This window comes from Acomys minous (genome assembly GCF_964271855.1).
Source record: "Acomys minous genome assembly, chromosome: 11".
Classification (NCBI taxonomy): Eukaryota; Metazoa; Chordata; class Mammalia; order Rodentia; family Muridae; genus Acomys; species Acomys minous.
This window is the reverse complement of record NC_140492.1, coordinates 106,320,826-106,442,721: the sequence shown is the minus strand read 5'-3', so window position 1 is coordinate 106,442,721 and position 121,896 is coordinate 106,320,826. Positions and strand designations below refer to the sequence as shown.

Sequence of the window (121,896 nt, the reverse complement as noted above, 5' to 3'; positions counted from 1 at the left end):
AATGATAAAATACCATATTGTGTAAATATAATACAATCAAAATCACCTGACTGACTTAAGTAAATACTGAATTAATTTAGTGCCTAGAGCCGAAACGGGACTTCCCAGGAACTAATAACCTAAAGGTAACGGCAGGCCCATCAGCATTCTCAGGAGCCCTTGGCTTCTTTTGAGAAATACTATCCTATTCCTAGCACGTTTAGCCACGACTGAAACTTACAATTTTTTAAAAACTTTAACCTGCATGACATATATAACTTAAATGATTACCTCCCTCAAAAAAGACAAAAACTTGGTACTCTTTATAAAAAAGTATCAAATTTATTTCAGTATGTAGTTTCATTTTTATTAAGACCATTTGACAATTACTGTAACTTAAACTTCATTCTCAGAGGTGCAGAAAACAGTAATAAGCAATTAGATACTGCAGTGAACAGTTACCTGACCGTGCACTTAGAAAAGCCATGCTTACATCTCCTGTCTGTTTTACCACTGAAAGATGCCTCCTCGCTTTGTACTTCTGCCATGTTAGTGCAATCCCTGCACTCACTCATACCCATGAAAATGTTTCCAAATTTAAACCTTAGTTGGTTTAAATTATGAAATGACTTCATAATGATTTTTTACTTTGAACTTGGGTAAGTAAAAAGTAACAGGACATCACTATGTATTAGTTATAAACAGAATAAAAGTAGAAGTCATGTCTGTGTAATCAGCATGGCATTCAACTATGTCGCAAAACAACCCAAGGTACCAACAGCACACGGCATTCTCACCGCTGGCTTTAAATCATGTTACTCTTCTGAACAGTTAATTTAAGCAAATGGCAGTGTTCCAAGTACAAAAGTTACTCTAGCCAGTAGGTGGTATTCTATCTCCATGGTCAAGATAAGAGGACTCTATATAAAGTTAGGTTTTAAAATGCAGTGTCTTGATAATTGCCAGCAGTGTTAAAGGATATAGCTCGAAGAATGCAAATAGCCATAATCATTAATAAAAATTTACTTTGAGAGTACTGCTTCCATTCCAAAAAATAATTTTAAAATAGTGATGAATATACTGTATCTCTTTTAAGCCAAAGTAAACTTTTCATCTCAGAAAGTAATTCTTTTACATTCCTAATATTCTCTGTTCAAACTGAACCCCATTCTAAACTATCATTTAAATAGAATTTATAATCTAAAACCATTTTTCTCTTTTATGGTATTTTCACTTGAGTACTTTAAGCTCCCAAATGGCAAATGACTGTCAGCTTAAAGAATTTTTACTACAGGTTGAGCAGACAAAAATGCTTGGGACCAAGAATGTTTTAATTTTTTTTTCCAGATTTTAGAGTATTTGGTAATGCCGGAGCAAGTACACAGATTTGGATGGGATCCAAATCTAAACACAGGTTCACTTACATTTCTCATGGCTTGAAGACAATTTTATGTATTTCTATCGCACCTGTATTTTGACTGCAACCCATCACAAAGCGGGGTGTGGGGTTTTCCAATCTTGGCACCATGTCTGACACAGGTGTTAGATTTTACAGTGCTTCGAGTTTTGAATTTTCACATTAGGTATGCTCCACCTGTATGACAAATGCTAACTTAAATACTGGTCAGTAGATACCAGCAAATACCCAAGCCTGAAAGTTAATACAGTACTGAGGTCAGAACGTGACTCCTCACACGGTCAGACTTAGTTTACTAACTAACACTATCGTGAAATGGCCTGGAACTCTAGCGAGCCCATCCAAGGCTGCAGAGCCCCCGGGTGCGCCTTCTCCAGCCGCTGCGCACTCCTTCAGTCTCTCTTCAGCCGTTTAGCTTTTGCAATGTTTTCTTGACGCTTTTGTTTCTTCTTCTGCTCCTTCTCTCTGGCTTCAATCATCTTGGCCAGCTTCCAGGACAGGACAGCACTTGCCAGGAACAGCGGGGTGAGCGCCAAGATAACGGTGGTGAGGAAGCCATAGGGGTCCTTGGCAGCCCACTCCACGACATACTCAGCCCAAGCCTTGATGTCCAGCATCTTCGTGGCAAGCAGGAAACTGCGGCTTGGGGAATGGAGGGAGGGGGGAAACAAACAAACAGTAGACTATACAGTTAATCAAACTCTGAAAGTTATAACGTATCCAATTAAATCAGAGTTCCATCATCACTCAGCTTTTTTTTCAGTATTAATTAGTAAAATTTTAATAAAGACTAATACATCCATTTAGAGAAAAAAAATCAAATAGAGCAGCATAATTAGTCAACCTATGGAAGGTAAAGCCTGTTTGGACCGGATCCTGCATGTTCTCCATGCCTGTCACACTCAGGACAAGCGATGCCGGAGCAGACAGACAGGGACCCTGAGTTCCACACACTCATTACATCCACTAGTTAACAAAAGAACAAATCAAACTTCCTGTCTGACGGCTCAGGCCAGACCGTCAGAAATTCTCTCAGAGAAGGGGAAACAGATGGCTAGCCACGGAACACAGGTAGAGAAGCCATGATGCTGAATCCACAGTCACACATCCAGCAGAAACTGGACTGCTGGGTTACAGGCTCTCGGCTTTGACAGTCCCTACCTACAGAACACAGCGAGCGCAAGCGCATCCACCGGGAGCGCTGTGCACGCTGGGTTGTTCTCTTTGGAGTTGGTAAGGGAGGGTCGGCTGGTAAAAAGAGGACATTTATCTTTTGCCCCAGAGGCGACCTGTGTGTTCTTGTTTCCCGTCAACCTGTGCTCAACCACAGGGCGAAGCGCAACACCTAGATGGGGAATGTTTACTGTGTATCACAGCCACCTAAAATCTCAAGTAGGATTTTAAAAACCATCTACCTTATGTTAGTGACCTCTAACTTCTCCTGCGATTATCAGTGAGCCAATCACAATTCAGATGACCGATGCTTATACACTTTGGTGAGGTTTAAATCCTATATAGTGGATGGGCTGGAAAAGAAGAAAATTAAGTTATAACTATTATGACAATGAATGAGAAAAAAAATCTCTAAACTCACTCTAAGTATAAATAACAAGTAAAAGTATCTTTCTATAATACTATAGTCCTAATTGGTAGAAACCCAAAGTCATTTTGTTTGGGTTTTTGTTTTGTTTTGTTTTTGGTTTTTTTGTTTTGTTTTGTTTTTGTTTTTTTGTTTTTTTTTTTGGTTTGGTTTTGTTTTGTTTTTTTTGTTTTTTGTTTTTTTGGTTTTTCGAGACAGCTCTGACTCACTTTATAGAACCAGGCTGGCCTCGAACTCACAGCGATCCGCCTGCCTCTGCCTCCCAAGTGCTGGGATTAAAGGTGTGCATGCCACCACCGCCCAGCTAGAAACCCAAAGTATTTTAAGTAAATTATTTGATTAAATTTTTATTTGCGTAATAAGATTATGGCCTTCACTCACTTATAACAAGTCAGCCTGGCTCACTGACATGTTACAGGTGCCATACCCATAGAGACCTTGAACTTTTGTCTCTACTGCTGAGGATCCAACCCAAGGCCTACACAGCATGCCAGGCAGGTGCTCCACTGCAGCCCAACACCCCCAGTGCAGAGCTTGAACTATACTCACTTACTAGTGTACCTCACTACAAAGTCAAACGCTGTCCTGCTCTTTAAAGGTTTTGTGGTCTGTAGTACAACCAGTGTACCTTATAGGAAAACAGAGGATTACCAAAATAATGATAGTACCTGCAACCCGTCACATCAAGAAAACCACCCACCCCACTAGTTTTAATGTCCTTCGTATTTGTACCAAAAAATCCCGCCTCTACGTTCAACACATTAAACTTGCTTGGGACGTTAACCATCCTGACCCATGTTGTAACATCCTCACCCACTTGTTAGAACGTGGCAAGAAGGATCGCTTTTTTCTCCAGCCCAGTAACGAACTAGCACAAGTTTCTGCGGAAACAAGTAACTTTGCAAAGAGAACAGCGCGACTTAGGGACGTGGTTGTGGCAAAGTTACCGTCCACGGACCACACATCTCGCGAGCACCCCCGTCTCGGACCAAACATCCTGGCCTCACTTTCAGGCGTACTCCTCCACCGCCAAAAGCCTGGGGGACCCGGAACTGCGCCTGGCGGCTCTATTACCTACAGTCTGTTCTAACTTTCCCTCCTTAGGATCCACTCGCCCCGGGCCACGTCCACCGTCATCCCTCGGCCTCAGAGGCTCTGGGCGCCGCCTTGCCGAGCGGAGCGGGGCAGAACTCGCCGGCCAAGAGCTCCAGGAGCCGGGGCACCCCACACATTCAGCCAAGGCCACCGCAGGCCACCCGCACACCCTAGGAACTCCCGCTGCCATCCCCACTCACCGCCAGGAAGGAAGGTGGAAGGCGGAAGCAGCTTCGCTCGGGTCCCGCCCACAGGCGGAGCTGGGCGGGGCGGAATGAGGAAGTCGCGGGCAAGCTTCCGGCGGGAGGGCGGGGCGACGCGGCGCGGTGGTTTCGGGGCATCGACAGGTGAGGCTGCGCGGAGTTTAGTGTGCGCTGCCGGGTGGGGAGGGAGGGGGCACCGTGGGACAACGGGGAAGGCGAAAAGACCGGGAGTGGGTGAGGCGTGTGGCCAGAGGACACTCAGGCCAAAGAGCCGCAGCAAGAAACGAGGTGCAGCCTGCACACTTCTTGGAGCCTTCTCGGGAGGGGGGTGGGGGGGAGGGGTTTCTTGGAAGGACTGACTTGTTTCCTAATTCACACCTCACTCATGCAGTATAGTTGAACAATAGTTAAATAGCTAAAACAAAGCAGTAGCCAGGCGGTGATGTGTCCAGTGAACCTTGTTACCAGGGGGAAATGCTGCCATGCTGTGGGAAGAGGTTTAGTTGTTTGTTTTTAATGTAAGAGCGAAACTTATTCCACAAAGGAATTGTCGATACTTGCCCAAAGTAAACTATCAATAATTAAACTGTCAGGGCAGAGAGATCCCACAGAAGTACTTGTTCTTCCAATACATAAATAAAGGGCTTCAAAAGTCAACAAGCAGAAAGGGGTGCGTTAAGTACGGCTCCTAATCTACAGGAACTGAAAGATTAGCTCTGGTTTGGTTGGTGCTCAAATTTTGTGATTGCTTGCCTGAAAACTACTTGCTCTGTTTGGCTGCCTCTGGCGAGTGTTGCAAGACCTCCTCACTGTTGTGTGCCAAATAAAGCAAGTTTTTATTCCTGAGAGACGGTGAGTGTTCCCTTTGAGGAGCAAGCCAAGACATGTGTGACTAGTTCACGTTCAAGGATAACAACAGTAACCATTATTTACCAAGACGCAGGCTTTGGCAGATAATCTAACGATCTAAAACACTGCTCCTTGGGCACATGCTGATGTTTGCGTGTTGTATTTTAGCGGCAGTTTTCTTATCCGTGTGTGAAAACCTCAAGGATGCCTGAGACGTGTGTAGAGCAAGCAGACCCCAACCGGCTTCCATCAATGACATTTTCACTTGAGTAGGTGCTTTCTCACAGGTCCCACCTCTCAGGAAGTTGCTCTGCTTTACCCAGGGTCCCCACAAGTCTTGGGAAGAAAAGGGAGCCCTTAGGAAGGGAGTACCTGAGGAAACTGTATACAGCACAGACATATACAAAGGAAAGGAAGGAAGGAAGACAGAGAGCGAGAAGCAAGCTTCTTTGGCTAATAGCTATTGGAGACCTTCTCTCGTCACATTCTCATTTTACAGATCTGCCTTCTGGTGTGCTAGGCAGGCTTGTGCAAGCCCAAGAACAGCGTTAGGGGTTGCCACAGACGACACCCTTACCTTGGGCCCTAGTACCTTAACCGACGACGGTGATAGTGACATAGGCCCCCAAACCATGGACTGGCCCTTCACTCAGCTTTTGAGTCTCTATTGATCTCCCTACAGAAACCCTCACTCTGAGCCGTTTTCTGCTATGTATCTAGAAGGCATCTTGGTTGACCTCTAGAGCCATTTGAACCCCTTCAGATCAGCAAATTAGTCTGTATTTGGCCAGTCCTCTGGCTCCTTACCCTTTCTGAAAGGGCGAGGGGTGGTAGTGGTTTTGTTTGCTTGCTTGGTTTTTTGTTGTTGTTGTTTTTTGTTTTTTTTAAACGGTCTTGCTATGAGCCCAGCCTCAACCTGAACTCTAGACCTTTGGCCCAGCCTCCCAAGTAATGGGATCATTACTTTTGGTTGCTATTACAACCACCACCATTGTCCTCTTAACTTGGTTTCTATTCTCTCCCAAATGTCCTGCAGAACATCATTTTTAGATAACAAGTAATAAGTTCTGCCTTGTTTTTAAGAAGTTAAGTTTCAGCCAGGTGTTATAGTTTATACTTGTAACCCCAAGACTCCAAAGGTGAAGGCAGGATGATTAGGGGGCTGATATCTTCCTCAGTGTGTACAGTGAGATCGAGCCATCCTGGGCTATTTGAGAACCTGTCTCAGAGAGAAGGTGGTGGGTGTTAAGGTAGTTGTGTAGGAGACCAACTAGGAAGATTTGTGTGTTCAAGATTAAAAAAAAAAAAGACACCTACTTCACTCTGAAATGAAGGAAAATCTCTACAATGTTTGCTATCTACTAAAACCATAAAAAATTGTAGTTTTGAGCCAGGCGTGATAGCATACACCTGTAAACCCAGCACTCAGAGAGGCAGAGGCAGGCAGATCTCTGGAGTTCAAGGCCAGCCTGGTCTACAAAGCGAGTCCAGGACAGCCAAGGGTACACAGAGAGACCCTGTCTTGGAAAAAATCAACAAGAACAACAACAAAATTAGAAGTTTGTTGTTTTGTTTTTCTCTTGAGAAGATAATGCCTAGGATTCATTGGTTTTTAAAGTCTCTTTTACGTTTGCAACTACAAAGTTAAATCTCACTCTGACCATGTGTAAATTGAAAGTGTGCCATGATTAAGATCTTACTGTAGTAATTAGTTGTTTGCTCTGATTAAAAGATGCTGAAAGGTCTCCGGCCTGCACGTGGGCTTATTTCCCTGCAGTAACTCTACACATTTAACTTCTTTTGACGGAATTCGTTTTTGTCCCAAAAGTTTTATTTCATACCATATTTTGTTTTCATTCCTTTGCTTTTCATCAAAACACAATGCATTTCTTAGTAAGCATATTTGTAACTTTAAGAATTAATTGGATTTATTAGATTTTGAAGAGCATGCCGAAGAATAATAAATTTTAAAAGTCAATTGAGTACTTTCTATGTAACAAGTACTGAGGCTGGTGCTTCTCAAATACTGTCATTAATCCTAAGACTAAATCACCCATCAAGGGTTTGTGTCTTATACCGATTTTACGGTTAAGAGACAGGAATCTTTAAAAAGTAAAGCAGGATTCTAAACATACCTCGCCAAAATCCGTGCCCATTTCTAATGCTAACAGACTTGGCCAAAAAAAAAAAAAAAAAAAGAATTTTTTTTTTTTTTTTTTTTTTTTTTAACAAACTGAAGTTAAGCTTTTGGAGTCTATCTACTGCCCAGGTGGTGGCAGCATGTCTCAAAAAGCTAGTGTGCTGGGGAAGGCTTTCCCTGGCCTTGCTGGTAGGCTGCTGTTGACCTGTGCATAACCTGTCTGTCTCTGCAGAGCCCTTTTACTTCTCCTCCACCAACCTGTCGGTGCCTCACCCTGCTGTGGCCGCCTCTCCTGGGTAAATTACTCTCTGGCAGTTTCTCTTCAGCATCTTTTGTCTATGAAATCTCTCAGAATCTTTGTAAAAAATTCATTAGAACCTATCAGGCGAGAGAGTTTTACTTCAGTCATAGGTATTTTTGTTGCTGTTTTTTATTTATGTGTTTGTTTTAAGACAGGGTCTCTCTGTGTAGCCTTGGCTGTCCTGGACTCACTTTGTAGACCAGGCTGGCCTCCAACTTACTGCCTCTGTCTCCCCGAGTGCTGGGTTTACAGATGTGCACCACCGCACCAGGCTAGTCATAAGTATTTTTAACCATTATTTGATGTTACTGGGCAGTATTGAGAGTGTTGATATTAGCTAATGTTACTAAGGCATGTTTTCTTAAATTAAAGATATAGGACTTACATTCACAAACCCATCAGTGAAGGAGCCTGTGAAAAATAGAACTAGTGCTCAAGAGATGAGCAAGAAGCTCAGGAGGGAGTACTGCAAGAGTCTCATCTCTGGGCTGGGGAGATGGTCAGTAGGCAAAGATGCTGGCAGTCACAGCTCAGCTCCATCCCCAAATCCCAATGGGGTGGGGCAGGTGCTCAGACCCAAAAATGGTGGTAGTAGTTGTTGGTTTTTATTAACCCTGTAGTTGAAGATTTCTTGGAAGATTCCTTGTATGCCTTTACAGAGCTAATGCCTTTGAAGGGGGCCGCTATACAGGTGCTATCTCCCCACAGATGACCTCCACACCTTGACTGCTCTGCTTGCCACCGCTCCTCGGGCTCGTATTCATTACTGGCTTCCTGTCCTTTCCCACTAGAATGTAAACTACAAAATTAATTGCCTCAAAAATATGAATATTGACGTGTTGGTTTTTGCAGTACTGGGTTGAATCCAGGCATGTGACACAAGCAGGCAAGCGCCTAGCCCTGTCTGTGCGACCTATACCCTTAGCCCTTTGTGACTTAATGTTTTCATTTGTTTGAAACAGGGTATCTTAGTTGTTTTACTGGTATGGAGAAAAACCATGCCAAGGCAACTTGCACATGGAAGCATTTGATTGGAAGCTTGCCTACTGTTTGAGAGGTTTAGTCCACAGGCATGGTGGCAGGGTTGTGGCTGCGGGCAGGCATGGTGGCAGGGGTGTGGCTACAGGCAGGCATGGTGCTGGGGATGCAGCTGAGTGCTCACATCCGACTCCTAAGTTGGAGGCAGGGAATAAGCTAGTCTGGACCTGGCTGAGCTTTTGGAACCTCAAAGCCCACCCCCAGGGACACAGTTCTTCCAGCAAGGTGGCCCGCCTTACTCCTTCCTAAGCAGCCCATCAGCTCGGAGCCAAATATTTAAGTATACGAGCCTCTGGGTCTTCTCATTCAGACCGCCACACAGTACTGCTACACTGGCCATCCTGGTCTTGAACCTGCTCTTGTTGTAAATAGTTGACTTCAGGGTATAGTGTTACTCACATATCAGGTAGTGTTGGAACAAATTAAGTAAATTAAATCCTGGGCGTTTGTGAAGTTTGTGTTAAAGTGCTGAGGGGCTGGAAGATTTTTGAAAGTGATAAAAGGTGGCCAGGGAAGGGTGTTATGTGTAAAACTTAATAAAGCTGTTTGTAGATCAATAAATACACTGTGGTTGTATCTCACTAATGAAAGAAATGTACTTGCTTACTGCTTTCCAAGTATGTAAAATTATCTACAGGAGGGAAAGGAGTGATTCATCATTTTCATTGATAAAGATAAAAAGAACTCATTCTAGACCGTAGGTGCTAAGACGTAAGAAAGGAGCAGCTAGACTAGAGATCTGAGTGGAGATGTTGGAAACGGGATGACGATGTGTGTGCAGGCTGGATGCCCTTCCTAGGTATCTGTCAGCTTTACATTCTCAGTGTGGATTGCAGGAGAAGCAGAGTACATAGCAAATGCCAGTCTTGATTCCTTGCCTGCCAGGGCTATTTCCATATATTTTTTTAACCAACTGGGGGAGGAAGATTGATGTTTTTGTTTTCTCTTCTTCAGTCAGTACAGGTAGTTGTATCTTGCTGACTTGGGCCATTTATAGACTTTTGTTCACATAATGCTGAAGACTGGATGCCTGCTGTTGTTAATGCTGTTCATAATTCTTCATTTCCTGAATGCCCTGCAAATGCAGCAAAGAAGTGTCCGCCGGTTGGAGGACTCCTTTCAGGATGAGTAAAATGCTCTAGGAAATCCCTGCAACGCCGTGGGCTATCATCCTGTTAAAGTTTGAGGCCTCACACTTTCTTCCTGAATCTTGATGCTCAGATAATACTCCTGTCCCTAAATGAGTCAGCTTGGCTGCCATGTCAAGATGCCTTTCATTTCTTTGCTGGATTTTCCTAGTTACACACTGAAACTGTTCTCCCATTGGGAAAGCCAATCCATGCATTAGAAGCCTTTAATGTAAACCCTTTGTTGACAGAAGTGGGCCCAGACCACTAACTTCACTTCAGCTTCTGCACATAAGCACATGGCTTAAATATGAATTTTTAAAAATAGCTTCATTTTTCTGAATGTTAGTATCAGGACATTTTAAAGTCCAATTTAAAGTTTTTGGGGTTGGTTGTTTGTTGGTTTGTTTGTTTGTTTGTTTTGGAATGTGATTATAAGAAAGGTTTTTAAAACCCACTCTTTGAATTGTGTCTGGTTGATTTGGCTGTCAACAGACTTGAGCCAAATTGAAATTCATGTTGGTTTTTCATCCTAACTTGATATGTCCTAAGCATGCACTCTGCCAGTGAGCACCACACCAAGCCTCCACATTTCTTTTTGGTTTTTCGAGACAGAGTCTCTCTGTGTAGCCTTGGCTGTCCTGGACTCGCTTTGTAGACCAGGCTGCCCTGGAACTCACAGGGATCCGCCTGCCTCTGCCTCCCAAGTGCTGGGATTAGAAGAGTGAGCCACCACACCCAGCTCACATTTCTTCTTTAGAATATATTTTCCTAGAGTAGGCATCCTACATAACATTTGCTCATAGAGTAGGCACCCTAAGTCTTTTGTTAAGTAAGGGATCGGGGTTACAGGTTAACTTTAAGAGGAGTGTGATATTTCATAACTTTACAGAAACCCCTGAGGTATAACAACTACTTATTTGCTGTTCAAACTCTTCTTCTGACCGTAACTTTTTTACTCTTATAGCCATTAAGAACCACTCATTTAAATTCAGAACTAAAGAACTGAGGAAATCATAACTGCCCCTCTCAAAGTCTAATTCTGAAAGCCAGTCTGTGTCCTTAGTACCCCCCCAATGTAAAGTATATGTTCAGAATCTAGTTTTAAGAGTAAAGAAACATTGAATGTGTCAGGCTATAAAGAAAGCTCACTAGCCCATCACTTAGAGACAAACATTGTGGTCCCACATTCCTTATTCACATTTTATGCTTTGAGACCTCCCAACTTATCTTACATCTTAGCACCTACGGTCTAGAATGAGTTTTTATCTTTATCAATGAAAATGATGAATCAATACTTTCCTTCCTGTAGATAATTTTACATACTTGGAAAGCAGTAAGCAAGTACATTTCTTTCATTAGTGAAATACAACCACAGTGTATTTATTGATGTACAAACAGCTTTATTAAGTTTTATATATAACACCCCTTCCTGGGCACCTTTTATCACTTTCAAAAAGGCGTGGTGGCGCACGCCTTTAATCCCAGCACTTGGGAGGCAGAGGCAGGCAGATCTCTGAGTTCAAGGCCAGCCTGGTCTACAAAGTTAGTCCGGAATAGCCAAAGCTACACAGAGAAACCCTGTCTTGGAAAAAAAAAAGTGGAACAGTCTGAATTCAGACTTTTGTATTTTTAACATTAGTTTTCCACTGTTACACAGAATGCGCTATAATATCTGCCTTCAAACAGATCTATATTCTTGAAGTTATCTTCTCAAATCTGTTTTTGAATATTCTGTTGTAAGATTACATTGCAATTTAGAATTATATTGTTACTGAATATAAGTGTTTGAGTATCTGATTTAATATTTCAGTTTATATTCTCTTGTGGAGCAAGTAAATCAAATATTTTTGTACCTTGGTTCCCATATCCATAAACTAATAGTAACAATGTATATTTTCTATAAAATAATTGATGAGTAAACATGAAACTTTTTTCAATAAAAAATACTGCATTCCATAGAATTTCTTTTGTGTGTTGATTATTGGATGCTTACATGGGGCATTAAGAAGTTGATGTTTACTACAGTCTTCATTTAAGCTTGTGCATACCTATAGACATTTTGAGGTGGAAATAGGATCAGGAGTTCAAGGCTATTTGAGACTCTGTATCAGAACATAAAATCCCTCTGTTAGGCTATAAATATGTGTTAACACAGCCTAAGTGAAAAGAGCATCTCTGAAAAAAACAAGATAGAAAATTATTTCTAACTTTTTTAAGAAAATGATAAAAGAATTAAATGTTTTTATTGCTTTGTACTACAGAAGATTTTATAGTAGTAGAAAGTGAATTTTTATCTATACTTTTTTAATTTTCAGATTTTTGCACTCTAGAAAGTATGAATGCTTAGCCACCATTTCCTGACCATCTTAGTGTGCATGCAAGGGACACATCTTACTCTATAAGCAGTCCAGGAAATACTTTTTCTTGCATCTGTTTTCCAATCTGCTAACCCCTTTTATACTTCAGGAAACTAAAGCCACATATGGTTCTATAAATTATTCATGTGTATATCAAATGCATATGTAAATTGTCCATATACGTTAATCTGTAATGTGCCCTCCCCCCCAATGCACATGAATACATACAATAGAAAGAATTACCGTACTCTTAAAGCTGCCTAAAGACTTATAGACTGGCCAAGCTCCCATGTAAACTCTCAGTGTGATAGAGGCCAATTTATTGCGGATCTCTGCAGTTCTGAGATGCTTTACAGGGCAGTGATTCAGAGTCTAGACTTTGGACCCAAACTGCCTGGTTTGAACTGCCATTTGCTGGAACAATGGAGCTACCAGGAGAATACACTGTAGAGACAGCCAACAGCTCTACTCTGAAATCCATCACTGTGCCTTGTGAGGACCTTGGTTCTCTCAGCTCCTTAACTAAGCATATCAAAAATGGTCAAGCCAGCCTGTTTCTACACGTAAAATTCCTCTAATAGCCAGCTTACATCCTTTGTTTCGTTAAGCCTTCCTTTGGTAATCTACAGTACCTTCCCCGTCACTTGGTCTGGGGTCACACTTGAACTATCAAGTGATTAACCGCCCAGTCCTTCCCAGCTCCTTTCCCATCTCACAAAAACCCTACACATATAATTCCGTCTTGGCATCTCCTCAGGTAACAACATTGAGACCAATTTTAGTACATGGGACATTTGTGATCTGTGGCATAAGACTGCAGCTTATGTTGACCTGGGACAGTGTCCCAGTGGAGTAAAGACTGTAGCAGGTGTGAGGATACAAGGACTTGGAAAATAGAGTGGGAACAATGCCCACAAAGACAACAGAATGGCTGGATACAGTGCTGGAGTCCTAAAGAAGGGAAGTGAGAAATGGCGGTTAAGCGATTAGTAGCTAAAAGTGAGAAGCCCTGTGCCAACATATAAGGAGGCCTTTAGCACCTGAAACAGGACAGGTCTAGCTGAACTGCGGCTTATGAGCTCATTGTTGAGAGGCACAGCACCCCACTCACATCTGAGCATCGAAAAGTTAGGCAAGTCTGTTGGTCTGATAGAAAGGACCCTGAACATGGGATGAGGTCATCTGGTTGGTACCCCAGATTCCCACTGGTTTAGCTGGCAGGCTTGCTATGCTAGGAAAAAAGGCCTCTTGCTTCCCTCCTTGAACTGCCTTTCACTTCCCTTCCTGGATCCCAAGCCAATCACTAGGATTAAATCCCAGCACAACCCAGCTAAGACAAGCTGACATGTTCTGGCAGGAACCAGGAGCATACACCTGGGACTGGGTATTAACGGTGCTTGGTTCTGTGCATTGAAGGCTATCATGATGAAGCCAAATAAAAACTGAAACTGCCTCTTGTTCCAAGACAGATCAGACACAAAAGTGTATGTTGGAAAAAGAGAGATTCATGCACCGATTTTAAGACCTAAAAGATGGAGGAGAGATGTTCCTGGCTGAAGCCATCAATTTGCCAGGCTCCCCTCTAACCCAGATGGCTTTTGGAGAATGACTGTGGACTGTTTCTGACTTATCTCAGATCCCAGCCTCTAGCCTGGACTCACCCTTCAGCGTACTAATACTACCACATGCACAAAGTGATTTGGCAAATGCATTTATTCTATTCCAGTTGGGAAAAAGGAAGACAAAATAGTTCACTTCCACAAAATGCAGACAATAATATTAATTTGGAATGAGTTGTGCCTCAAGGGTGTTAACTCCTCCACCCTCAATCATAATAAAATGAATTAATCTGATTGATGTAAATATTAGAACAATAGCCTTATTCTCTTTTATCGACCACATTGTCCTGACTGGAGATGAACAAAAGACAGCCACTATGCTGAGTACCTTTCTAAGACATGTGCTCCAGAAGAAGAGAAGCAAACACTGTAAATTGTACTTAAAAAAGGAGAGGGAGGTGGATGGAAAGATGGCTCAGAGGTTAAGAGCACTGTCTGTTGTTCCAAAGGGCCTGAGTTCAATTCCCAGCAACCACATGGTGGCTCCTAACCATCTATAATGAGATCTATATTGCTCTCTTCTGGCAGGCAGGTGCATATGCGGGCAGAATGTTGTATACATAATAAATAAATCCATCTTTTAAAAAAAAGCTTGCCTGCATGTTCCTGTGTGTGTGTGCATGTAGAGGCCAAAAGCAACCTCAAGTGTCATCCTCAGGAATGCCATCTCCCTCCTTTGAGACAGGATCCAGAGCTCACCAAATTAAGTTAGACTGGCTGGCCAGTGAGCCAGTCCTCCTCTCTTTGTCTTCCCAGCACTTAGATTCCAAGTGCATGCCAGCAAGCCTGGCATTTTTATGCCTGTTTGAAGATTGAACTCAGATCCTCATGTTTGTAAGGCAATCAATGGCTTAGCTATTGCCCAAGCCTTCCTACTTGAGAAAAGTTTGGGTTTTTTTGTTTGTTTGTTTGTTTTTGCTTTGTTTTGTTTTTTAAGAGTTATTTGTTTATATGAATGCTTGTCTGCATGTACACCGGAAAGTTAGTAGATGGCATCAGACCCCATTGCAGATGGCTGTGAGCTCCCAAGTGGTTGTTGGGAATTGAACTCGGGACCTCTGGAAGAGCAGCCAGTGATCTTAACCACTGAGCCATCTCTCCAGCTCCCTTGAGAAAAGTTTTTAAAGTTCCCGTGCTCGCTCAGTGTTAGTAGTAGGGAAAGGTGTGATGGGTAGCTTATAGAAATTCCAGTAGAAGAATCATAGCTCAAGCTTTTCCGGTTCTGGAGCAGGTTGATGCCACTTGCGATAGAGAACCAAATCCCCACTGAGATAGCTGCTCTCGTGGCACTGGACCCTGTAGAGACAAACCAGAGGGCATGAAAACTTGCTCTTCCAAACTCTGCTAACATAGGGTGAGCAAGTCCTCAATAGTTCCTGCCTCACAAATAGGTCTGTCAGGTATATTGGCCCAGAAAGCTGAAGATGATGCTCCACTGTTATAGAGAGTTTTGGGTGACTGTTCAGGCAGCAAACTGTCTCTGTCTGCTTCTCATTTTAGAAGCTGCTAATCTGCACTCCCAGCATACTGGGGTAATTAAGTTTATTCCTTTGCAAGTCTCTGATGGGGTTGAAGACCAGATAGTTTCGTTTTACAATGAAGATTAGTTGTTTAGGGGTTAAGATGATTTTAGGTCTAGATAGATGTTTTAAGTTGATAATGATGAGATATGATAGATATTGATTTACATTCAGAATTTTAGATGCACCAAGATAAGAAAGATGTTTTCTTCAAGGTTGCCAAATACAAATAGCCAAAACACTATCAATGTAACATTTATATAATTCCTGATTGTTTTGTGGTTCTTCTTGCTGTAGGTAGTTTTGTGTATGTGTGTGTGTGTATGTAATAATATAAATGTATATCTAAAAATATAAATAAATAAATAAATAAATAAATAAATACTTGCTCTTCCTAGCCCCTCGGGAATATACCTTCAGCCATCCCAGAAGTATTTATTAGTCTACATTCTGTGGAAAGAAACACTGCCCTTCTTACAGCTTCACCTTCTCATTTATAACACAATGAGCTCATGATGTTTAGTTGACAGATTAAAACCCACTATGATGGAAGTACCAGGATACCGTAACCTTTTCTTCTGCCGCCATTCATTTGGCCCTTTCTTAATTTTTGATGCAATATGATGCCCCAGGCTCACCTACATTCCCAATTCCAACCCTAGACTCAGCTGGGTTTCTGAGGAGCCCTGTTTATTTTCCATAGCAAATGGTATTCTGTATCCAAAACCTCAGTGCCAAGTGTGCTCAAGCTAGTGGCAGGTCATTTCCTGTCGTTCTCCTCAGCAGACAGTGATGCTCATATCTCTAGCTAGTTCAACATATTAAAACAAAAACCAAAAATCAAGTTATGGTCATTCATGGTAGTACATGCCTTAATCCTAGCACTCAGGAGACAGAGGCAGGCAGATCTCTGTAAGTTCAACCCAGCTTGGTCTATGTAATGAATTCCAGGCTAACTAGGGCTACACAGTGAAAGCCTGTCTCAATGAGGCAAAACAACCCAAAAGTGTATCCTGATCCCCTCAGCGCCATATTAAGAATGCTTTCTAGGTTTCCTGGCTGCCATATTTCACCCTCACTCAGCAGGAAGAAACCTCACTGCCATTAGCTTCATGAATATTCATTTGCTCCAGGGTATAATATACAGAAACTAATTTCAGAATTACTCCCTGATATTATCACACAAAGAAAACTTACTGGAGTTCTAGGTGGCCCATCTCTTCTCAGATACCTCTCAACTTGGTCGCTGAAGTGCCGACCGTGGAGTAAACGTAACAGTCAAACTTGGGCCCCAAGTAGCCCTGTGTAGGCCAGGAGCAGGGCATCCCACACTCTAGGCTGCCTAAGTTACTAGGTTCAAGCCTGTCTGCTCTAACTAAACATGCCTCACACGGAACCGTTTGATTTGGACAATAGTAGCTCATCAGGGCTTTGTCTTACGGGACTTAGTGCTTATAATCATGTCACCAGGAATTGCCACCTCAGCTGAATGAAAGGGCAGACTTCCCCCAATGGTGTTGTTTGATCCTTTTAGAAGCAGACCTTAATATATTGCTTTTAAGTCATTTCTACCCATGTGATGTATGTAAAGCTCGATTCTCAGTTGTGTCTTTTTGTACCTTGCATTATGACCTCATCCTTAAAAAAAAAAAAAATCAGGTTTTAAAAGGTACAAAGCCAAATGTTTCTGAACAAATATTTAGGAAATTGTTGGAAGGAAAAGGTGCTGTCAAAGCCAGTGTTCCAAAAGTGTAAGGCTGGTGCGCTCACACCAAAAACAATTGATTTTTTTATTTTTCTTTTCTTTTCTTTATTTATTTATTTATTTATTTAGGAGATGGAATGTTGCAGTTACTTGGAATAGAAATTCAGAGGCTAGGATTTTGTGTGGTGTGCTGTCAGCACCAAGCCTCCAGAGCTCCAGTCACTTGTGTCTTCATAAGGGTGTCTTCTCCTCTATGACAGTCTGTTGTAACGTACTAAACACCACTAAACAACCTTAACTTGCTCTGCTGGTTTGAATGAGACTAGCCCCCATAGGCTCGTATATTTGAGTAGTTGATGACCAGTGGGTGGAACTATTTGGGAAGGATTAGGAGGCGTGGCCCTTTTGGAGGAGGTGTGTCAAGGGGCTGGCTCCACCCATCCCTCATCTGTTTGTTCCACTTCCTGCTTTCAGGTGAAGGTGTAAGCCCTGTCACCTTGCCTTCCCTCTCCACCGTCGTGGACTCTAACCCTCTGAACCCACAAGCCCAATTAAATGCTTTTTTTGTTTGTTTGTTTGTTTTGTTTTGTTTTGTTTTTTGAGACAGGGCTTCTCTGTGTAGCCTTGGCTGTCCTGGACTCACTTTGCAGACCAGACTGGCCTCGAACTCACAGCAATCCTCGTGCCTCTGCCTCCCGGTTGCTGGGATTAAAGGTGGGCGCCACCACACCCAGTTTAAGTGCCTTCTTATGGTGTTTTATCAGAGCGGTGGAAGGGTAACTACAACATGTGCCATCTTAGCAATAATCTGTAAGCAAACATGAGCAGTTGCTTCCCTGCTGCTAGCGTCTTCCGGGAAGGCTTACACTGTGGCTGTTAACTTCAGTGTCCACCATCATCCCGTACTCTAGGCTCTGCCTGGAACATGAGCAGAGACTGACTGCTTTTACCAACCAGATAGCGGGTGCATGGACTTGCCTGTTTTTCTTGGCGTTTTACCCTTCCTAGTAACTATTTTCTCTTTACTAAAATCAGATTTTGCATTGTGTCCTTAAAGGGCTCAGCCTACTTCCTGTGAACTTGTGTAACTAAGAAGATGTTAGGGAGATCAAGGAAAATCACTTTTAATCTTTGAAAAGCACCTTGACCTAGTTTATAAGGCCATGTCCAAGCTACCGCTCCACAGATGGACAAGCTTTGATACTATCTCACCTAACTGGCCTTAAATTAGTCTATCTGTAATTATATAATTAGTCAAAAATATGGATATGGGGGAAAAAAGCCTTCAGCATCAGTTTTACATTGATGGGCTTGCTGCAGGTGTTAAGACAGTCTAGCTGGGGTTCCTTTAAGAGAGGTTAATTTTTAAGCCAAATAGTACTGACTGGGTAGGCAGCTTAAGGACGCCCCCCAGTGATACCCACTTCGTAATGTCTGTGCTCTTTCTTATCTCCTCCCTTTCCCTCCTTACCCATCCTCCTCGTTTTTTTAAAGCCCTTTCTTACACTTTGGTACAAAAATCTGTTCCAGTCTCATCTTCTACTTCCCCAGATCCAACCCCAGAGTCAGCTGTTTCTCTAGGAGCCCTCGTTTATTTTTGGTCAAGAATGGTATCCCCAAACCAAGGTCTTCGTTGAGAGAAATCTCACTCCTGATCCTTCCCCACCCCTCTGGCTGCCTCCTCACTTTCCGTCTTTTAGCCTCTCATCGAGGCCCATCGTCATCCTCTCGACTGCGCTAATGAAAAGCAGGGACCCACGGAAGGCTAAGGGCCAAGAAGCTAGGCAGGAAATGAATCCTGTCAGTGGGAGTGGGCTCACACACGCCCTCTCCTTTCCAATGGAGCCAGACATGACACCGGCTGTGGCCTGACCCTGTGAATGTGGACTTGTGAGAAATTTGCCAGTCAGAGGACGTAGCCAAGTTGTGTCTAGATCACCGGCCAAAAGACCCTGTAGATAATAAGTTGGGTGTTTGAGGTTGTTCGATTTTGGAGTGATTTATTACTAATTCATGGATAACCAGTAGATTGTCTTTTTTTTTTTTTAAAGTCACAAAGGACCTTCATGGTTCCCGTTTTCTGTTACAGCTTTAACTGGCATTTCCAGGTAAAATAGATGTGACCCTGGCTACACATTAGACCAGTTCTGAACTGGTCTAAGGCAGAACTCTTGTCTCCATAGTTTTAAAAGTCCCCACCCCCAAGTAATTCTGATGTGGGTAGATGAAGAATTGCAGGTGTAGCACAGATGGATTTATTAAGCACTTTCTGAACGTCAGGTATAAAAGCCGTAACACAGGACATGATGCGATGCGCACCTGCCTTCCAGGTAAAGAGAGCGCCATGCAAGACAAATTTTAATTACAATAATGACAAATGTTCCAGTAGAGTTGCAAAGGATAGAAGGGAAAAGGCAAGGAACCCTCTAAGTCAGCTGATAAAAATCAGGAAAGATTTCACTGAGAAACGGTTGGGCCCAGCCTTCAGGTAAGTATAAAAGCTAGTCAGCATAAAGATGGCAGAGTGAGAGTTAGGATGTCCAGGGATCAAGGGAGCCAGAGCTGGCATGTGCTTATTTGAGTAAGAAGGGTGGGGGGGGGAGAGATCTCTAGAGGGTAGGGGAAGTGCTGACAGAGCACAAAACTGAGAGTTGGGCAGTCTGAGCATGAAAGGCGAGGACTTGGCTTGGGGAGATGGCTCCTTACTCAGGGCTACCAAAGCAACTGAGTTTGGTCTGGGAGTTCAAGTCTGGTGTCGCTGTGGTAGGAAGCTTGGGTTGGCTGCGCTCAGGAGGAGGGCTATAGCCTGAGACAGGTGAGAGAGAAAGGGAGAGAGAGAGAGACAGAGAGAGACAGAGAGAGACAGAGAGAGAGAGAGATGAGATGAGATGAGGATGGAGTTGTCAGTGCCTTTTGCCAGGAGAGCACTTGGGACTGGACGCTGTGTTCTGTTTGGGAAGGAAGCTCTGCATATCTCTGTGCTTAGCGGTTTGTTGTCAGCTTTTAATAAGGTTTAGAAGAGCTTTTTCTGTTTTCTTGTGTATTTGTGTTTTTCTTTCTTTTGAGACAAAGCTTAGGTGGCCCAGGCTGACCCTGATTTTCTGACCCTCTTCATCTGCCTCCAGATTGGGCTTGCAGAATGGTACCACCATACTCCGCTCAGAGAGACCTTGAGGATTAGCTGTGTTAACTGTGAGAACACATTCTATTTCATGATGACCCACACTGCTTTGCACTCTATTTTCATCCACTGGCTGCGGTTTATTCCCTTTTCTCTTTTTAGGTACCTTTGCCCCAAACTAAAGTCTTAGTTTGCCCAGCAATCAGTAGAATATTGACATCAGATTTTGTTTACATTTATTTTATTTTTTAGGATTTCATACATGAGTTCTGTGTTTACATCCTTTCATTCTTCCCTTCCCCCAATTCCTCCTATGTCCTAACCCCCTCTAAAATTCATAACCTCTCATTAATTATTATTGTTATATTCACCTACATAAACTCACATATATGAATATAACAATAACACTATACATACACAATCTGCTGAGTCCACTGAGTGTTCTCATATATACATGTCTTTAGGGATAACCACTCGGCATTTGGGTTTTGAGCCTAGTATTTAATGGCTGACATCTCTCCAGCCCAGAGCTGGCCAGTTAGGATTAGATAACCAATCAGGGGCTTACCCCTGGAAAAGGCTCCTCTCTTGAGTATTTTTTTTTAAAAGATCTATTTATTATACAGTATTCTGTCCCCATGTGCCTGCACACCAGAAGAGGGCACCAGATCTCATTGTAGATGGTTGTGAGCCACCATGTGGTTGCTGGGAATTGAACTCAGGACCTTTGGAAGAACAGACAGTGCTCTTAACCTCTGAGCCATCTCTCTAGCCTGATACTCCCTCTCTTAATAGCCATTAATTGCCTGTAGCTCTTCATCTCCAGGCGGGGACTTGTGGGTGATACCATTCGTGTTTCTTGCTAATGATCCAGGCATTGTTTAAAGAGCAATACTGCCTAAGACACTTCGCCCCGCCCCCTGCCCAGAGTGTCAGAGTGAGCACGGATTCTTCCTGTGGATCCACAACATGGACGCCTCCTTTCCAGCTGCAGTCTGCTCACCTGGTGTGTGGGTCCTTTTAATTTTTTATTAAGTGATGAAGACACTTTAGTATTCCCATTGCTTCATCTTGATGCTTTGAACTTTTCAAGCTGTTTCTCTTTCCCCCTTAGTCTGGATAGCTTCTGTGTCCCCACAAGAGGAGGAGCAGTCGCAGAGAAACGTAACTGAACTTTACTGTGGCAAAAAGAAAAAAAAAAACCAATTATAAGGTCTGGACATCGAGCCTGAGGCTGGCGATTAAAAAAAGAAAAGAAAAGAAAAGATGCTTACGTCTGCATAACTTGACTTGTATCTCTTTAGTAAATCAAACCTGCAATCCCACTTGGCTGCCTCTAAGTCACACAGGCGTCTGCCAACAAGAACATTAATGAACTCAGTATCTCACACAGGTTTATTCATGTAGAACACACGATTGCTTAGCCTCCTTTCCAGCTGCTGCCTGGGCTCCAGCTGATGGGCTGGAAAGCTGGGCCAGGCCATCACTTAGTCCCAGGATCTTGTAGGTCATGGTCTCTAATTCTGCTGACCAGTTTTAGGGCGGCATGACTTTGAAAACCCACCTGGAGGTAATTCTGGTCACAAAAAAACAAAACAACAACAGAAAAAACCTTTATGAATCTCGGCTCCTTTTCTACCTTTGTTCTTCCTAACTTTATGCTCTTGTGACAAGAGTACATAATTATGTTCCACTCTGTTTTTGGAACTTGGTTTACCTCGTGGGTTTATAGTTTTGGCTTATTCCAGAATAAACAGTTCCTCCTTAGGTTTCTCCAAAGGGTATGAGAGCATTTAAAGAAATGAGCTAAAGGTGCTATGAACCCAATTTGTTAAAAAAAAAAAAAAGTAATAGAATTATATATAGATCATTTGCATTTGTTCCCAAACTCTTCTGCAGGCAGAGTCTAATGGAAGTCTATAAAATTCTAAATCCCAGGCCATATGCCAGACCAATTAACTCACCACTTCTGAGGGCTGGCTACGGGCATCAGGAGTATTTTGACTCCTCAGGTCATGCCCGTGTGCAGACATGCCTGGAAACCAGTGATCTGGACAAGGCGGTTGGATGACTGTGAGGCAGCACAGCTGTGGCTTGTTCTTCTCCCCGGCCCAGCCCTGCCCTTGGTGGTATGGTTTGTTTGTTTGTTTTTTAACCTTCCAGCATCTTTATTATCTCCATCCACAGAGAACTCTGAGGGTGTGAGGCTAAGCAGGGACACCAGACGAGACATAACCAAAAGGCCGCAATCCCTGCAGAAGCAGGGGCCACCAAATGGATGTAAAGCAGATAGCTACACCTGTTTGGGGGGAGGTCAATGTTATTTTCTTTAAGCATGTCACTAATGACAAAGATTTATTTTCTCTTGCAATGTCAGACACTGAGGGCTTCTCAAACAGTTTGTGGGCTCTGATTAATAAGATACAAGTTTGTTGTTGTTGTTTCTTGGGGGTTTTTTGTTTTTTGTTTGTTGTTTGTTTTGTTTTGTTTTGTTTTGTTTGAGCTGTAAGCTTTAGAATTCCCTTGCTTTGGAATTCCTTTGTGTCGGTCAGGTATAGCTTGGCAGTAAAGCAGGGAGTCCTGTGAGCACTTGGTGAGAACGGCCCGCTTGTTGTGTTTAAAGAAATCACAATCTGATTGAGAAATGGTTACTGGAAACCTTAAATTTGGGGCTGGAGAGATGGCTCAGTGGTTAAGAGCACTGTCTGCTCTTCCTAGAGGTTCTGAGTTCAATTCCCAGTAACCACATGGTTCACAACCATCAATAATGTGACCTAATGTGCACTGTATACCTAATAAATAAATACATCTTTTAAAAAAAGAAAACCTTAAATTTCTGTACATGCATAACACATTAGTTATTTCTGTAAATAACTACCTAGCTGTCCAAAAAAACTGAGGAGAGTGGGATTTTAATTATAGCAAGAATTGTTTACTCATAGGTGAATTTACATGTCCAGAGCTCAGAGCCTCTAGCATTGCACAACCAATTAAATGCTGGCTTATAAAACTTTAAAACTAATAGTGTAACTCGGTTATTTTGTTAGCTATACCTTGAGAGAGATAAGTTGAAATAAAATCTTATAATTGAAGTAGTTGGATGATTGCAATTATCCGAATATAGATGTGGCTGTGACTTAAAGGAAAATAAGCAAGTTCAGTGTGACTCACTATTTGAAAGCTTACTTCATCTTTGACTACTACCACTGAGGAGTGGGAACCAAGGACAGCTGGAATCCAATCCTTCATAATACCTGTCAGGGATGATATTCAGGAACAATCCTGCTTAGGAAATGCATGTTTGATTTTTTTCCCCTCATATTTAATTCTGTATATAATTATTTGGGGTGTGCTAGTATAAAGAAATGAGTCCCACAGGATACTTGTAAAGCAAGAATTTAGGTCACAGTTTTTGGTGGCTGAACGTCCTGACTCATCTCATGTTGATGGGCAGACAGAGACAGCTGGGGCACATTAACAGTGACGTATGAGCCAGAGCAGAGAGGCCAGGCCTCCTCCTTTAAAACCACCTCATGGGAACTCAGGAGGGGCTGAAGAGACAGCTTGGTGATTAGAGGCACTGGCTGCTTTTCCAGAGAACCCATGTTGAAGTCCCAGCACCCACATGACTGCTAACAACCATTTATAACTGGTTCCTGGGGATCTGCTCTGCCTTCTAGCCTCTGCAAGCTGTGAACACACCTGGTGCATAGACATACATGCAGGCAAAACACATAAAATGAAAATAATACATCTTTAAAAGAAAACTTCCGTGGATCTAGGGACCTTCCTTTCCAAGGCATGCACTATGGACTTGTTTTATCTTAGAATTCTCTCTTCGAGTTAGTCCAAGGCCTCACTGTTTAAAGGTGTCACCCGTGTCACCCTCTTCCAATACCACCACTTTGGAGACTCAGGCTATAATCTGTTTTCTATGCTTATAGAAATAAACACTTTTTTTTTTACCACATGACTTTCATATACATGCATGTATAAACTTCTACCTGCTTATTTTGTGTGCATATGTACACATGCGAAGGCACATGCACACTTACTATGGCACGCACATAGAGCTCAGAGGACAGTTTGTGAGAGTGTTTCTACATTCTGCCTTGTTCTTAGGCAGCGTTTCTCTTGTTTCCACTAATACTCGCATGTATGCCCAGGAGCCTCTAGCTAATTCTGCTGTGTCTGCCTGCCATTGTGCCATAGCAGTGCCGAGACAACAAGTGAGTGCCGCCACATCCCGCGTTTTCCGTGGGCTCAATGGGACAAACTCGGGTGGCCAGGCTTGGCAGCAAGAGCTGTTTCCCACCAAGCCATTTTCCAGACCTCTAGAAGTCTCTCCGTGTGTGAAGAGAAGTTCAGTTCATCTAGTTTCCCAGGAAGGATCATTCTGACTGACCTTTCTGTGGATACACAGTATCTTACTGACAGCTTTTTTTTTTAAATCTGGGGCACACATTTAAGCTGGGCAGTGGTGGCACATGCCTTTAGTCCCAGCACTTGGGAGGCAGAGTGAGGCAGAAAGCTGTGAGTTCGAGGCCAGCCTGGTCTACAAAGTGAGTCCAGGACAGTCAAGGCTACACAGAGATACCCTGTCTCGAAAAACAAACAAAACAAAGATTATTTCAGGGGCATAGATGAGATTAAAATTAAAAAAAAAAAAAATAAGGGAAATATCTAGGGAAATTTGTCAGTTACCATGGTGGGGACAAAAGGCTGGAAATTGTCATCATAACAGTAGGAGAAACCCAGCACTTGGGGAGCACGGGCAGGAGGATCATCACAATTTTGAGGCTAGTCTGGCTCACATAGCAAATTCCAGGTGAGCTCCAGCAAGACGTGGTGTCGGAAAAACAAAACTACGACAACGACAACAGAGAAGTGGAAACAACGAGAGCCAAGGAACTCCCCGTCCTCTGGTGTACTCCCCCCCCCCCCCCCCCACGGCCCCCAGACTGCCGCTGCCACATTATATTCTAAGTTCCTGTATATAACACATGCCACGGAAACGGGAATGGAAATGTTGTTTTCTTAGCGTTAGAATTCTTCAATATTATGCATCCTGGTATCCCAAGAAGAGCCTTATATTTCAAAGGATACTGGTATTTCAAGGAACAGACTTTTGGGAGCAGTGAATTGCTACATCATGGTCTGGTGCTTTGTTTTTGTTAATTGCTTCCCCCCTTCCCCACCGCCAAGATTGTTACTGTTTACGAACAGACTATCACGTACCCCAAGTATTGCTGTAGAACCTTGCCTCCCTGTTTGACCAATAAAAGGCCCACACCTGGGCAGGGTAGAAGAAAGGGGCGGAGCAAAGGCTCAAGGGCTTCCGGGACAGAAGGATCTTGGGTAAGAGAAAGGTACCAGAGGAGAAACAAGGAACAGAATCGCACGGCATAAAGAAGAACCACATGGACCAGGAAGGAGAACTCCAAAGGCCTGCATGGAAAGACGTGGCCCAGGTGAACAGCATAAGCAAGTATTTGGGGATTATGGATGGGAAATAGCCCAGATAGAAACGATTAAGGCAGCCGGGCGTGGTGGCGCACGCCTTTAATCCCAGCACTCGGGAGGCAAAGGCAGGCGGATCGTTGTGAGTTCGAGGCCAGCCTCGAACAAAGTGAGTCCAGGACAGCCAAGGCTACACAGAGAAACCCTGTCTCAAAAAAAAAAAAAAAGAGAAAGAAAAGAAAAGAAAGAAACGATTAAGGCATATGGCATGGGAGATAATGGGAGGTAGTTTAAGGGGTTAATATCTGCCCAACCCCAGTTAAAATAAGGCTTATTCTAAAATACAACAGGTGCCTGCGTCTTTTATTGATTATAATAGCAGGTTATATAATACCGCTGTAATAATCATAGGCTATTTAAGAATATTCTTATACATTTTATATTTTCTACAACAGTGAATTATACAATAGTCTGATATATTGGGTAAAAGGTCATATGTAGACTACGTGCTTGGGCACCATGTAATAGGAGTGGCCACACAGCTTTGCTATCGTCTGGGCTACTTAGCTGTCTCTTTAACTGTGAGACTCAGCAGAGGGTGCCCTTGATGCGGCAGGAAAGACTCTCATCTGCACTGTGACACGTGCCCTTTCCGCCTCTAGTGTTTCCCTTCAGTTTGTTGGCATGTTGAATTCCATTGGCTGGTTTTTCTAATGTTAAGCCAAGTCTATGTCTATGAAAATCTCACTTGGTCATGCTGTACAGCTTTGCAAAAGCATATTGTTGTATTTGATGTGGGGAGTTTTTATTTGGATCTCTGTTCGTGTAAAATATTAGCTGGTAGTTGTCTTTTATCGTAGTGGCTTTGTCTGGTCTGTGGTGGCATTCCTAGTTAGCTTTGGAGAATCGTTAGGAATCCTTCCTTTTCTATTTCTTGTGCCAATATACAATCTGACATCACAAAGTCTGTTTGGTTTTTATCCTTTCCATATTCATAACTCCATATGCTGGCAATGACAGTCCCACCTCCCATTACCTTTCTTTATCAGTGGATGGCCCTGTTTGCAGCCAGCATTCCCACCGCCTTATACAAAGACAAATGCATATACAAATGCCCCTTACACAAAGACAAACGCATATACAAATGTCCCTTATACAAACGTCTCCTTCCTCCTAGAGCTTTGCTGCCTCTCCTGATCTATTTCCTGCCCATATGGACATCTACCTTGCACCACTCACACTGGCAGACACCCAGGGCCAGATGTCTCATAGCTTAGACACCCTCTTCACCTTCCTTTTCCAACCATTTGTGAAACTATTCCTGCCAACCAATCCTGTTTTGTTCAATTATAGCTCCGTATTATCTACACGCAGTTGGCAAATAACAAATGTCGAATCAATACGTATTTAAAAAAAAAACAATTATGATTATATTGACATTCTGACAAAATCGTCATCAGACTTGTTGGAGTTTGCATTGCTGTGAACTTGCTGCACAGCCATAGGCATATTAACTTTTTAAACTTGTACATTAAGTGGGATGATGGTAAGAAATCATATAAAAAGCCTAAAAATAAAAAATAAAAAAATAAAAAGCTCAAAAGCTGGGTGTAGTGGCACACACCTTTAATCCCAGCACTCGGGAGGCAGAGGCAGGTGGATCACTGTGAGTTCAAGGCCAGCCTGATCTCCAAAATGAGTCCAGGACAGCCAAGGATACTCAGAGAAACCCTGTCTTAAAAAACCTAAAAAATAAAAAGAAATCATAGTATGCAAATGACGTCACATGCTTGCGCCTGTGTGCCCTGTGCCATCCTAAAGACAGCATCTATTAAGTCATGTGACCCAGAAAGTGGTCTTTCCAAGTTCATGCTGTGATTTTCATTATCCTACACAAGAGAAAGCTGTTGCTGGGGGTAGGAGCTTTTGTCTGTTTTGTTTCATAGATGGAAACAGAAAACAAAGACTCCCAGGTCACACAGCTGGAACCCAAACACTGTTTCCCTGGAGAGAGTACTGCCCGACACCCATGAAGTGTCCTGGGACAGTGTTTGTCACCGCGTGCCCTGGCAAGTAATAACCATGCTAACACATAACATGAGAAATTATGATAGCTCGTGGTCATGACACTGCACAACCAGACTGAGGAGGATGAGCCACTCTTCACCTGACCGTGAGCAGGTAGCAGAATTTTTTACTACCTGGAGTTTAAAGTCCTCTCTGTTGTACATAGGTGAAGGGGGGCCTTTTATATAGAAAGAAGACAGACTATAAATAGACGGTGATAGGAAGAGGTACGTCCAGTTGATCGAGATTGAGGTAGGGGTTAATGATACACCAGAAACAACAGAATTAGCAGTGGGCATCAGGAGGAGCTGGAATGATTGTGAGGAAAAAACAACAGACATCTTCCAGCCCAGGACTTAAAAGCAGCTGAAAGTCCACAGACCCACTAATAGGCCAAGTGAGTGAGTGCAGCTGGCACATGATAGGTGCTCAGCATATTCTTGTCCACAGTCTGCCAATGCTTTAAAAATCTAATTTGCGTTTCCAGTTAGAAGTGCAAGCATAAGATAAAAAGGAAACCAACAGAGGGTAATGTCTGAGAAATTATGGAGCCCGGGAAGAAGATAGGTACTGCAGCAGAAAGACAGAGAAATAGATGGTCAGAGCAGAAGCCTCCGAGTGAGGAGAGCTGAAGGGAAACTCAATTTACATTACAAAATCCCCTAAGACTCAGGAAAAAGAGGGTGAAGATGAGGTTAAGGTTTCTCTGACAGTGTGTTAATGAAGCAATTATTCTCTTAGCCCTTTCCCTGTTTTGCGTGCAGCAACAGCTCTGACCCTCTCTGCATGCAGACTGTTGCCTGTCAACCCAGCACGCTCCTGGTAGAAATATAGAAATCTGCTCTAGGGAAAGAAAGGAGTAACCCCAACGTCGGGAACTCCCTCAGGGGATCCCCAAGCCATGGGCCCAGCTAGATTGCCCAACGGGGAGGATGTCAGCCAAGGAAGCACAACTTTGGGATTTCAACTCCGCTCTCTGACAGACAACTTTGCAGTTGAACAAACAACCAGACAGTGGCAAAAATGCAAGGAAAGTCTCTGGTATGAGTGATTGCAAAAAATCTTGAAAGAAACACAGTCACTTCAGGGAGGTGACAACCACCACTGACATATCCAAAGAATTCATGACTTCTTATGTTTTTTGTTTTGTTTCTGTTTTTTTTTTTTTAATAAGACAAGGTTTCTTTGTGTAGCCTTGGCTATCCCGGACTCGATTAGACCAGGCTGGCCTCAAGCTCACAGAGACCCGCCTGCCTCTGCTTCCCACAGTGCTGGGATTATAGGCGTGTCACCTAGACCAGCTTCTTATGCTTTTGGGGGGGGGGGTGGGAGTGTTGTTTGTTTGTTTGTTTTGTGTATGTGTGTAATTGATGCTATCCTAGAAAACAAATAGACAAAGAACATGGAAAAATTAACTCACTTTCTAGCATAAAATTATGCCAGCCAGTAAATACGAAATTGATTTAAATACAGTAGCTGATAGACCTAGAAGATAGAACTTAGGAAATACTTTAGAACACTGATTTTTTTTTCCTTTGGCTGGAAGTTTTTGTTTGTTTGTTTGTTTGTTTGTTTTATTATATTTTTAAGATGGAGAAAGCAGGAAAGAGGAGATAAGACAATTAGAAGCCCAGCACAGAAGATACCTGAGTGATGAGAGTTTCCCTAAAAAGAAAAAGGAACAGGGAAGACAGAACCAGGAAATGTAATGCGAGAAAAGGATTAGATGAGAGCTATTACTGCAACAGCTAGTTAGTGCTGGGGAGATGCTGGATTGCAAACACAAGGACACGAGTTCAAGCCCCAGAGCCCACGTGGACACACACATACACGGAGAGGAAGGGGGAGGGAGAGAGGGAGGGAGAAATGGAGGGAGAGAGAGAGAGAGAGAGAGAGAGAGAGAGAGAGAGAGAGAGAGAGAGAGAGAGAGAGAGAGAGCGCGCGCACACCTGCCATGATGTTTGTAACCCCAGTGCTGGGGAGGCAGAGACAGCTTGATTCACTAGAGCTTGCTGGACAACCAGCCTAGCTGATCAAGAGTCCCAAGGCAGTGCGAGACCCTGTATCAAAAAACCAGAAACAGAAACAAAAACAAAAAACATGAATAGCACCTAAGAAATAACATGTGAATGTGAGGTTGTCTTCTGACCCCCACATGCACACACACACACACACACACACACACACACACACACACACACACACACACAAAGAATATGTAATTAAGTAAAGATATGAAAGAAAGCCAAGTGCAGACCAATGACAAGTGTGTGTCACAAATCCTATTTAATATAAACCCATGAGCCTCCATTTCAATAAAAAAAAATATAGGAAGGAAATAAAGTCATAGTGTGTTACTCAGCCCAGGAAGATAGCACTTAAGTAATGTAAGGAAGGGATAATGACCTAAGCAGTTGTCATAGAGCCAAATGTGTGGATTCAAGGCATGAAGTCTGTGCAAGACCAGAGAGTCAATGACAACCAGACTCTGACTTTCTTTATTGGGAAATCAACAAATAATGTCTGAAATGGAAAAGTCGAGAATTTACAATTAATTAGAACTACTAAGAAGAAACCAGAGTTGGGAGGAAGAAAGGAAACTGATCTTTTAACAAGGTCTTGATTGACGCTTAGTATCTACATTTAAATTGTTAATTTGCTATTTTGTGTGTATATATGACGTGGGAAAACTTTTAGGAATTAATTCTTTCCTTTCACTCTAGGACCCAGAGACTGGAATAGGGTATTTAGGCTTTTGTGGCCAGTGCCTTTCTTCATCTGCAGAGCCATCTCAGCAGCCTGTTTGACCCTTTCAGCTATTTACAAATCCTGTAAATTTAGTGAAAAAAACAAGAGCTCCAAGTTAGTTTAAAAGTGTTATCAGAAACAACTAAAAATAAAACTTATATAGTAGAACACAGAAGAAACTCGTGAGTAAAGGTATTTTGCCTAAAATGTATCCTATTGTTTATCTACTGATTCAACCAGTTGGTTTTAGCCAATTCTTTTTGCCACCTCCCTCCCCGCCCCCCTTATTTTTTAAATTTGAGTCTCACTATGAAGCCTTAACTGGTCTGGAACTTACTGTATAGGAGTTGAACTCAGGAGATCTGTGTGCTTGGCTTTCCAAAGGATTAAAGGTGTGTGCCAGCATGCCCCACTTCTTTACCTCTACTCTTTTTTCAGTTAAAAAAAAAGTGGAAACAGGTATGTATTGTTCACATGCACAGGCTCTGTTAGATCAATGTTTATAGTGCATTATCCATAGGGAAATTAAAAAATATAGCTAGCCAGGCTCGGGGGTGCATGCCTGTAATCCAGCACTCAGGAGGCAGAGGCAGGAGGATCCCTGAGTTCAGGGCCAGCCTGGTCTACAAAGCCAGTCCAGGACAGCCAGGGCTACACAGAGAGACCCTGACTCGAAAAATAGCTAAGCTATTGTCTTTATTCCAAAGGAAAGTTCAATAAAAAGAGTTGCAAACTTATTATTAAGTAAACTTCAGACTAGAAGAAGGTACTGATCAAATGAAGTAACGTTGCTAAATATCATGATAAAGGTGATAAATTTTGTACAATATCAGGTGTATATATTCTATATTTCTGGTAGAGACTATCCTTTTGTTCAGGCATGCATGATGAGAACTTTCCACACAGTTTCTGTTAGCCATGAGCAGTGTGCCTTACCTTCTGGTTAATGTATAGCGAGCTTGGCGTTCGTTCAAATACAACTTCCCAGATCCTAGATCCGAGGATGAGGCACCAGTCAAAGCTGTCTTCTTTGCCTGTCGACCTTACAGCTAACCCGAAACAGACTGTTTACCACTGTGAATTCTGAGTTTGCACACAACACTTAAAGTGTCTCTTTAGTTTTGCTAACGCTGAAATGAGAATAACCATGCTGGCTTACTTATTACAGAAGTTCCAAAAAGGTAGCTGCAATGTCTGTCAACAACTTCCAGCAAAAAAAGTAAAATATTTGTTGGTTACAATATTACAGTGGAGTTTTAAATATCAGGTAGAGACTGAATTGTTTCAACTTTTCAGAGTGTCTTCATAAACAGATACGATGTAGTAAAAGAGAGTCAACTGTTGAATTCATTCATTATAAATGTGTAAATATATATCCAAGTCTTATTTACTAGATTCCATCTCCTAACTTCTTGTCAAGAAGAAAACATGTATTTTTTTTTTTAACGAATCTCCAAAATGCTAACTCAATAGTGTAGTCATGGTCACTGAACCATCTATATTGAGCTCCTACCAAAGTAAATGAATACAGGACATTTTTTGCCCATGCCATAAGCAACAACTTGACAGGCCCCATAAAGTTTCTGGTTACACGTTTTTTGAGTAACCACATTTTGAGTTACAAGGATGACAGATCTCATGGCCATTAAAAGTTACGACGCCCCCACCCCATTAGATAGTTCAGTCGTATCTAGCTTATTCATTTCTGCCTTCACATTGGGTAACTAAGGAAACAATGATGTCATTGCTCAGTGGTGCTCAAAAACTTCCCTGCTTAGGCCTCTGCTTTGGGGAGCCTGCAATCCTCGCTAGCCCTCACCCCTGCCACTGGAATAAACCAATACAACTTTTCTTTTTTTCTGAGATACTGATAGGGAAGATGATATTCTGTTATAGATATGACAATTTAAATAATATACTATATAGTTTCAGGAAAAAATAAGCTAAAGTGTACTATTTCTGAGAAGTCCTCTGCATTTTCAATAGGAGTTTTTTGAGGTGCAGTGACAATATGAAACCAACTGTGTGACTCCAGGTTCCCAATAATTCCACCAAACTGTGTCCTGTGGACCCTTGACCTCTTGACAGCATTCAGCACAGCTGAGTCCTTTTGTCAGTTTTGTTTTGTCATTAAGTGCTGGCCCTCTATTATGGTTTGAACTTGAATTGTCCCTCAAAAGTTCATATCTGGAAGGCTTGGTCCTCACTTTCTGGTGCTAGCCTGATGGCTGTGGAGTTTTCAAGCAGTGAGGTCTGGGTGTCCAAATCAGATGACCAGGGGAGGGGCTCTGAAGATTGTCCCTATCCCCGGTTCTGCTTCCTGTTGTGACATGACCTCGTGCTTGCACTGCAGTCACAGCAGCCTAACCTGCTACTGCCAGGATACCCTTCCCACTACCGTGGACCGAGACCCTCTGAATCCAGAAGCAAAAACAAACCATTCATTCCTCCAGAAAATTGGTTCTGTGAGATATTTGGTCACCATGATAAGAAAACCTAACTGACGCATTTCTCCCAAAAGTAGAGCCCACGATAATCATTTGGGGGTGGGAATGGAGAGGTGGTTATTTAGGCAAAGATTCCAAGGAGCTTTAGTGAGCATTCAGAGGACTAAAGGTGAGTTCAAAGTTATGTTTTGGAGGTGTCCACAATCACAGGCGACTCAGAACTGTCTGTGAGGGGATCAAAAGGAATCGAGTATCTAATGGGTCTTGTCCCACATCTCCAGGACAGACTTACGTCATACACTCAGCCCCAGCTATGCATAAGTGTTGGTGGATTCATGAAGAGTCCTACTCCAAGGTTAGAGAGACCTAGGACAGAAAGTGCGAAGTGCCTAGATTCTGCTGGCAGTAAGGAGGCACCCAGCCTTGAAGCACTGAATGGAGTTTAGGTTGAGCCAACACAAAAGGGAACAACACTCTGCTTTTCTCACAGAGATCTAGAGGGAGATCAGTACACACCTGCTCTCACACATTTGCACGTGCTAGGTGGGTGCTCTACCACAGGGCAAGCTGCACCCCATCCTAGATTTTTAAACTTTCAGACAAAGATGTTGTTCATCTCATGAAGCTATTGTGAGGATGGCATAAGATAATGCAGAGAAAATGCTGAGCATATCTTAATCGCTGTTGCCATTGTCATCATCATCATCGTCATCATCATCATCATCATCATCCTCAATCTTAGTTCTCCATTCACTAAAGTAGAACTCCAAACCTGTGAAGTAAATGCTTGTTTTGTTTTCATACTGTCTCTTCCTCATCTCCGTTTAGAATCAAGCTCATCTCAGTCTTAATCTTAACACTTTCATCTTACTCCATCTCATCGTCTCTTCTCATCGTCCATCTTTCACCGTAAAGATTAGGAACGTGTTACAAGGCAAGCGTCTTTATGGTAGTCATCACCCAGTGTATCTGCTGCCTTCCCACTGGTGTGGCAAAGCACCCTGGCCACGGCAGCTTAGAGAAAGGCTTACCTGGGCTTAAAGGGTTAGAGTCCATGATGGTAAAGTAAAAGCATGGTGGCGGGAGCAGAAGCCAGGGCTCATATTTTGACCTGCAAGCATGAAACAGAGAAAGGGTGAACTCAGAATGACGTGCCTCTTTGAACTGTCAAAGCCTGTCTGCAGTAACATCACCCCAAAGCCTTGGTTCTACTAGGGACCAAGTATTCAAATGTCCAACCCTCTAGGGACGTACCCATTCAAACCACCATACTCAGGTCATGAAATGGTCCCGGGACCCCCGCCAACCACTACCCATCTTACTCATGGGTGCAGAATTGACCACTCATTGACTTGCAGCCCCATTTTTATTGTTTTTGTATGATGTTGTCTATCCACGGTTCAGCCTTACCCTTTCTAGTTCAATCCTTATGTGCAATAGTTTAGTCTAGACTAATTTTGTGTGTTTTTAATTTCTTCCACAATTAATTAGCTGAAGAACCTGGACCGTTTTGAGTGTTCCCTGTGCTCTAGCTCTGTGGCACAGTTCACCATGGTCCCCTGTCTTCTGCGTTCCTTGAAAACTAGATGTAGACACTTGGCCAAACTCAGGCGAGATCTTTTCTGTAAGATTTCAGAAGGTTGTGTTGTTTCTCTTGTAAAATGGCACCATTGTCTAAAGCAGTGGTCCTCAGCCTTCCTCACGCCGCACAGCCCTTTAACACAGCTCCTCAGGTTGTGGTGACCCCCAACCATAAAATTATTTTCGTTGCTACTTCATAACTGTAATTTTGCTACTGCTCTGAGTCACAATGTAAACACCTGTGTTTTCCTATGAAAGGGTCATTCAACCCCAAAAGGGTCATGACCCACTGATCTAGATGCGTTAGTTTGTAGGGCTGAAAAAAATGGTGAGATACAGGAGATGCTTCTGCCATTTCATTTTTTGCTTATTAGTCAGGATGATTTTCAAGTGATGCTTCTTTTCATCTATAATTTGGTGGATGAGTAAGACAGTTTATGCAAGAAGGACAAGATAAATGCTTTGGTTTTCCTTAAAAGTTTTTCCAGCAATGAATTAGTTCCTTTTCCTCCTAAACTAGACAGTTTTTTTTAAATATTGTAAATAGATGACTGTATAAACATGTGATAGGTCTCAGCACACTGAAATACTTATCCTTATTGAAATTCAAAATGTTCTGTTTTCAGAGCCTTGTTGGGTTGCTTCCTGGGTCCTGTAGACACAACGCTGGTGACCTTTGTCAGTGTTCTTCCTGTCTTGTACAACAATACACGCCTGTTTACTTTAAATAGTCCTTGTACCAGATCTAGACTCAACCATTCCTTCTTAGAAGCTCTGGTTTATTTCTGCAGTAAATGATGTTTGAAGTCTATGTTTTCAGGAACTGGTCATTGTTTCTGGGCTTTTTTAGAGAAGCAGAAAATATAATAATATTAAAAATAAATGATATAATAAAGTAAAACATATACTTAAAGGCAGCATACCTTTTGAATCCATGCTGTCACGTTTGATTCAGTTTCCTGGCTGGAGGGCTTTTATTTCGCTTCCTCCATCTCTTTTCTTCTGTTTCACGAGCATTAGTTCTCAAAGGCGCATGATGTGGGGAGCGAGAATGTCCTGCAATAGTTCACTTATTTTATCTCAGGTGGGTGTGTCATTGTCTCAGAGCAACAGTTCTAATATTACCACCAAAAATTATGACTGGAAGCAGTTGAAAGCTTTCTTGCATGTCCTCTATTTGTCCTTCTCCACTGCCAGAAAGATTTACTTGTTTTTTATGTATATGAGTCTTTGCCTCCATGTGTGTAAGTGCACTATGTGTATATAGTGCCTGAGGAGGCCAGGAGAGAGCTTTGAAGTGCCTGAAGTTATAAATGTTCCTGACAGCCACGTGGATGCTGGGAACTGAACCCAAGTCCTCTACCTAAGGAGCTGTGCTCCTAATGGCGGAGCCATCTCCCTAGCCCCAAGTGCACCATGTTTATCCCATAATATAGCATAACGTATAGTTATCACTTTTAATCTTAGTTTTACATGCAATATTTGGTATGCACAATCATTTCTTCTGTAGCTAATATTTTGTTATCCTTTTTTAAAAATTACATTTCTTTATTTGTCTCTCTGTGTGTGTAGGCACATTCATGCATTGGTGTACAGGTGGAGGCCGAGGACAGTGTGTTAGAGTTGTCTCTCTCTCTTCTCCACTTTGTAGGTCCTAGGTGTGGGATTCAATTTGTCAACAAAAAACGCCTTGACTCACCAAACTGTCTCTTTGGCCCTAGGCTATTTTAAAGAAATGCTCATAGGAATAGCATTCCCAGAGTTCTCACATACTGCTAATAGTTTACACACACTTCTGTAATTGAAGACATGTTTTGCTAGATGCAAATCTCGAATATGTTCCTTGTGTAACATCTTAAATATGTGTTACTTATGTAAATCTTAAATATGCCATTCCGTTTCCCTTTGCCATAAAACATTGCTGTCAAAATGTCTGATTGTGATCTAATTTTCTGTCCCTTTTGGGCTAGATGCCCAGAGAAATTTTCTTTTCCAGTGAGACTGCTAGAAGCTGGGTGTGGTGGTGACCTGTAACCCCAGTGCTTGGAAACCCTAGGCAGAAGGATTGTAAGCAGTAGCTTGGGTTATTTGTGAGACACTGTTAAAAGTGAAACTTAAAAAAGAAAATTTTTTTTTACTTCAGGAAATTCCCTTAAAATATATTTTTCAATGTTTGTCCACTTTGTTTTCTTTAAGAACTTCTATTGACCAGATTTTGGATCATTTCTGTTGTTTTTAATATTACCTGCATTATTAGTACTTCAATATGCCTGGCTAGCAATAAATTAAGACACTGACACTTGTTTTTTGGGGTTTTTTTTTGTCATATACTATATTTTAATAGTTTTTCTCCTCCCCCAACTCCTTCCAGATTCTCCCCACCTCCCCTTCCATATTCACACACACTCTCAAAAACAAACAAAGAATGATCCCCCCCCCCAAACAAACAACAACAAAACATGAAGTTCATTTGTGTTGGCCCGGCCATGAGTGTGGTTGGTATACCCTGTGACACTCCACTGGAGAAAAATGATTTTTCCCTTCCCAGCGGGTAACGACTGCGTGAGTAGCTTCTAGCTTAGGGCTGGGATGTTGTGCCCACTTGCCCTTCTCCGTGCTGGCATTTGGTCTGGTTTGAACCTGTGTAGCTCTCGTGCGTGCCATCACTGTCTCTGTGAGTTCATACGCACATCAGCCTTGCTGTGACTGGAAGACACTGTTTCCTTAGAGTCCTGCATCCCCCTCGGGCTCTTACTCTCTTTCTGCCTTCTCTTTCTCACGAGCCTTTTGAGGGAGAGGGGTTCGATGAAAACACCCCATTAGGACTGAGTGCTCCAAAGGCTCTCACTCTCTGCGCTTTGTTCTGCTTCTGTGTTTACTTAAAACATTTTTCAAAGCATTAAAAAATTTTTTGTGTGCTTCTTCCTTCTTTCCTTCCTTCTTTTCTTTTTTTTCCTTTCCTTTTCTTCTCTTTTTTCTCTTTAGAAATCAAGTGCTGGGCTGGATAGATGGCTCAACAGTGAAGAGCACTGTCTTTCTTCCAGGAAATCAAGTTCAATTCCCAGCACCCACAAGGCAGCTCACAACTGTCTGTAGCACCAGTTCCAAGGAATCTGACACTTTTACACAGATATACATGCCAGCAAAACACCAATGCACATAAAATAAAAGTAAACCATTAAAAAATATTTTTTTAAAAAAGAAGTGGAATGCTTGCTTGGTTGGTTGGTATAAATCTCACACTAGTGCCGAACAGCATAGAGCAAGCTCGCCTGGAACTGATGAATGTCCTGCCTAAGCCTCCAAAACACTGAGCCCGTGCTGCCATGCTCAGCTTTCTTTCTCTTTTAATTAATTAATTAATTAGTAATAACCTTCCCTTTTCACTTTCTTCTGCTAGTTTATTCTTATGCTCTTTCTCATTTACCCTTCATTTCTACAATGGTTTTTTCCTTTTATTTCATTATCCTTTCTGAGTTTCATTTTCTACTTTTTATTTATGATCTGTTTTTTATGTTGTCATGTCTTCGTGTCTTCTAAAGTCATTCTGATGTAGTCAGCTAAGGTTGGGCATCTTTCTGGACAGGCTGTCATCGACTGTGGGGGACGTTATTCTAACCCCTTGTTGGGGCGTTGCCGTAGCTAGCACAGAGTTTGACTGAAGTTTTCCCGTTGCTTACTTTAAGGTGAAACCCTTCTCCTCCACTGTGAGGAGACCCAGGTCAAGTAGATTCTGACTTCCCAGAGTCACTTTCGGTCCTCGCAGAGCTAATAACATGATGTGATGCATTCTTAATTTCCTGCTTTTGGCTCCCTCTCTGATGTCATCGGGACTCTCTTACCCGGCTCTCTATTGTTTACGTTTTTCTCATGGTTCATTCTCCATCAGCCATCTTGTTGCCATGTCAGGTCCTGTGTGGACCAGGCTCGCACAGTTACAGACGCTAACTCTGTGGCTCACCCCGTACACCAGGCACCATCCACCACTGTTGTAGATAAACTCTCGTGGGTTTCAGCTGACATCTTCCATTCAGCACACTCTGCTTACGGCAAATGTCCCTGGGCGAGTTTGAGCCCTGTCTCCTTCTGTCGGATCTGAGGGATGCCTATGGCTCTTGTCAGCCTCCACTCTACTAGACTAGACACATCTGTGGCCCCTGGTGATTGCCCACACCACTTTTTGCTGGAGTTTGTAGAGACCCCCACGTCACCACATTTGGTTGTAAATACAGTCCATCACTCTAGGCCTGGGCTTCCATCTTCTGTTTCCTGGAGGGGATTTGGGTTTGATCGACACTGCCGTTCTGCTGTAGCATTCTCAAGTAGTCATTTTAGGCAAATAAGCCAAACATTTCTTTTCATTAATTACATTAAATACTTGATAATTTAGTTGAGATGAAAAACTGTATGGGTCAACGTTATCATTTTACCTTTATGATAGTAAAACAAAAGGTTTTTCTGTTTCCTTCTACTTCACAAGTGCATCTTTTTTCTTGGGGGCGGGGTCTATTAAAAATGGCACCACAGGGTGACACATACTGCCTTTATTGACTAACTCAATACTTTTCAGGTAATTAAATCACATAAATGTGCATGTCAGAGAGCTGACTGAGATCTTTATAAATCATGGTGCTAAATGCACGTAGTTCAACCTAACACATTAGCTTTGTCGCAAGTTCAGTTTGTGACTTTATGCTTGAATGTTAATAAATAGACACATTTACCCACTCGTTAAAGAAAAATACTTTCTCCCATGTATGATTAAACGGTGAGGGATTCTGAGAAATATTACTTCAGCCTTTGCTGAGTGCTGTCTTCAGCTTTCACATGCTGAAATGAGTGGCAGCTCCGCACTAAAGCAATACTCACTTGGACAAGGGTTAAAACTAATTTCAGATCCTTTCACTAGGCAAGTGTGGCTTTACAAAACCAAATCATACATTTACCATTTCTGTGATTAAAAAGAGAGCATTTAGAATGTATTTTTGCTTGAAGGTCCTATATGAGATACTTTCTTAGTCTACACCAAAGCATTAAAATGTCTTCTTAACTGCAATGCTATCATTAATAAATAGCAAAATAGGTACATAGATACATGATAGGACAATCTCGGCAAAATGTTAATGGAAGAATCAGGATAAAGGGTATAGAGAGTTTTCTGTACGATTTGTTTTAACTTTGATGTGTGCTCAAACGTGCTTGCGATGCGATATCAGAATAAACACTATTGTAAACTTTAAATATCCATGAAAGAAATGGGAATCATTTCATTCTAGAAGTTTCTTGTTTAAAATCAAATAGACTTTGTGGGACATGGAAGAATTACACCTTCAGAGTTTCTTTGTGTCTACGTACATTTTAATCACCCTCACAAAAGGAGAGTTCCTCAAAAACAGGTTGCATCTGCTCGTTCTTTACGGAAGTGCTCACCCAAAATAGCTCCTGGAAGGAGGTTTCCTTGATACGGGCCTAAAATAAAAACCCAATTTAAAAGACATGGCTGACTGAGCCGGGAGCCAGAAGACACTGGAGTAGACCAGGCTTCCTTCCCATGTGCGTGCGTTTGCCCTCCACACAGCTTTAGTATTCAGCTTGCCTGGGAGAGAAGGTTTTCGTTTGGAAAAGATGACATCATCCTGACTACTTGTCCCTAGAAGTGGGTGTGGACCCTCAGGGTTGGAGTGAAGGCCACAAACTAGTGCTTCAGGGTTTTTGTGCAGCTCCGGGTGACGAGTGCTGAGGTTCCCCGAGAAGTGAAGGACAATTGTAAATCAAAGAGGTTCAGTCAACGGGATTCATGAGTGATGACCAGGACACCCAGGTGGGGAAGGAATATACAGTGGAACATGCTGCCACCACGACTGACTGGCAGTCTGCCACTGTGATGGCTTGAAAGAAAATGGCCCCCATAGGCCTATAGGGAGTGGCACCACGAGGAGGTGTGGCCTTGGGGTGGGTGTGGCTTTGTTGGTGGAGTAGCTAGGGCACAGGTTTTGAGGTCTCATAAGCTCAAGCTCGTTTTTTTCCTGCTGCCAGTGGATCAGGACGTGGAATTCACAGCTCCTACAGCACCGTGTCTGCGTGCACGCCACCATGCTTCCTGCCCTGACGATGATGGGCTGAACCTCTGAACTGTAAGGCAGCCCCAATTAAAGGTTTTCCTCTATAAGAGTTGCAGTGGTCATGGCCTCTCTTCACAGTAATAAAACCCTAAAACTAAGGCAGCCAGCGTGACTCCTGTGGTTTGCTCACCAGAACACGTCAGGTATTCGTCAAGGAAGTTCGCTGTTTGGGGAGAGGTTCCTTCAAGGCCCCTGAGGTAGAAGTTCTTGGTTGAGCGATTGTTCTAGGGAAAGAGCAGGAAGTGGCTGAGGAGTTGGGGGAGAAAGATCATGGTCTCAGCAGTTCTACCTCTCCTGGAACCCACAGGAAAATCCCGGATGGTAGACTGATCACAGAATAGGCCCGCCACCTTGAGGCAGGTGAGTAGATGACTCTCCTGTTCTCCGTTTGCTACTAGCTGGGTTTCAGCTCCCACTTCTAAGAGCTATAATAGCCTGACTAACTGACAAGGCTCCCAAAACAACGCTGGAGGGGAGGGAAGCTGCGCCTTACTGGTGGGTTACAGACGGGCGGGGCATCAGGCGCATGCGCCAGTGCTCTGTTCTCTTTGGGAGACGGGTTTCAAAGTCACTCTAATGAGTATGAACATACTCTCGTCTTCTAGCCGAGGGCTTGTGAGATCAGACATGGCAGCCAAATATTACTTAGCCTTAAGCACATAAACTAATCAAATGTTCCTAAAATACTGCCAAAAATGGGTTAAATATTTCCCTTTGGGGGCTACATCTGATTTATCTATAATATTTATAAACTCTATACTCGTGATTAGAAATATGGTTTATCGGGTTTTTTTATTTGTTTGTTCTCACGGACATGTTACAATATTAAAGAGATAGCAATGGTAGGAGAGGAGGATTGGGTTCGGAGTTGGAGCACAGGGGATTTGGCCCGGCCTCTACCACTTCTGTGGTTTTCCCTAAGTCCTTAAACATCTCGGGTCCCTAGATAAGGGACAAATTGAAATTCACCACAACCTTATTAATATTTAGTGTGCTACATCTATGATGTAATTAGGGAGTCAAGGAGAGTCCTCCAACAAGCGCGGTGCCTCATTAAAAAGCGTCTTTGAGAAAAGCAACCCAGGACTTCTGTGCCTGGAGGAGCGAGGGAAAAAAGAGGTGAGGCGGAAGGCATCCACAGTCGCTCAGGCTTGAATAGTATGGCTGCCGTCTTCTACCAAACAAGGTGAGGGTTCCTCGCAGGTCTCCCTCAAAGCACCTTGCAATTTCACGTTCAGTGTGCGCTCTATCAATGGGATTTCACCTTGCATCAGCCCTGCCCATTCACCTTCACATGCCCAGAGCTGGACAGAGGAGCGTCCAGCAGCTCTTTGCTAGAAAAACAGAGGCTTTGCATTAAGTAGAGGAATGTCCTGGGGCTCAGCAGATAGTGGTCAAAGAGTGGCAAGACTTGAATTTGATGGACAGAAATGTAGAACTTTGAGGACAAGAAGGGTACTGGTGAAATAGTCGGGAGCATATGTTTCCTATGTGCTGCCACCCGCACAAACAACACACTACTGTGGGTCAGCTGAGCCCCTGTCAGGATCCTATGGGCAGCAAGGACAGTGTCAGTCAAGGACGATCCTCTCATTTGGAGCTTTGGGTCTTCTAGGCCCATGGAGATTACTGGCAAACGTCTGCACCCGCTAGAAGCAGCCCTCTGCATAAGCAGTGTGTGTCTGTTTTCCAATACAGGAGCTACCCTTGTTTTCATCTCTTCTTTCTGGTAAGGCCTGCACCCAGTGTTACAAGGGTCTTCTGAATAGGTCAGACCCAACTGCAGGCGGCTCTCTTTTGATTAGATAAAAGCCAGCTGATCGGGGGCTTTATATCTGCCAAGTCCCTTCAGCTTGACATTATTCTGTTAGGTAGCAGCAAAGCACAGGCTCAGTTGGCCATTGAGAGGTTGAGATTTCCCAGCGGCTTGGACACCAGGGAATTACAGGAGTCAGCACACCGGCCAGTCAGCTCCAGTGTTGTCAGGTGTGAGCGTCCATGGGAGACAAGAAGTCCAAATCTGACATACGGGCTTGACTGTTGACGATGGGAGAGTGGGCACCTCGCTCAGAGGGGAAAACAAGGGACAAAAGATGGTGGTTAGGGGGAAATGTTTACTATTAAAACTTTTTTTTTTCACTTCTGGGAATGAGACTCTGGGCTTTTCATACGCTAAGCAGGCACTCTGTCATTAAGCCACACGTTTATTTTGTTTTCCTGTTTTTCAAAATAGGGTCTTTCAGATAGGTCAAGCTCGCACTCCTCCTCCTGAGTTCTAAGATCACAAGTACGTGCCACTACACCAGGGAAGATGTTTTCAGTTAGGCAAGGCTTCAGAAACCTAGACTAGATGAGTGTGAACGGGACAAGGTAAGAGAAAAACGGCTAATGCCTGGCCACGGACGGCTTCGGGAAGGAGGCTCGGGAGCCATGAGAGCCACAGAGGCAAAAGTGATACTGATGGAGGATTCTGGGAAGGCAGCCTAACTTCACTGTGTGGTAACCTCAGAGAAAGATGTTTGGTGACTGGTGATGTCAGACGAGAGATTGTAAGGAGTTAATTGGGCAAGGTACACGGGGGTCTCTGGGACCTCAGTCAAAGGGCAGAGCAGCCAAGCATCTCTCTTCTTCCTCAAGACAAGGAGCTTCCCCTGACTCCTGTCAGACCTGTTCCACCGCAACAGTCCTCAGTGAGTGGTAGTCCCACAGCTGGGGTTGGAATGGAGGTTTTCACCTGGCCACCTCATCGGGAAACGTTAAGGTGAGCCTTTCTTCCACAAAACACATTATCAGCCCCTAACTTGGGTGGGATCTGAGGCAGAGAGCCCTTCTGCTCGCTGAATAATTAAAGATGGTCTCTTTCGTCTAGCTGTGAGATGAATTTTTTAATGATCACTGCAAATCTTTGCTCAGTTTCCTTCTGGCCAGGCCTCATTTCCTTCAAGCCGGGAGCCCGGCTGTTCTAGCTGGTTTTGCAAAGATCAAGGAGAATTTGGAGGAAATGAAATAGCAGGAAGGATGAAGCATTTGTTGGACCCAAGACAGACATCCCGAGGCTCTCGAAATAACCAACAATGCAAGAGAATCACATCAATCAAGGGTGGTGTTGCCATATAAACGCTAAATTTAAGCAGAGCTTGGTGGCCTATGCCTTTAATCCCAGCACTCGAGAGGCAGAGGGGGGCAGATCTCTGTGAGTTCGAGGCCAACCTGGTCTACAAAGCGAGTCCAAGATAGCCAGAGAAAACAGAGAACCCCTGACTTGAAAACCCAAAATAATAAAAATAATAATAATAAGAAGAAGAAGAATAGCCATTTTCATTCTAATATAATAAATCTGTAAAGTGAGATTGTTCTCTTATGCTACCTTCTCATCATCCATGAAAAAAAAATTGAAATTATGTTTGTTTTATTGAGAGAGCTGTGTGGCCACCAGGGAGTTAGTCTTCCAAGTCTGTCAGTAAGGCAAGGGTGCCAGCTCTAACTCCCACTTTCATTATTAGTTGCAAATGTCACTTCTGTCAAAAAGCAGTTAGCATATGTAACTTCATCGTAATAGTTTATTTACCCCCATGTTAAAAGTTTCTGAACGTGAATGTTCTGTGTAGAAAAACAGGATTCAGACCTCTGGCTCTAAGAGTTTAATCATCCCTGCAAACTTGCATGTATTCACCTAACATTTTAAGTGGATTTTCCCATCATTCTGAACTAACAGGGTAAGCACTACACACACCTTTGTAAAGTGTAGTTCATGACTCACCAGTCATTTCCATTTTTAACTCTTCGATATATGCATTTGATTTCAAATGTTTGGCTTCTTAGGACAAGAAGAAAGATATGGAAACTCTAATAGCAGCATCTCCGGTTTGCCTGGGACAATACTTGAGGGACACATGAACGTCGTGCTTCGTAGGAAGTTAAGAAAATGTTTTGTTCCATTCCCCTGGGAAGGATGTCTGGTTTTATGACCTGGACACCTAAAGCCACTTCACCTTCGAAGTGTCCCACTTTTAAAACACTCATGCCAAGTCTCAAATGTCCCCTTTGCGTGTTTGCATCTAATCCCAAACTTGCAACACACAACACACACAAACACACTCGCACACACACACACACAAACACTCGCACGCACACATGCAGATGCACACATGCGTGCACACACATGTACACACACATGCACACGCATGTTTCCCTGTGTCAAGGCATGCTGCCTTCTCTGGCATTGCTTCAAAGAGAGGAATGCTCCTCATCTCAGCCGGAGTGATTGCTGGGCACACACTGCCAGCTCCATTTCCCTGCAGAAATGTATATTCCCCATTATACAATGTACTCATAATAGAAAGGAGGCAGTTCCCAGGAGTGTGGTTAGCTAAAGGTAGTCTCAACCCAATCTGATTAGAGGCAAGTGGCTCATGCCTCAAAATGCTCCAGGGTGTGATTATTTTATGATAACTATGTCCTGTATCATGTCTTATTGATTAACTAATAAAAAGTCAGCATTGCCATTTAGAAGAAAATCTGAGAAACTAGGTGGGAGCGATAACTGGGTCTCAGAAGAAAATAATTCTTTCCAAGGACCCAAATGATCCCTTTTGCTCCATCTCTTTATAATTGTGCCTTAAGCCCAAAAGACATCCTGGAGCTGTTTTAGTATTTCTTTGGTGGTAAGCCAATTGATTTATTGAATCTGATGCAATTCTTTCCATCTCAGTGCACCCTAAGTTGTCACCTGTGTTGTGGATCCTGCCTGAGAGCAAGGTGAAATTCCTTTATGTTCTTCTCATTAGCCGGGCGACTCTGCCACATGGCTCCAGAAAAATGTATATAGGATCCAAGGAACACAGGCACTGCTTTGCCTGTGGTGGCTATAGTCGGGTCATCCGGCTCTTTGGAGAGACGAGCAAAGGACTAGCAGCAGGCAAGTGCTTTCCAGTTAGAACTACCAGAACCGTGTCCCTTGGGACAATATGCCGACAGTGTCCTTGCTCCCAGAGGCGGACACTGGCCGTCTGTGGAGGAAGGTGGGGATGAGGGGAGTGAAGCAGTTGACTCGGGTGCTTCAGCTCACAGCCTACATGGCCGTAACTAGTTTGCTTTCACTGTAAACACAGCCTCTGGCCTGAGCTAGTCATGTCTTCAGTGTTCCACTGCCTTCTACTGTGCAGGCATGGCCAACATCGTCACATCGAAAAACATCCCCCTGCACACGTGTGTTTCGCTTTTCCTGTGAGGCAACACCTGATAAGCAACTAAAGTGGGGAAAGGTTTAGTTTGCTTATGGTTTCAGAAGCATCATATATCCATGGTGGTGATGAAGATGTGGCAAAGGAGAACAGCTCACTTTGTGAGGGACAGGAAGCCAGAAAACACCAAAAGGACATCAGGCAAAATAGAGCATGCATGCGTGCGCGCACACACACACACACACACACACACACACACACACACACACACACCCTCAGGGACCTGCTTTCTCTAGCTGCATCCTGCCTCCTACTTCAAACCACCTCCCAAAGTGCCACCATAGTTTCAATACCCCACGGAATAATCCATTGATTAGCTTAGGGTCCTTAGCATTCCATCACTTCTCCAAAGTCTGTCAGCTAGTAACTAAGCCCCTCATACATGATGCTGGGGGTCTTTGGAGGGGAAGAAGCATCTCCTGTTCAAGCCATTGCAATACGTAGTCGTTCCAAGTCCAGGTCTTGGTCCCTTTGATCAAAGTTGACTCTCAGAGAAACAGCATCTGTCAGTATTATTACAGCTGCTCAAGTGTCACCAGACTCTGGAGTCCGGGGCCCTCTCGCACCCCTCAGCCCATCTCTTCCACCCCTCAGCCCGTCTCTTACGCTCCACCGCGTTTATGTGTCTGACAGAGAAGACATGTTGAGAAGACATGCATAGGGTTAGCTTAATTTATCCATGTCTACTCTAAGTCTCCCACCATTCACAGAGCCAGTAGTATTTTTAACTTCAAAATCCAAACCTGCTAGGATGGAATTTCTGTTAATTTCCCAAAGAACATTTCGGCAAAGCCTCCAGCCTTAAGAGCTAAGTTTAGAGCTCGCTAGAGAACCCATCTGAACTGTTTTCAGCAGGACCCTGAAACTGATCTCTCTCATCCAGACGCAGCCATCCTTGGACGCACAGCGGCTCCTCTCTCTCTTTTAAGATGAATGTTTTACTTTTCTCCTGAGAAGTTCTGGGAGTTTGTTTTTCTTTTTCTCAGATGTATTTATGTTGTCTAGAAGTCACTACTGGATAGATACAACCTTATCTGGTTATCTCTGGCCATCTTGGCAGGCTATGAAGACTCTATCTTCAGTGGTTCTTTCTGTTAGAACTTTGGAGTGTGGAAACCCCAAAGAAGGAGAAGAGCATTTGTCCAAGAACACTGTCCCCCACTCTTTCCTTGGGGAGAGAAGGGACTCCAAGATGGCAGCACCAAACACACACCTTGTTTGATCAGCAGGACAACAGTGGCTGTACAGCAACCTAAGGACCAATCTGAGAACCACAAAACACCTGTACTGATGACCCACAGGTGAGAGGGGTCCAAACTGTGTGAAGCACAGTTGGGTCCAGCCTCTGGCCATCCGTCTAGTCCTTGGGGAGAGAAGAGCCAACTGCTCTGCTGATTGTGACCTCAGATTATCACACCTTTAAACAAGGATGAGTGATGGTTGGCATTCTCGTGTCTTCCTGCCCACTCAAACTGACTTAACGCTTTTTTTTTCCATTCTTTTTTAATGAAAGGAAATAAATGAGGTCTATGAAAACATTAAAAATAAATGTCCTCCTATGGTCCTCATGTCTGCGTGTCAGCCTGTTTAGGGCTGTGTGTATGGTTCAGTTTTTCCCATTTACATCAGTCGTGAGTGTGCTGCTGCAGTGACAAACAACATAAGACGACAGGGCATTAAAATATCAGAGAGTTAGTCTTAACTCGCATTAGAGACCTAGTGAGAATCCCACATCCCTTTACCCTGAGAGCCAGGCTATGAGAGGCATCTATACACTCCACAGCAGATGGAAGAGAGCCAAGGAGAGACAGGTGCGCAGAGCCAAGTGCCCTGGCCCAGAGTGGTACCCATCACTTCTGTTCCCATCCAGTTGACCTCCTGCTGCACATGGCCTACCCAAGAAGAGTAACACAAAAGGGACAGATAGCATATCAGCAGCCATGTTTCTCCAGTGGGAGGAACTGGCAACAATTCCATCATGAATGGCCACCACATGCTCTGGAGTAAGACAACAGAGATGGCTTTCCTTTATAATGAAGCTCATTAGCGTTGTCTGCCCTATTACCTAACAAGCTGTTACTGTGTGTCAGAACCTCAGACTGGCAATGTTTCCACAAAATGTTAAGGCTGAAGGGACACATGTGTTCTGTTTACATGACTACAAACTTGAAGCCTTAAAATAACACGTATTTCATTTTTTTGTTGTTGTTGTTCGTTTGCTTTGTTTTTAGTTGTTTTTTGTTTGTTTGGTTGGTTGGTTGGTTGGTTGGTTGGTTGGTTGGTTTGGGGTTTTTTTTGGGACTGGGTTTCTCTGTGTAGCTTTGGCTGTCCTGGAATTCACTCTGTGGAACAGGCTGGCTTTGAACTCACAGAGATCCGCCTGCCTCTGCCTCCTCTCCTGGGATTAAAGGCGTGCAACCTGCCCCGCCAAGCTCAACATATATTTCTTATCTCAGTTCTCTTGCATTATAAATAGGGGTAAAGATTTTCTGAGCCTCTGCTCAGGGCCTCCGTAAGCTGAAGTCAAAAGTCAGCCAGGGCTCTAACGCCGTCTGAGGCAGTCAGAGGTCAGCCAGGGCTCTAACGCCGTCTGAGGCTGAGGTTCCTCTCTTCCCATCTCGCTGGCTTTGTGAGGACTCATCTCCCAGTGGTTGCTGAGGAAAAGTCCCCAGTTCTTAGTGACTATTGGTTGGAGACTCCCAGAGGCTGCTGGCAGGGTCTTACCATTTGTCCTCCTCTGCAAACAGGTCGCAGCATTGCCGCTTTGGCCTCATCTGCAGGACGAGCCTCCCTCCCCTTGAATTGCTCTTATTTTTTCTAAGTGTTCCCCTGGTTAGATCTGGGCCTGCCTAAGATAATCTGTCTTTTGATTAACTAGAGGCCAACTAATTAGAGATCTTAATTACATCTGTAAATCTCTTCTGCTGTATAACATAGCAATTATGGGAGTGGTACCCCTTTCTATGAACTATATGAAAAAGTCTTATCTCACTTTCAAGGGAAGGGGGTCACTCAGGGTGTATACACTGTAGGGTTGGGCCCTTAGGGGGTCATCTTGAAATTATGTCAAAACATGTGCAATTAGAAACTGGCCATGGAAAATAAGTGATTTAGTGGTATTTGGGACCATATTTAATAGCTGACTTCACAAAATTTATTGAATTTTTTTTTTTAACGAATCAGCACTTAAAAGGTAGAGCTGGAGAGAGAAGAGAAAGCTGGCGTGAAATGGCCTGATTAGAAGCTGTGGGTAGAAAGCGCCCGCTGAGACAGATGGGAAACGGTTCAGACTCCCAGATTCAGAACTTCCACGGTCTTTCCAACCGTGGCAACTGGCTGACCAAGGGTGCCGGTCCTCACTGCAGCTCCCTTTTGCTGTCTTTATAAGACCTAATTCCGAAGATGACAGCGTTGTCCCTTTCTGGTAAGGACATGTGCTCCTCTCTCTGCTTCTTGCTCAGCTGCCTGAAGTGGCTCATTATTCAGTGTACGTGCAAGAGGGCCCTGAAGTAATTTTCCTTGTTTTTGCCCACAAAGTGGAAAATTAAGGGTAAAACATGACTTTATTTTTTTGCTTTTCCCAGAAGAAGTGACAAGGAAGGTTGTTGGGTTTTTTTCCCCCCCACCTGTTTTCCACTTGCAGTAAAATACTGTGTTGGCTGGAACTGCTGCTCCCTTCGTCCTATTTTGGCAAAAGTTGTCCTGTTTATGAGCATAGCTCATCCCAGGCTCTTATGGGATGGGGAGGACTCCGGTCTCCTGAGCCTTGGGGACCTGATCTTTCTGCCTGTTCCCACAGTTAGACGTCCTTTCACACACATTGCTGCTTCCTCTGGATTAGAGACCTTATTCCCGACCTGCGTGCTCAGAAAACACCGCTTCCTGCAGAAACGCAGGTGCTCTCAAGGAGACTGGCTTCCATAGGAATATATTAGTAAAACCGTCGACGCGGGGGAATGCTGCACATTTCAGGAGACTTTTGACTTCATTATTTTTATCTTCTGCTGACTTTTAAAAATCAAAGTGATGGAAATGTTCAAGAAGTTTAATAACAATGAACTCCCAGGATTAGCTGCAGAGCGGGAGGGGTGGAGGTGGGGTCCACTTGTATAGACCCTTCCTTCTGTTTACCTTTAACTTTGGTTTATGACAAACTAATTTATGAGTGAATGAATTTGATTTTCTTCTCTGTTTCCATTTGGTTGTCCAGCTAAGGATTTTTTTTTTCTTTTAAATCCCATACCTTCAGTATTTTTTCAGAACCCAGTGGCCAGGGTTCTGTCCACGCTAATGGGACTGAGGAGCCAGAAAAGACCATGGGCATTAACCCTGAGAAGTGTGGGTCTCTGCATCTGAATGGGAGCCCAAGCAGCTGTGTAGGCAGAAGGCTGTCCTGGGTGGGGAACGCGGGGGAAAGCTTGTACTATGGACACTACCATGGGTTTGGGGACACTGCTGAGAGCATCCTGAGCTGAGCTGTGTGCTTGAGCTGAGTGAGGTGGAGCATCGCTATGACAATGCCCCCTGCCCCTCTGCCCCGTGTTATAAATCATAATGTAAGTATCTGATATACGACCCCTATGAAAGGGTCATTCAACTCCAAAGGGGTCGAGACCCACAGGTTGAGAGCCACTGACACAAAATGATGGACCAGGACAAGAAGCCAAAGTCCTCCTCTGGCTTCTACACGCATGTGCATGTGCGCATACAACCACAAACACTTGTACATATAACACACGCATACTTTTTTATTATTATTTTTATGTGTATGGGTGTTTTCTCTGCATATATGTATGCAATGCCCAGAGGCAGGGGTCAGATTCCCTGGGACTGGGGTTGCAAATGGTTGTGAACCATGGTGTAGATGCTGAGACTAGAACTCATGTCCTCCAGAACGGCAGGGTCATCTCTACAGCCCTCCCACACACAAATTCTAAACCATTCCTAAAAGAATAATGTGTAACATCTTAAATTCAACAGTATGCTGCAATTATTAACCAATATAACAAGACAATGAAATGAAAAAAGAATAGAAAACAGTAAAGGAAACCATCAGTATTTGGAGTAATAAAATAGGCTAGTTTAATATATGATGCATTTATTTTTAATTTATTTTTTCTATGTGTTAGTGTTTTGCCTGTATGGATGTATGTGTACCATGTGTGTACCCACAGAAGTCAGAAGTGGGTATCGGATCCCCTAGAACTGGGCTCACAATGCTTGTGAACCACCATGTAGATGCTGGAAAGTGAACCTGAGTCCTTTGCAAGAACAAAGGCCCTTAACCAGTAAAAGCCAACTTTTAAGCCCTTGATATATGAGAAATATATAAAAATAAATTTTATTTGAGCTGGCCGTGGTGGCGCACACCTTTAATCCCAGCAGAGGCAGGTGGATTGCTGTGAGTTTGAGGCCAGCCTGGTCTACAAAGCAAGTCCAGGACAGCCAAGGCTACACAGAGAAACACTGTCTCGAAAAACCAAAAAGAAATAACTTTTATTTGTATGTTCTAATAAAAAATAGCTGGAAGCCAGGCATGGTGGCACACTCCTTTAATCACAGCACTCAGGGAGGCAGAGGCAGGAGGATCACTATGAGTTCGAAGCCAACCTGGTCTAAAAAGCAAGTCTAGGACAGCCAAGGCTACACAGAGAAAACCAAAACAAAACAAAGCTGGAAACACATTTTAAACACTTTTCAGTTATGAAGATCCTAGAAATTACTTTTATAAGAAATTTGCAAGACCAGTATGGAAATTTTTATAAATGTTTTTTAAGTCCTGACTCCATGACCCACACTGTAATCATTTAGAATTATATGCATATCACCAAAGCTTTTGCATTCTTCGTGCTTTAACACATTGGCTTAACTAGCCCCATATCACAATTATATCTAGTATTTATTCTAGCCTATACCTTCATCTGTACAAATGAATGTGCCTGGAAATAAATAATATGAAAACGCTGACTGGTTTCATCTTAAACTCAAGATTGCTGATCTCAGTGGAGCCCTACAAATGCTCTGCAATTATGTCATATTTGTCTTGCCTGTTCTTGCCCACATTCTTTTAGACCCATTTCTTTTAAATAAATTTACAAACAGAAAATTACTATGGTCGTGTGATTCAGAAATTCCACTTCTGCTATATAACCTACAAAAACTGAAAGCAAGGATTTGAATAAATATTTATATAAATATATTTATGTCAGAATTATTCAGAATTACCAAAATGTACAAACCATGTGACTGTCCATCATCCGGTGAATAGATGAGCAAAGTGTGATGTATGTGTACATACATACGTTTACATCCATAATGGAGTGTTATTGTTCAGCTTATAAGATGTAAGTCTTTTTTTATTTCTTATATATTTTTAAAGACTCAGAACTATTTTTTTTTTTTGAGACAGGATTTCTCTGTGTAGCCTTGGCTGTCCTAGACTCACTTTGTAGACCAGGCTGGCCTCAAAACTCACATCGATCCACCTGCCTCTGCCTCCGGGATTACAGGATATGCTATGGTACCCAGCTTACTTAAAAAAAATTATGTATACATGTGTTTATCTATGTGAGGGTGTGTGCATGTAAGTGCAGTTGCCTGTAGAGGCAAAAAAACAGTGGCAGATCCCTTGGAACTGAAGTTAAAAGCAGTGTTAAGGTAGTGGACACGGACGTTGAGAAATGAACTTGGGTCCTCGGCAAGAGCATGACACAGTCTTTAACCACTGAGCCATCTCTCCAGCCCTCAAAAAGAAAAAAAGAAAAAAGAAAAAGAAAAATTCAGATGTGTGCTATAGCATGAGAAAATGCCCATGGCATTATAATAACTGAAATCAGCCAGTCCTGAGGACAAATACTGTACTTTGATTCATGTGAAGTGTTTGGAATGGTCAAAATCCACAGAGACAAGAGTTTAGGGAAGGCAGAATGGGTTGTTACTGTTCAGTAGGCACAGAATTTCCATTTGAGACATGTGCCTGCTAGGTTTCTTGTTTTTGTTTTTGTTTTTCCAACTTGACACAAGCTAGAGTCATCTGGGAAGAAGGAATCTCAACTGAGAAAACGCATGTTTAGGCTCTAGTCAAGCCTGTGGGGCATTTTCTTGGTTAATGATTCCTATGGGAGAGCCTGGCCACTGTGGATGGGACCACCCATTGGCGGATGGTCATAGGCTGTGTAATAGAGCAAGCTGAGCAAGCAATAGAGGGCAAGCCGGGAAACAGCATTTCTCTAAGGTCTCTGCCTCAGCTCCTGCCTCTGGATTCCTGCTGTGACTCCCCTCAAAGGTGCAGACTGTGATCTGGAGGTGTGAGATGAAGCCTTTCCTCCTCAAGTTGCTTTGGTCAGTGCTTTATCACAGCAGTAGAAACCTAACAAGGAGCCAGTGGAAACACATGCAAAGCTGAGGAACTGTACAGTTAGCCGTTACCATGGTGAATGTTATGTGTTATTGTTATTTTTTTAATTTATCAGATGAGTGTATGCAGGCATGTGTGTGTCAGGGCACAAGTGTGGCGGTGACAGGAAAAGTCTTGGGAGTCAGTTCTCTCCTGCTCCCTGGTGGGATCTGTAGACTGAACTCAGGTCACCAGGCCTGCGCATAAAGACCTCTAGGCACTGAGCCGTCTTGCTAACCTTTTATCTATTTATTTGTTTTACAAGTTTTCTTTTTTTAGAGGTGAAGTGGGCGTGGGAGCAGGGTTTCTCTGTGTAGCCTTGCCTGTCCTGTAACTTTTTCTGTAGCTGAGGCTGGCCTTGAACTCACAGAGATCTGCCTGCCTCTGCGTCCCGGGTAATGGGATTAAAGGTGTGCACTGCCACTGCCACTGCCACCACCTGGCTCATTTTTACATTTTTTTTTTTCTGGCTTGAGAACCAACCACTTTTTGCAACAATTTTTAAGAATAAATGAATGTATAAATGTTTCCTCAAGAGAAACATTAAGTAAGGCTCCTTTGAAAGAGAAACTTTGTGGATATTGTCTGTCACCGATTTAGTTTATTTTTTTACTTTTATTGCCACAGCAGACATGTGGAGGTCAGAGGACAGCTTGTGAGAGCTGGTTCTCTTCCTATCCTGTGAGTCCTAGGGTTCAAACCTGGCAAGGCAACAAGCTCCTTTACCGACCTTATCAGCTCATCAGCCTGAATCCCCAAATTTCAGTTGGCAGAGACTCTGTCTCTTTTTACAACACTTCTCTCTTTTAAATACATAAAAAATTTTAAACTATGCATATCATCAATTATATCAATCTTTTCGTTTAGGAGGGGGATTTACTCTATTGCAACTTAGCTTCCAATTCTGTGCGTTTAGTTAAGCTGAAAAAGTAATAATTACATTGTTGCTAATGCATCATTAAAATTATTTTGATAATTGCTAAAAAGTATTTGTTAAGATAGTCTCTCTCTCTCTCTCTCTCTTTCTCTTCTTTCTCTCTCTCTTTCTCTCTCTCTCTCTCTCTCTCTCTCTCTCTCTCTCTCTGTCTCTCTCTCTCTTGGTTTTAGAGAAATGGTTTCTCTGTATAGTCCTGGCTGTCCTGGAACTCACTCTATACACCAGGCTGGCCTTGAACTCAGAGATCTGCCTGCCTCTGCCTCCCAAGTGCTAGGATTAAAGACTTGCACCACCACCACCACCCAGCAAGATAGTTTTTCATGACCTTGTAATTGTTAATAAAGAGCTCTGAAGAGTTTTTAAAATATTAACTTTACACTAACAGAATTCCTCTAACGGGTTATGTAAGTGACAGACATCCTTTACAGCGAATGCTTTAACTTATGGTGACCAGTTTCAGGCATCAATCTTAAAATATTTAGGGATTAGTGTTTCTTAAACCTATTTTAGGAGGAATACAATCAAAGAAGTTGGGTGACGGCTGAGCTAGTGAAGGGGTTATGTTTTTCCTTCTCTTTCCCAAACGCCAACCTTTCCAGATCCCCTCAGCACATGACCGAGCTTTCTGACAATGAGACAAATCAAAGAAACGAAGAGAGAATCCTCCCAAACCACCTGCCTCAGCTGCATCCAGCAGCGCCTGCGCCTTCCCTCGGCCAGGTCGGGCCTCCTCCTGAGTCAGCAGCTCGCTCCGCTCTTGCTTCTCCTAGGGCACCACAGCAAGTCACTTTTCTCCAGAGTTATTCATTTCTTCCCCTTCTGCTGCTGGGTTATTCCTATCAGTTTCCAAACATGCTATTATCTCTTTTCATCTTATACAGCGACAAAAGCAATTTGTCTTGATCTAACTTTCCTTCCTTTCCCTCCATCCTTCTAAACTAGTAAATCCATAATTTATAGAAAATTTCAGCTTACCTCTTCTCAGTTCCTTCGCGCCACCTCCCCCGCCCCCCCCCCCCCAGCTGACGATTGAACCCAGGGCCTTGTGCTTAAGTGCTCTACCACTGAGCTAAATCCCCAAGCCCCTCTTCTCAGTTCTTTAATCCCTCCCTCAGCCCCACTTCAGTGCTGTGCCCCTCCCGCTACCTTTGCCCTCATTGATGTCAACAGTGGGCTGGATTTGCTGCGGCCAGTGGTCAGTGTGCATGTCTCCTCCTCCTACTGAACCTACTAAACTTGTCCACAGCAGGTGGCAAGGAATAGTCACTTTTTTTTTTTTTTTTTTTTTTTTTTTTGGTTTTTTGAGACAAGATTTCTCTGTGTAGCTTTGGCTGTCCTGGACTAACTTTGTAGACTAGGCTGGCCTCGAACTCATAGAGATCTGCCTGCCTCTGCCTCCCAAATGCTGGGATTAAAAGCATGCGCCACCACCGCCCAGCTGGAATAGTCACTTTTTGGACTGGCTTTTCCCTTGGCTGCTCAGACTCCATATTGTGTTGACGTTCCTTTCTGGCTGCTTCTCCATTTCTTTTGCTGACCCTAGGAGCTTGAGGAATGTTCCAGGGTTTAGTCCTGGACCTCACCGAGATCCTGTCCATCTACACGCGTTCCGGAGTCATCTCATGTGGTCCTGGTTGGAAAAGTCACTTAATGTGCTGGCACCCAGGCCTCCCTTACCCTTCAGGCCTATTCCGCAGTGGGGGCTCTACCCAGAAGGCCAATGTCTGCGGGCCTTTGGGCTTCTGGTTGGTTGTGGCCACAGCTAAGTGGCAGGAGAGGAAAACAAAACAGAGTGACAGAGTGACACTAGGCTACTATTTTCTCAGCTGTGTGTGTGTGAGGGAGCTTTAGTCAGTGGCAATTTCTCCTGAGTCGTCTTCTTTCACCCAGCTCTCCACTTCCAAGTTACAGCAACATTTCCCCCCTGTGATCTAGTTCTTACAATACAATACCAGTCCCCCCCCCCCCACTTCTCTCTCTCTCCCTCCCACGCCCCCCCTCTCCATTTTTGACAGTATCCCAGGGGAGCCTAGAACTCACTGTGACAACTCAAATTCATAACAGCGCCACCACTCCCAGCTTGAAACACAGTGTACTGCCATCTCTCTAAAGCTCACCCCTTGTAAAACAACCTCTAAGTGTCCCTAGTTGAGTATTTGCTTGCTTTCTGATGAGCTCCTGAGAGACACGATGCAAATGACTTCTAAGCACCTTGCTTTGTTTGCTGTCTCCCTCCTAAATCTCAGCCTCCTCTATCTACCAGGCTGTGGGGCATCATGTCTGAAAGATGTGGTCCAGCTCTCAACCATCACACCCAGGCCACTCCTGGCACTCTCCTCCCCTGCTGCCACGTTCTTCCCGCGCTTGCCAGTGCAGCAGCATCCTTCCTTCCTCTGCTCAGGTCTGTCTCCTGGACTTTGCATCCTTTGCCTCCCCATACCGCATGTCGAGTGTGTGTGTAAACCCTGTCCGTGCTTCTTTCCACTGCCCACTTCTCATGACGCCACCGCCGCTGCTTTGTTATAAGCCCTTCAGGCTCCTCTGGATTAGAAAGCCGCACGGATTCCTCACATACTCCCTTCATTGCTTCTTTGCACAGTAGCTAAGGTAGTCTGGCTCTGCAGTCCGAACCCCTTATTCCTGGGCAGGGCCTTCCTCTGAGCTATGTGAAAGGGTTTCATCTCCCCCATGAAAATATCTTCAGCTTCTGGATTTATTGTCTCCACTCTAACCCTCTGGTCTCTTTATAGTTATTCCAACAAGCAACAAGTATGAATAAACCCACAGTCTTGGTGTCCTTCAGACCAGCATGCTCTTCCAAAAACAGAGCGTACATTATTTCATCTCTGCCTTTATACCTCTCAAAATATATTAAATATATATCCTATATATTACATGTCCTATTTATGCTATATATGTGTATTATATATACATACATACATATATATTCTACTTATTGTATTTATTGTTTTCTTCCCACAATGATGAACACTAATGGGCATGAATACGTGTGTTTGGTGTAGCGTCAGACTTATAGCAGTTCAATTTTAAATGAACAGTAAGAAAACTTAAGTAAATGTAGTATTATAAAGTATTATAAAGTTAGCAACTCTCTTCAAGTGTATGAATAGGTACACTACGATGTCAATGAAAATCCCAACAGAGTTTTTCCAAGAATTTGGCAAACTATGTTGATGAGCTCAAACTAAGGGTAGCCATGCCCTCGTGAGGAGAAGCAAGATGGAACAAGAGGAACACTTTTTCATAAAGTAATTGTAATTAAGATAAGGTGATATTGCTTCAGGATTAAGCAAATTGACAGGAGAACAAAACCGAAAGCCTAGAAGCTGTCCTATGGCTCTGGAAACTTAATGAAAGAGAAAAAAAAAGTGCTGTTAGGAATTGAATTGTTCTAGCATTGGGACCTCCATATGGTGGTATCCCCTAAACGCGAGCCTTCACATGATGGTGACAGTTCACTGGTGTTGACACAATGGACGCATGTAGGATATTTCTACAGGACATTTTGTAACCGTGGAAATGAACAGCAGTCATGCGCAGCGGGACGAGAGGCTCTGGGAGTAAGCGTGTATCAGTTGAGTTCTGAAGGAACATTAAGAACATCTAAATAAATTTGGATACACTGTTTTAGACAGAAAGCCTCACTGTTATACAGAGCGAGTCTCCTCAAATTGATTCATAGCTCCCCTGCAACTTCAATGAAAATTCTCAACTGCTGCCTGTTCGCCGCTACTGAACTGCACAGCATGCCACGGGGTCCCTGCTGGGGACCGCCAGTCAGTGAGTAACAGTGTGGACTTCCACTCCCCCCAAACTCAGCTGCTGTCTCATCTGCTTCAGGCTCCATCAGTGAAATCGTGTCTGAACCTCACCTCCCAAGCAGGCCATGCCTCTGTGCGTGCTTGCGCGCATGCATGCGTGCATGCCTGGGAGGGAAGGAGAAAGGATTCTGGAACAGGTTAAGATCCTGTTGGGAAGAGGAGTTAGGGAATAGTTTCTGGGATGCAGCCCAGAGGGATGAATACTCCCTCTGCTTCCCATGGCGCTCTCTCTGTTAGCGTAGTAATGTCCTTGAGAGAGGCCGGGTTATAATGATCTCTGCATCTCCCAGCAGGACACCTGGCACATGTCAAGCACCCAAGAACTAGTGAACAAAGGATTAATATACAAAAGGCCTAGCTGGTCAGACCAACCCAGGCAGGATTCAGGTCAAGAGCCTCTTGTCAGGACCGACATGTTCACACGAAAGCCTAGGTGGACAGATGGGGTGGCTGATAAATTAGGAAGCCGAGGTGACTTAGCAACTGACTGGACAGACACACTGACTTTCACTGCGGAGCGAGCTGAGGTGGCTGGACTCAGGTGGCTCCTTGCCTTTTGATAAGAGGGACCAGGAGTCCTCAGAAGCAGTGCCATGGTGCTGTAGTATTACCCAGTTTTAAAAGGCACAGACCAGATGTCTGTCCTCTGGTATTCAAGGTGTAACATATGGCTTGCCATCCAACTGGAACAGGACTTATGGCAGCAGCACCTCTCAATAGCATTACCCAACTTGTACCTCCCTCCAGCCAGCCACTTACTGGACTAGCTGGGTCCACCGCAGTGCTTACACACCAGGCCTATGGGGTTCACATACTGCCCCTGTTTAGTGGGGTAGCCCAATGCTAACCTTCCATATCTCAGCAGTGGTGATGAGTTTCCAGCTCCGAAGAATAGACAACTCAGAAAAACAACAACAAGCAAACCCAACTGTTTCTTGACCGAAGGCCAGCCCTAAGCCAATGTGTCCAGCCCTCTTGAATATTCAACTCAGCCTCCTTTGATTGACAAGGGACTAGACACAGGCGGCATTTTGCAACTGTAAGCAACTGCATCTGCTGGGAGGGAAGGTGCCCTTTTCTTCTCAAAGAGTCACTTCCTGTTTGCCAAGCCTGACTGTCTCAGTCTAGAAGGGCTCCTCGTCCATCTGGCACAGAAGTCCAGCATTCTCTTCCCATCCAGTCCCTAGGATGCAACCAGGAGCCTTGAGATTGTTCTTGCCCCGGCAGGAAGTGCTCCGGAGACCGTCTTACTGGCAACGAGGCTCCCGAGATGCTTGTCCACTTTGGTCCCGAGGGACAACCTGATTCCCATGTGCCCCATCTTCCCAGCCCACTCATGCCTATCTCCCTGGTTGTGGTCTGTCTGCAGTGCATCCACTAACACCCACTGGCCACTGTGCTCCGTGTAGCCTCTCGCTGCTCAGTCTACCCTCTGCATGCCCTTTTGGCTCCATGCCTGACGGTTTCCTGGCTCACACTTGGCCCTCACCTTCCATTTTGCTTGTGCTTGTGGGCTTCTACAAAGATGCCTACATCACCCTTGAATGCTGCCGGTTCCAGCATTCCTCAAGACCCCAAGGCTCAGAATTGACAGCTTTTGTTCTGGATCAACAGGAATGATCCTGTCCAGCCGTCCTTGACCAACTCTTCCTGGGTTTGCAGCCCCTGCCCCTCTATATAGAATGGCGTGGTATGCCAGACCTGAGAAGCTCAGGGCAGCAGGACTGGGCAGAAAGCCCAGGTTGGAGAGACACGAGAGAGCTGGAGCTATGGGCTAAATGCTTGTGTCCCTCTCATCAAATCCACACACTGATTCCCACAATGCATTAGCATTTGGAGGCGGGACCTTTGGGAGAGAATTAGCTTTAGATGAGGTCACTCGTGTGGGCCTTCCTGTGGGTTTAGGAGTCTTCTAAGAAGAGGAAGAGCCTGCCTCTCTCTCTCTTTCTTTGTTCGTCCACCAAGGAAAGGCCATGTGAAGGCGTAGCTGGCTGTCCACAAGCCAAAAAGCCTTCCATAGAAACCTTGTCTACCAGCCTTGACCTTGGAATTCCCAATCTCAAGAACTATAGGAAAACAAATGTCCTTTGCGGTTCTTTGTGATGCAGTCCAAGCTGACCAAGACACTGAGGGAGGGCCAGAGAGGGCTCAGCAGGTAATGTGCTTGCCACACAAGTCTGGTGCCCTGAGTTCAGTCTCTGGAACCCATATAAAGGTTGGTCTGCGCGAACTGACTGCAAAGTTGCCTTCCGACCCACACATGAATGTAAACACTATTGTCCCCAAACACACAGGCACAGATAAAAACATATGTATGCAAGTAATAAACACTAGGGGAGATGATCCTGTCAAAAGCACGAGAGAAGACTATGAAAAAAGGAGGAAAGAAAGAAAAGAGCACTACTTGAGTTCCACCATGCTTCCCGCTCCCTTCCTTGGCCCCAGCACCTCTTCTCCCTGCAGCCTTGAAGAGCCGACTCTCACTTCAGCATACCACTGGATCTGATGATAGCCATTGCTCAGCCTCAAAATGCTTGCCTCATCCGCCTGCGCTGACAACTTTATATTGTCCTGCCCTTGGCTGGCATTCCAGCAGGACTCCAGGCCTATGACACCCCATCAGTGTTTGCCGGCTGACTAAGAAGCATACTCAATAGAGCAGTGTTTTTCAAAGTTGTTATCAGGACCCTTTGTACCAGTGGGTGTTTTCTCAAGTTCAGGGCCTTAATTCTACCATACCATATCATACCATATTATACCATACCATACCATGCCATGCCATACCATACCATACCATACCATGACATACCATGACATAGCATACCATACCATACCATACCATACCATGACATACCATACCATGACATAGCATACCATACCATACCATGACAAAGCATACCATACCATGACATACCATACCATGACATACTATACCATACCATACCATACCATACCATGACATAGCATACCATACCATGACATACCATACCATACCATGACATACCATATTATACCACACCATGACATGCCATACCATACCATACCATACCATGACATAGCATACCATACCATGACATACCATACCATACCATACCATATTATACCATACCATACCATGCCATGCCATACCATACCATACCATGACATACCATGACATAGCATACCATACCATACCATGACATACCATACCATGACATAGCATACCATACCATACCATGACAAAGCATACCATACCATGACATACCATACCATGACATAGCATACCATACCATACCATGACATAGCATACCATACCATGACATACCATGACATAAATTGGAATTTCTGGGAATATAACTCCATCATTTGTATTGAGGAGGAAATAGGGCACACAGAAATTATTTGGCATTTTGACATTTCTTCCATAGGGAGAACAGCCTGTATCTCCCCCTTGAGGCTGGATCATGACTTCTCTCATCAATGAAGTGGCTCATGCCTGGTCCAGGCCTCATTACGGCCTAGAAGTCCTGACCCACCAGAACAACGTGGGAGACCATGAATGGAGACAGCGGTTGCTGAGCCAGCTCCTCAGCTGTCCTTCCAACACGCCGGGTATGGGGTGCACCATACCACCAGCTGAATACCAAAGGGTGATTGCAGTCAATCCTATGGCCTAAAAGAATCGCTCAGCAGACCCAGAACACTCTCCACAAAATTAAAAACTGCGACTAAAAATGCTGTTATTTTATACACTATATTTTTGGGGTGATTTGTTATATAGTAACAATAATATGAAGATGCCACAATTTTTTATTTAATTTTAATTTTATTAATTTATTCAGTTCACAACTCAGTTGTTATCCCATCACTTGTATCCTCCTCACACTTTTTTTAATTAATTAATTTTCTCATTTTTATTTTACATGTATAGGTGTTTTGCCTGTACGTTATGCATGTGTACCACATGAGTGCCTACTGCCTACAGAGGCCAGAATAGGGTGTTGGAGCCTTTGTCACTAGAGTTACAGATAGTTTTCAGCCTCCATATGGGTGCTGGGAATCAAGCAAGGGTCCTCTAGAAGAGAAGACAGTGCTCGTAACCATTGGGCCACCCTTCCGACCCCTCTGCCGATCTCTTCAGATTGTATCTGTGTTACTATAACAGGAGTCAGTGCTGAAAGGGATCTGACATGTAAGGAGTAAACTTTTTATATTAAGGGACAGAAAATATAATTTATGTTGTACAGTGTTGCCTACACATCCCAGAGGAAGGGAAATATGGTAAAACAAAAATCTCATCATTTACGTTGCTGGTTCTGATTTTATTGGACAGCCGTCTGGTTCTGTTCATAACACAAACACGAGAGGGCCTCCCGCTTCCCTGAACTCTTCCAGACAATCCAATTGCCACAGACAGTGTTAATAAACACTGTCACCCTAGTGGAATAAAATTCAGCTTCGGATTTAAAATGAGCGAGTCCTGGCAGCGTTTGGTCTGGACCTGCTTCCACAGTCTATGCGTCCAGAGCCAAAACTAAGATGATTTTTTTTTCTGGTTCATCTCTTGGGAGTATATTTTAAGACTAAGCTTGTGGGTTTCTTTCAGGTTTCATAATGAAACCTTTAGGCTTGTCAGTCACGTGACTGACCCCTGCTTTTGCCATCACTTTAGATTAAAACCACAGGACCCTACAAACTCCCACTGGGATTAGAGAGTTTGGTTTGGTTTGGTTTGGTTTGGTTTCTCAACAAAGCAGTTTGAACAAACCTGTAAAAAAATTTTTACAGACTCAGCAGAGATCTGTGTGAAGCTCAGCATCTTCCTTGGCTGCCTCAGCTCTGCTCGGCTCGGCTTCGGTGGCTTTGGATGGGCCCAGTGCTTAGAAATGGAACTCAAAGCATGAGACCACACGAGCCAAGAGGATTTTCCAAAATGAGTTTAACTAGACTGAAGCCGCTGGGATTTGTGGCCTCTCTGTACAGACAAGTAAGTACACCCCTTCTAACTCAGCCTGCAATGTGCCATCAAACATACCCATCTGCTGTCTCCCAAACAGGCTGGCCAGGGATGCCCTTTAAAGCAGAGCTCTGGCCTCTCTGGATGCTCATCATGGGTAGAAGTGTGCTCCCCAAAATGCAGTAATCCCAACCTGGCGAGGAATCCACTTCACCGCTTATTTTAATTTTATTCAGCCGGTTAACAGAGTCGGTAGTATGCGAACATCCTCTCTCTCCCTGAGAGCCAGCAGATCCCCAATGACAGGTCAGTCCATGGCAGCCCGGAGTCACTGTCTTCTTGAGGCTCTGGGGGCACATGCCAGTTTCCAGGCAGTCCCTTCAGCATCAGGAGTTCTGGGTAGGAGCCCGGGAAAGCTTTATTTTTCATGAGTTCCTCAGATGATAGTACGCATCCAAGTTTAGGAAACGCTGTGGTGTTTAAAAATATGACACTTCTACTTCGGGAGGCTGTGGAGAACCACAACTGACTGGGTCTCTTCTCCCCGTTTGGAGTCGCTGAAATGCAAGGCAGGATGATTCAGGGACCACACGGGTGAGGCAGCTCAGGGCAGGGACCCTAAGAGAGGACCAAACGAGCTGAACCCACCGAGGAGGCCTCGCTGCATCCCTGAAGAGTCCAGGCTACACTGCAGGGAAAGGACCTTTCGGGGAGCTAGTGGTCTAGGAGATAAAAGCTGAGGGTGGGGGTGGGGAGCTCCAGGGGACCAAGAGTAGATGAAAATCACAGGGCAGATGCCAAATAGAGAGACTGGGCCACAACTCATGTGCGACAAAATCAGTTTATAGAGACAGATCGTAAGAAAGCGTCTTACTGTTTTCTGCATCATAGACAAGTCAGTGCACAAGAAGGACCCAGCTAGAGAACTGACTGAATTTTTTTCCCTGGAGGATGTTAGGCAACACCGCAGAAGGCAGAGAGACAATGGGACGCTACTGCAGACTAAGCAAATCCAAGAGTGGGATTTCTACACGCCTCTTTGTCTAGCAAAAACAAGATCCGCAACTTCTTACAATATGCAGGATGCTGTGCATTTCTGGGACATTTCCCTCTCTCTGAGAACTGGAAACAGACCTGACAACCTGAGATTAGGTGTAGGGAGACCTTTCCCCTGCATATTTATTGTTTGTGGTTACTGGGGATTGTTCTTACGCCTTGACCTTGGTGAGCTGCCCAAGTACCTGGAATTACAGTTCCAATTTCTGTATGCGTTTTTACTCTTAAAAGTCTTATAATGTTCATGCGTTTGCTTTTTAATAAAAAAAAAAGCTAGTTAAAATATAATATTAAAATAAATGAATCACCTTAAGGGTTGCTTTAAATATTTAATCAAATTTTATTTGATTTTCACAAACTTACAGCACTTTAGGGAGAAGTCTACAATGGGAAGCAATTGTTATAATATACAGTCGTGCAATAGCTTATTCTGCATGTCATTCACAATTTAGTTTTATCTTTTACCCATCCTGCATAGAACACTACAGAAAAACAACAGCGGATTGCATTGCTATTGTGTTTCAGTGTGCTTGAAACACAGGCCATTCTCTGTTCATTTCCAAAATATGAGTTAATTTTTTTTCAATTGGGGGGGCATGGTCTGGCACAGTCCCACACAATACCTTCATCAATTATCGACTTACATACACATCCCTGAAGTCCTTGAAATATACAAAGTTACTGTGTTGGAGCCTTCCAATGGTCAAAGTGTAAAATACAGCTAGGCACCTCACAACGAAGTCTCCGTCAACAATGGCCCATATACATGCACAATGGTGGCCCCATAAGATTATAAGGAAGCCAACAATGGCCTGTCACCTAAGTGATGCCACAACAGTTGCCATGTCACAGCACAGCGCATCACTCATTGAACAAGGCATTAAGACAAGGCCTTTATGGCAGTGCTGCCCTAAACAAGTGTAGGCCAGAGTTGAACGGATGGAAACAGAGTAACAGAAATGAGTCAAAGCCAGAGGAAGCTGGACTCCAACCCACACCTGGCTCCTCTAGTGGTCCACTGAGATGAAAAGAGATCTCTAGAAACTGCCTACTTGAGTTCCTTGCCCACTGCTGTCTTCCATGGCTATAGATTCTTGGAACATTTCAACAAATAAAGCACAGCTAGACTTTTTGTGGATTTCTGTTTGGGAACTCAACTGTTGGGGCACCTCGTTTAAGAATCACCTGTGTGCACATAAGACAACAGAAGTAGAGGCTGCAGAGATGGATCAGTGGCTGCTCTTGCAGGGAACCTAAGTTCAGTTCTCAGCACCCACATGGTAGTTCAAAACCATCATTTCCAAGGGATCTGATGCCATTTTCTGGTCTCTACAGGCACCAGGCACACACATGGTACATAGACATAGCTGCAGGTAAATACTTATACACATAAAATACATCTTTGAAATGGTTGTTGTTTGTTTGTTTGTTTGTTTTTCAAGACAGGGTTTCTCTGTGTAGCCTTGGCTATCCTGGACTCACTTGTAAACCAGGCTGGCATTGAAGTCACTGCCATCCACCTGCCTCTGTTTCCCAAGTGCTGCGATTACAGGGGTGCGCCACCACGCCCAGCAGAAATGTGTTTTTAAAAGAAAGGAAAAAAAAAGTGACTCTGAGGATCCTGGAAAACTACATGTATGTGTCTGTCAGTGGCGGGGGACAGGGGGTGGGGTGGGGTGGGGGTGGCGGGGGACAGGGGGTGGGGTAGGGTGGGGGTGGCAGGGGCATGGAGGAGAGGTTGGACAGCGGAGGCTAGAGGACAAAGAATGATTGGCTATTTCCCAATGCAAACATCACAGGTTTCAGTTTTAAAAGCAGCTTTACTGGTGAAATATTGCTGACTGTATTTGGAAGTTGATAATATAATTCAGGCTCCTCTGGGCATTGTGGGTAAACTATGATTTTCTTGGTTGAAATGCCTCCTCCCCACCCCAGAATAGTAGAAAGGCTGAATAATTTAATATTGGACACTTTCCCTTCTGGGGAATAATTTAAGCACCCCCATACGTCTTCTTATTTTGTCCTTCTACTGTCTCCCAGGAATGGCTAAGCATTGACAATGCAGAAGAAACAAAACAAACACAAAGAGACGTGTGTGTGTGTGTGTGTGTGTGTGTGTGTGTGTGTGTGTGTGTGTGTGTGTGTTTAAAATCACTCTGGTGATTCCCCAGTCACTGGGCCATGGTAATTATCCAGGAAAGTGTTTGAAGATATGCTTCATTGAAAGAGTGATAACAACCTTCAGAAAGCGGCTTAGTCCCCAGAAACTAAAACCAGTCTGATGGTGGCTGCACAGGATGGAAACAGGCACTGAAATCAGAGCCACAGAAGAGCGCCCCGCCCCGAGGGGTGCTTGCCAGCAGCTGGCAGTGCCGGGAGAGCTGGGGTCCAGGCAGCAGCCCCGCCCCAAAGCACTGAAGGAGAGTTGATGTCTTTCTCTGGGTTGCATGGCACAGCGCCCCGCATCACAAGAGCCATCGGCTCCTGGGAGCCTGGAAATCGGAGTCGGTTGGTTTTATTTATTTATTTTTCTCCAGTTCTTTACCTCTTGCCTGCACTGAGGAGTTTCGCAGCTGACTTTATTTACATCAAACAGCTGTGGCGGTTAAAGTTAGCTCCATGTAGAGCCTTATAATTTACTTGAGCCGTGCGGTGACTCTTTTAAGTCCACTCATTTCCTAAGAGCTCAGCAAAGCGCGTGATTCAGGGGGCCTCTTGTCTCAGAAAGCTGATTAAATTATATACATTATCAAGACATTTATCTCAGAGCTACTAAGAAAAAACATGGCCCACACAACCTCTGACGTCCTCTCCAGTCAAGATGGAGCCCTTGAGGACTAAAGACTGGCACCGGTGACACCCTGTCACCTGGAGGGCTGGGTCAGAAAAAGGTCATGCTGCTGCTCCTGGGTTCTCTTGGAGATGCTTGGTCGGGAGGAGGCAACTCAACGCCTAAGGAGCCTGACGGCGACGATGACGACGATGACGACGACGACGACAGGGAGTCACTCAGGAAGGCCTACTGATCCACAGGCAGCTGAGGTTCAGCCACCGCAGCTCCACAGGCGGCCTGGAGAGCCCAGCTTGGTTGGACCAACGGCCCATTTGAACCTTCAGATGATGCCAGTCTTCATCCTCAACTACCCGCACCTATGTGGAGCCCCACGTGACCATGCAGCAGCCAAGTCCTTCCTCGGTTCCTGCCTACAAAAGCGTTGTTATTGCTATAAAATTTATTTATTTATTATGTATACAGTGCTCTGCCTGCTTGTACCCCTGCTGGCCAGAAGAGTGCACCAGATTACATTATAGATGGTTGTGAGGCACCATGTGGTTGCTGGGAATTGAACTCAGGACCTCTGGAAGAGCAGTCAGTGCTCTTAACCGCTGAGCCATCTCTCCAGCCCCAAAAGCGTTGTTTTAAATATCAAAGTATTATGGTTTTGGTTTCTGCCATGAAGTTTTGGAATTATCCGCTATATACTATCAACAGCACAGTCGGATCACTCCAGCTGTTTGCTTTCATTTGGGGGCCTTCAGGCTGCTGTAGCTTTTAACCCATGTTTCTTTGAGTTTGTCTTTTCATAGTCCATATGTGGGCCGCAGACACACACTCAGAACTCTGTGCACACAGTCACATCTTCCAGCCCAACACGCCCGTTTGACTTTCTATATCACTTGGTTTCTATGCCAGTGCCCTGCCGTTTTTATCACTGTTGCTCTGCTTACAGCTTGAGATCTGGGATGGAGATTCCTCTGGAAGATCTTTTATTGTTTCAGGATCCATATGAAGTTGAGAATTGACCTCCCAAGGTCTGTAAAGAATCGTGTGGGTATTTTGATAGGGATCGTATTGAATCTGTCGATTGCCTTTGGTAAGATGGGGCCGTTTGCACTACGTTGATCCTCCCCATCCATGACTGTTGCTGTTGAGCTGAGAAAACTGTGGCTGAGAGGGAGAATGACGCTTGCCCAAAGTCACGTGACTAAACTGAAGTAAACCCAGGTCTTCCGATGTGAGGCGTCGTCGCTCCATCATCCTTTCCCCGACTTACTTAATTTCCCACTGACCTCATCAAGACAAAAGACCGCACTGAGCTTCTCCCCCAAAACTGTAAACTTAGGACTTGGCAAACAAACGGAAGCCCCTGGGTGTAGCACCTCTCTTGGGCCTCTAGGGGCGCCCAGAACGCGCAGCCTGCGTCTCTTAAGGGCTGGTGAGGGAGGAGAGCGAAAGAGGAGGTGCCAGAGGCCTATTCCTTGTCTACTTGCCCCAAGGCTTGCATTCTGAAGGCAGCATGCTAATTATGGTCAGAGTATGGGCGGGCAGGGATTCCTGAACAGGCTGGGGAAATGCCAAGCTCTCCTCTCACGCTTCTGTGGTGGACACCTCTTTAAACAAAACAAAACAAAAACAAAATAAAGAAACTTCTAAAGTATTTTTAAATGACATATTGTATTTTTTTTTGGAACAGGGCTCAGAAAAGATGAGTGATTGGAAGAAAAGAGTGAGAGAGAGCCTCTGTTAGGACCAGGGCTTGCTAAGTGTTGGGAGAGTGTATCTGCATGCATATCTGCCACTCAACGGCCTAGACAGGCTGGTGTTAATACGTTCTCCACCGCCCACTGCCCCAGAGTTGCCCCAATTTTTTCTTCTGAGCCCTACAGCATTGTCGTTTCATGCGTCTAGCAATGGAATTAGAGCCAATGAATAAGAAGACCACCTCCCCCACCTCCTGGTGACACTGTGTTTCCATTCCCTTCAGCTCTCTTGCCAACAACGAAGTAAGTCTCCCTCCTCCATGCCCACCTTCTCCCAGCCTCCTACGCTGAAGAGGAGAGCATAATTGTGAGGTTTTGACACGGGGTGTGGTTTGGTTCAATATGTACTGCTGGCTCTGCAGATATGCTGCTGGTGGGATGCTGACTATTCGCACTATGTGTCGTGTGCCGCTCTGCTGGCTGGTGTGTCGTGTGCCACTCTGCTGGCTGGTGCCGTGTGCCACTCTGCTGGCTAGTGTGCCACTCTGCTGGCTGATGCCGTGTGCCACTCTGCTGGCTGGTGTTGTGTGCCACTCTGCTGGCTGGTGTGCCTTGTGCCACTCTGCTGGCTGGTGTTGTGTGCCACTCTGCTGGCTGGTGTGCCGTGTGCCACTCTGCTGGCTGGTGTGCCACTCTGCTGGCTGATGCCGTGTGCCACTCTGCTGGCTGGTGTTGTGTGCCACTCTGCTGGCTGGTGTGCCTTGTGCCACTCTGCTGGCTGGTGTTGTGTGTCACTCTGCTGGCTGGTGTGCCGTGTGCCACTCTGCTGGCTGGTGCCGTGTGCTACTCTGCTGGCTGGTGCCGTGTGCCACTCTGCTGGCTGGTGTTGTGTGCCACTCTGCTGGTTGGTGTGCCATGTGCCACTCTGCTGGCTGGTGCCGTGTGCCACTCTGCTGGCTGGTGTGTCGTGTGCCACTCTGCTGGCTGGTGTCATGTGCCACTCTGCTGGCTGGTGTGTCGTGTGCCACTCTGATGGCTGGCGTGCTGTGTGAAGCCTGAAAAGCAAAGAAGGGAAATGGATATGCCTCCTGCTTTTGAAGCACAGACTCTGATAATAATAATCACAAAGCAAGAATTTTAAAGAGGGGGGGGAACCAATCACATAATAGCAGCTGTGCTAATCCTTCATGGGTTTCCTTGTGCTGTGCACACTTTGCCTCTCAGAAAGACCCAGCAGCAGATTAAATGGACCTCCTCGGGCTCATAAAGCTATACCCAACTGGATATACCCCTATGCGTATTGGACATATTCTGGAAAAGGTCTGTTTGTAAGTTGCGTTTTTGCAAGTCTAGCTATAGTTCAAACATTATCAAGGTGCTTTTGATTTAAATTGGTACCGTTTTGTAAAGCAAATAATAATTCTGTAATGTAAATAGTTACTCCTTTATTTGTTTTGCAAGTTTGGGATTTTGTGTCTGTATTTTTTTCTAATAACAATATATCCCTATAGTTAAGAGTAGGAAAATAATGATAATGATGATGATGATGATGATGATGATGATGATGATGATAATAATAATAATAATGTAAAATTATAAAATATAAGCTAAAAATATAGAGTTTTAGATCCTTTTTAAAGTAAACCTTCCTCTGAAATGGGTGGGTTTTGTGCCAGTCAAGTACACAGGAGGCAATTTTCTCTGAGATAGTCTAATACCATGCAGCAAAATACTTAATTTGATTGTATAAAGGAATATATGTATGCGTGTATATATTCATATATATGTATGTGGTATGCATGTGTAGCATTTTTTTAGACTAAGAAAAACTAGAAAGGAGCATAAGCCACTGGGAGAAGGGAAGTCATTCAAATACAGATTATTTTCTTTCATGAAATATTATGCTGCTCTGAGGAAAGACACAGCAGTGACTGAAGAATTACAGCGAGATGCTGGTGTGTACCTGTCACACGGGTAGCGACCGGAAAGCCGGGCTGGTTCTGACTTCTCCATGTGGAATAAGGACAGCAAGTTTGCCAATAGTGTGAATGAAAGCTACAGAATACTTTGCCTGTGGTTTTTGCTGGGATAGGGTTGGGTGCCACTGGCCAACCTCATGTCTGTAGCAGGCTAAGCAGCCCTACTCAACATGATGTGAGCTTGACTTGTTTACTCACAAAAGACTCCAGTTGCTTTTAATGTACTTAAATTCAAAAACGGGTTTTTAAAATGTATGTCATTTAGTAAACAGATAGCAAAATTTTATTTTCCTCAGATTTTTCTTCTTCTTCTTCTTCTTCTTCTTCTTCTTTTCTTTCTCTCTCTCTCTCTCTCTCTCTCTCTCTCTCTCTCTCTCTCTCTCTCTGTCTTTTTTACTAGAAACATTACTCAGTGGGTTGTATTGCTGCTGCAGGTGGTGCTTGGGGTCAAGTCCTACTGTCTCACTCAGTATGGACAGGCAGAACACCTGTCCTTACTTGTTTTGTAGACTAGGTTGGCCTCAAACTTAGAGAAGTCCTCTTGCCACCGCCTTCCTAAGTGCTGGGGTTGCAGGCGTGCGCCACCATGCCCGGCTCATGGTCTTTCTTTTAAGGTTCTGTGGTGGGATTTTTTATATATATTTAAGAATACAGAGTGTTGCCCACATCACAGATGTTCCATGGGAATTCTTCTCAACATTTACTTGATTAAACTAAGAATCACCTGTCAGTTCAAATGGAAACAAACTGTTTCCAGGTTTATTTGCCTTCAAGTTAGTATCCTTTTAAATATGAAATACAGTAAACATACAAAGCAATACAAGTGGTATAACAGGCCTCCTATTTGCTTCAGAACGGCAGATCACACACCCTGACTGCCCCTCCAATGAAAACAACTTAAAATTCTGAATAAGATATCAAAATTTGGTCATAAGTTTGTCATTGCATTGATAGGAATGTTTAAAAGACCAGAAGTGAAACTGTGAACACAGGACTCTTGAGATATAAAACTGTTCTGACTGCAACCTTCTTCATGAAGGCATAGGTAGACCCCTGTTGACACTGACATCACCTTCATGATGGCATATGTGGTAGAAGGGGCAAGAGACCACGCCCAGATCCCAACTACGGTGAAGTCTAAGAGAAAGAGTAGCGGGTAAGGCTAGAACCCCAAAAGGCAGAAACATAGGGGCACAGACAGCCTAACTACACACCTACCCACAGATAGTGTGGAAACTCTTTTATCTTCACTACAGAGCTGAGCAAAGGTTGGGGGATTTTTCTCTTGAAAACGTATAACCACAGACAAACCTACACAGGAGTTTTTGACTCAAAATTTATAACTGTCTGTCAGGGATCGAAAACCCTCAAGCTAAAAGAAAAAAAAATGAGTTTGTTTCAAGTTATAGTTGCTACAACAAATGTGGTCATCTCCTGAGAACCCACTTCAATCATGCCTAAAACTTTCCCCACATCAGCAGGAGGTGGTGACCCACACCATTAATAACCTAGCACTCGGGAGGCAGAGGGAGGTGAACCTCTGTGAGTTTGAGGTAGGCTGGTCAGAAGAGTGAATTTCAGGACAGCCAGGGTTATGTAGAGACCCTGTCTCAAGAAGAGAGGAAAAAATTGTTTTAATAAAATCATCAAAAACTATAGCTTGATCATGGATCCTTCCAGAGCCGCACAGGCAGTTGGGACACCAGTGGAGACCAACCAGGACAACAACAAAAAGATCAGGCCCCAAATGACATCAGATACTGTCAGTCACACATATCACAGGTACATCTGCTTGACAATAAAGTGTCGATAGAGAAAATTAAAGTCATACAAAGATAAAGGAGTGAAAATAATGATATTTCAAACCTGCAAGATAAGAATACCTAATCAGAAACAAAACAAAACAAGGTAGAAGAAATTTATTCATAACATCTGTAAGGAAGGAAAGCCAAGAGTCTCAGAGGTTACAGGACCTTTTATAGAACTAAGGATTTTTAGAGAAAATACTCAACTTCCAAACTAACTAGGAACATCTTCTTTTTAAGTTGAGGAATGGGCCAGGGGGATGACTCAGCGGACAACGCACTTACTACGCATTCCATGCTTACACCAGGGCTCGAGTTTGGCTCCCTGGCATTGCATAAGAGCCAAGCATGGCAGCATCCATCTGAAACTCCAGGGCTGGTGCACTGTGAGCTGGGGTTGGAGACAGGCAGAGCCCTCGCACTCCCTGGTCAGCCAGCCTAGCCCAGTCACTGAGCTCCAGGTTCAGTGAGGCAGCCTCACTCCAAAATTACAGTGTGAGATGCCTGACATTGACCGTGGCTTTCACATATAAATGCATACACTCATATGTGCACATTCATGCAACAATATGCAATCAGTAATATAAATAACCGTAAGAGCAATAAATACAAAAGTGACTGAATGAATTAAGCAAAAACTGGCAATTATGTAAGAGCAATAAATACAAAAGTGACTGAATGAATTAAGCAAAAACTGGCAATTATTTTTGAACCTGTCTGCCAGAGTGGCCGTTTGTCCTTTGCTGTAGGACTGTAACACTAATGTCTTTTCAACTTTAACATGTACTTAGACATTCAGAGCTCGATACATGCATGTAGCTGAGGCCTAGGAGGAGGAACCGCCAAGGGCCTCACCCTCCATTCCTAGGTTTTCTATGGTTCTTTTTATGGTTCTATATAATTAGCTGCATCTAGCAAAAGGGAATAACAGTGTTTTCTGAGTCTGTGCATCCACCTGTTTTAAAACATACAAGTAAGTTGAGCATAGTGGTGCACGCCTTTAATCCCAGTACTTGGGAGGCAGAGGCAGATGGAACGCTGTGAATTGGAGGTCAGCCTGGTCTATCAAGTGATTCCAGGTCAGCCAGGGCTATTACACAGGGCTATTATTGGTTGGTTGAAAAACCAACCAAGTAAACAAAAAGCATGCAAGTAAGCCCATTCAGAGCCTTTTGAAAAGCTTAATTTTCTAGGATCAGACCTCGTTTTTATATTTCTGGTTGTGAGCCTAGCCTTTAACGGCTGAACCATCTCTCTCACCCCCGATCTCATTTTTAATGAAGGCTTCTCTTCTCTCTCTTGGATCTCCCTGGAAGGATTGCACAAGGTCCCATTGCATCTGGTCTGCCTGGGATGGTTCAGGGATTTAAGAACAATAAGCTAGAAGCAGACGGGGATGTTGAACAGACATCCCAATCAAAGGCTGCCGAGCACTCTTCCCCAGGCACTGAGGTCGAGCAGACAGGTCACAGGAGGCAGCAGCATCTCTACCCTCACCTCCTTCCAGTAAATTCATGAAAATCCTTCATGAAAATTCAGAGCCAGTCTCAAGCCATTCTCTAGTGCATGATTTTATACTCCAAGCAAAGCGTTCATTTTTTAACCTTGGCTGTGAAGAGCAAGTAGGGAGAGAAGAGTATGGCCCGGCTTAGGAATCAGAACAAGACAGGGGCCACCACAAGTTCACCAGCCTGAGAGGCTGCCTTGAGCGCGCCTGGAGGTCCTCAGAAAAGCAAGGCCATGGGCCTTGTCCACCCGAGCTCTCACTAATCAGCGGAAAAATGTGCAAACCAGTGAGTTCACACAGCAGTTCAGACATTCTTGGGCCATTACTGAGAATTATTTTGAAAGCATACAATCAGGTTATTGAGGGGCTGGCTCGTCAGCGAGTCACAGCAAAGGCTCTGGGGGAAAATGGGAGTCTTTCCTAAACCTTGTGGTGGCCAGGGTCACGGGGAGATGCTTGATTCCCCTGTAACAGCGCATCTGTGTGTCCTCTGCCCCATTGCCTCGGCAACTCAGGCTTTCTTGCTTGCTTGCACGACCACTACTGCCACCGAGGCTACCATCAGGGCATCTCCCAAGGTTCTGAGAACAGAGGCGGCGTCCAGAGCCAGAGTACTAAAACCCAGCAATGGAAAAGCGGCTGTTCTAAAAGGTGTGGGAGAAACAGGAGCTGAGACACAGGCGCTAAATGGCACCATGGCAGAATATGAAAAAAAAAAATTCCAAGAGCTACATAAATAAAAGTTAATACTATTTCTATATAATAGCATGGTTTAGTGGCTCTACATACTGCAAGCACTGAGCCGTGGCTAAGCTGTTCCTTAAAAATAGAACTGATCCTACCATCTTTTCTCAGTGTTCATAATCTATAATTCAGCCTTGTGAAAAGGTAACTAGACTGCCGTGTGCCAGGCAAATAGAGCCAAGCGTTTCTTTCTTAACCTTGCTTGCTTTCAGATAAGAAGTGAGAGAAAAAAAAATCAAATATCACCTAATTAATATGCAGAACTCTCCAGTTTTCAAAACATGCTTGCTTGTGAACGGAATGCAATAGGTAGAGGCATCCTGTCTTCTGGAAAGGAAACAGCGGTTCAAAGAGGTGGCCACAGGGGCTGCTGACGGTCTCACTCTGAACCCAAAAGCTTAGCCAGTTACAGCAGCACCCCAGATGCTGCTGTCCTCTGCCTGCCTCGGCTCCCAGTTTTGCTGAGAGCCCAAGTGCCTGGGAGTAAGGTGTTTGGCTTCTCTCTCACCTGCTGTACCTTCTCCTTCAAAGCTGGACAAAGGAGCCCTTGCCCCAGGATCAGGGTTATTGCAACCCGGCAGAGGTGAGCACACCTCAGCATTTTCCATGTAGATGTTATCTCACCAACCTTCCCTGTGTCCCCGCAGGCATGTGGCCTGGCCTCTGTCCATCTAGAAGGAAAAGGTACTGAGTTGTCCCGTGTACCCTACTACCTTAGGTGCTCCAACTGTTTTGCCAGGGTTGAAAAGATCCTTTAAAAGGAAATGCCTGGAACCAGCGTGGTGGTGGCACATGCCTTTAATCCCAGCACTTAGGAGGCAGAGGCATATGGATCACTGTGAGTTCGAGGCCAGCATGGTCTACAAAGTGAGTCCAGGACAGCCAAGGCTACACAGAGAAACCCTGTCTTGAAAAACCAAAAAACAAACAAAAAAAAAAAAAAACAACCAAAAAAAAACCCAACCAAACAACAACAACAACAACAACAACAACAAAAACTGGCTATTGCTAAAGGCTGAGTGTAAATATCAGATGTCCCTGATTGTCATAAAAAGATAAGCTTTCCATAAGGACACTGAGTGATACATAAACATCTTTTGAGCTGTCTGTCATAAACAGCATTAAGCCTCATTTTATAGAAAACTGGGGCTCCTGGAGGTGAACTATCGTGCTTCAGATACACTGGTAGCAAATGGCAGAGCACATTTTGTTCCCAGGTCTCGGTGGTTCTAGAGCAACAGGTGAGGTGCCAACCCCTTGTTCCGAACTGAATCCTCACAGGACGAAGGGACCATGTGAAGGCCCGAACAGCAGCCAACCCCCTGTTCCGAACTGAGTCCTCACAGGCCGAAGGGACCATGTGAAGGCCCGAACAGCACATTCTGGTTGGCACTGAAACAGCATGCAGAATTCCTTCAGCTGCCAGAGGCAGAGGAGTGGCAAAGCACTTCTGTCACCAGACACGTCAGTCCAAACTTAGAGACATTTTCTGGTCCCCAGTGTGATGAACCGTCAGGCCAGGGTACAGCGAAAGTTGCAAAACAGAGATGAAAACTGTGGGCACCCCTGTAATTCTAGCAAAGAAGACAGGGGTGGGGGAAGGTTAGAAATTCAAGGTCAGCCTCCACTTTATGGGGAGTTTGAGAACAGTCTTTAAAAAATGAAAGGCAAAAGGAAGAAAGGAGTGGGAAAATACATGAAAGGACGGAAAAGCAGGAGGTGGGACAGAATCACAGCTGCCAAACCCTAAGCCTAACCCTAAAGCCTAACCCTAAACCTAAACCTAACACTTAACCCCTAGCCCTAATCCGATCCCGAGCCCTAAACCTAAACCTAACACTTAACCCCTAGGCCTAACCCTAACCCTAAGCCAGCTGAGGCTGTTCTGTGAAACCCCAGAAGAAGGCAGGTTGATTTCTGAAGGGATGCTACATATCAGTACAGTGCATCTACACTTCAAGATCTGTCCTACAAATTTTAGAAGAAAGAATAATCCCCGGTGACCATCTCAGTAAGACGATGCCAGCATAACCAAATCGATCATATTTTTAAAGCTATCAATAACGCCTTTACTGTATTTACATTTGCTTCTGGGGTAATGCAAAGACTGGATGCTAATAGTATTTCTATAGACTGGCTGTAAGGGGGAGAGTTAGCTATTGTTTCAGGTTAATTATGATCCAGCTCCATAATTTCACAGCTAGTAAATCAACCTGCAATGCCATTTATTTGACTACTTCCCTTAGTCCGGGTCTTGGCCCTGGGAGCTGTAGTCCCAAGCAGAGCTCCTGCATAGCAGATAGAGTTAGAGGAACTGACCAAATCCCATATGTACTCACTCCTGCATCCTAACAGGGGAAAGTGGGCTGGAATTAGCATCAGCTTTGCTAATAGGCACCCGGGAAATAATCAGCCACCATCCCCGAGGCTACATTTCTCATGCAATGCCCTTGTTCTGGGCGTGTGACTAATTGCCAAGCTCTGATAAAGCAGTGTGTGTTCAACGTAAATTATACACTGGATGCCAGGCCGACGCTCCAGCTTGATAGTGCCGGAACAGGTATTTCCAGCTTTGCAAGGTCAAACCTAGAGCTTAACGATGCTTGTGCAGGTCTACGGCTGATCCTCCGTTTAAACTTCAGGAGCCTCTCTCTCCTCCAGAGTACCATAAAACCACCAACTGCAAGTTGTTGTCTGCTCTTCCCATCGCTTTTAGGCAAGTGAATCAATAAACGTTTCAGAGACTCACCCTTCTAAAGGACAGAATCGTCCTAGGCAGTTCATCTTCTCATTCTTTTAGGCAAGTTCTCCTTTAAATGTAGCCGGTTTGTACTGCTTCAAACCTATGAGGAAACTTTTCTCATAGGTCTTTAGAAGTCATAGAAATATCTTCATGATAGCCTAGCAGTTAAATCTTTCATGAATTTGAAAACCAAGTTCATGGCCTGGTAAGGTGGCTCAGCAGACAAAGGGGCAGACTGCCAAGCCCTGTGGTCTTTGTTCAATCCCCAGAACCTACAGAGTGGAAGGAAAGAACCGAGACTCTCACAGGTTGTCCCCCTGACCTCCACCTGCACAACGTGGCAAGTGTGCCTCCTCCTGACACACACACACACACACACACACACACACACACACACACACACACACAAGCATGCACTCACACAAAGGCACATATACACAGGCACATGTACACACCACAAAGTAATACAATAAAAAAAATTAAAACCCCAAGTTCATCCATAAGGCTTTCTCTGTCATAAGATAAATTCTCTGGTTCCTTCTAACCTTTATTTCCACTCAAATTCTCCTGATAAAAGACGCTTGGCTCTCCTCTGTTTCCTCCTCATAATTAATTAATTCATTAATCAACTGATTAATTTTTACATTTATTTTATTTTATGTGTATGAGTTGTTCTGCCTGTATATATGCATGTGTACCATGTGTGTGCCTGGTGCCACAGAGGTCAGACGAGGTTATTGGATCAGTTGGTTGTGAACCTCGTTGTGGGTGCTGGGAATTAAACCCAGCAATAAGAGCAGTAAGTGCTATTAACCAACTCTAAAGCCCCATCCTCATCCTTATTAAAGGTGATGACTGTACTACTGCATGCAATTAGGGATTGTCTGTCATGCCAAAAGTCTGCAGGCGGGGTGGTTTCTGTCCCAAGGTGCAATCAAGGCTCTTCTGCCGCCATTAGTAGAAATAGCCTCTTTGCACTGCAAGATGTCTGCAATAGCTCTGGATGCCTCATGCAACATCATAACAAGTTTCCTCTTGTGAGTCTCTCTCTGTAGACTCACTAGGCAAAAGGAAAACCTTTTGCCAGAGCTCTAGTACCTTACCAGCTGGGAATGGGCCACAAGCCAGGAAAGTAATTGCCAAGGTTGGCTAGACCCACCACCCATGATGTCTCTATACGAGAGTGTTAAAGGTGGCAGTCCTAAGCACGTATCCTGAATAAAATGAGGGCTCCATATTAAGTGAGGAGGAGCAGTGGTGGCTGCTAACCAGGCAATCAGCCATGTTCACCGTAGGTAAGCCGGTATAACACCAGGTCATTCTTAGTATAGTCCAGAGTATTAACAATACCACAGCAAAATAGACAGCCCCTGACAGCCCACAAAGTGGCAAGAGATGTGAGGACTAGTACTTTCATGGAGGTGAGCAAGTATGTTCCTTGACCTGTGGAGTTGGCAGTCTTGCTAGGGGGAGACCCATACAATGTCAGGGTCGCACAGTGACTGATAGGGGACTGGCAGAGTGTTCTGCAAACACAAAGACAGAACCCCTAGCTCAACAGAGGGACTGTGACTGCTGAGGAGAGGCCATATAGCCTCTGGGCTAGCTATAAATCCTAGGAAGGAGCTAGGTTAAGAAAACAAGGCTTGGGAGGAACTACGAAGCATGCTTCTTGCGATTTTCAGATCGCTGTATGATGTCCTGTGTTTTATTATTATGGCTTATCTGAAGCTAATGAAATAGAAAGTCCTTTCAAGCCTTAAGGGTGGTGTGGGGCTCAAGGGTCCCTTCCCATGAGTTCATTTGCCCATGCTTTGTGTCTGGATAAAGTCCATTTTATCATCAGCGAATTCCATATTTAAACAAGGAGGCCACTCATCGAGAAGGAAAATGTCTGCAGAAGAAAATAAATGCAGCTCTGGTTGTCATGATGTCATCGTCTCTGTAAGGGGCCTGTTTTTAAGTACTATGAGAAAACGGCAGTGATTTAGACAGAGGAGGAGTCGGTGAGGGTTGAGAGAAGGCCTTAAAAGATGCAGTTTTTATTAGTTCCTTCTGTGTGCCTAAGACAGGACCTCAAAAGTTGCTTGTGGGGACCGTCTGTTTAAATGAGAACGGTCTTTCTTCATGTATTTGCTGTCTTTCTAAAAGTGTTCCTCAGAAGAGACCCAGAAAATGAGCTGTCTGTTCTCCTCCATCTTTTTTATTTCAAGTTTTCACCCGTTACAGATGTCCCTCGTTTTCCATGAGGGAGCCTCAGTGGATCCCTGAAGCTGCCGGTATCGCCAAGTCCCCACATCTGCTATGTGCTTCTTTGCTATGGAAACGTTTAGTTTATACATTGGGCACAGTAAGAGGCTAGTAATAGTTTACTGCAGCTCTGGGCAACTTTAGCGTATCAGTTCTTTATTGAGAACCTTCATCTTTTCAATTAAAGGATGCGCTTCACGGCTTCTCGCTGGAATACCTGTACCACCAGCATCACGACACTTGAGTGGCAGCAATCATTGAGTAAAAACGAGAGTCACTTCAATGAAAGACTTCGCTATGGCAACAGTAGCTCTAATAATGGAGAGGACTGCTATGTTAAACAGCGCCCCCAAAGGCTGTGCTGAGGGGTTGGTCTCAGTCCAGTGAGAGTGTTCAGAGGTGAAGCCTGCTGGGGGTTGGATAATGAGGACTCTGACCTTACTTACAGGTGGACAGATTAGGGCGTTAAGAGGTGATGGGAACTGTGAGATGGAACCTAGGTGGGAAATAAGCAATGGAGGGGATGCCTGTCAATAGTATATTTTGTTCCTAATCCTTCATTCTCCTTCCTCTCCTGATTCTTTAAACATCCCAAGATGTCGTACACAAAGCCAAGGGCAGGGCAGAGCTCATGTTGCCCGCATGCATATAGAGAGAGATACATACAAGTCGCCGTGCCTTCTAGAACTTCCTCCAAACCTGTTACGGTAGTTATGTACGGTGCTTACCATTAGGGCGAAGGATCGCAGATCAGGTATAGAAGACTTACTTTTAATTGTTAGCGTCTCCTCGCAGTTTGAGTCTACATAAGAAACGTTTGTTTTCAGACCTGGTTTTTAGAAGCACAGGTTCCCTCTTTGTGGTTTGGTGAGCAAGACTGTTGCCTGAGATGTCAGAGGAGAAGAGGGAGCTGCCCAGCGCAGAGACTGTGATGACGGTCATTACGCTGATGACTTGGAAAACTGGGGTGTGGGGACCGACGGCTCAGTGGAGGAAAGTGCCTGTCATCAAGGCTGAGCAGTTGAGTTCAACTTCTGGGGTCCACACTGTAGACGAGGGGACTTCTGAAAGTTGTCCTTGGACATTCCCAAGCACACTGTAGCCTGCATTCCCCCTGTCCCCAGACACACACAAATAAATAAATAAATAAAATTTTAAAAAATGTTTTTAAAGTCTGGAAGAAAATTCAGCGAATCTAACAATGTGGCCATCCTCTAGATAGAAGTGGGGGGTTAAAACTGTGGGAACTTTCATTTTCTAGGTATTGTTTAATTTTGTGCAACGGTAGCGAACAGTCAAAAAGAATTTATTTTATTTTATTTACAAACTGGAAAAAAAAAAGTGTTAGGAAAAAACCATCCAGTTCTCCTATTCCCCTTTGCACAAATGTTTCGGTCTAATCTATGCAAAACAGAAGTTCGGCTCCATCTCTCACCCAGTTCCTCTGAGCTTCCTCTCGCCTTCTTCCCTTTGAAATCCCACCTGCTCAGAAGCCTTTGCAGCCGCAAGGTGAGATGAGTGAGAAATCTCACCGTGGATCCAAAAATCTATCTCCCCTAGCCTTACCCAACTAGAAAAACTGGAAATAAAACCCGAAAAACAGAGTGCTCCAACAAGACTTTCAAAACTAGCCTAACCTGTAAATGAAATCATGTTTTCCGGCACCTGGGATCCGTGCTAAGAGCTGGCTGCCAGCTACCCCATAAGGAAGGCTGGCCGAGGACCTGTGCCCTGTCCTCCCAGGGACCTCCAGTGGGGTTCCCCCACTCTTTGATCCCCCTTGGTTTTCTCATCTGTTCATCAGGTCTGTTGGCCTCACTGGGGAGGCTGCAAGCTGTGGAGCAGGAATACTATGGAAATCAAGGTTGATTAACCAATCCATAAGGCTTCTATTGTGGGTTTGTTATTGCCTAGAAAATTAGGAGAACCCCAGATGTCCGTCCACCCTAATATGCTCTGATATTATTGGAAAATACTAAGACAGCCCAATCCAACGATTTTGCTCTTCTCATTTCAGGATTTCAAAAACACTTAAATAGCACTTTAAGTCTTACATGTGACTGTACAGTAATGGGTGTGGAATTACTCTTGGGCAACCCATGTTATCTGTGTTGACATATTTCCCAGAACCTCCCCCAACTTCCATAAGGGAAAAGAATTGTATCCCAATGGTAGTGTTTGCCTAGCATGCATAAGGCCGGAGGTCCAATCTCCAACCCCACAGAAAGGGAGGGACAGTACACTTTTGTGACAGGTGAGGGATGGTATTACATAAGAAAATAACAGGCAGTTCCAATGTGTCCCCGTGCCAAATGAGATCTTTGACAAGAAAAAAAAAAATGACAGTTTAAAGTACAAATGGCATTTCTACTTGGTTCAGGGAAACTGGAAGAGATTTGAGCCTGGGTGTAGAAGGGAAGCAGAAAAGAAGAAGCCATGAAAGGCCAGGTTACCTTATCCTATTGAGCAGTTCTCTCTGGCCATCTGTTTGAGTGTCATCCTAGGACATCCCGCCCACATGCAGACCCACAAACCAGAGAAGGCGTCTTCCTCGGTACATTGGGGGGGGGGGCAATTAAGGCAGACTGCTGGGACCAGCTGAATTGTGTCTCCCCCAGAAGATGTGTTAAGTTCTAAGTCCCATATCTCCAATAGGATCTTATTTGAAAATAAGGTCTTTACAGGTGATGTACACAAGTTAAAATGGGGGCATTTAGGGTGGGGCCTAACTCAGTGAGTCTATGAGAACGTGGGATAGAGCCAGAGCCAGGGAGGAGGCCCTGTGCAGATGGGAACCAGACCAGAGCCAGGAAGGCCTGAGGCAAGCAGGAGCTGGGGAGGTGAGAAACAGGTCTTTCTGCAGCTTTTGGAGGGAGCACAGCTTGAGGGAGCTCCCCTGTGGAACAAACACTCTTGTTTTGTTAAATAAGCATGCACCCAGTTTGTGATGCCGTGTTTATGGATGCTCTGGGACATTCATGCGCTGAATTTTAATGGTCAGAGAAAACAGGGTAAGAGAAGATCTCTGTTTATTCTAGTGTATGGCCTTTGCATGAAAAAATAGTAGGAGTCTGTGACTTCTTGGTTATGACAAACATTTTGTTATTGTTTTGGTTTTTTAAAACTTTCTTTTCTTTTCTCCTGAGAACACAGGACCTATTGGTAGTTGCCTTCCTATAGGAAGTGGAGAGCCTATTAGATCCTTCTGTCTGTGGCAAGGCAGAGGTTAGGCCCTGATAGATTAGACTCTAAATTGTGCCCTAGAGGAACCGGACTCCAGTTCTAACCAGTTGGTGGCAAAGTCGGTGTCAGGCTCTTTAACTGGCCTGGAGAGTCCTGAGCCCAGGGAGACAGGCTGAGATAGGAAACTGAACTGGTAAAACCCAAGCTGGGGCCCCACCTAGCCACGGTATTTGTTGTTGCCCCCCCCCCTTTTTTTTTGGCTAGGAAATAGAAACAAAATCTGCAGATGTTGTAAAGGAAGACCAAGAAGTGTCCCCTCCCTCAACATCATGATCCTAGCTGAGAGGCCAGAAGGTGGCCTGGAAGGCCCTTGCCAGGAAAGACTTCCTGCCAGTCTGGAGCTGCTGGAGTAGGGAGGGTGGGAGCGGTGCACAGCTCTCACAGCCCAGACCTTGATTTGTGCTGAGTGAGACAGAGGCCTGGGGCCTGCGCTTTTGCTGTCATTCTTTCCACAGCTCCTGAGACTCTGCTCTGCTCCCTTTTGTCTAGAGGAGCCCAGGCCAGGCGAAAAGGGGAGAACTAACATCAAGGAGCAGCCTGGCTAACTGCTGCAAACCTTGAGTGGTTTCCCTTGTCTTCACCTCATCCTCCAACGTGTCTTCTTTTGTCAAAACAGGCGCGTGCGAAGAGCACCTGTTTATTGGCGTTTTAAAGAGTTTGAACTGCTGAGGTGTTTTCCCCCCAGACTCGAGTTCAAAATCAACAAATGGGCCTGAAAAGGGAGAAATGGGACTCAGAAATGGGGTCAGCGCTGCCATCAGTCTTGCACAGCAACATGGCAAGTGGCAGGAAAGTGCTCCTCTTTCCCCGCTGCCCCCCCCCCATAATGCCTCAAAAGCTACCCAACCCCTGAACCCTCCACCCCTCCACGGCCCCGTGTCTGGAGGACCAGGCAGAAAGGTCACAGTATTTGATATAACTGTGACTGAGAAAGCCTTGGTCACCCACCCGCTTTTAAAAACCTAGAATGGTGCCTCACCCGACTCCCAAGTGTGAAAGAGAGAAGCAAAGCGTTCACGTTGTTAACTGCTGTGGGGTTCCCCTCCCCCCCCCCAGGTATAATCCGAGTGGCAGCTTAAAGAGCAAGAGGTAGTTATGAACATATTTGGAAGTCGTTTGAAAATGCACACTGCCAAGGGCGAGGCCTAGGTAAGAGACAAGCCATAAGCAGCTGGAAGTTAATTGGGAGGTGCCCTGCATAGTAGTGGGGTGATTTGGGGTCAAGCGGAAAGAGCCGGGGTTACACTTCCCTCCAGGCTGAGTCAAGCTGGACGGAAGCTGATCCCGGGGCCCCAAGCTTCAATACTGCCTGCTTTCTAAAAAGACGCCTGACAAATGCCCACTGGGTGACTTTTAAAGAACCGTGTTGCCCGCACTTTATTCCCTCCTCCTTCCTTCCCCTCTTTGCCGGCATGGGCGCAATCTTTGGCTCCAGGCACAGGGGACAGGGAAGTCTTTGGCATAAGCGCCCTTTCAGACCCGCCATGACCGCTTCCATCCTTTCAGCCCGGTCTCTCCTCAGCAGTCTCGAGGGTTTCTTCAGCAGGCTGAGGGAGAGGATGTTTGGTCAAAGGGCATCTAGATGGGAACAGGAGAAGAGGAAATAAGGGGCCGGAGATAAAGGAGTGAGAGCCAAGGAGGAGAGAATAAATAGAAACAGAACTGATGAATAGCACCAGGTAGGTAGCAGACAGAGGCACAAGAAAAAGGAGCGAGACGGAGAGCTTGTCTTACAGAAAGAAACAATTCAAAAATAGGAAAATGTGAGAAACCCCAAGACAGACAAACTCGGGCCTGTACAGGAAAGCGAGGAACCCAACTGCAAGTAAGAAACAGACCGTCGAACAGGAAGGGGTCTGCGTGAGAAATGGCTGCAGGCAAAGGAGGAACAGAGGGCCCTTTGTGGCCAGTTTGTAGATTAGAGAGAGATGACAGAATAGAGAGAATCCAAGAGGATTTATTCCTTGCACTTGGCCAACAAAACATTCATTACTTTTTAATCATGGAAGAAACATTTCTGAGGTCACCAAGCCTTTCGGACTACTGCCCGTCCCTCCATCCTTCCACCCCTTAGGATTTTTTTTTTAAAGCATAAGGAAACCCACAACCAGGAAAATCAAATTTCCATCTACATTATTATTATTATTATTATTATTATTATTATTATTATTATTATTTGGTCTTTTTCAAGACAGGGTTTTTCTGTGTAGCCCTAGCTATCCTGGACTCACTTGTAGACCAGGCTAGCCTCGAACAGTGATCTGCCTGCCTCTTCTAGGATGTTTATTTTTGTTTTGTTTTATTTTGTTTTGTTGGTTGTTGTTTGGTTTTTCAAGACAGGGTTTCTCTGTGTAGCCTTGGCTGTCCTGGACTTGCTTTGTAGACCAGGCTGGCTTCGAACTCACAGAGATCCACCTGCCTTTGCCTCCTGAGTGCTGGGATTAAAAGAGTGTGCCACCACCGCCCGGCTTAGGATGTTTATTTTTGTAGAAGGCCTTCCATGCTTAGGGTTCAGGCTGGGCTACCTGTCCCCAACGGTAAATAATCTCAGACTTCATATTCTCCATAAACCCCAGAGATGCCTTTTTATGGTGCATATCCTTCCCTTAAAAAGTACAGATTAAAAAAGGGAATGATTATTTGTATGACTCACACTTCAGAAGCCTGCCTTACCATTAATAAGTTAGAGGTTGCCTTGTAAGTTTAAATAATTTAACAAATGGAGTAATAAAAAAATGTAAGTAAAGCATAAACGGGCAAATACAACACAGACCCAGGAGAAGCAGAGATTAGTAATCTTATTACTGCAAATTGCTGTTACTAAACATTATGATAAATTACCAAAAAGACGGCTCTTTGCCCCTTTCTGTAATTTCAAGCTATTAATACTGTTCACACATGCATACGTCTCTCCTGCTAGGCCTCCCTTGCCTGCTCTCTCTAATGAGGAAATAAGGGGGCAAATGCAGCAGATAAATGTCCCAACCGTGGCTGAAGCAAATGAAAGAAGATATCAGAAACAAATAACATTATCAGCTTTTACCTCCATAATAAGCTCTTATTTATTTAGACCCTATTAATTTGGAATTTATAATAACTTGATTGGGATCTGGGCAGAAATTTTCCTTCATTTAGCAAACGCTGTCTGGCTAAGGAGCGCAGAAGAATAACATAAATGAGATTATAGGGGGATGCTTGAAATACATCTTGGAGCACTCCAGGCAACCCCTTATATATGAATAATTAATATAAGAATACATATTATTCTTATCCAGTAATTATCTAGTAATTCAGCAGGAATTTGTTAGGTCACCCTGCAAAGGAAGGGAGTGTGGGCTTGCCATGAAATAGCTCTGTGACCATCGGCAAGGCACTTAACTTTATCAGCCTTTCATTTTCTTACCTGTAAAAATAGATTGATAACACCAACTCCGCTTAGTTAGAAGGCTTGTAACAAGCACGAAATGAAAGAGTGGGTGGGAAGCCATTTTGAAATCTACACATAAGGCATTAGGGGGAAATATCTACCCTATTAGGAGCCTAACTCCATACTTTCAAGCCAAGTATGGTGGTAATACTTATAATTCAACTCTTGGGAGACTGGGGCAAGATGATCCAGGCAAAAATCAACACCCTGTTTCAACAACAATGACAACAACAGTGAAATTTCTTACTTTCTACTAATTCAACATGACCTGTTTTCCAATAAATAGTCTATGTTTTACACAGTTTCAGCGAAAGAAAATTCCCTCACAAGTGTGTGTGTGAGTGAGTGTGTGTGTGTGTGTGTGTGTGTGTGTGTGTATCTCCATGTTCCAACAGACCCTTGAAGCTATTATTTATTATTTGTGTTCCAACTGAAAAAAGTTATTGTAGGATGGGCATGGTGGCACACTCCTGTAATGCTAGCACTCGGGAAGCAGAGGCAGAAGGATCTCTGTGAGTTCAAGGCCAGCCTGGTCTACAAAGCGACTTCAGGACAGCCAGAGCTATACAGAGAAACCCGTCTCGAAGAAGAAGAAGGAGAAGGAGAAGAAGAAAAAGAAATAAAAAAAGTTATTGTGCAAAAATGAAAGAGTCCAAGCCTGGAGCCTGATAGTTTGGTTCAAATTCATGAGCCTCCACACAGATTGTTGGTTATCTCTGATCCCATTTCTTTATAACAATAGTAAAATTGTGGATTTCAAAAGATTTTTTAAAGTATAAACACTAAAAGAGAAAATGCACGTAGCATGAGGGTGTGCACACACATGCACTTACCCTTAAAAGTCAAGAGTTCTTGGTGTCTTTGCTTCACTCAGCTGCAAAATTTTTGTCAAACTCTTTCTGGAAGGAAGGAAGGAAAGAAGGAAGGAAGGAAGGAAGGAAAGTCAAGCAGTTAAGGGTCAGTGAGATAGTTCTGTGACCAAAGGCACCTGCTTTTGACTAAGGAGTTGGATCCTTAGGTAGAAGGAGAGAGCTAACTCCACAAAGCAGTCCTCTGCCTCCATGCATGCATGTGCTCCTCACGTACTGTACACATGTTCTCTTGTATGCACACACACACACTGTAAACACACACTTTGTACACACACACACAGTACACACTATGTATACACATTGCACAGCATTGTGTATACACATGTTGTACACACACATTGTGTATACATGTATTGTACACACACATTGTCACAACACATTGTCATATGCACATTGGATGCACACACACACACACACACACATTGAATACATACATTGTGTACACACATGATCATACACATTTCACATACAGTGTTTACATGCACATTGTGCACACATAAACACACGTGTTGTATGCATACAAAGGAGCAGTTGAATTTTTTATAATAAGTAATTGACTAAGGAGGAAAAAACTTAAAATTCCAAACGGGAAGTGCTGGAGGAGGAGGAGGAAGAGTCTGTAACAAAAGTGTCATTCTGCTTGGGAACACTGCAGGGTCCAGTGAGGCCAAGGACTCCTCAGAGTGTGTTCAGATAGTGGCTAACAGCATGAGTGACATGCACACTGTTTATTGGCAAAAGTTGTGTCCCTTCAGTGCACCCTGTTATCTTGGGAGTAAAGCTATCTTTTAATTAGATACATGAGCCTCCTTCCTTTGGCTGACAGACTCATCAGAGAAAGCATCTTGCTCTTCAAATCACTTAGAAACAAAGTTAAATGTGGTTAAATGTATACTTATGATGCCTGCACTTGGCTACAATATGTTCCATTTTAACAAAACATTTAAAAATTGTAAACTTGAGCCGGGCAGGGCGTGGTAGCCCACGCCTTTAATCCCAGCACTCCAGAGGCAGAGGCAGGCAGATCACTGTGAGTTCAAGGCCAGCCAGCCTGGTCTACAAAGTGAGTCCAGGACAGCCAAGGCTACATAGAGAAACCCTGTCTTGAAAAACCAAAAAAAAAAAAAAAAAAAAAAAAAAGTAAATTTGTTTATCTGTGAAGTTAGCTGAAAAAATCGAAGATTTGTCAAAAAATATAACTACTTAGAGATCTCCACACTGCACACTGTAAATAGCAACAAATATAGCTTCTTGACATGTCCCAGGCACTGTACACAGGGTGTTTAATGCTAATAACAGCAATTATTGAGCACTGACGACATGCTACGTAACTGCTAGGGATGTTCCAAGCAGCTCCTTTAACTTTAAAACACTACATCTGGCATTCTTATCCCCTGACCCTATAATGTTTTATTATTATTATCATTTATATATGTAGGAGCACAGATAAGACACATATAAATTAGGTACCAACAGGAAGCCATCCATCTGGGAGTCACAGGAGGAAAATTAGAATCCAGCCATTTCACCCCTTGCGCAGCACATCCTTATAGGTCTCTCAAAAGCCTGCACCTTGGGTTGCATTTTTCTTACTTCAAAGATGAACAACTGAGACTCAGAAACATCGAATCATTTGCCTGTGTCACTCAGTTCATAAGTGGCAGAGCCAGGATTCCTAATGGAGGGGGTGAAGCCTGTCTCCAAGCAAGGTAAATGCCTTTCCCCCTTAAGACATGACTTTTGTGGGACCACATAGCAGCAAAGCCCAAAAGTGCAAAAAGCATAAATGGGGACAATTGGGAGGGGAAAGGGGACTGTGGGACTAATTAACTAAAGGTCGGTGACCTTTAACCCAGCATTGGAATATCCTACCCAGAGTCACCTTTTTAAATGAAATTATGATTCTTTCTACTTCTTCTTCTTCTTCTTCTTCTTCTTCTTCTTCTTCTTCTTCTTCTTCCTCTTCTTCTTCTCCTCCTCCTCCACCTCTTCCTCTTCCTCCCTCTCCCGCTCCTTCTTCTCCTCCTCTCCCTCCTCTTCCTCCTCCTCTTCTTTCTTTGGTTTTTTGAGACAGGGTTTCTCTGTGTAGCCTTGGCTGTCCTGGAGCTCACTCTGTAGACCAGGCTGATCTCACAGAGAACTGCTTCCCAGAGTGCTGGGATTAAAGGAGTATGTCACCACTGCCCAGCAGGGTGTACATTCTTTTTTCTTCTCCTTTTCATTTCTGACTGGCCACAACACACACACACACACACACACACACACACCCTCTGTAAAGAATGAAGCAAACAGCAGCAGCAACAACAACAATAACAACAACAGCTACTACTACTACTACTACTACTACACACACACACACACACACACACACACACACACACACACACAAAAGGACTTTCAGGAAACATATTCCTCAACACAAAATATTATGGACCACTCTTGGGTGGAAGGACGATGAAGTTGTGCCTTTCATCCATGCTTGAATGGTTAGGTCTATTGTTTACAAATAACAAAATATTTATAAATTAGTATGATTCCATTTTTTGATTCCAACTATACAAATCATATATATATGTATATATGTATGTGTATATATATATACACAGTATACACACTTGAGTCCAGACTCCCAAGCTAAATAACCATTTACCAGTCCCCGGGTACCTTAGCCCCAGCGTGCCCGAAGCCTGTTAATCCTCATGTTGTCTCTTTCAGTAGATGGCTTCGTTATCCACCAGGTTCACCAAGCCAGACCTGAGAGGCGTCCTCTCACCTCCCCCTCGCCTTGCTTTCGCCCAGCTGACCTTCTGCTTGGCATTTGAAGCTGATCCCTCAGCTGCTCTCCCAGTGCCAGCCACCGTTTTCTCTGTCCCTCCTCCAGCCCTGAGCCTGTGCTTCCAGCCTTTCTTCCTCCTCAGTCAGTCAGCTCTACATGCTCCTCCTTCAATCCAGCTGTCAGGATAAAAAGCCCAAATATCTTAATGTGGTTATGAAATCTTGCGTGCCCTGTACCAGATCCAGGCCTGCTGTTTACATTTTTTGGCACTATTTTTTTTATTAATTTATTCTTGTAACATCTCAATGGCCATCCCATCCCTTGTATCCTCCCATTCTTCCCTCCCTCCCATTTTCCCCTTAGTCCCCTCCCCTATGACTGTGACTGAGGGGGACCTCCTCCCCCTTTATATGCTCATAGGGTATCAAGTCTCTTCTTGGTAGCCTGCTATCCTTCCTCTGAGTGCCACCAGGCCTCCCCCTCCAGGGGACATTTTTAACACCTTATGTTCTTTCTTTCCCTCTGCTCCCACTGTCTGCAGTGTCTCTTCTCTCTTGCACCTCTGGCACGATCAACACCTGCCCCACACACCCTGCTTGCAGCTAGATCCTCTTCTCACAGCCCGGAGAACCTGCACTTTATCCCAACGGCCGTGGTCCTGTAATGAACTGCTTCTTTAGTTCTGACTCCTCCCCAAGTCTGAAATTTCACCCAAAGCTTACACTCTCCTGCAATAGCACATGCCCCCATCATGGTCCTGGTCATATGGCAAACACCACGTAATCATTGTAAGACCCGAGTGTCGTGAGGCCTGCTCCCAACTTTCACAGCACTACCTTCGTGAGATCATTCAGGGAAAGTGTTGGCCAAGGTGACCCCCAAAAAGGAGGGCTGCAATCCCAGCTAACTTGTTAGCGCTCCCCTGGTGTGTTTGATATATTTTAAAATGTAAAGAATGTTGCAATGGTACATGCCTTTATCATTTTATTGTTATTTGTCTTCTTTTGGGGACAGGCTGGCCTTGAACTGCCATGTTCAAGTGATACGCCTACCACATCCTCCAAGGAGCTAAGACTGTATATACACTCCAGCTACTGCAAGTGTGTGTGTGTGTGTGTGTGTGTGTGTGTGTGTGTGTGTGTGTGTGTGTGTAAGTTCAGTCTTCATGCTTGCCCAGCAAGTACTTCACTCTTTGGAGCACCCCTACCCGATCCTGGCCCCTCTCAGGGCTCTGTCATTCATCCCCTCCCTAGAAGATGGTTCTCAGGCGTGTTTTCCAAGCATTTATTTTGAAACGAGTTTACTGTAGAAAAAAAAAATAACAACAATAACAGTTTTCTTTTTTCAAAACAGGGTTTCCCTGTGTAGCCCTGGCTGTCCTAGAATGAGCTCTGTAGACCAAGCTGAGCTCAAACTCAGGGACCCACCTGCCTCAGCCTCCCGAGTGCTAGGATGCAAAGTTTGCACCACCACGTTCGGTCATGACTGGGTATTTTAAATCTTTATCTCAATGACAGCTAGAGACAAGAACGTTCTTTATTGTGTAAGACGTTTTAGCATGCAGATACCTAAAATGCACTGGTTGAAATAAAGTGATATATACATTCCCAGTATCACTTTGGCCAGGGTTAGAATTAAGAATGTCAGTTGGCAGAAGAGAGGGTGTTTGGAAAACAAAAACGATGGCTGGCTGTTCAGGTTAGTTTTGAGAGAGCAATGAGGAAAGTTGATGTGCATGCAGCCTAAGCTGTCTGCAGCCAGAAATTTCTAGGAAATACAGTCATCGTACAAACGAAACCTCTAGAAACTGGGAGAATTAAACATCCAGTTGAACAAATAAATAAAACAGGCAGAGAAGTGCCTAGGGTTAGTTTTCAAGGCAACAGAACTGATGTAGGCAGTGCCCAGTGCCTCTCATGCAATTCCCAACAAAAAAAGAGCCTGAGAGCCTGAGGGGAAAGGTCAGACCTGTGAGGAAGACCCATACTCCCCACCTCACAGCCAGCTCTGGGTGCTGTGGCCCCATGCCACCCACCACCACAGAATCCCAGACTCTTCCCCCAAATTCCACCCACGGATCCAGCCTTGTCAGTCCTTCCAATTCGATAGCTTCCAGATCTGTTGAGGCCACTGCCTTGCTGCCAGCCCCACGGGCACCCTCCTGACTTGTGGGTTAGGACGACCCCACGGCGTGATGAGGACGTGTGTGCTCCTCTGTCATTCTAGTGCGTCTAGTGCGTCAGCGCCGGCTGCATTGGTCAGTGTCTCAGCTTCCTCTTTAGTAGAGAGATCAAGGTGACAACATGTCACCCCACAGGGGTGTGTGAGAATTCAGATGAGATTATCCGTGTAAAGCTCACCAAAGAATACCTGGTTTGTGGTAACAGCCTTTCCTTCCTTCCTTCCTTCCTTCCTTCCTTCCTTCCTTCTTCATTGCTGGACCAGGAACCCAGGGCCTAGTACTTGCTAGTCGAGTTCTTTGTGGCTGACCTTATAGTCCTTTCTGTATTCTTTTTTCCTAAAGTGGCCATTAAAATATCAACCCTGCTTCTAGCACTTTCCCTCTGCCAATGCTTGCAAAGGGTTTGTAGGTGGCCTTTGGAAACAGCCCAAGTCCTTTAAAAGGCCTCCAAGGATACGCGAGATCCTGGTCTGCCTTCTTCTCCCAGGGCCATCTTGTACCATCTCCCCTCATTGACTCCAGACTCTCTGACCTTTCAATTCTTCAGACTTAGGAGCTTCCCTCCAGCCCAGGCCTTTACACAAGATGCTTCCTCTGTCTGGAACATGCCAACTCATCCTTCCTGTCTGGACTGGTGCTGCACCACTTCCTCAGGGAGACTGTGCCCAGCTGCCCTAACTAGGCCAAACCTCTCTGGGGCACCAACTACTTCCTGGCTGGACTCGGGGTTAAGGTCCGACATACATTTGTGAGTGATTTAGTTTACCATCCCTCACTGCCACAGTGAATGGATGCCCATGAAGGTGGGGACCTTGTCTGTTTGGGATATCCCCCCCTCCCCTCCCCAGCCTTCACAGCCCAGCACAGTGTCCAGTATATAACACAGTAGGTCCTCAGTTCATAGCTTGGCAATAACAGATTGACAATGCAAGCCAGTCACTCTTGCTACTCTTAGGCTATGCTCCTGTGACGCTTGGCGACAGGCACATGGAACCATGTTGGTGCATAGGTCCTGTATGCCTGTTTCGATTTCTATTGCCTTTTGTTTATTAATGTATTTCATACCAGAGTTGATATTTGTTTTTCAGGAAAAAAAAATAGTCATTATGGCAGTGTCAACGTAGCTTTGCCTCTGGGCTGGAGATGATCTTTACAGCCTTAAATCAGAGCAACTGTATCTATCTCCAGGAGGCTGACACAAGATCGGGCCTATTAACGTTCTCTCCTAGGAGAAAGAGGAGGCTCACAAAGCTCCTTGGCTCATAGGGATTATAAACAACGTCTGGGGAGGAACAACACTTCTGTAGTATGGCCGTCTGCGTACTGCACAAGGAAGACTCCAGTGGTCCAGTTTTTCTTAAGTGGCCAGTGCCACAGGAAAGATTCTTCAGGGCTGTAACTGCCATAGCTTGCCCAGGGACTTCCAGGTCCTGTAGCTGCCTTGGAATTGTCCATGTTCCTGTAAATAGCCCAATAAACTCACTGGGTCTCCAGGTTTGACTCGGGCATACATTTTTTTCTTTGCCTGCCAGTTACCTTACTGTTCGTTATTTTAAGTTTTCCCAGAAAAAGCCACACAGCCAACGGCATTAGAGAGTAAGCTATGGATGTGGATTCTGGCTTTTGCTTGCTTGTTTGTGTATCTAGACATGTCATGTCCCCAGGACAGGACTTGACAACAGGAATGAAGTGACAAGGGAAAAAACTTCTACCCAGTCAAATCCAAAAGGGATTCCGTGACCATCAGAATGGTCCATAGTATTTCTGCTTCAAATGGAAGAAAGTTCACGTGAGGGCCTTCTGAGTAAGCACAAGGCAAAGGAACAAAGGGACACGGGGGCACAGCTACCCCAGGACCATTATTGACAGCTTTCTGAAGAAAACACTCAAAGTAAAAGTAGGTAGATGAGGGACAAATTTTTTTTTGTTTTTTGTTTTGTTTTTTGTTTTTCGAGACAGGGTTTCTCTGTGTAGTCTTGGCTGTCCTAGACTCACTTTGTAGTCCAGGCTGGCCTCGAACTCACAGCGATCCGTCTGCCTCTGCCTCCCGAGTGCTGGGATTAAAGGTGTGCGCCACCACGCCCGGCATGGGACAAATTTATTTTAAAGAAAATTTCCCCATATACATGTGTGAACATACCAGAGGAATCAGGAGGGAAAAAGCCAGTTCAAGGGACTGTTGCCACCTAAACCAACTCTATTCTTCCATAAAGAAGGCCACTAAGGGCTGGTGAATGCGAGGTTTTTATGGAGGTCACCAAGAAGGAAGCTGGGGCCAAGGAACAGCTTTATCAAGTGACTGTCACTCGGAGCTCCTCCCCCACCGTTTAGGTACTTTGCCCCCACTTCATCTTTACATATCTGTGTGAAGTAGATTTCATCACCTACATTTTAAAGATAAAGATGTGAATGCTCAGAAAGGCCTGGCACAAAGAGGAAACCAATTGTCCAATGGAAACCTGCTGCGGTGGACACTGCCAGATCGCTTGGCTCAGCCAGGTCTTGGGCAAGCTGACATTGTACCAGAGAGCACTTATCTGTAGAGTGTCCACACACTCGGGCTGGCCGCGGTCAGATTTGGCTTATAGCTACTGCCTCACTGTCATTAGTATCAAGTGCCTCCTTTCTCTCTCAAAAGCATTCCAACTGAGATAATGAGTTTATTGTATGGTCGTTTCACTGTCATAAAAGGGACATGTTACTATTACCAAGGTCATAGAAGGGGGTCACAAGAAATTAGCGAGGCTTTGCACATAAAATTCATGGCATCCTGTATGCAGTCAGTGCTCAATGAGCATTGGATGTTACTGTTCTTAGAATAGAAAAGTGTCTAAGTAGGGGGCAGCAAGGAGTGAGCTGCGCCATCTCACTGGACAGTTCACCACTGTCTCTTTGAATGCTGCCCCCCGGACCTGTGCCATGCCAGCCTTAGTCCCTTCAGACTAAGCCAGTGTGAGGAGCATGAGGCACTTTAGATTAAAGCCTCATGGGGTCAGTAGGCTTACGGCTCCCACTTCTGCACCAATTACATTTACCACCTGCTCCTCCTCCTGTCACATGACTCAGAAGGAATTTTTTGTTTTCTCACTGACTGGATTCTCACTAACTGGAAGGTCTAGAGCCCAGATTGCTTTAAAGAGGGGGTGGAGGGGGAAACCATCAAACACACAGAATCCTTCAGAGCATCAGCGGGGCTCTGCCCTGAGCCCAGGCTAATTAAGTGAGTGACTTAAGGGAGCTGCCTCCTCTTCAAGATTAAGAGGTGGGTGTGAATATTTTCCTCTGGCCCTGGTAAATGTTGTTGATGACAGTCATAAAAATGCTAAGCTCCGTTGCCTCTTATTGGAATGAAGGCTGTTGAAAACTCCCCATCCCCTGAAGGAGCTAATTGTTGACGCTAGCACACCTAAACAGGTGTTCTTCAGATTGCATCCTCTAATGCTTTTCCACAGAGAAGATCAATTTAAATGTTGCTCTGAGCTAATCAGTGATCGCTTCTGTGTTCATCCAAATGTATAGCTTTCATTCTGTGTGCTAGAGGACACGCTGCTGTCAAAGTCTGTAAACGTAGGTGAGATTTTTTTTTTAATTCTTTGTCTTCGTCTGTGACTTCAATATTTTATATGTAATTTATGTAAGGCACTGGGGAGATGGCTCAGTGAGATCTCCAGCAACCGACTGACAGAGAAGGCTGTTCATAGAGGTACAATCCATAACCGCAGAGCCGGTAGGCAGAGACGGGCAGGTCCCAGGAGCTCGCTCATCAGCCGCAAGAGCCAATCACTGAGCTCCAGGCTCAGGAGGGATTCTGTCAAAATGGAATAAAGTACAGAGTGGTAGAGAAGAACAGCATACGTGACCCCTGGTCTCTGCATATAGACGTGTGGGTGTGCATACCTACACACACACATCTACTTGCATGCATGTACCACATACGAGCACACACATGTACTTCTTTTGTTATTGAAACTGCTTAGTTAAAACCCATATGGAAACGACTGTACCAGCACATTCCTGGATGTTCTGTGTCGTCAGGCACGATGCACATCCCATCCCTGGATGTTCTGTGTCGTCACAGAACATAGAATACATAACACAAGGGTGCATAACACAGAGTAAGTGGTCAGTGGTGTCAGTGGATGGGATGAGTCAACATCCCAACATGGATCACAGACAAAGAGCTTCTCTTGTCTCCAGGCATTGGGTTCAGGAAGTCATCAAATATCTGAATTTTCTGTGTTGGTATCCATGTTTATTATTCTTTCTACCTAGGATTTCCTCTAGCTCATCTTTCTCTTTGGCAATCCCTCCATTTGCTCAAGTTTCTCACCAAATGCCATTTTCCCCCATATAACCCAATTTTTTATGTCTAAAAAGATGCTATGGAGTTTGCCTTAGAGGAGCTGGTACAGGTTGTATCCAGTTTTCCAAGCCTTGCCTCACTCTGGCTCTCATGCGCCTGCCCACTGGGTATTTTTACTATGACTAGTCCCCCAGTTGCAGAATGTAATGCTAACAAACATGCTGATAGTTTTGAAAATAATTTTTTTAAAAGTTGGGTGTACTCGACTCATGATTATAAATGACCAATGTGGGCTTTTAACTTAAGACTTCAAAACATGGAATTTTAGAGACTGGAAATTGTCTGTTTGGACTCTCATCTATGAATGAAAAATCATCAGTGATAAACCTGTAAATGTTTTGTCTGAGGTCACCTGGCTGCAGAAAAGCAGGCTGATCTTGTGTGCTATGACAGACATATTTGCAATTCACTCTGGAGTGGAAAGTGTCCTCGTCTCTTCCCCTCCTCCCTTCCAGTCCCTACCTCTACGCACTGGAGTTGTGGTTCAGGGCTTCTGTCTGGATAATATGAAAACAGGGCGCCCAACCAATCTTGATGAGTGAGCTGTGTCCCTCAATTATCACGCCGAAGCAAAGCCCGAACCCTGCTGCGGTTCAATGTATACCTTCATATGGGGGGATGGGTGTATCACCAAATAGCTGGGATTTTATATTGCTCATTGTCAAGCAGTGAAAAATTGTCATCCTTAGAAATGACTGACAGTTTCTGTGCCTCATTTCTGCTGCACTGAGCTAGGTAAGGTGGGAAAAAAATCATCTTCAGTCTTCTTATATACTCCTGGTTGAAAACATGTGACAGGACTATATCCTTTCACTAGAAATTGATAAGCGAGCAGTTGTCTCTCAAGTTCGAAAAGTCTTTGAAAAGCGTCCCAATTAGCAGAATGTGGCTAACACCTCAAAAATAAAGTCAACTGAATGTTGCAGTGGGAAAGAAGGTTGCTTGGAGCACTGGGCTGTTGGCTGATTGCCTGGGGAGAGCGGTGGCAAACGGCTTGCCAGCTGGCTGAGCACATGCCTTTAAAGGATGCGGTCAGCTTACCCCTTGGCAAACTATGATTCTGATGGAAATCGTAGAGGTCAGCAAACAGGCGCTCTCCCTGGCGAGGTAAGTTAGCTCAGGCCACTGCTTTTATATGCGTGAAGAATGTATCTGGATGTCCAGGTGTGGTAGGGCTAAGTCAGTACTCTGCTCTAAACCAGAGTACATTGTTGGATCTGATAAACATATTCTCTAATGGAGGTACCGGATGTAATTCAAGGTGGCACGAGATGCTATCTAACAACAATGAGGACAGACCTGCCACTGAAGCAAACCAATTAGCTCACCAACAGACACACCCCTGCCCATGATGCCCACTCAACAACCGCGGTCTTAAGACTGGCCTCCAGAGTTCTTGCTGCCCCATCTGCTGCTGCTCACTCACTGTCATTCTTGAATGGCGGTTGTCTTGTTTTTCACAAGTCTGACAGCAGTATCCCAGCAATGGCTGTTTAGTGCTTTTTAAAATCTCATTTGTTTGTTTTTGGCTTTTCTCTGTGTAGCGCTGACTGTGGAACTCACTCTGTAGACCAGGCTGGCCTCCAACTCACGGAGATCTATCCGCCTACCTCTGCCTCCTGAGTGCTGGGATTAAAGGCTTTCAACAACAGCACCTGGATGCTTAGTGCTTTTCAATTAATGGAAGAACGAGAGAGAGAGAGAGAGAGAGAGAGAGAGAGAGAGAGAGAGAGATATTTCTGAGCCCAGCTGAAAATAAGAGCCATTTACAAAACTATTAAACAAAATACCTCTCAGTTTTTCAAATGGATTAAAAAAACTTGTCAAAATTGTTTCAAGCACTTATATTTAAAAAACAAGCATTCAAAAATAGCTTCATAAGTGCAATAAGTTAAAAGACAGTAGAAGAAATACTTGCAGAAGGTCAGCATCCTTGCTGCCTAAAAATGGATGACAGATATGATCTGGGAATTTAGAAAAGGAGAAATGACACACAGAGGCATTTTCTACATCTACATCACTAGTATCAAAAATACAAAGTGCAGTTAGTGTCTCTTTGCATCTTTCAGACAAGGAACACAGAACTGTCCTGAATAGTTATTTGATGCCTTCATACACTTCCCATGGCAATGAAGAAAACAATGCCACCTTTCCTAGGGCAAAGCTCTGTTTTTTGTTGTTGTTGTTTTTTGGTTTTTGTTTTGTTTTGTTTGTTTGTGTGTGTGTGTGTGTGTGTGTGTGTGTAAATATATATCTGCAGAAACTCTCTTGATATATAAAGATTATGTATGAGCAAACTGGGTAGACTAAACATTAAGAACAATATAAGGTTCACCAAATGAAGTGAAATATGTCCACACTAGTATGGAGTCCTTAAATTAGATAGCATATGGTCATAATTTTTAAATGTATGTATATGGGTAAATGCATGGTTACTTTTATGCATATACATGTTTCTATAGATGTGCATAAATGTTTATATCTGATTTGTGCCTTTTCAAAGTTGTTCTCATTTAAAGCCAGTTGGGCTTTCTGGCAGTAAAAATGAAGGCTTTATTCAAATATACAAAAATTTTGAAAGCACAAATTTAAGGGCGTTGGTATGACGAATAGACTTGAGTGTTTAAAATGGACACTTTACTAAAGCTTATATGATCATATTGCATAATGAGATCATGGATTTCCCTCTGCCAGAAGTCAGCCTGCATTACACCTTTAGACTTAAATATTAGCGTGTTTGAAATATCATCTTACATATTTTCATCTACTAACAGAGAGGTTAGATTAGGTGAAGCACATCAGGGGGTCTGTGCTTTAGATATACTACATTACAAGCATATCAAGTCAACCCATGACCTATAGCTTAATTCAATATTGGGGGATCATTATACGTCTAGAGTTTATTGTACAATTTCCAGTATATGGTGGAGGAGAAATTGATGAAGGAAATTAAAAGGATAGTTGAGGGAAAAAACTGTGAAGAAAAATTATAAAGTTTTGAATGTTATAAAAATCAGTTGATACAGAATAGTTTAAAATTGCAAAAGTTAAATATAGTAAATCAAATTAGCATCAATATTTTGTGAATATATGACTGTGGAAAGATGGACTAAATGACTAACTAACTGCCTTTTTAATAAGGCTATTGGTAATAGAATCAATTATGGTTCATTATTAACTATATTAACAGAAAATTAGGCTTTCCTAGCTATTCCAAATGTGCAGCATTTTAATAGACCAAGGTCCCTTGTCAACCTATGTGAAATGTAAAGGCTTATAAACCAGTTCCTTTGCATGAACTAAACTAGATTAGATGATCAATTAATAGTTAAAATGTTATTATATCTCTTTTTAATATTTCTTGTTGAAAACTTAAATATTCTTGATTCAACTTGTGCTTCTATGTGTGTAATATAATTTGGCCATAATTGGTTTCATTTCGATTTTCTTTACATTTGGGGTACTTATTATCTTTTCTCTCATCCACTGGGAATGCCAAGTACCAATTTTTGCTATTTAGCAAGTCAGCGAGGAGCTTCCTACCGAGTGCTTTAATTATGGTTAATTGAATATTGTAAATGGTTTTCAGGATCGCCATCTTGGCAATCCACTCAGCATTCTTCTCTGCAGCAGTTAAAGCACGAAGAATCCCTTTTCCCATAGAATTATCAAGTCAGCTATCAGGAGTACTGATCTCCTATACACACCAGCCTCTTCTGCACAAACGTCCCATCACATACATGTTTTCCATGGTGTTTAGAATGTGGCAGCCATTCACTAGGTACTGAACAACACCTATCCTTTAAATAGAATAAGGATTCGGGTCTGAGGAACCTATACTGCTTTTATCATCCCGCCAGGGTACATTACCCAGCACGGCCTGTCCACTTCTCTCCAGTAGGGATTTCTTATTGTTGTGGACCAGAACCAAGGACCTTAGAACCAAGTTCTAAGGACTTCTTCTTTTTTTTTTTTTCTGCTACTGCTGCATCGAAAGAAAGAAAGAAAGAAAGAAAGAATATATATATATATATATATATATATATATATATATATATATATATATATATATAATCAAGAGCCTCAAACGATCTGAGGATACCAGAAATGCTACCAGCAAAACCCAAGAAAGCAGAAAAAAAATCACTGAGCCAGCCTTCCCGTGAGCTCCATGCCTTACCATGCACAATAAACAGGAGGTGAGGAGGAATTTATGGGTTTAGTGACATAAAATGTTGCCTTCTTAATGATCGTTTCCTGCTCCAGTCTTAAATCTTGACTATCATTATGAACAAAAGAAGCCCTGAAATATAATCTATATCCTCCTTCCCTCTTGAGGCTGTCCACAGAAGAGTCCCTGTTGAGGGACAGACAGCCTTCCCCAGGCTTGCCTTATGACCTGTCCTACTGTAAAGGACATTTTCTTCTACGCACTGCTCCAACAAGCTTTATACCTTAGGATAAATAATTTATAAACAGAAGAGAATTGTGACAGCCAGTTCCCAAGTGTAGAGATTCAGTATCTGGTGAGGCATCCTCTCTTTCAGAGAGGATGGTTTCTTGAGCCTCCTCTCAGGGCACGAGGCACACAGGATCCTGGAGAATCCTCCATGGTAACACCAATTGCATTTGTGAGAACTCTGCCCTCATGATCAAATTACCCCCCTAAAGAATCTACTTTGTGGTACCATTACACCTGGGAACATACATCTTTGTGAGATACAACTAGACCATAGCACTTACCTTTAGTAATTTTCCAAGGTTGGATGGTAATATGTTATATATGCAAATTTTCTCCTCTTTTTTTCCCCATTCTTCTTTCCCTTTGTTTGCCTGCATCTTACCAAGTATTTGCTCATCATATATTAAGTACAGACTACCACCACATCTCTTCAAATCTTTTGTCATAGGGTTCACATCCAAATGAGTCAGTGATTGAATGAATAAAAATGTGTTAAACGTGAAACAAACAAAAAGGACCTGTCCCCAAGCTACAGTCTGAATGCACCTTTGCTGGTTGTCATTACTGAATAGAGCCGGTAATCAGAGCATATCAACACCCCAAACCCTTTCTGATGAGAAATACCATCACCACCCCATTTTACCTCCCACCTCACATTTGCTTTTATGAATTTGACCAGGGATGGGCAACTGATCAAAGAGTAGCCATTACATAGGCCACACAATAGCCTCTGGTGTAACTTGACCCCAAAAGGTGAGTCAAACCAATCAGAATTTAAACTTCAACGATCATCTACTGGTGGGCGGTAGCTGGAAGGACGGGGCATCTGAAATAGAAGGGTCTTGATTAAGGGGGTGCATGAGAAGCCAGTGCGCCATAAGTAACCTGATTATAAGGGAGCAGAAACCATTGGGAAGCCAAGAAAATAGCTAAGAGAGAGAGAGAGAGAGAGGAGGAGGCATCTGAAGGTACAGTCACACTTGGAGCTGCCTCTGGTCCTGCATGCCTGCTTTTGCCTCTCCCAGCTCGCACAGGTGCTCCGAGTATATCTTCCTGTTTTCCACAGTGACCCAACAAAAGGCTGTGTTTGTAACCAAAACTGCCAACAGGTGTCAAAGTGTTTTCATTTTGTTCCGTTCTTGCTTACTTGTGAAGTTTTTTATTTGGTCACTTTGGAAATGTCTCTTTCTCCAATGAGATTTAAATTGTTTAATTGTTAAATTCCATAGAATTGTTAAATATATTTTGGAGTAGAAGTGTAGTAGAAATCAAGAAGAAAGTAGAGAGAGACAATTGCTGCTATTCACTTGCCTCTAATTCATCAGTTCTCAACCCGTGGGTCACAACCTTTTTTTGGGGGGGTCAGATACCAGATATCCTGCATGTCAGATACTTATATAATTATTCATAACAGTTGCAAAATTACAGTTATGAAATAGCAACAAAATAATTTTATAAGCCAGGCGTGGTAGCACACGCCTTTAATCCCAGCACTTGGGAAGCAGGCAGGTGGATTGCTGTGAGTTTGAGGCCAGCCTGGTCTACAAAGTGAGTCCAGGACAGCCAAGGCTACACAGAGAAACCCTGTCTTGAAAATGAAATAATAATAATAATAATAGTAATAATAATAATAATAATAATAATAATAATAATAATAATAATAATACTTTTTTGTTTGGGTTCACCACAACATGAGGAGCTATACTAAAGGGTTACAGCATTAGAAAGGTTGAGGACCACTGCTCTAAGTAAACATTATATTTTTTAAAATTCCCAAGGCCAGGGTGTAGCTCAGTATTGGAGCACTTGCCTAGCATGTGTACATCTCTGTGTTTTCTACCTAGTCAACACACACATACACACCACACCACACACACACACACACACACACACACACACCATATATTCACATCCACACACATATCATAAATATATATATATATATATATGCACACATATATCACACACATATACACATATTGGCTAGTTTTATATCAACTTAATGCAAACTAGACTTGATTCATTTGGGAACAGGGAACCTCAGTTGAGAAAATGCCCCTACCAGATTGACCTGTGGGCATTTTCTTTCTTGATGGTTGAGGATGGAGGGCCCAGCTCTTGGAGAGTGGTGACGCCTAAGCTGGTGGTCCCGGGTGCTGTTAGAAAGCAGGCTGAGCAAGGCATGAAGAGCGAGCCAGTGAGTAGCATTTTCCTCCTTGGCTTCTGCTTCAGTTCCTGCCCTGAGTGCCTTGCCTTGCCTTTCCTCTGTGATGGACCATTGGCTAAAAGTATAAGATGGGAAAAAAAAAAACCCTTTTCTCTCCAAGATGCTTTAGGTCATGGTGTTTTACCACAGCAATAGTAAGCACTCTTGCGCACACATACCCCTAAGTATCTATGGAAAGAGATTCTCTAATTCCCTTCAACAGCTTTGTAAATGTCCCCATGGAGACTGTCTCTGCTGAAACCCCTGGTATTTGCATAGACTGTCTTCCCCTCTTCTTCTTCCCGAGCAGCGAGGATTATCTAACTTTTGACTCCTCCCTGAGACACTCCTCCTGGGTCTACTAGATGCAATCCTTGAGTCCCTTCTCTGGGCTTCAGCCCCCGAGATAGCTGTCCTGCTTGTCTGGAGGGAGGAGGAGATACCAAATGTTTCTATACGTGGACGGAGTTCCATTCTTTTTTCTACAGCTTTGACTAAAGGCAGGGAAGAAGGAAGAGAAAAGACTCAAGACATGTGGTCATCCCACTTTCTACAAGAGAAAACATGGGTCCTGCCACAGTGATGTGTCTTATTCTTCGCCATCTATCAGAGCTGTCTCTAGATGTAAACATAAACAAACAGTTAAATACCCAGAAACACGTGCCAGTCCTCTGTGTCCATTACAGTTGCGTCTTCTGGGGGTCTAGAATACCTGCTACCAAAAGCCCATAACTTTTAAGAAGTCATGAATTTATCACTGTCTGGTTTCTTCTGCGGTCATCCTTAATTGCAAAATTGACTACACGGCAAATCAAATCAACTGTGCATAATCCAATTCAGTCATCAGCTGAAAATATCAAGACTCTTCCCGCTGAGTACATGTGTGGCTGCCAATGTGCCAAGAAACATAATTCTGAGTCACGGTCTGCTACACATCGGCTGCGGTTAATTCCCAGTCGTGGTAGCTGGATTCGCCGCATTTACGTTTCGTGGCAGGGCCCAGCTTATTCTTCACGTCGCAAGCAGTTAACACCTACTGTATACGAGGGCTAGCTGTTACCATGTCCACCTCTTTTCACCTCTCACCTAAGCTGCTTAATAGTGTCAATATGTGACAACACTGTGTGCACGGCACCATTCTGTGTCCCACCATGCTTTCATTCTGCTTGGCTGCAGTATTCTTCCTTTTTCTGTTTGCCTTTCAAAGGCCTGTGTACATCTCTCTCTCTCTCTCTCTCTCTCTCTCTCTCTCTCTCTCTCTCTCTAATTTTTCTCTAATTTTCCCAGCTCTCTTCAGTGTTCAATTCTGGATTTTTAAGCTTTGTCCAACCACAGCAGCTTACCACCCCCCCTTTTGTTTTTTTGGTAATATTTTTATTTAGTTGTATGTGTGTGTCTGTGTGAGTCTACGTGCACCATGTTATGCAGATGCTCAGGGAGGCCAGAAGGCATCAGATTCCTAAGAACCAGAGTAATAGGTGGCTGCCACCTGCTGTGCATGCTGGGAGCCAAACCCAGCCCCCCTCTGTAAGAGCAGTAAGCTCTGCAACACTTAGCCATCTCTCCAGCCCCTTACCCCTCTATTATTAATGTAAGCTTCAGTGGGTTGTTCCCTGCTGTGCAGTCAGCTTCCCTCGCGTCAGATCACCTGCTTTGGAATGGCACGTTAACTGAAACTTTGCACTTTACACATTTGGCGTAAGCACATCTAATCTACATATGCACACACAGAGCAGGGACCCGCTTCAGTTCGATTTTCTTTGCACGTAGAAAATCAGTAGGGGACACGGTCACCACTTGCGCTGTAGGAAAAGCTAGAGAGAACAGAAACTTTTCAGTCATTCTGGAGAGGAGCCTTCATTTCCTCAGGCACTCTACCTCAGGAAGGCAGCCTGAGAAGGACGGGAGAGGGCAGCCTTCCTTAACTCATTCTGAGAGAACTCTCAGACGCTCCCACATGGCCCCACCCAGACATGAGGCTCTAAACCTCTGCCACATGACGGGTCTCATTACCCTTCAGACAGTGGACAGCTGACCGTGGGCCACCTTGGAAGTACTTGTCCTGAGCACTGTACTGTTCTTATCACTGCCCTCCTAACAGGAGGAAAATCGGTCGTGAGTGGAAAGGGGTCTGTAAAGGTTTGAGTCATGGTGTCATAGAACAGTTGTCTTTTCACCCTGCAAAATCTGAATGTCACTGACACAGGATTATTTGTGCTGCTGCTGCTACTGCTCTGTGGCGCCACAGATTCTGACAATTAAGATTTTCCGTGGTATTTGCTCACACCCGAGGAGGTTGGAGCGTGTAAGGCAAGCCCTATTAAGACTGGCTAATTTCCCTGAAGCCCCAGGACTGCAAATTAGGTTCCTGCCACCAGGGTTTTCACTTGACTCAACTATTCTCCAATCTCTCTCTCTCTCTCTCTCTCTCTCTCTCTCTCTCTCTCTCTGCTGAGGCAAAACATTTAGCACACAATGCTGTCAATACCTTCAAATGAGATAATGAATGTGAACAGGCTTGGTAGATGTCCCCTTAGCTGCAGGGGGCCAAAGGCTGACAGCACTGATACAGACAATTTCAGTCTGAGCCAGCCTCAAGGACACTAGGGGAGAGAATTACCCCATGACCATAGCTTTTCCTCTAGGTGTGTGTGTGTGTGTGTGTGTGTGTGTGTGTGTGTGTGTGTGTATACCAGAGAATGGGACCAAGCCCAAGGTTTTGCACACACTAGATAAGCTTTCTACAACAGAGATGTAGCCCCAGATGGTTTTCCTCAGGGAAACAGTAGACAGTAGCGGTCTTGTCTAGAAACAGAGCAGTGAGCCTTGCAAGTCACCTAACGCACACATGGCATGAACAGAGCAGAGCCTAGGAGGGAGGCCAGGTAAGTCGCCAGGTCCTGGAAGGAGCACAGCAAATAGCAAAGCTGGGGGTGCAGGCCTCCTGAGGAGCATCAGAGACAAAGGCTAGAGAAACGCAGACTCTTACTGGCCGAGCCACTGCTGTCCGGGTCTGGTGGAGATTCCTTTGAAGGCCTTCAGCATGAGTAGCCCTGAGGCGCGTCTCTAGTTCAGAAAGCACAGTTCAGAACAGCCTGCCTGCCACCACATGCCTGGAGCGTACACATAGAAAGAACTAAAGGAATGAAGTCAGAAGTCTAGGATTAACGTTTCCACCACAGAGGCACAGGAGCTCGCTCATAAGAGCCACATGTTTGGTAATGCCAGATTTGGACCAGATGTTGCTGGAATACACCACAGAATGGGCAAACAAGCTGGGGCTGGTGAGACGAGTCAATGGGTAAAGGCACTTGCTGTCAGGGCTGAGGACCTGAGTTCAAGTCCTGCCACCCTCATGGGAGAGAAGAAAACTGATTCCTGATGCTTGTTCCCTGACCTCCACATGTGGACGTATACACACACACACACACACACACACACACACACACACACACACAAAAAAAAAAAAAGATTAAAAGTTAATGTGGTTGTCTTTTCTCCCCCTGGAGAGACACTGTTGCTTCTCAACTACCTCAGCCCTGTGAGTTTTTTTGAGTTATGCCAATTCTTAGCTGATACCCGTTTTCACAAAGGTATTGGGTGAAAATGAGGTAACAGACATGAAAGTTCTCTGTAAAGTATAAAGGCTCTCCAGATGGTTGCTTTGGGGAGTTGAAGCGAAAATGTTAACTCTAAAGTTGCAATGTCTATTAAAGTTAAAACATGCAGTAGCCATCTTAATTGTAAGTGTTAAGGACAAGGCTCCAGAAAGCACGCACACAGGAAGCCTATATTTATGTAAGCCGAAATCCTTACTGGAAAGTTTCTAAATCCTAAACCCTGGTTTTCTTCACAGTGAAGTGAGTTCATTGTCACCTGGGCTAAAACAGCCAGAGAGAGTGCTGCCTTAATCCAGCTGGTTTAACCCAGCAGGTCAGATGTTGGGAGTGGGGCGAAGGGTGACCACATGGCCCTGTTCATCCAGGGCCCATCGCTCCAGCATCCTGTCTGAGTTAGCTTTTATCCTGCCCCCTCACATTCTCACTGAGGTCCTAGTTTAGAAGACAGATGATGTTTACTTGACCCAGGTCTGCTCTCTTTGTTTGGTTGTCTTGTGTTGGCAGCCATCACCCCCAGGGCGTCACATGACACCTCTTCCTCTCCAGCTCCTGAGAGATCCGATCTCTTCACAGGCAGGCAAGTCACAAAATATCTGTATCAGCTCAGGACCTCATCCTTTTACACCATTCTATCCAACAGGACAGAAAAAAAAAAAAATACCCACCAGCATCTCCAGCATTGACTTCTGCACTCTGGGAATCACAGTCTCTCCCTGATCCCATTGATGTCACATGGCCATTTCACTTGGGGGCACCACAGTAGATGATGGACTTAGTGATATGTGCCCCAACAGAGGGGGAGAGACACTTCTACACAAATTGCGCATGGAGAATGAGGAAGGATAAATGTCCCATGGAAAAGTGAGTATCTGTTGGCACTGGAAGAGATAGGTAGATAATGGGAGGTAACAAAATGGCTTACCGTATGGCGCAACAACCGAAGTGCTGGAGTGGAAAACTGGTCCACCTGGCTGTGAGCTCCTCCACTAACTGGCGTTTGAACGGTAGACTGTCTCTTGCATAGTTTCTGCCTCAGTTTCCTTTTAGGGAGAGTGGAAAGTTAGGACTTTAGGATTTTAGGGTTGGTTTCGCTCTGGATGTTTGACTTACGAACATATCCTCTGTCTTCACGGTTACCAATTCCAGCCACCCCAGGTTTTCTTTCTAAACGAGAGACAACCTTCCAACATCAGCCAGGGGTTGAAATATTCCACTGCTCCTATTATGTCATATTCTTTAACTAGCCAACTTTCCCCACAGTTTACAACTTGTGTCAGACCCTGGGAAGATTTGCTTTTAGATTTTTTTTTCCCTGTGAACAAAACAAGTCATAAAACTAGATTTATATTATGGTTTCTTACAGTTGCATTTCACCCCAAGTTTCTTAAATCAAGGAATTGACTAACATAATGGCCGAATGAATAAAACACAGCAGCAATGAATGAGTGCCTTTAGCAAACCGAGAGGAGCCTTATTATTTAAATATTCCTGAGTATATTAAGTGGAGCAAAAGGCTTGGAATCAAAAGTGAGAGAAATAGGCGGCCAAGTTAAAAAAAAAATGCCGCCAAGCTGTAAATAAAATATGAAACTGGCTCAGAAAGGAAGCCTTACTGTGAAGTCAAACACTGATGTATGGTCCATAATTGTGGGACGTTTGTAAAAGGTGACATGACACCTGTCAATTATCCACAGCAGCCAGGAAATGTAGATTACATGAATAATTCAGCAACCCAGTGCCCTTTGTTGCTAAGCTGTCTAAGCCCAGATCCATAAAGTAACTACTGATATGAAAGAGAAAAAGATGTTTCAATTGCAAAGAACCTTAGGTTACATGCAGGGATGTTTTCAGGGCTGTTTCTTCATACAGCTGTGTTCCAGTTTTGTCCTAGTGGCTGAATAATTAACAGATGAGCCTTTTTCATGTGTGACAAAAGCAGGGGCCCTAAAAACTTTATATATCCTATGAGAAATCTGCAGGATCATAAATATGTTATTATGTATCTCAATTGTGTTACCTTCCCAAATAGCGTGTGCTCTTTTAAAAAGAATCTTTTAGAGCTAGGTGCGATGACACGTGCCCATCATCCCATTACTCAAGAGACTGAGACAAGAGGATCACAAGTTCAAGGTCCCCTGGGCTGGTAGAGAACCCATTTCAGAACACAAACAAAAACAGCCATTAACTGTGTAAAATTATGAGGTATGCGTGATAACCGTATTTGTACCTGATAGGTGATGATCACATAAAATCTTTGAAAAATGCCAAGTCCGAGTTCTTATTTTAGATCCATGGAACTGAAGGATATTAAATTTGGAAGGTCACTTAGTGGTGCCTTCCAGAAGCCAGTGAAAAAGGCTAATGGCATAGCTCAATGCACAACATTGGTTTACTTAGCATATTCAACCCCATCCCTAGAAGCACAAGGAAAGACAAAGCAACCACACAAAGTCTTTTGTCTAGAAGGCAGCAGAACCCTTCAGTGAAAATCCAAGCAGGAAAAAAAAAAGGGGGTGGGGGTGGGGAGGGGCAGTTGTCTTCACTGATTTTGGAGGTAGTGGTTAGAATCACAGATGACTATCAGTCACCCGTGCCCTGTAGCTTACTTTCCATCCTTCCCGAGTATATGCGTGATGCACCCATTTCAAAGACGAGGCTCCCGAGAGATGCAGAGGCTAGCCGAAGCCGCACAACCAGGCAGCGGTGAAACTGGAACTTCTCACAGTCTCACACAAGGCACGCACACACACACAACTGTTAAGGACAGCTTGACGGCCCAGCCACATAAGCATCCAGGACTTAGAGAAATACCGGTTCTGTGGCTCTTGGGACCTGACAAGAGAGTTAGAGGAATGGAAATGACTGGTTATTTCACGTGTGACTGAAGCCAGAAGCCTCCTCTCTTTCCATCTCCTCCACTACCACTTTAAGCACAAGACCAGGGTCAGAGGTCACAGTCAGGTAGAAGGTGCGGCCTTGGGATGCCCAGAGGACTAGGCAGGGGAGTCAGGGAATTGGATGGAGCCTGTCCTGTAACCATCTGCTTCCCAGGGCAGGTGGAGACAGGCTCAGAGGTGGCCTATTTGGGTGCATGTCCAGCCAACACCCTGGGGACAGTTTTCCCACCTCCACAAAGATTGTTGGCTCTTTGTGGCTTCCTTCTGGCAGAGAAAGGGAGCAAAAACCTGGTTCCATTTTAGAATTTAAACACAGAAAAGAATGCTTTGTTAGCCGGCCGTGGTGGTGCACACCTGTAATCCCAGCACTCAGGGAGATAGAGGCAGGTGGATCGTTATGAGTTCGAGGCCAGCATGGTCTACAAAGCAAGTCCAGGTCAGCCAGGGATACACAGAACAACCCCCACCCAAAATAAAGAATGTTTTGTTACTATGTACAGCCACCCTCATTTTCCAGAGGCCCATAACTTTCATTCTCTATTGAGGCTTGTTTTTAGGTGAGCCCTGACCCTCTTTAGGATGAACTTTCAGTCCCGTGTTCATCTACTGCAAGGTGTTGGCACAGGCTTTCACTACTGCTTGCTGTTTGGCTTTTTAGGATGCTAACCTTTAAAGATGTGCAGAGGCCAGGGAACAACACTCCACAGATTGCAGGGCAACTAAACCTCCAGCTTTCAGCATTGACATCTTTGCTATCAGTGATCAAGTGTGGAACAGACATAGTACGGATTACGCATAGAAGTAATCATGAGTGTGGGGTTTAACGTAAAGAACGGAGATCAAAAGCTTTCTGCTTTGATTCTGGCGGTCCCGACTAGAGAGAAGCAGGAGATAGCGGCCATCTTGATGTAAAGGCTGCTTTGAGACCACTTAGCCCAGTCCATATGTCACAGTCTCCCTTTGACTGCAAAGCTGGGAGTTTCTTCCAACAAATGGAGGTAGTTATTAAATGAGCCAATGATGGTCTAAACTAATTAATGCCATTCTAATAATGCTTAAATGTCTCCCAAGAGGAACCTGGAAAACTCTTTCATAGAGAGAAACTGGAGGAGCGTGAGCTTGGAATGGGAGTCTTGGTAAACGGATTTACCTTCCTGAACCACAGGTTCACCGACTGGGATTTGCGTTTTACAATGAGGAAAACAGCGTCTGTCTATGGGAAGCCTGTGACTAGGCACTTACCTCGCCTGCCCGGGCAAAGCCCTTGTCCACTTGGGTTACAGCCTGGAGTTTCAAGAAAACTGGGATGAAACAAAAGCTTGTGCGTGAGGTCGTCATCGTGCACTTGATGTCAGAGCTGGTCATGAGGTGAGGAGCTGAGCAGGGGAGCAGGAATGCCCCAAGCAGGATGAGTGGTCTGGCCACTGCTTAAGACCAGCACACTGAGAAAATAGAAATGAAACACTCAGTTATTGTGTGGACTACTTTTCTTTTCTTTTCTTCTTTTTTCTTTTGGTTTTTTTGAGACAGGGTTTCTCTATGTTATCTTGGCAGTCCTGGACTCGCTTTGTAGACCAGGCTGGCCTTGAATTCACAGCGATCCACCTGCCTCTGCCTCCCGAGTGCTGGGATTAAAGGAGTGCACCACCATGCCCGGCTTGTGTTGACTCCTTTTAAGCCATCTTGACACAAGCCAAAGTCTTCTGAAAGCAAGGAACCTCAATTAAGAAAATGCCTCCATAACATCAATCTGTAGGCAGGCTTGTAGGGTATTTTCTTACTTACTGATTGATGGGGGAAGGCCCATTCCATTGTGGGTGGGGCCATCCCTGAGCTGGCGGTCCTGGGTTCTATAAGAAAACAGACTGAGCAGGTCGTGGGGAGCAAGCCAGTAAGCAGCATCCCTCCATGGCCTCTGCATCAGCACCTGCCTCCAGGTTCCGGCCCTGTTTGAGTTCCTGTCCTGACCTTCTTCAGTGAAGACCAGCGATATGGAAGTGTAAGCCAAATAAACACTTTCCTCCCAACTTGATTTTTGGTCATGGTGTTTCATCACAGCAATAGAAACGCTGACTAAGTTAACTTTCAATTTCAGGTAAAAAGCAAAGAATTTATTCAACCATACTTACATGCCATGCGAAATTTGGGGTTTGCTGACATTAAGACAGTGTTAATCAAAGGTAACTGGGCATCATGTATTTTATATAGCACCCCTGCCCATGCTTGCAGCGCTGAATCGTTTCATCCTGTGAGACTCTCAGCATGACTCATGCATGCTAGCATGTTAGTCTACTGAAGCACGTCATGGCTGTTCATGTTAGGGTCAAACGGGATCTTATTCGACCTGCAGTGCTGAGTCAAGTGCTGCTTGTGGCTCCTGCAGGAGGCTGCCAGAAGCAGACAGCGGACATCAAGGGGATTTTTTTTTAGGAAGAGTGGAGTCTGGGGCTGAGCTCTTCCCCTTCGATCTGGGGTGTCTCAGCTTGAATCACAGCTCTGCTAATTACCAAAGCAAGTTATCCAAAGGCGCCAGGTCTTAGTTTACTCAGTTTAAAAAAATGGAAGCAAAAAAAAAAAAAAAATATATATATATATATATATATATATATATATCCACTCAATACATAAAGAGTTTTTAGAATGGTTCTTGGGACAGCTGGAGTAACTGCTGTAGATATTTCAATCACGGCAGCTTGGCAGACTCCTGTGCCTTAAACACCTGGCAACAGCGTTGCCAGATTTTGATCAGTGCTTTAAAATATATGCCTTTCCCCCATTAACAAGGCTTGGCACTATCGTCACCTCGTTCAAGCAGTTGTTCGTCAGCACTGATAGGAATTTTGTTCTGCTTTAACCATGTTCTTTTATAGAATCAGGAGGAAAGGGTTCTCCACACTGAACATGTGGTTCCTCCTTCAGAAGCAGCGAGGTTGCCTGAATTTCTGGTCCTTCTTTTTAGCCTGCCGTGTCCTCTACCGAGTGCCCGTGGGGCACCCGGCTGGACACTGCTGTTTGACACCAAAGTCCTCCTGAGTGCGCATCCACAATGTCGCAGAACCAACTTCTACTTGCTAAGGGCGCTGATGAAGTCCACACCAGCGCCGCATAGAGAGACTTGTTCTTTTGGCCCAATGTACACTCCTTAACTCCGCCCCTGCCAATTGGAAACCCAACCCAAGCCCCAAATTTCTGAAAGATTCTGCTCACTGGAGACACTCCCCCTTCACCTTCCTGCTCTCCTAGGTGCTAGGAGCTGACTCCTAGGTGCTCTAGGACAGACATCCCTCCCCCTCCCCCTCCCCCTCCCCCTCCCCCTTCCCCTCCCCCCCTCCTCATCCCCCTCCCTTCCCCCTTTCTCCTGTGTGTGTGTGTGTGTGTGTGTGTGTGTGTGTGTGTGTGTGTGTTTCCTAAGAAGACAAATGTGCCTAAGGCTGGTGAAAATCTTAATGTCCCGATTTTGGAAGAACAAGAAAATAAATGGGTAAATGATTGTTTAAAAGAGCGTTTTTTCAATGACAAAGTGCCATGAAAAATTTGGCTTACTATTGAAAGCTGACAACTTTATTGCTGTTGTACAATTCTTCTCTACAGGACATTATACTCAGAAGGGTTTACATTATTTTTACAAATGAAAAAAAATTGGTCATATTCATATTCCTTCTTCTTTTGAAATAAGACCTTCCTTTTTTTTTTCCCCTGGGGAAAAATGTGGTTTTGTGGATGGGAAGGGTCCAGTGAAAACACAGAACACAAGATCTTCACGAAGCCAAAGAAGTATCCCAATATCACATAAACCCGCCGTATGGAAAGCTGGGCTTCCACAGAAGGAACACCAAAGTGATTATTGTGGATTTCCTGTTGGCTTAATTTTCACATCTCATTGTTGTCAACCCCCAATCTGGACTCATCTCCCAGAAGGGACCTCATGCAATCCCAATGCTCTCTGCCACTGTCGCTGGAGGAGCTCAGTGCTGTGGTCTAAATGACCCACAAACCGCACATATAAGCTGAACTCCAAAGCCTAGGACTTTGGAGCCTAATATAGGTCTCTTATCAATACTAAGAGGTAAGGACTCTCTGTGCCGCCACTTCACTTGTAGAGAACATTAGACTTGGATGGGGCTAAGGAGTGTTCTCAGGACTCCTAAGTTGGTAAATATCAGAGCAGAGAACTTTCTCCCAGCATCTGGTTCCCGAACCAATGTATTAACTCATTTCAACGGTGGGTGCTTCCAGCCTGTTTGCTGATATCATTGTGAGAGGCTTGGTGCAGAGAGAGAGAGAGAGAGAGAGAGAGAGAGAGAGAGAGAGAGAGAGATCGGTGGACAAAATGTTTCCTGTGAAAACGAGGGCCTGAGTTTGCATTCCCAGCACCACTGTAGAATGTCAGGTGTGGCCCTGAGCATCTGCAACCTCAGTGGTAGTTCCTCCTTTGGGAGGAAGAGCCAGGTGAATGCCCAGAGCTTGCTGGCCAGCCAGTTTGGCTGAACTGTCAAGCTCTAGGTTCAGTGAAGAAAGCCTGCCTCCAAATAAATCAATAATAAAAAATAAATAAATAAATAAAACAGAAAGCAATTAAAAAAAGAAACAAAAAGAGGAAAGCAATTGGAGAAGACATACTGATACTGGCCTCTGGACTGGAGTGTATGCATGAACACACATCCTTCCAATCATGTGTGTACCTACATAAATATGTTCATGCTCATACACTCCCACACATGGGGTTGGGGGGGCTGAGAGAGAGAGAGAGAGAGACAGACAGACCGACAGACAGACGAAATGATATATGTAAGTCAGGGTGTAGAACAAAGAGCAGGCATTGGAAGAGAGGGAAAGAGGTCCAACTCTGTGCTTTCTGGAGTCTACGGATACAGCTTTCCAAGACACAAGAGAGAAAACAAACCAGAAACCAGGTAAGGCAAAGAGACCAAGTGGGTCTAAAAGTGGTAAGAAGAGCAGATGAGGGAGCTGTTCAAGTAAGCTGAGAGCCTCCAGCTTCTAGAGGCCAGCGATGGGTAGCGGGTGACCGACAGCTCCTGGCATGCCCACGTCTGCCTGCTGTTGGTACAGAGGATTCCAGGCCCCAGCAGCAGGCGGGCCCTTTCTCCACTCGGGTGACACAACACACTTGTGAGGATTGTAAGACGAGGCCCTAAGGGCCCTGTTCACAATAAAAACATTGTTCCAGCCTTTTACACATGACTCAGGGTGCATTGTGTGTCTGACTAAAAAAAAAAAAAAAAAAAAGATGAGCTTTACCTACAAGCGCTAACGTGTTGGCCAAGTTGAAAGTGGTGCTTGGTTACATAAGACGTACAAATACCTGGGGAGCAAGCACCTTGTATGGGGCAGGCTGAACCCCTGGAGGCAACGTGCCAGCGTCTCCGCTGCCAGCCGAGAAGCACTGTGGTTGGACTGGGTGTTTCATTTTGTTTTTACCCTGGATTTTTTGGCAGTGAGTCCTGAATGCCGAGTGGGGCCCCTGAACTGTGCCTGATGCTGGCCCGTATTTTATACCATTATTCCTGTTTTACTCTGCTTGAAAAAGACTGGATAGCAAAACGAGGGGAAAGGAAAGAGTAATTAAAATGTGTTCTGTGCAAAACACTTGTGTGCTAAGCCTGCAAGAGGTTGAGAGCAATGTTAAACAAACAAACAAACAAACAAACAACCCACTCCCAGACCTCTATCTAAATATAGGTTCAAGTCTTGACTCCATCATGCCTTAAGTGTGGGTTCCCTGATAATTGTTGAATGTTCCCAGGCCTTAATTTTTCACCTGTAAAATGGGCACAACAACATTGCACCCCCCCACCCCAAGAGTGCGTGTGATGACATGTGATCTAGTCACAAGGAGTAGCTTGGCTTCACATCCGGTGCTCAGAGCCAGCCATTGTTAGCAAGTATTATCTTTATAGTAAAGGAGATAGCCTCGGGTTCCCTCCAGCAATGCTAAGACTGAGAGGAGACGGCAGCAGGCTAGCTCTTTGAACAGTACCCGTTCTGTCCTGTGCTTAGGGTGCTGCAGTGAGAACAGCACTGGGCACGGAGCTGGAAGATTTAGAGTTTAGACTCTGGGGAAAGTTAAATCCTGGTCATCGTGTCTTCCCTTTCAGCCGGATACTCCCATCACTCCACTTTCTGCCCACAACAAGAAGGCTGAGACCCTGCCTCTGTGGGTTGTGGGAGGAACTCCTATTTCCTCTGGCCAGGGATGCAGTGGACTGGCTTAGCAGGGAAAGAAAGCCTGTGACACACACCCCGTTATCGCCCACTTTGGGAGGCTGAAACAAGAAGGTCAAGAGTTCAAAGATAGCTCAGGCTACATTGTAAGGCTCAGCCTGAAAAGGAAAAAAAAAAAAATGAAGAAAAAAAAAAAGAGAGAAACAAATGAAGGAACACACATACTTACGTATGTCCCAGGTATGCTAGAGAAAAAGGGGACAAATTCCTCTAGTGTTTGACCTGAGCATTCTGAGTGTATTTTTAATATTAAAAATAATGAAAAAAAGTGTTGAAATTGTAGACAATCTAGAGGAAAAGAAATAGAAGACCGATTGAATTTTTACTTACAGGCATTACTGTTAGTATTTTAATTTATATTTTCCTGTTTTATTTTCTGTATGTGCACATCAAGTAAAAAAAAAAATAGGTATCTGTTTTTACAAAAAATACAACCAAACATGCATGCTGTCTTATAACTTCCCTCACTTGACAATGTCTTGTTTATAGTTTTCCACATCATTACCATTTCCTCCATAATCTACAGCTTGATTTTAATGACTGCTTGTTTTTTCCACACTATACAGAGCCAGCCTTCTATTGCTGCACATTTTGGCTGGTCCTGGTCCCCCTATTATAAGTATTGACAGCCTTTTGGAGAATAATGAAAGGCTCAAATGTTTGGCTTGCTTTCTCCGTTTGGGTAGAGTCGGCCCTTGAGTCTTTTCTTCCTCTTTGTATCCTTTAGCTTTTGGGTGGAGGCCCAGAGATCTCCGCAAGGGGTAGTGTGTGTTTAAGAAACTCAGCTAAAGAAACAAACGGATTGCAAAGAGCTCTGAACTCGGAGTGCTGGGAAAATGCTGAACATTGTAATTGGCCTAACGCTGCTCCCTTGAGAGAAGCCGGCTCCCTTGGCCTCCAGAGTCCTGGCGAGGATTGTAACTTTTCGCATCCAGCTGATGACAGATCACTATTCAGCACTTCAACAGTTAGGTGCAGCCCTCAGTATAGTTCCTCAAGCCTGTTTCAAGCACTCTTTGCGTAGGCTCACCAGGTTCATCCTCGGAGACGGAAAGCCGAACAGGATGACGCCAGCAAAGCAGGACTGCCGGCTTTATGTTTCATCTAAAACGATGGCCTCTTGGACCAGGCTGAAGCGTTTGCTCTCCCGAGCCAGGCTGCGGGTCAGTGTTGACTCAGGAAGGAATGCCGCTGATGAGCCACGGGCATGCCAGAGAATTGCTCAGTACACGCCAGCGAGTAACCTCATACGCTAATCAAGCACGAGCCAATCTGTGGACGCTTTGCGTAACAGCATATTTGGATTTGGGGCTTAGCTTTCAAGGGCTTGAGTTTCAAGTTTGCCTGAGCATACTCCCAGCCTCCTGGGGGCCTCTCCTGGGTGCCCTGTCTTTGCTTGCAAATGGAGAGAGCAGTTCTTCTAAGAGTTAGGGCTTGGCTCTCCCCGCAGGTAAAGCAGAGCCTGGCTAGGGTTCAGCCAGTCTCTACTGAACCTCTTTCCGGCCTGCGATCTCCACACGTCCTGATTCTTGGTGATGGGTCAGCAGTGTGGCCCTGTTGTAATTCTTAGTAGACAGCCTTGGCATTGTCGTGACCTTGGATGCACCTTAACGATGAGGTTTGCTAACTGGCATCTGCTAATGTAGCAAATTCTGTGCAGTCACGGCTGTAGTAACTGGCAAAGCATTGCGGACTGCCAAGAGTTTCTGAAAGAACAAAGGGGCTCACCCATATTAAGGCCCCTGACTCCTCTACCGGGCCTTTCCTCTGCAGACATCCTGCAAACCCTGGTTCAGTGAGTTTATTTAGGATCCACATGACACCAGTTCCAGCTGCTCTCCTAAGAACAATGGCTTCATAACGGCCGCTACAGGGTTCTCTTTGGCTTGAGGTAAAAGACCCAAGTGGTTCGCTCACCTCATCTGTACTGTGGCCAAGGTTCTGGGTGTCTGTGTACTTAGGATGACAGTAAACATGAGTATTCAGACAGCAATAACTTTAGTGACAATGGCAAGCTAATGACTACTGAAGAATCTTCCAGTGAAAGAGCTGTTAGCTTGCATCTGAACCCTAAAAGAAAAGAAAGTGTTCCCTTACAGTAGGGCCCAATGCTGAGCAAGAATTCTGCTCTTCCCCCCAGGGAAATAGGGTTGAAAACAGAGGGAGCGCAGTTAGAGATACCAAGAGCTAAATAAAGCATTGGTCGGTTATATCCATATTGGAGGGACACAGGGCCTCTCTAACGATTAGCGAAGGACCCAGAAACTGAAATAAATACAGTACTTTACAAAAGAAATGAACGGTTCTACGTCTTCGTTACTATTGTATTGCTGTGAGGAGACACTATGAGCGAGGCAACTTACAAAATAATGGGTTTAACTGGGGGAGGGGAGGCGGTGGGGGGGAGGTTTGCTTAAGATGAATCCACAGCCATCATCTATAGTGAGGAGTATGGGAGCAGACGGGCATGGTAATGGAGCAGTGGGAGCTTATGATGGATCCACAAGCAGGGGGCGGGGGTGGGGGGGGGAGAGTGAGGGAGCTGATTGAGAATGTTTCCAGCTACAGGATCCTAGGGGGACCATTTGCATTCAAACCACCTCAGGCAGGGTGGGTATGCAGCTTGGTGGTAGAGAATGTACTTAACATGTGCTTTGAGCTCCATCTCTGACACTGTGGGGTAAGAAAGGAAACCTTTAACTCAATATCCCAAAGAAAGCAGCTGAGCTTTCAGGCCAGGGCGATGGCTCAGTGGGCAGAGATGCTTGCTGCCAAGCTGATGGCCTAGTCACACCCTCAGGGTTCACACGGGAGACGGAGAGAATCAACTCCTGCCAGCTGTCCTCTGACTTGCACACATAAGCCATGGTGAGTACACAGAAACACACACACACACACACACACACACACACACACACACACACACATTAATTTAATTAACTATTATAAAAGCATTTTTTAAAAGATGAAAAACTAGTGCAGTTAATGGTAAGATCTCATGGATCTTTTTTTAAAAAAGTTTTCTGGAGCACATATAAAAAAGAATTCATGTCTCTCGCTCCCATTTTTTAAAGACTACTGCTGGCTCAAGAAGAGCTTAGGGTCAAAATTTGAGAAACCTTATAGAATGTGCTAAGAAAAATAGAAGTCCTCTTCTCCCCAGAATTAAAAAGAGCCCCTTTAACAGTCACTAAGTCTGGATGAATCGGGGCTGAGTGGGATCCTCACCATGTCTAATGTTAGCAAGGCATGAGAGGAAAAGGTCCCCAACATAAGGGGCCCTCAGTACTTTCTGTGCCCCTGGATAGAGGTGAAGGCCTAAACTGTCTCTGAGGCGACAACTCTTTCAGAGTAAAATATAAACTCCTTGTAAGCGCAAGGGTAAAGTACAATTCTTCTCGGCATTTTATTGGTACTTTTAATCTTCCAGGAACCTCAACCAGCTGACCTTACAGCACCGGTGCACAAAGACATAAACTGTGGCCTCCAGTGATGATAAGGAAATGTGCAAAGCTCTCTGTATGCAGAGAGCTTATTCTGTGTCCTCATCCTGGGGATCAGTCACCTTCCAGATTATAAGTTGGGATAGTCTAAAAGGTGTGCTTTTTAAGAATTACTTCTTTTTTTAAAAATATATTTTATTAATTTATTCATATTACATCTCAATTGTTATCCCATCCCTTGTATCCTCCCATTCCTCCCTCCCTCCCATTTTCCCCTTACTCCCTTCCCCTATGACTGTGACTGAGGGGGACCTTTTGCCCCTGTATATGCTCATAGGGTATCAAGTCTCTTCTTGGTAGAAGAATTATTTCTTTTACATGATAAAGATCATCAAAGGGTTTAACAGTATACTATCAAATCCCATCAAGCTTGTGATCACCAGGAAGGTTGCAGAGCTTGGCGAGGGAACCAGTGTTTGCTCTTCAGTACTGACTATGCATGGCCAAGAGTCATTCCCAGAACCCAGGAGGACAGGAGAACATGGCAGTGGCGTGGTCCTGGTTGGCAAAGAGCAGCTTGCTTCATCTCCGGAACACTGGCTACTCAGCTTGGCGCCCACTGCCACCCTTACACAAGGAACTCCAGCAACAGCTGGGCCCGAGCATGCCTTTAATCTTAGCATTCTGGAGGCAGAGGCAGGTGGATCTCTGTGAGTTCAAGCCTAGCCTGGTTTACAAAGCAAGTTCCAGGACAGTCAGGGCTGTCGCACAGAGAAGCCCTGTCTCCCAAACAAAATAAAACAAACACAAAAAAACCACACACACACACACACACACACACACACACACACACACACACACACACACACACAAAAAAGAAGAAGAAGAAGAAAGAAAGAAAGAAAGAAAGAAAGGAAGGAAGGAAGAAAGAAAGAGGGTGTGGTGTGTCTTTGTTTGTCTTCATGGCTGCTGTGAGGCATCCTCAAGAAGTCTCATTTCCACTGCTGTGTACCACTCCATTAACCTTACACACATGTGACGAACTCGTATCAGAACTTGCCTCTTGCTTAGCCATTTATCTGGTGCATGTTGTTGTCCTCGGATCCCTTCTGACGACTGAAAAGAATCACCTTAGTTCTAGAAAAGCCAGCCCTTTTCGCATTTTTCCCTCCGGAAAGGCTAATGGAATTTATCTTCCAGAGAAGCTTCAAGATGAACTTTCTCAACAGCTCATCCTCCTCCAGGGAAAGAAGCTGTTGGCTTAGTCACACAGAGGTTTGCTTACTCTCCCACCAGCACGCGTGTACAGAGAGCAGTGCCCCACACCAAGAAGGCCATGCTCTGGTCATGTGTGAGCAGCGATGGAAGGGCTCCCCTGAGCAACCTCTGGTTAGGCAGTTGTATGGGACAAGGCCCCCAAGTGCAGGTATCACACAGTAGATCAGTGGTTCTCAGCCTTGAATACAGTTTCTCATCTTGTGGTGATCCCTTCCCCCCACCCCACCCCACGACACACACGCTACACAATTATTTTCGTTGCTCCTGCATAACTGTAATTTTGCTGCTGTATTATGAATCACAGTGCAAATATCTGATACGCTGGACATCTGATGCGATCCCTGTGAGAGGGCCAGTGGACCCCCAAGGGGTCTCGATCCACAGGTTAAGAACCTCTGCAAAAGAGCGCGTCTTCTGTCCATTGGTTAGATCTGGGTAGGGGTTTGAAGTTTACGGCCTGTATTGTCCTTGGCTGGTGCCATAGTTTGAAAGGGACCCCTGGGCCCAAATCTGCCTATCATAATGTTCTTCTTGTATGTTTCTAGGATCCTCTGGATCCTTCAACTTTGCCATTCTCCCATGCTTCTCTCATCTAGAGTCCCAATAGGATGTCCTCCCCTCTGTCCCAGTTTCCTGGTTAGTGAAGACTTTCATGGGACATGTCCCTTGGGCTAATATGCAGATATAAGAGTGGAGAGGGGGGTCTGACTTTCACATGTACTCTGGTGCCTCATATTTGACCAAGTCCCCTGAATGGGGAGACCTGGTGGCACTCAGAGGAAGGATAGCAGGCTACCAAGAAGAGACTTGATACCCTATGAGCATATACAGGGGGAGGAAGTCGCCCTCAGTCACAGTCATAGGGGAGGGGAGTAAGGGGAAAATGGGAGGGAGGGAGGAATGGGAGGATACAAGGGAGGGGATAACCTTTGAGATATAATATGAATAAATTTTAAAAATGTTTAAAAAAAAGAGAGCATCTTCTTAGTTACTTTTAAATACTGGGTCACTTCGACACTTTCCAGATGTTGTTCACGGCAGCATGCTATGCTGCTGTCCCTTCTTGATGATTCTTTCCTGTAGGGGGACTCACATACGGCTGGAACTCTGCTCCTTCCTCCTGAGATGTCACTCTGATCCCTAACACCTAGGATTCCTTTACTTGTCTAAGGTAAGTCTCTCTCTACCAGGGAGGATAAAAATCATGGGTAAATCGGGAAAAGGGACAAGGGGAGGTGAGTTTAATTATCTCATTGTCGATGATTCTTCTCTTGGGTTGGCGGCCTTCTCTCTGAGTGATGCTGAGGATCTCTGTGCTTCCATATTTCATCTGTACAGTGGAGAGAGGAAGAGGGTTACGGCCGGGGAAACTGAGGCCAGTCAGTGCTCTCTTACTGAAACTCCTCCCCCTTCTCTATTAGTGTGCGTGGAGGCTTTGTGTACCACTTACATCCTTGGTGCCCAA

The 121,896-nt window shown here is 44.3% G+C and overlaps 1 protein-coding gene and 4 long non-coding RNA genes across 6 annotated transcripts; 2 read left to right on the top strand and 3 right to left on the bottom strand.

The window, feature by feature from the left end:
- Nucleotides 1-299: 299 nt before the first annotated feature.
- On the bottom strand, nt 300-4,411 carry SMIM15 (small integral membrane protein 15). Its single transcript, XM_084802593.1, has 3 exons — nt 4,292-4,411; nt 2,812-2,922; nt 300-2,038 (listed from the first exon to the last, which is right to left on the bottom strand). The coding sequence occupies exon 3, from the start codon at nt 2,011-2,013 to the stop codon at nt 1,789-1,791; it is 225 nt and encodes a 74-aa protein (XP_084658719.1). The 5' UTR covers nt 2,014-2,038; nt 2,812-2,922; nt 4,292-4,411; the 3' UTR covers nt 300-1,788.
- Nucleotides 4,385-65,232, top strand: LOC311609468. The gene is made up of 3 exons (XR_014783394.1): nt 4,385-4,438; nt 62,685-62,883; nt 63,745-65,232. It is a non-coding gene; the product is annotated as an uncharacterized lncRNA (long non-coding RNA).
- LOC311609471 lies at nt 20,332-33,391 on the bottom strand. The gene is made up of 3 exons (XR_014783398.1): nt 33,313-33,391; nt 21,349-21,427; nt 20,332-21,247 (listed from the first exon to the last, which is right to left on the bottom strand). It is a non-coding gene; the product is annotated as an uncharacterized lncRNA (long non-coding RNA).
- Nucleotides 40,746-54,837, top strand: LOC311609470. Its single transcript, XR_014783397.1, has 3 exons — nt 40,746-40,859; nt 48,926-49,166; nt 54,675-54,837. It is a non-coding gene; the product is annotated as an uncharacterized lncRNA (long non-coding RNA).
- An 18,512-nt stretch (nt 65,233-83,744) lies between the features above and the next one.
- LOC311609469 lies at nt 83,745-89,851 on the bottom strand. Of its 2 annotated transcripts, none has more exons than XR_014783395.1 (3): nt 89,612-89,851; nt 86,923-86,988; nt 83,745-84,240 (listed from the first exon to the last, which is right to left on the bottom strand). It is a non-coding gene; the product is annotated as an uncharacterized lncRNA (long non-coding RNA). The 2 variants fall into 2 exon arrangements; XR_014783396.1 differs by having other exon boundaries at nt 89,626-89,851.
- Between the last annotated feature and the right edge of the window lie 32,045 nt (nt 89,852-121,896).

Excerpts from the sequence above, each read along its gene's own strand:
- SMIM15 (XM_084802593.1), bottom strand. The coding sequence starts at position 2,013 with ATGCTGGACATCAAGGCTTGGGCTGAGTATGTCGTGGAGTGGGCTGCC.